Source organism: Lissotriton helveticus, chromosome 5_1, assembly GCF_964261635.1.
Source record: "Lissotriton helveticus chromosome 5_1, aLisHel1.1, whole genome shotgun sequence".
NCBI classification, from domain to species: domain Eukaryota; kingdom Metazoa; phylum Chordata; class Amphibia; order Caudata; family Salamandridae; genus Lissotriton; species Lissotriton helveticus.
The window spans coordinates 1,440,875,367-1,441,019,545 of record NC_136065.1 but is presented as its reverse complement, the minus strand read 5'-3'; positions in this window follow the sequence as shown (position 1 = coordinate 1,441,019,545).

Genomic DNA, 144,179 nt, shown 5'->3' with positions numbered 1-144,179 from the left:
GATACTATCCATGATCAGATTTTGTTTGTATAACAATTTTTTCCTTTTTTCAGGTCAACTGTATAAACAGATACGGGGTACTTCCATGGGCTCGTGCTTTTCCCCCAGGTATGCGAACTTGTTCGTTGGCTGGTGGGAGAGGCACGAGGCCTGGGGAGGGACCAATGAGGTGTGGAGTGAGAGGATCTTAATGTGGACTAGATACATTAATGATCTTTTTATTGTCTGGCGGGGCGATAGGTCCTCGGCTGAGGAATATGTAGCTTCCCTAGACAATAATGATCTGAATTTGAGATTCACCAGCAATATTAGTGAAGAAAGGGTGTGTTATTTAGACCTAGAGGTATTTGTAGAGAACGGGAGTCTCCAGACCCGACTGTACAGAAAACCGACGGCGGGCAATGCCGTGTTACACGCGGCAAGCCACCACCCCAGGAGTCTAATAAAAAACGTACCTTATGGTGAATACTTACGCCTTAAAATAAATTGCACAGCAGAAAAAGATTTTCAGAATGCCAAACAAGATGCAAAGGGTAGGTTCCTGGCCAGGGGCTACTCGAAAGGCATTCTAGAACAGGCAGCGGTCAAGGCATCAACTATAAACAGGAGGGATCTCCTAGTGGTGCAGGAGGCCAAACCAGAAGGCGATCAGACAAGAATGATCACCACATTTAACAACAAATCAGGTGATCTGGTCCACTCATTTAAGAAGAACTGGCACATACTACATACAGACAACATCTTAAGGAAACATCTTTCAGATAGACCGATGATCACATATCGTCGGTGCCAGTCTCTTTCAGATCATTTAATTCACAGCCACTTCTCCCCACAGATGAAAACCCCGGTTACTAGCAGCATACAGGGGTTCTATCCATGCTTGCGCTGTAAAGCCTGTAAGTACAGCAAAAAAGTGAAAGAATACCCAGGAAGGACAGGAGATGAGAAACCAAACAGAAAAATTGTTAAACATCTGAATTGCATCTCAGAATATACTATCTATTGTTTAGAGTGCCCCTGCCATAAGCGATATATAGGCAGTACCATAAATCCCACCAAATTGAGGATCCTAGAGCATATGAGGGCTATCGAGAATAAGGACAAAGCTTATCCGGTAGCCCGTCATTTTGCGAAATTCCATGGCAGCAACAGAGATCTTCTCAGTTTTTACTGCATAGATCAAATTAGTCGCTCTGAACGGGGAGGAGATAGGGAGAAGGCACTTCGCATTGCAGAATCCAGATATATTATCGACCTCAAAACTATGACACCATGGGGTCTTAACAATGATGAAGAGATGTGGGTACATCTATAGATAGCGATGAGTTGCTCTCCTCTTGTCCATACTGTAATAGGAATAACAGAATCAATTTTGACTGTACGAACATGACCCCTGAGAATTGTGACACTGTGCCCTGTTTTTGATAAATCCATCATCACACACATGAACTAAAGCCCATTCAGGGCATAACAACAGGTCCCTCAGGTATAGGTGGAGAAAATGTAATTTAGGAATGAATAAGGGGATACACCCCGTGATGCAAAAAATATAAGGTCCTAAGAGAACCGAAATACCTCATGTAGAAATAATGGGACAATGTAAAAATACGTGATGCATTTCAGAAATTGGAGCCAGCATATGTATAATGATATGTTTGTTGCTGTCACTGTTTTTAAATTGCACTAGAGCACTTTATACTCGCCTTTTTAAACATTGGAATAGATGGTAAATAAGACACTTCAAAATGGCCACCATGTTTACCAGAATTGACCATCATTTATGTTGTTGAATTTTCGTAAGGTCTGGTGGGGTTTAAAATGGCGATTTATGTAAGGCACAAACTGACACTGACGAAGCTCAAAGCAAAACGCGTCTGTCAAGGGTGAGAGGGGTTTGGAAATAAACACTTTTGTAACTGGATATTCGTGTGCTTGCCGTTAATCGACCGACAACTGGTGGATTGTGCGTTCATATATATATATATATATATATATATATATATATATATATATATATATATATATATATATATATATATATATATATATATATATATATATATATATATATATATAGATATATACATATAGATATAGATATATATATATAGATAGGGACAGATGGTGCAGTCACAGAAAAGATGATGCAGAGAGAGGGTGAGATGGTTCAAGCAGAGACACAGATAGTGCAAGCGGACACAGACATGGTACAATCAGTGGATAGATGGTGTAGGGCTGCAGACAGATGGACAGATGGTGCAGTCACAGAAAAGATGGTGCAGAGGGAGGGTGAGATGGTTCGAGCAGAGACACAGATAGTGCAAGCAGACACATACATGGTACACACACAGGATAGATGGTGGAGGGCTGTAGGCAGAGACACATATAGTGCAAGCAGACACAGCCATGGTACACACAGAGGATAGATGGTGTAGGGCTGCAGACAGATGGACAGATGGTGCAGTCACAGAAAAGATGGTGCAGAGGGAGGGTGAGATGGTTCAAGCAGAGACACAGATAGTGCAAGCAGACACATACATGGTACACACACAGGATAGATGGTGGAGGGCTGTAGGCAGAGACACATATAGTGCAAGCAGACACAGCCATGGTACACACAGAGGATAGATGGTGTAGGGCTGCAGGCAGAGGGACAGATGGAGCAGTCACAGAAAAGATGGTGCAGAGAGTGGGTGAGATGGTTCAAGCAGGGACACAGACAGTGCAAGCAGACACAGATATGGTACACACAGAGGATAGATGGTGGAGGGCTGTAGGCAGAGACACAGATAGTGCAAGCAGACACAGCCATGGTACACACAGAGGATAGATGGTGTAGGGCTGCAGGCAGAGGGACAGATGGAGCAGTCACAGAAAAGATGGTGCAGAGAGAGGGTGAGATGGTTCAAGCAGAGACACAGACAGTGCAAGCAGACACAGATATGGTACACAAAGAGGATAGATGGTGGAGGGCTGTAGGCAAAGGGACAGATAGTGCAAGCAGCCACAGACATGGTACATGCAGAGGATAGATGGTGTAGGGCTACAGGCAGAGCGACACATGGTGCAGTCACAGAAAATATGGCGCAGAGAGAGGGTGAGATGGTTCAAGCAGAGATATAGGTAGTGGAAGCAGACACAGACATGTTACACACAGAGGATAGATGGTGTAGGCCTGCAGGCAGAGAGACAGATGGTGCAGTCACAGAAAAGATGGTGCAGAGAGAGGGTGAGATGGTTCAAGTGGAGACACAGATAGTGCAAGCAGACACAGACATGGTACACACAGAGGATAGATGGTGGAGGGCTGTAGGCAGAGACACAGATAGTGCAAGCAGACACAGACATGGTACACACAGAGGATAGATGGTGTAGGGCTGCAGGCAGAGGGACATATGGTGCAGCCACAGAAAAGATGGTGCAGAGACAGTGTGAGATGGTTCAAGCAGAGACACAGAGAGTGCATGCAGACATAGACATGGTACACACAGAGGATAGATGGTGTAGGTATGTAGGCAGAGGGACAGATAGTGCAAGCAGACACAGACATGGTACACACATAGGATAGATGGTGTAGGGCTACAGGCAGAGGGACAGATGGTGCAGTCACAGAAAAGATGGTGCAGAGAGAGGGTGAGATGGTTCAAGCAGAGACACAGATAGTGCAAGCAGGCACAGACATGGTACACACAGAGGATAGATGGTGTAGGGCTGCAGGCAGAGGGAGAGATGGTGCAGTCATAGAAAATATGGTGCAGAGAGAGGGTGAAATGGTTCAAGCAGAGACACAGATAGTGCAAGCAGACACAGACATGGTACACACAGAGGATAGATGGTGGAGGGCTGTAGGCAGAGGGATAGATAGTGAAAGCAGACACAGACATGGTACACACAGAGGATAGATGGTGTAGGGCTGCAGGCAGAGGGACAGATGGTGCAGACACAGAAAAGATGATGCAGAGAGAGCGTGAGATGGTTCAAGCAGAGACACAGATAGTGCAAGCAGACACAGACATGGTACAATCAGAGGATAGAAGGTGTAGGGCCGTAGGCAGAGGGACAGATGGTGCAGTCAAAGAAAAGATGGTGCAGAGAGAGGGTGAGATGGTTCAAGCAGAGACACAGATAGTGCTAGCAGACACAGACATGGTACACACAGAGGATAGATGGTGGAGGGATGTAGGCAGAGACACGGATAGTGCAAGCAGACACAGCCATGGTACACACAGAGGATAGATGGTGTAGAGCTGCAGGCAGAGGGACAGATTGTGCAGTCACGGAAAAGATGGTGGAGAGAAAGGGTGAGATGAACACAACTGCAGTGTTGTAAATCCTGAAAGAATATTCCCAGCAAGACTCCCTTTGATTGTAGTAATGATTTTACTGAATTGGAAGGGATAGTGTTATGTGTTTAAGATCACAGTGTGAGTCTGTTTTCATTTAAGAGGAAGGTGGCAGAATAATTTGCATAGTTAGTGTGTTTAAAAATATGGGAATATATGTACTTATAAAATTGATAAAGGTAGTTTTGTATTATCTATTAGAGAAAATGATATAATTAAGTGTTTATATTTTTTTGCAAGGTGCAACAACATTATCATATTGGTGCAATGGAAGAGCATCAGGAGAACTTTGCTTTAAATTTTGACATATCAGACGAACTAATAGACGACCTAATAGATGGACCTTTGCAGAGGAAATTAATAGGGAAAATGCAGATTTCTTTGATGAGACTTTGGACAGTGAATTACTGGAAGTGGTGGAAGATTTTAATTTTGAAGATCAAAATTTTGAATTTGAGGAAAATCAAAATGAAATACCGGACAAGTGATGTTGGAGGTTTTATTTGGAATACGAATTGTTTGATGAATAAATGTATAATTTATAATTCAAAATTATTTGAGTGAGTCTTTTTGTAGTATTGTAATAATTTGGTTTGTTGATGTGTTTAAAAAATATGGGAATACATGTTCTGATAAAGTGTGTTAGGGTTTAGGGTATGTAGTACTAGAAACTGCTATGCAGTATGTCTGTCAGGCCTCTTAATTCGGAAATAGTCTCTATGTTGTGTACTGAAGATCCTAGCCGTGCTGTAGAAATGCCATAGCAAGTCTCTCTGTTGCATGTAGTAATCATTTCTCTTCCTCTGTGTATATGTTTTAAGACATGGGAATAAATGTACTCATGGAGTGAGTTAGAGTTTAGGACATGCAGTGCTTTATACTCCTAGCCCTTGCATGATACTATACACTGCCCAAGCACAACTGTATTGCTCTAAAGTCAGAAATATGAATCTCACCATGACTTCTTACACTGTCTAATCACCACTGCACTGTTCAGAACCTTGAAACACCATTCTAAGGAAATTCCCCTATAATGTTGGAACACCACTGCACTGCCATAAACTGAGAAACAGCAGTGACTGCATGATTTCCTACTCTGCTCAGATACTGTTGCTGTACCTTCAACTTACTTATGAAGTTAATCAGTTTTTACATCATGTAGTTGTTGTAATTGCTATGTAGTATGTTAGTAGTAGTGTATAACATGTTTTATTTCTTCACAATAGATTGTTATTATCTACAGAAAGAACATCAAGATGCCTACTAAGGATTCTAAAAGAAGAAAATATAAACAGGCTTACTTTTCCAAGACAACACAATTACAAGATGTATCTAAAAAACATTGCACTGAGAAAAATAAGAATGCGTCTGGTAAGACAACAAAGGATGTTATAAGGAAATTAACTGAAAGAAAAAAAAATTGAATAGTGTGGAAAAGATCAAAAAATCATCTCTAAGAACAAAAAAAATGAGTTAAAAAAAATGGAAAAGTGTGTGGCGATCAAATTATCTACAGTAATAGACGAAAAAATATGTTTGTTGAAATTCGCAAGAGAATGATTTATAACAGAATTGTATTACATTTGTTGAAAAGTGGAAAGACTTCTAAAAGGAAAACAGCTTTTTATAAGCAAAAAAAAAAGAATTGAAGGTATTGTGGATGAAGCGTTTGAATTAAAAAAATAATTATTTATTTTAGTAATCAATAGACTTCGTACACTAGACAAGGCAATTCATCTTTCGAAAGTGAAAAGTAAGTGGAAAAGACTAAATAATAGAACTAATTTTTTTAATTTTTTTTCTGGAGAATGGAAGCAGTTCTGAGCCATTTTTTTAATGAAGAGACTTACTTTCAGACTAATGATTTGTTGCATGCAGTTGACACCAGTGGTCGAGCATATGAGGTGAAGGACGGTTGTGCGATTGAAAAAGAGAACATTGTCCCAAGAAATGCAGAAGAGGTGTTATCTGATGAAGTTTTAGGGAGATGTCTTAAGGCTCCAGAGTACACTTGGAATTGTAGTAGTATTTGTAGTGTACAGCAGGATTCAATTGATTTTTTCCGCAATTTCTTACGTAAGTATTCTAAGAAAAGTATTAAACAGAAGATTAAGATTTTGCAAGAATTAGACCCCTTCCAAGTGAGAGAAAAAAACGGGTTTGCAAGGTCATTCTCTGGCTTGTCTTTCTAAAAAAGTATGCCAGAGTGTTTTTCACCATTTTAGGATGTTAGCTGTGCATCATACTGAAGTGAGGAAATTAGTGAGAAGGATGTATTATGCAAAATGTCCAGCACTTAAGCTAAAACAGTTAAACAGTGCTCTTTCACATGGATCTGTATTAGATGTAAAGAACATTTGTGAAGAAATTGAGGTTAGTTACTTTTGTGAAAAAGAAGGCAGTGCAGAAACTGATACAGTAATAGAAGAAAATGTACAAAGTTTTAGTACAGAAAATTTTGACCAAGAAATTACAAGGTTTAAGGTCATTTCAGGAGAAAGGCCCCATTCTTCTTGTATTTGTTGTAGAAGAATTCATTAAAAAAATCAGACCAGGTTAGTTGATCTATATTTAAAAAGTGAAAAGGAAAATAATAATGAGTGAAAGGAATTTGCAACTTATTTGTTGGTAGAGAATTGTTTTGATTTCGGTACTGATCAACTTATTTGTAAATATTGTTATAATAAAATAAATTAAAACAAAATGCCAGCTAGAGCTGTACATAATAATCTTGAGTTGGTAAAGTTCCTTCTGAACTGATGGATTTAAATATTTATGAGTCTATTCTGATTCAATGTGTGCATCCATTTCAGGCTATTGTTCGTATGGAGACTAAGACAGGGAAATTGCCTCCTTCTGATTTACAGAGACGATTAAAGGGAAGAGTTGTATATTTGCCTCTAGATTTAAAGAAAAATATTGAAACAATTGGTGTTGAAAATGTGGAAGAGGAACCTCTAGTTATTCTAGTTAATGGCGTACCTACGAAGAGCAAGAAATTCTGGCAAGAATTAGTGGATGTTAGGAAAGTGAAAAAGGCAACGTTGTATTTGGTAAAAAAACAATCAATACTACAAAAATGTATATGTAGGAGAAGAGGAAACAACTGTAGAAGAGGACAGTGATTTGTCAGCTGGACAAATTGAAAAAGTGGATGTGTCCAGAAGTGTACAAAAATACGAACATTACAGTGTTCATCCATTGCATTCCAAAGAAGTAATAGGGAATGCTATTGAGTTATTCCAAATGAAAGAAGCAAAAGGAAGTCCCATTAGTGTATGGGAAGAAAGGGTGGAAGCTCGTTGTTTTCCTCAATTATTTCCAACAGGTCAAGGTGGACGATATGATGAGCGACCTGTGCAGATACCAGCATCTGAATACCGGACATCAAGATTATATGCAGAAGATCCTAGGTTTCGTCAATGTATTCCATATTTGTTTCATCTTCTGTTTGAGAGTGACTTGTCTGGACTTTCTTATGCAGTGAACCACATACTAAAAAGTGGAGTACATCTGCAGAATGTTTCGGCAAGGGACTTTATGAATAAAGTCTAACAGAATGACACTGTTTTGGAATCTCACCTAATTAATCTCATGGCATGTCAGCGTGGTACTAACGAGTATTGGTACCGTCGTCCTGGGGAATTGAAATGTATGGTAAGAAACTTAGGAACTCCTACATGGTTCCTTACTCTAAGCTGTGCTGAGTATGCTTGGGAAGATTTACTTCAATTTCTTTGAGAGGCAAATGCAAACATAGAAAATATAGAATACAAGACACCTGGAGAATTGTGCTCTTTGGATCCAGTTAATGAATGCAGGTATTTCAATCATAGATTTGAAGCTATGATGTCTTTTATAACAAACAAAAAAAATCCTCCTCTTGGAGAGTTTCTGGATTTCTTTTGGAGAAAGGAGTATCAAGCAAGAGGTGCTCCTCACATACATATGCTGCTATGGATCAAAGATGCCCCCAAATTTGGAACAGATTCAGATGACACAGTGATGAGTTTTATTGAACAGTATTCTACATGTGCTGTTCCTAAAAACACAGAACAAAAGAATTTAAAACATCAAGTCTTGCGGTTTCAAACCCATCGTTGTGGAAAATACTGTCGTCGAAAGTACAAATCAAAGGACAAGTTCTACACAAAATGTTGTTTTGGATTTCCACGACCAGTAACATCAAAAGGAAGAGTGAACAATTTTATGTCATCTTTGCGACATACTGTGACACAAAAATCACCAACAAATACCTATAACTTAAGAAGAAATGAAGAGTCAAAGTACATAAATGACTATAACCCAGTCATTTTGTCCATGTGGAATGCAAACATGGATATTCAATATGTTGCAGATAACTCCATTGCTGTGGCTCGATATATAACGTCGTACATTACGAAATCTGAAAAGACAGAACTAAAGGAAATGTGGGAAGAAATTTCTCATGAAAAGAGCCTAAGCAAGAAATTGTACAGCTACAGTTTGAAGATGTTGTTTCATTGAGAAATCGGAGCATATGAATGTTCAGATCGCTTATCATCTGCAAGTCTATATGCCAAATCTAGAACAATCATTTGGGTGAGTTTAGGTCTTGCAAGAACACGAAACCGAGTTTTTAAATCTGAACAAGAAATTGAGTATTTAGCAGAGACAGAACCAAACAGTACAGATATTTTGAAGACAAATATGTTGGATACATAGTATCCAAATAGAAGTAATCATCTTGAGAATGTTTGTCTCTATGAAGTACTGCAAAGCTATACTTTTAAGAAGAACATTACAGAAGATATCATTAGAGGAGTATATGCTGTGATTGGATCTGAAGGTTGTCTGGTGAAACAAAGAAAAGGACATTTGATTAATCATCGAAAACTGAGTTGCGAAACTCCTGACAAAAGGGAATTTTACCATTTATCTCTTTTGCAACTCTTTAAACCATGGCGTACAGAAGAGGAACTACTTGGAGATTTTCTCAGTTATGAAGATTCATTCAACGCAACCAAAAATACTATAGAATGTCCTGTTTTCACCAATTATCTGGAAATGTTAAACGAGGAAATACAGCAAGAAGCTACAATTGCATCAGAGATTGCTAGAGACAGTTCTCAAGACAGTCAAAGTTCTGCTTTGTTGAGTCAGGATCCATTAGGAGGACCAATTATCCAAAATGAAGCAGCCACTGCCATGGATGAGGTGGAAAGAGCAATGGATCAAGCTCAGGAGGATGTAATAAACTTAAAAGAATTGGAAAAACAACTAACTGTTCAGCAAAAACAAATATATGATGAAGTGACAGAGCAAATTGAGCATGGTTTACTTCATGAGAAAAAAGAGTGCTCATGTACGTCATTTCAACCTGTCCGACTGTATGTGAGTGGACAAGCAGGAACTGGAAAAAGTTTTTTAATTAAAGGAATTGCATCTTATCTACAGAAAAGAACAGAGTCGTCACTCTCTTGTGTAATTACCGCTCCAACTGGGTTGGCAGCACATAACATTAAAGGGATTACTTTACATCGTTTGTTGATGCTGCCAGTAGAGCATGAAAATAAATTAGAATACCACAAGCTATCTGGAGAAGCTTGTTGTGAAGTTTCCAGAGTCCTGAAAAAATGAAACTTCTCATTATTGAGGAGGTAAGCATGGTATCGAATTTAATGCTTGCCTTTGTGCATTTAAGAATGCAACAAATTCTTAAAACAGAGTATGATGTGTTGTTTGGAGGAAAACACATCATCGTTTTTGGAGATCTACTACAGCTACCACCAGTGAAAGGACAACCAAAACTGTTACACATGAAGATACCAGAAAGTGCCTGGGAAGCATTTGAAATGTAAATATATGGTTATATTTTAAATATACAGAACTCACTCAAAATATGCGACAGACAAAGGATGCTGATTATAAAAGTATTCTTCATGATATAAGAATTGGAAAACTAAGTGAACATGGCAAAGAAGCTCTACAGGCTCGATTACTTTCCAGTTTGTTTCCAAAGGAAAATGTTGGTGCAGAGAATATATATAGAAAAATTGCAGAAAATAAATCAGTGATATGCTTGATGCCAACTCTACAAGAATGTGCAATGTTCAATGAAAAAATGTTGAAGTTAGAAAATCAAGAAGTTATAAAACTGGAAGCTATTTATAGAATAGAGCATGAAGGAGCTACTATTATTTTGTCAGAAAAGTTGAAGTCAAAATTGGATTCTTTAGACAAATCAATATCTAAAACGGCTGGTTTAGAAAAGAATCTATATGCATGTTTAAATTGTCGGATCATTTTACGGCGTAATTTACATGTGGAAAGAGGTTTAGTAAATGGAGCAATGGGTCATGTTGTTGATTTTGTGAATTACCCAAATAGAGATGACATTGAATTTTTGAAAATCAAATTTGATGAAATTGAAGAAGTACAACAATTGAGTCATTGTTCGACTTGATTTTTGCTTGTTAAAGATTTATATGTCCGCCGAAAACAATTTCCTGTTTAATTGGCATATGTGGTGACTATTCATAAATCTCAAGGTTTAAGTGTATATAGTGCTTTGGTGAATATTGGAAGTACTTTGTTCAAGGAGGGTATGGCATATGTTGCTTTATCTCGAGTCAGAACTTTATCTGGATTATGCTTGATTGATTTTGATGAGACAAAGATTAGTGCAGATCTAAATTGTGTGAAAGAGTATAATAGGTTAAGAAGAGAATATGCTCCAAATTTACCTCAATATCCTTTATTTGAAAAGCATGTGGCAGGTCGAAAATGAAGATATGAGAAAAATTGTAGCGAGGTTGTAGAGAAAAGAAAAAAAGTAGATGAACCAGTAATTGTAAGCAAAAAGAAAAAGGATAGTATTGAATAGGTTGTTGGATTTCAGTTTGAAAACAGTTCTGGTGTCAACTGCTATGCTAATGTAGAGACTAATGTTGTTTTTTTTCTTCAAACTTTACAGCAACAGATTGTTGAAAATCAGGATCAAAGATTTTGTTGTTTGTTGAATTCTGTCTTTGAGAAATGTAGCAGTGATAAAACAAAAATAGAAAGTGTTTCTGATATTCGAAATGTTTTAGGCATATGTTCTGGAGTAAATTAATTTTCGCAGAATATTCAGCTAGATTGTCAGGAATTTCTTATGTATATGCTTGTTGTATTGCAAGATGAAGGTATAGATATTGAAAATATATTTGGTGTTTCTCATAAATGGCAACATGACTGTGATAATTGTTCGTTTTCAAGTAGTAATCAAATGGACACAGAAAGATTTATATATTTGACATTACCAGACGGCAAATCAGTGACTTTTAATATTCTAGTAAGAGAAGCAAATCAAAACATGGTCTGTACCCAATGTAACTCAGAAATGTTATCAACATTATTTATACAAAGATATGGACAGTATGTCATTTTAATGCTCCAACGATGCAGACCTGATGGAACAAAATTGACAACTTTAATTAAAATGTTTGTAGCTTCTCAAAAATCAATTTCAGGAAGAACTTTTGTAACTGTAGCAATTATTTTCCATGATGGTTCTTCTACAACATCAGGACATTATACAGCTTACTTAAAATGTGCAAAAGGTTGTACTCATTGTAATGACACTCAATTGACTTTTAAACATCGTTTGCCTTTTGACTTACCAAATTCTTACCTAGTGTTTTTACAACCCAAATTTTAGGGAAAACAATTGGCCTAGGAATATTAGTGCTGTAAATAAAGGTTAATCTATTGCTGAGAATTACGTTGTAAGTCAGGGTGATCAAGATAAAAACAAACTTGTACTTGTCATAGAGGTAGTGTAAGTGTATCATATAGTAAGTGATATGAGTATTACAGGAAATGTTGATCATGAGAGAGGTAGAGGTGTTTTAGATTTGTTGTATTTGTTGTAGATGTTGATGACATTTTTCATTCCCTTGTACAGGTTTCTTTTAATGGTATACAGCTGCTTGGTGAAATAAAGGATGAGCAGAGTGTGATCGGCATACCAGATGATGTTGAGGTTCTGATAGTATGCTATTTGTTTAAAGTTCTTTTTTCATGATAAATACCATCGGGTGGAGGTATAACCATTGTTAGATGGTCCAAAAGATGTGGGTGCTTTTGTTTCAGAAGGTCGGGAATCGGATGCTTAGGAGTACTATTAAGTAACTTCCAAACTAAGGATTTCGCAGATACTATTTGGCCATGAGGTATAGTATCACAAACAAATGACTATTTCGGGTAAATGTTATTAGCATATGTTTGGACTTTACTTTATTTAGAGTGTACAAGAAAGAAGTAGTAATGTTCTGTTACTTTGTGATTGTTCTTCACATTCTTTACTTACGTAAGAAATTGGTGTTTGAAAAAGACATTTAAGATATGTTTTTTTCTAATTGTTACGTTGTTAATGAAAATGTTGAATGGGTTTTTTAAACACAATCTTTTTGATTGTGTTTTTTTTTTGCCCGCTGTCATATGATGAGTAGTATTGAACTCACTGTTTTGAGTGAAATTCAATATATTCTGAGAACAGCAAAATAAAATATATAACATATTGTACAAATTATTTTGTATTATGAAATATAGATTATAACTCGATTCTTTCTTGTCTTTCACAGATATTATATTTATTAGGTAAGTACTACAAAGAAAAAATACTTTTTCATCACTCTCTTACTTCTCTTTCTCTCTTTCTTTTTTCACTCTCTCTTTTACTCCTTTACCTTTCCTCAATGTACTCCTCTTCTCTCATTCTCCTTATTCCCTCTTTCCTCTGTCTGTCCCTCACTTCTCTTTTCTATCTTCCCCTATCACTACCCTTGTCTTGCTGTATTGCCCTCTTACTCTCTTTCCTTCACATCATCCCTCAGTCACCTTCACTTATTCAACTCCTTTCACTTCCTCACTCTCTTTTGCTAACTCCCTTTCTTCTTTTTTCCTTCCTCATTTCCCTTTCCTCCATCCGTTTTTAAGTCTATTCCTCTGTCTAAGTCACTATAACTGACCTAGTCCCTCACAGTCCCTCAATCTCCATCTGTTTGTCTCTTTTACTGTCTCCCTCTTTCTCTACCAGTCTTCCTTTTATTTTTTTCTCTCTTACCATAAATCCTTCTCTATCACTTACTTCTTTTTACTTTCTCTTAATATGCTTTTTTTCATCATATCTCTTCCCTCACCCTTATATCCCTTCCCTCACTGACACTGTGCTTCATTCAATCTTAGTTATTTTCCACCACTTCATGTTCTCCTCTCTCTGCATCACTCTAATTCCTTTTGTCCTGCTCCCATTCCCTCACTCCCCCTCAATCTCTTTAGCTCACTCCATTCGTCAATCCACTTCCCTTATTTCTGTTTCCTCAATCTTTTTTCTTTACTCTAATTCCTTTAGTGTCTCACTCCTTTCACTCCATTTCTCTCAACCCTCACTCCCTTTGTCTCACTCAGTCTAACCTATTCATTTCCTGTCAGTCACTTGTTCTCCCTGTCTTTCTCTGTCACTCTCTCCCTCTCTCTCTCTCCCTCACCCTTCCTTTCTTTCACTTTCTGTTTCCTTCACTCCTATTTTCTGTTGTATTGTGAAATATATATTATAACTCAATTTTTTCTTGTCTTCCACAGATACTATATAAGTTGTCATTATTTATAAGGTAAATATGACAAATAAAAAATATCTTTTCATCACTCTATTATTTCTTTTTCTCTTATTTCCTTTCTTCACTCTCTCTCTTACTCACCTTCCTTTTCTTTATGTTAGTCCCCTTCCATCATTCTCTTTACTCATCTACATTCACCTTTACAGTCCTTATCTCACCATCAGTACTCTTCCTTCACCCTGAAGTACCATATCCAACTCCCTCTTTCCCCTCTCTGTCCCTCACTTCTCTTTCCTATCTTCCTCCATCACTACCCTTGTCTTGCTGTATTGATCAGTCTCTTCTCACTCTCCCCTTACTCATCATCCCTGTACTCTCTTTCACTCTCTACACTTCTTTCACTCTCTTTCCCTCACTCCATCCGTCAGTCCCTTTCCCTTACTCCTTTTTCCTCATTTACTTTTGCTAACTCCCATTCCTTTAGTCTCTCACTTCTTTCACTTCATTTCTCTCTCCTTCTCTCCCTTTGTCTCACTCAGTCTAATCACTTCATTTCCTTTAAGTCACTTGCTCTCCCTCTCTTTCTCTCTCACTCTCTCTCTCTCTTTCTCTCTTCCTCACCCATCCTCTCTTTCAGTTTCTGTTTCCTTCACTTCTACTTTTTTTTCTATTATGAATATATATTATAACTACATTTTTTCTTATCTTCCACAGATAGTATATACTTTTTAAAAATATACTATAAAGTTGTCATTATTTTTAAGGTAAGTGTGACAAACAAAAATTACTCTTTCATCACTCTCTTACTTTTCTTTGTGTCTTTCCCATTCTTTAATCTCTCTCTTACTAACCTTCCTTTACTCATCTTACTCACCTTTTCTCGTTGTGATTACTGCCCTTCATTCACCTCTACACTTCTTTTCTCACCAAAAGTACTCTTCCCTCACCATAACTGACCTTGTAAAACTCTCTCTTTCCACTGTCTGTCTCTCACTTCTCTTTCCTATCTTTCTCAATCATTACCTTGTGTTGCTGTATCGCTCAATCTCTTCTCACTCTACTCTCTTTCAAATACATCATCCCTCACTGACCTTCAATCACTCCACTACTTACACTCCTTCACTCCCTTTTGCTCACTCCCCTTCCATTATTCCCTCCTTCACTCCCCTTTCCTCCATCCATGTCTAAATCTTTTTCTCTGTCTTAGTCACTATAACTATTTTATTCTTTAACACTCCCTCAGTCTCCTTCTGTTTGTCTCTTTCACTTTCTCCCTCTCTCTTCATTTTTTTCCTTTTCTTTTCTCTCTTTACATAAATACTTGTCTTTCACTTACTTCTTTTTTGTTTATCTTAAAATGTTTCTTTTTTAATCTCTCACCTCCCCTCACACTTATATCCCTTCTCTCTCTGTCACTGCTCTTCACTCAAACTGAGTTGTGTTCTCCCATTTCATGTTTTCCTCTCTGTGCATCACTGTCATTGCCTTTCTCCTGCTACCATTTTCTAGCTTTCCCTCATATTCTTTCGCTCATTCTATCTGTCAATCCCCTTCTCTTATTCCCCTTTCCTCAACCTCTTTTGCTAATTTGTATTCTTTTAGTCTCTCACTTCTTTCAGTTCATTTCTCTCTCCCTCTCTCCCTTTGTCTCACTCAGTCTAATCACTTCATTTCCTGTAAGTTACTTGCTCTCCCTCTCTTTCTCTCTCACTCTCTCTCTCTCTTTCTCACTATCTCACCCTTCCTCTCTTTCTCTTTCTGTTTCCTTCACTCCTATTTTCTTTTGTATTATGAAATATATATCATAACTAAATTTTTTCTTTTCTTCCACAGATAGTATATTTTTTGAAACAAATATACTATAAAGTTGTCATTATTTATAAGGTAAATTTGACAAACAAAAAATACTTTTTCATCACTCACTTACTTTTCTTTCTCTCTTTCACATTCTTTAATCTCTCTCTTACTAACCTTCCTTTTTCGGATCTTACTCTCTTTTTCTCGTTGTCATTATTGCCCTTCATTCACCTCTACGCTCCTTTTCTCTCCAAAAGTACTCTTCCTTCACCATAACTGACCTTGTCTAACTCCCTCTTTCAACTGTCTGTTTCTCACTTCTCTTTCCTATCTTCCTCAATCACTACCTTGTGTTGCTGTATCGCTCAATCTGTTCTCACTCCCCCTTACTCTCTTTCTATTACATCATCCCTCACTGACCTTCAGTCACTCCACTTCTCATACTCTTTTACTCCCTTTTGCTCACTCCCCTTCCTTTATTCTCTCCCTCATTCTCCTTTCCTTCATCCGTCTCTAAGTCTCTTCCTCTGTCTCAGTCAGTATAACTGATTTACTCCTTCACACTTCTTCACTCTCCCTCTGTTTGTCTCTCTCACTGTCTCCCTCTCTCTCCACCACTCTTTCTTTTCTTTCCTCTCTCTTTCCATAAATCCTTCTCTCTCACTCACTACTGTTTCCTCTCTCTTAATATGCTTCTTTTTTCCTCCCTGTCTCTGCCCTTCACTAATTCTCACTCATCTTATCCTACTTCATATTCTCATCTCTGTGCATCACTCCTATTCTCTTTCACCTGCTTCTATTCTTTCACTCCCCCTTACTCTCTTTCCCGCACTCCATCCGTCAATCCTCTTCCCTTACTTCACTTTCCTCATTCACTTTTGCTAACTCCCATTCGTTTAGTCCCCCACTCCCCTTCACTCCATTTTCTCTCCCTCTCTTCTTCTGTATCACTCAGTCTAACCGCCTCACTCCCTCTAACTCACTTGCTCTCCTTTTCTTTCTCCCTCATTCTCCTTCCCTCACCCTCATACCCTTTCTCTAACTGTCACTGCCTTTCATTCACCATCACTCCCCTTCCCCCACTACATTTCCACCTGTCTCTATGTCACCACTCTTGTCTTTTGCGCTCTCTTTCCCTCACTCTCCTTCACTCATTTAAATCCTTAGTCTCTTTCCCTCACTATGCTTTCCTAAGTCCCTCCATTCCCTCACTCAATTTCTCTCCCCCTCCCTCCCCACTTCTCACTTTCACTTACCTCCCTTTTATCATCCTCATACCCCTTCGATCACCATCACTCCACTTCTCTTACCTTCACTCCCCATACCCTACTCTATTTCCCTTTCTCCGTCCCTTACTCCCCTTCCCTGTCTCCGCCCCGCTCCCCTTTTCTCACTCCCCCTCCCTCAATCTCTTTTTCTTAGTGACCTTACTTTACTTTTTTACTCTCCCTAACTCACTCCCCTACCCTTAGTCCCCTTCTTTCAGTCACTCTTTGACTCCCCTTTCCTCACTCACCATACTCCCCTTTCCTCACTTATTCCCTGAGTCCCTTTCTCCCCATCACTGTCATTTCAGTCATTCATTTATACACTACACATTCATTCAAAAAAATAATGACACAGTGTGTAAGAAATACAGCTCTTTTTGGAGAAGTGAGTTAGTTCTGAAAATAATTTTTTTTTGTTTTGTTGTTGTTTTTTTTTTTTTTAAGTTTTATATATATATATTTTTTTCAAACAGGAATAGGAAACAGGAACGGCAAAACTGTTCAACAGGAACAAAGTAAATAAACATTTTTTTAAAAATCATACTACTCTGGGAGCATTGGTGGTCTCGAATTCTGTGCTCAATCAGAGTGAGGCTCTCTTCCCCATACACGATAATTTTGAAGCACTTGTTGCATCTCATCTGCACAGAACTCAAGTATGGCCTTAAGTCCAATTCTGAGGTGGATGGGGATTCAGGTGGTGGTGCTGACGATGTGCTGGCCACAGCAGGTGGAATTTGTGAGGCCATGGCTCTTGTCTCAGCTTGTGCAAACTGCACAGGGTGCACATTTCTGACGTGCCTGATCATCGTATGTATCGAAAACGAATATTTCTTATGAGGGTTTCCCCTCGAGAGGACAGATCCACATATATTGCACTTGACTTTTGGGGCATTCACTTTTTTCTGCCCTTCTGGAAATGTGAAAAATGTCCATATAAATGATACATTCCCCTTCCTTGCAGGTAGCTGATATTCTTGCTCTGATTCTGAAGAAGAATCCTGTCTTTCTGCCATTATTAAGAAATTTCTCTTGAAAGCTGGAAAGGCTCCTTATCCCATGAGAATGAAACAGATAGTGAGGGAAGTGGGTGGGGTTTTTAAAGATTCTACTATTAACCAATGAAAAGTGTTGTTTTCGAGTCACATGACTTGATGTTGCGCGCACGTCGCATCAAAAAGGCGTTTTACCCGATTTTCATTAAAGTTTCAAAACGTAAAAAGGAGGATAGGAAGAGACTCCCTGACCCCCTAGGTTTTCTCAGGGGTTCCCTGAAGGACCCAGACGGCCCAAAAAAACATTTTCTTTTATCCGTAAACAAATTGTGAGGTGCGCGCATGTAGCGCGCACCTCCGAGGCACAAAACTGGGAAAAACTATAGTGGAGAACGTGGAAAGAAGGCAAGGAAGAGACTCCCTGACCCCCTAGGTTTTCTCAGGGGGTCCCTTAAGGACCCCAACGGCCCAAAAAAAAATTTTTTTTTAAATCGCGAGGTGTGCGCACGTTGCGTGCACCCCTGAAAAAACAAAAAAATATATAAACAAATTTGACTGTTTACATGTGGATTGAAGATGTATGCTGTTCAACTTTATGTAAATCATAAAAAATACTTGTTCTGTTGCATATTACATAATACAGTCAATGTATTACAATATACAAAGGCAGTTTGTTGAAAAGTAAATTTATAAATAAATAATGATTTACAAATCAGCATTTTAAAAATATTGGAAATTCACTCGAAAATCATCGCTTTCACACACATCATAGTTAAAAATTAGCATTTAAAAATCTTGTAAATTCACAGAAACAAAAACAAAGGTTTCACACACGTCATAGTTAGAAATTAGCATTTAAAAAAAACTTTGAAATTCACTGAAAAAACCATAGGTTTAACACACGTTATAGTTAGGAATTAGCATTCAAAAAACCTTTGAAATTTACTTAAAAAACCATAGGTTTGACACGTTATAGTTAGAAATTAGCATTTAAAAAACGTTAGAAATTCACTGAAAAAACCATAGGTTTTACACCAGTTCTAGTTAGCTGGACATTTTACTCATACAAAACCATTGAAATTCCCCTGTTATAGTTAGTTGAACGCACTATAACTCGCGCGCTCGCAATCCACTGCTGATTATGTCACATATTACATCATTCATGACATGGTCAGTGACATCACTGATGACATCACTGATGACATCTCAAATGACATCACTGATGACATCACTGATGACACCATCCAGTGAATGCGGTTTGCTTTGATATTTAAATATGTCTTATAAATACATTACTTTGCATTGAAGAATAAGTGGATATATAAATATAAATGTGTGAATGATGGATTTAGTTACATTGTCATCAATTGTTTCCTTGACTAATGTGTAGAGTCTCACTATATATTATATGTAGTTATTTAACTGTGTTAAAGTCTTTATTGATTTGACTTAATTGGTATATTAAAGACTATATTTGTTATTTATTTCTTAACTGAGTATTTGTATGGGTAAATGAATGTCTATGTGGTTTGGTGGGGGGTATGTAATTGCCTAAAAATGTGTGAATAGTTCATTCAGTAGGTAAATGAGGTTAAGACTACATGTTATAACACTTATTTCATTGAGTGTATATGTTTATGGGTGTGGTGGTGATTAAATATGTCTCTCAATAGTATATCTCCATTAAATTTGCATAAAAAGCAGTGTATGTTACAGTTATATCTAATTAAGTGAGCCTAAGACTTAGTGATTGTTGAGTCACTGTATGGAGAACTGAATATTTCTAATAGTCATTTTATAACACACATAGGGGCCGATTAGGATGGCGGATGGACCTGCGTCCGTCCGCCACCCCAGAAGTGGGGGGACCGTCCGCAGGGGCAGCGGTGGTCCCTCCGTGCAAATTAGGATGTGACCGCCACCCTGGCGGTCACATCCTGTATGTTTGTTATCTGGTTGAATTCTACGCTCAACCAGATTGAGGCTCTGCTCCCCGTAGATGATTATTTTATTGCACATGTTGTATCTCATGTGCACAGAACTCCGGAATGGCCTCATATCCAATTTTGAGGTGGATGGTGAGGCATATGGTGGTGCTGTTGATGTGCTGGCCACAGCAGGTGGAATCTGATGTTCAAGGTCATCTGATTCTGAAGAGGAATCTTGTCTTTGTGCCATTATTAAGAAATCTCTCCGGAAAGCTGGAGCCGCTCCTTCTCCCAAGAGAGTGAAACAGATAGTGAGGGAAGTGGGTGGGGTTTTTGAAAATTCTAGAACAGAAACTACTATTAACCAATGAAAACTATTGTTTTCGAGTCACATGACTTGATGTGCTCGCACGGTGCGGCATGTCGCTTCAAAATGGCATTTTACCCGATTTTTATGAAAGTTTCTAAACGTGAAAAGGAGGCAAGGAAGAGACTCCCTGACCCCCTAGGCCTTCTCAGGTGTGAGGTGCGCGCACGTTTGAGAAACTAAAAAAAAAACATTGGACTGTTTACATATGGATTGAAGATGTAGAGTATACTGATCAACTTTATGCAAATCATAAAAAATATATGTGCTGTTGCACATTACATAATACAGTCAATGTATTATAACATACAAAGGCAGTTTGTTGAAAATAAATTTATAATTAAATAATGATTTACGAATCAGCATTTTAAAAATATTGAAAATTCACTAGAAAATCATAGCCTTCACACATGTCATAGTTAAGATTTAGCATTTAAAAATCTTTGAAATTCACTGAAAAAAACATAGGTTTAACACACTTTATAGTTAGAAATTAGTATTCAAAAAGCCTTTGAAATTCAATGAAAAGACCATAGGTTTCAGGCCTGATATAGTTAAGAATTAGCATTTAAAAAACCATTGAAATTCACTGAAAAAACCATAGGTTTCAGGAGTTATATAGTTAGGAATTAGCATTTAAAAAACCTTTGAAATGCACTGAAAAAAACATAGGTTTCAGGCCTTATATAGTTAGGAATTAGCATTTAAAAAACCTTGCAAATTCACTGAAAAAACCATAAGTTTCAGGCCTTATATAGTTAGGAAGTAGCATTTAAAAAAACCTTTGAAATTCACTGAAAAAAACATAGGTTTCAGGCCTTATATAGTTAGGAATTAGCATTTAAAAAATCTTTGAAATTCACTAAAAAAAACTATAAGTTTTAGGGGTGTTATAGTTAGCTGGACATTTCACTCATACAAAACCAATGAAATTGCTCCTATATAGTTAGTTGTACTTACTATATTTCGCGCACCCACAATCCACTGCTGATGATGTCACATATTACATCATTCATGACATGGTCAGTGACATCACTGATGACATCACTGATAACATCTCAAATGACATCACTGATGACATCATCCAGTGAATGTGGTTTGGTTAGGTATTTAAATATGTATTATATATATAGCAATCTGCATTGAAGAATGAGTGGATATATAAATATAAATATCTGGATGTAGGATTTAGTAGCAGTGTGATTGACTGTCTGAGTGACTAATTTATAGTGTCTCACTAAAAATATTGGATATCGACTAAACTGTGTGAATATCTGGATCACTTTATCAGTTGTTGTGTAAACTGCTTCTCCAGTTAGTTACTAGTTATGTGAAAGTCTATATTAGTTAGTGATTATTTAACTGAGTATGTGTCAGTTGTATATAAATAAGTATACATGAGACTCAATGATTGTGTGAGTGACTATATGGATAACTGTATACTTGAAATAATGATTTTATAATACACTAAGTATGACTCACTATCTAAATGAATAGATGAAGTGGTGTGTGTATAACTGTGCAGCTAAGTAAGTATGTAAGTACGATCCATTGTTTACATAAGTGAGTACCATAACTTCATATGTGAATAGGTTGTGTGCTGGTGTGTAATGTCGATATAGGTGTATAAGTATTTTTGATAGTGTTCTATTGTTCATTGACAGCATGTATGAGTGAATCTACAGGTAAGTGTTTAGATGTGTGTATACATCTAGGAATCTCTTAGTGGGTTTTAATATACCTGTATAGCTGTGTCAATGGATTCAAATATGGTACTCTGTATTTTAAAAAGAGTGATGAAAGATTTTACTAGTGTATGAAAAGGTGTATGTGATTGTCACATGGATGATGTCATCAGTGATGTCATCAGTGATGTCATGTGAGATGTCATCAGTGATGTCACTGACCATGTCATGAATGATGTAATATGTGACATCATCAGCAGTGGATTGCGTGTGCGCGAAATATAGTTAGTACAACTAACTATATAGGAGCAATTGCATTGGTTTTGTATGAGTGAAATGTCCAGCTAACTATAACACCCCTAAAACTTATAAGGCCTCATTTATGAAAGCCTTGCGCCACTAACGCGTCACTTTTTCCCGTGTTAAAAGTGACGCACCGGCGGCGCAAGGCCTTCATAAATAAGGCCCATAGTTTTTTGAGTGAATTTCAAAGGATTTTTAAATGCTAATTCCTAACTATATAAGGCCTGAAACCTATGGTTTTTCTGTGAAATCAAAGGTTTTTTTAAATGCTAATTCCTAACTATATAGGGCCTGAAACCTATGGTTTTTTCAGTGAATATATATATATATATATATATATATATATATATATATATATATATATATCCAGATAACCTCCTCCAAGAAGAAAGTAGAAGCCACAGCAGGGGAATCATGGCAAGCACCTTTATTCTGAACACATGTCTGGGCGGTATTCAAACACCCATTGTGGCGAATGCATTTGGGCGTCAGTGCCATCTTCAGCGCCGATGGTGAGTCAAACAAAATGCAGTTGTGTGTCTTGACTTAAATGTCCTGCTGCATCTTGATTTGTGAAGAGCTGCTCCACCCCCACGGTAACTACCAATCGCCTATACCTCCTGTTGGCCGCCTCATGAGTGGCGCCTACAAGTCCCAGCATGCAATATTAAATACTGGCAGGTATTGCGTGCGGTGGAATAGCGCTTATGATGTAAATGACCCCCAAAGTTCATGTGTCTCCAAAGCAAAAGGCCCCCTCGAGTCCCCAAACCGCATCAACCTCCATGCCACCGGGCTCCTTTCGGCGGGGGTAAGGTTGAAATATCACCTCGCCTAATGTGAAGTCCAATGACTTCAGCACTGCCACATCGTCTCCCAAGCCTGGAGGTGGGTCCTGGTGATTCCAGTAACCTGGACGGCAAAAGTCCACCGGAACGGATACCAGCGAAACCAAGGCCTCTTGATGATGCGGGGGCTTCTTAGGTATGCCACTGGAACTCGCGCTGCAAATATATCCAGATAACCTCCTCCAAGAAGAAAGTAGAAGCCACAGCAGGGGAATCATGGGAAGCACCTTTATTCTGAACACATATCTGGGCAGTATTCAAACACCCATTGTGGTGAATGCATTTCGGCGTCAGTGCCTTCTTCAGCGCCGAGGGTGAGTCAAACAAAATGCAGTTGTGTGTCTTGACTTAAATGTCCTGCTGCATCTTGATTTGTGAAGAGCTGCTCCACCCCCAAGGTAACTACCAATCGCCTATACCTCCTCATCAAACTTCAAGTTTTTTCCCGAGCTGTGCCCTCAGCGAGGGTAAGCGAGACACTCAACAACCCCAGTCTTTGACTGAGGTTTCTGTGAGGGTAAGAAGCCACTCCTCAACAACGTTGCTCATGTGCTGAATCTTCAACACAGGGTGAGCCTACCTACGTTTCTGTTGTGCAGTGTCCTCAAGCAACAGTAGCCCATCTATATTGTCTGGTGCCTACTGGTGCTGCAGTTTCTGCAAGTTGTGCCTACATCGTTCTGATGTGCTCGGTGAAGGTTCATGTGTGCTTCCAGACAAGAAGTGAAACTGCTTTCTAACTTGGCGCATTCCCATGTACTTCTGATTTGTATTTCGGCCGTGCCGTTGGTTATGAGAGGTGCTGAATGCATTTTTTTGTTAGTTGCGCAACTGAAACTTGGTCACGAAATTGCCCCAAACTAACTGGTGAACAAACTACTGACTTGAGATGTCCAATGGTTGTTGAGAAAATGCAGGACATGAGGGCAAAACACAGGAGGCTGTTAGCATGCGGAAGACAAGAGGATGGTGCCTGTTATGGATTTTGGTGGAGCCGGGACCTGTGTACTTTGCGGTTAGTGTCCTCATTACTTTATTTTCTCATGTTTTGGGCTCCAGCGGTCCCCTCTAAATTTTGACTGTTAAACCGCCCTCTCACATTTTAAATTAACTTTGCGTGGCATGTTCAGCGCGCGCTCTCACCTCGAGCCTGCTGCCTTGCGGAGTTCTCCTGTGCTTCTGATGACGTCTTCGGCTTCTCTGCTGTTGGATGCTGCGTATGGACATTTTGGCAGCAGGAGCGCGCCGTGAGTCTCTCGGCATTACGTCTCCTTTGCGTCCTGCCATCTTGTGGTCGGCGGATCTTTCCCCTTTGCACAACGGTGTTTCCCTGTGTTCTCGTCTGCTTCAACGGTGAAGATATTTCTTCATTCAAGTCACTCAACAGCAGACGCAGGTTTTGGACATTTGTTTTCTTTTTCTTCAATCTGAACGTTTGGGACAGTAGTTCTTCTTGTCTAGTCGGAGATCCTTACCCACATTTTTTTTGTTCCTCATTTCATCGCCATCTCCGACGGGGGGATGGGTGCCTCAAAGTATTATGCTCATATGTAAAGTGCTTTGTTTCTTTGGAGTTATGTATTTGTTGCAGGTTACCTTCAAGTATGCACCATTCAAGAACTGTTGCTTGTCTTTCATCGCGGTAACAGGCACACTTTTGATCCTGTTTAAATAGCATTCAATCTTTTGGTTATGTGTCAAATGCCTCATTTATGTGCAAGTTTTCGGAAAACTTTATGTTTCACATACGTTCATTTGGGCTTTAATCATACTGTATTCCTTTTTAATGTTGTGCATAGTACACTTTCGCTTTCAGGGTGCAACACATTTTGTTTACTCTGCACATTGTATTTCTCTGACTGCAACTTCTAGTTTTCGTGTTTTAGTTTCCTCTCACAGTGCATAATGTTTTTCTTAGTATGGTACAGTGGAGTATAATTTAATCCTCACAGTTCACAAATTTTCATATTATTGCACAGTGCACAACAGTGTTTTGTTTTCTCTCATGCACTATGTTTAGTTTGACATTTTTACCCTACTTAGGGTGCCGTGAGGTTTTTGTTCATTGGATGGGGTACTTCTTATCTATACCTCACCTACCTCACCTATGCACAACGTTACTATCTCTACTGAGGTGCGTTCTTTTGTTGTTTTCGCCCATTGTCCCGGCGGATAGTGTCTTCCTTAAGTTCACGGGATGTTGTGTGGTCTAGCGTCCCACTCACAATGACACAACTTAGTCACCTCTCCGCGAGGTGTGTTTGGGGTTTCCCCCTAGTTCATGTGTCTCATGTTGCAAGGTTTTTCCCGCATTTATTATGGACATAGTCTCTTGATCTCCCCGTGAGGTGTGTTTTTCCTCTCCGAGAGGTGTTTTTGGGGTCTTCCCCAATTTCATGTGCATTTCAGTTGACCTCCACTCGAGGTACGTTGCGTGGACGTGTGTCCCACGCTTTCTATGCACACTTTTGACCTCTCCGCGAAGTATGTTTTGGGGTTATTTCCCAATGTTGTGTGGACTGTAGTCCCACTCACACATGCACGACTCTTGACCTCTCTGCAAGGTATGTTTTGGGGTTATTTCCCACTTTCATGTGCATATTACTTGACCTCCAGTCGAGGTGTGTTGCGTGGACGCGCGTCCCGCATTCACTAGGCACATTTTTTTTACCTCTCCGGAGGTGTGTTGTGGAGTGCACGTTTACCTTTATTAAGGTGTCTAGTGTGGGTCATATCTTTTTGGGTAACAGTGCACGTATCCTTACCTCTATTTGCCCATGCGTTAGCAAATGTTTACCCTTAGCGGGTGTATGGTTTTAGCCGCTATAGTGCACGGGTTATGTTACTCTGGGCGTTTTTCTTTATTGTACTAGTTTTGTTTTCAACACTGTAGCCCAGTTGCTTTTTTAATATTTGTAATTTATTCTTTAAATATTTGATGGAGAAGTATAAGTATTTGCATTTCTCTTCTTCTTTGTTGTTTTGTTTCTTCCTGATGTGAGCTGCCTTCTTGCGTGCTTACCTGGCCAGTAGGTGTGCAGCGGGGAGTCATTGATGGTTTCTCTTTCTATTCTTGTCCTTTCTGTTTTCTTTTCTTTCTAGATTTGGAAGGGATGATGTATGTTGTTCTATTTTCTTATTTCCTCTCCCTGCTTCTTTACGCTCCTCTTGAGTTCTTGTTCTGGTCGCACCTTCACTTGATTTCTTCTTTCTGGTCTTTCAGCTTTCTTTGTTCCTCTAGGCTGCGTCCACTTCTTCTCTTTTGAACATTGTGTTGTTCCTAATAAGGGTGCACCTTTTTGTTTTCTTTTTGGAACGAAGGAGGATATGTAGTATCCTGGGTTGCTATCATTTATGCTGTACATGTGGAACCCTGCCTGGGTGATGTAAGATGGAATGTTGGGTGTAGGAACTCACAGTTGGAGAAGGGCTGAGCGCCTTGATGGGTGCTTCTGGTGGGGCTAATAACTACTGTACTACTAGGCTGTAACCATCCTGAATAAATCCTCATGAAATACTACTATCAGCGTGGACCTGATTACTACAAATTTCATGTTCAAGCATGAATGTATGAATATATAGAAACATATGCATATATAAATACATGTATATAATTGAATTTTTTGCTAGAAATATTGAATAGAACTTTCAAATTATGTACAATTGCTATCTATGGTTGGTTACATGCATGTGTAATCACACTACATGTTATATAGTCCTCACCAAGCACTGATGTTCACATATACACCAATGTGACCCTTGTACTTTAAAGATTTATCAACATGTGTGAAGGTCTTCTGTAACATTGAGCCCATTAGGATGCTTGGTGTCTAACTGCAGGATATAACAGGTTTCTAACCACCTAAGTTTACAATCTCTATCTCCACCCTTCTGCTAGGAGAGATCGCGTCTATCACAAAGTAGCTCAAACCTTTGTTGTTAGATTGATGTACTTCTCTGAAATGGCTGGCTACTGGATAGCTGTTATCCTGGTTTGTGATGGCGCGTAGGTGTTGGAGAATATGCTGTGTACTTTGAGTTTTGTACTCCCTATCTATTATAAGCCACATGGGCATGTAAGTACATATACTGCGTATTCTGTTTTGCATGTCAACAGTTTCATGATCTTATATTTTCTTTGGCAAAAAGGGGTAGTATAAGATACAGTATTGACACCATGAGTGCAGGCTTACATGTTTTGCAACAAATGAGACGCTTATGTGTCTGTAACCAGGAAGTATTTTCAATAATCTCTGGATTGGTGGTAACCAGACAGTCTCTCATGGAGGGAGCTTTACTGTGGGCGATGGACACCCTCTGCGGGAGCAGTTGTCTTATCACCGGATCATTCAGTACTAGTGGCCAACTTGATTGTATAATCTTGTTGATTTCTTTGTGCTGTCTACTGTATCCCATAATAAGGCGGAATTCCTGCATGGCATTGGGGTTTGATTCTGATAAAACTGTGATGGGGGTGTTTGCCACCTGCTTAGTTATCTCTAAGAAGATCTTCCCTATGAAGCATACTGGTTTTAGCTATAGCTTGATTAAGAATTTTAGGTGAATAACCCCTTTCTAGAAACCTCTGCCTGCTCCATTCCTGTGCAATCTTGAGATCTCCCTCGGTACTGCAAGTCCTTTTAAGCCAAAGCATCTCTCCATATGGGATGCTATTCACTAGTTGTCGTGTGCAAAGTACAATTACTGGCCGTTTCTTTACGATACAGGCAGGTTTCAAGTTTATTGTTCTGCATGTACACCTGTGTGTTGAGGAAGTTAACACTAGTCTTACTAATTGTGGCTGTGAAATGCAGATTGAGGGAGTTACAGTTAATGTTTTCAACAAATTGTACCGCCTGTTGTTTGGTCCTGTGCCACACTAAAACAAGTAATCTATCAAGCGGAGCCAGATTTTAACATTGTGTTCCATAATGTGAGTGTACTTTGCTTAAGGACCAGCTCCTCCCACCAGCCCATATGGAGACAGGCATAGCTGGGGGAGAAGCTGGCCCTCATAGCAACCCTCCTAGTTTGTTGATAGAGGAGGTTGTTAAACATAAGATGTTGTTGTGAAGACAAAACTCAATCATAGAGATAAGCATCTCATTGTGTTGCCAATATAGTGCGGATCTTTTGGGACAAACAAAACTGAACATCATTGATGCCATCATTATGTTGGATACTCGTGTAGAGAGTAGATAAATCAAGTGCACTCAACAAGTAATCAGTAATCAGTACACCACTCCACATTTTTGATCTTTCTGATAAAGTCGCTGGTGTTGCGCATATATGAAGGTAGTGCTTAAACAAAATCTTTCAAAAAGAAATCAACTTAAATAGAAGTGCTTTCTAGAAGGCCATCTCTAGCTGTAATAATAGGATGGCCTGCGGTTTAGTGACATTCTTGTGGACCTTCGGAATAAAGTGAATGGATGGAGTAGTTGGTTTATCTTTTTTAAATAATTTGTACTGGTCTTCACAAATAAGGTACTTTTTCCACCACATTGTCAGTTTGTTGTGAAATGTTGATATGTTGATTTTAGATTTGCTGTATACGTGCGAGCATAGCACTCACGGTCGTTTAGTTCACCAAAAGCTTCCGTTTTGTAGTCCTGCTGGGACCACAGGACTATGTTGCCCGCTTTGTCGCTGTTGCGAATAACCAGATCTTTTTTGGTTTTCAATTTAATCATCAGTTTGTGAAATGTTTGGTCTTGTTCACAATAGTGTTTAGCCATGTTGACTGACTTGTTGAGTTTTTTGATTTTGCTCGTCACTAGCTCATGGAACGCATCGATGCAATGGGCGTGAAGGTGGATTTGGAGTTGGTAAATTTGCTCTTTCTGGAACAGAGCCAGTAATGCTCAAATTACGGGTAGACCTAGATTTTTGACTTGGTTTGTATATATATATATATATATATATATAGTCATGTGTTTCTTTCCCGTGGAAGGAAGGGGACTGTATCTGAAGGAATTGGTGAGATATATATATATAGTTCCAAGTATCGTGCGCTCTCAATAACGTCAAACCACGCCAGGCAATTTGTTTAGGGTGTTTATTCCACCAACAACATGTTTCGGCTGTAAAGCCTTGCTCACGTAAAGGAATACTACAAAAAAGTGTATACATAAAGCATTATGCAAAGCACCCCAGATGCCAACACAGACAAAGGACTAAAGTTACACATTGTTTCTGAAATTGCGGCGGCAGACATCTTGTAACATGACATTTACCATTAGTGTACACATTAAAGCAGACAAATCTCGCCTTATCCCATTCCTGTAAAGTACTAATGGCAGTTCATACGATTATTTAGCAGTTGGCACAATGCATGTCTCGAAATTTACACATCTATTGGCATTTGGATGATATCAACACTTCATTACCTAGCAAAAATGTACCACCATACGGTAAATAGTTACCAGGTGAAATACCCTAGTACTCTAATTGCAGTTTGTCTTTACGCCAAATATGTTGTCATGGAAGTTTCAACCATTACATGTAACCCAAATGCTACAGATTGTTTCTACAATATACCCACAGTCTCATGCCTAACTAATTTTATTTCATACCTTATGCGATTTGTAATTACATTAACTAGTGTGTGTAATGTACCATTTGGATAAAAAAGTAAAAACATGCTCGCGAGCGAATACACTGCTGGAGACCTAATGGCAAATACATCTTAGATATAACGGCAGTATGCACATATAACAGTAACAAACGTATTGCATGACCAGACGAGGTACTTAGGTGGAACCTAAATACCGGGCACTAAAAGATGATACCAGTTAACAGGTAAAATACCCTAAAGCTGATGTCAAACATCACATTAATGTATGTTACATTAATAAATGTGACACACTGGTCATCCGTGCCTCAACGTATTTACTCAAACTGCTTGTTAAGGTGATGTGAACACACAATCTGTTACTCATCCCTACTGTCGGAACTAATGGGGTACAGGTCTTGATAACCCAAAATTGCTGTGTTGATAGTGCATACATATAGTCCGGGTGCTTTTAAAATATGGAGATGTGAGGAAGTGCTCAGTGATTCCATGTATAAAAGTAGTAGACGTGCCCGTGCGAGTGAATACAGTGATTGGGCCTCTGCCTTTTCATCTCTTTAAAGGAAAGTAAATAAAATTTGTGAAATGTATTAAAATTGCTAAAAACATGAAATTACTGACTTACCTGAATAGAATAACCACCCTGAAGGACAACAGGTGCATCAGCAATATTGCAAGAGAAATAACATAGGCGATGCAAAGAAAAATGGAGCAAAACAAAGCAAACAGAAGCGTTATCTGACAATACAGATGGTCAGTATGCATTCAATATCATCAGAGATAGTACCAAGACAACGTTCTAAGATGTATGGCTAACTCCTCATCTTGATTGAGGCCCCCTGGATCCTTGGTTTGGAACTCAATGATGTATTTAGATTCTTTTTGCCTCAATCTGAGTTCTCGATTACCTCCCCTAGGGAGTTTGTCAATCTGTTCAAGGACGAAGAATCTCATTTCAGAGGGGTTGGAGAAGTGGTTATCTCTGAAATGTCTTGCCACAGGGTATTTTTCATCTTTGTGAACAATTGCACAATAGTTTTCAAGGACACGTTTCTTAGCTAGCAGGGTGGTACTTCCCAAGTACCATTTATTACATGGACATTCTATTACATAAATGGCAAAAGTGGTACTGCATGTAAGAAACTGATTTATCTCTTTTTGAATGCCATTGTAACATCTGTCTACTGAACGTACTACTTTTACAGGCCTTGCAATGGCCACAAGGAAAAAATCCCTTGAGGCCATGCTGGTGTCTTGTAGGATAACTGGTGATATCACTGTGGACAAGCAAATCTCTTATGCTTCTGCCTTTTCTGTATGTCACACACAGTCTACTGGGGATTCCCTCACCAATCACATTGTCACTCTTTAAAATATCCTAATTTTTGCACAATATCCTTTGCACATTCTTGGACTCAGAATTGTAAGTCATAATCAGACGTGTGTTGCCTTCACAAAAAATGATATCCCGCAAACTTTCAGTGACAAAATCAATAAACTGAGAAACTGAAAAGAGGGGAAATATCCAAGTGGTGGGAAGCTATATCTCTGAAAAACTATATTGATCAGGCAATGGTACCTAGAGGTCTATAGATTTTTATCACACCCACCTATCATACCCGTAATCCAGACATGCTGACGGAATGGTCAGAGATTTCGACAGCCAGTTCTAGGAGGATGCTGGAAATCCTTGTGAAGTATGCATGGATAGACAGGGACCTCCTATTAAAACAAGTACAGGAACTGATGGAAGACATGAAGAAAATGACAGACTCTAACATCATGGAGAAATCCATCAAAGACATGAAAGAACGTCTTAAAAAGTATGAGGAAGATATCAAAGCAGGCAAGGAAAGAAAACTGGATAGAGATTATAATGACTATGAGTGTGGGAGGATTCTAACCTTCAGCCGAAAATATGTTCACCTTTACTCTGAGACATTGACACCAAACCTGGAAAAAGACAAGAGCAATACGAGCCAACAACCAAGTGCGACTAGTGCAAGCGAAACAGAATCGGATATATCGATTGAAGGAAATGCCAATACAGAAAATATATCAAGACAGGTGAATTTTTTAGAAGAGTATCGCCATAGGCGCCGGAGCAGATGGATAACGAAGGATACTCCGGCACCAACGTTGAAAGCACGAAGGGGACGAGGTTTTGGCAGAGGAAGGAGAAACGCGGCAATAGAGGCAAAAGACTCCGACAGAGATGGGAGAGGAGGCAAAACAAGGGGTGCCAGAGGAGGAGGCAGCGCACGTACCAAAAAAGGCCGCTAATGGATTTGACAATGGCGAAGGAGATTATCGTCAATCTATCCAGTAAGACAATAAGTGATTCTGAGATAACAGTGTTATGTTTGGGTTTGTCGCTTTGTCCGCCCATGCCCTTTAACTACACGGAATCAAGGATTGATTTGTTCAAATTTACCCGTAACTTAAAATTAAAAAAATTGCATCAACTTAAAAGGTTAGGAGGGCACAACACAGCTAGAGCACATAATGCTAGAGATGTAGAGGACTTTACCATAGGAGATGTTGAGGGTATTTTGTTATGTTTACTGTCACTTTAAAGAACAGACTGTACATTACATCATTGTATGGAATGATTACATTCCAAGTGCTGAGAATCAGTTACTGCATCCTTTGCTGTTGATGGTTGTAATAATAAAGCCAGCTCTTCAATTTCTTCTTGTTTGAGCGCTTTTGTCACTGGCGACGAGGGTCAAGGCTTTATTGGGGACAAGCATCAACAACCATCAACTCCCCTATAATTGGAATCTTGGATTGGATTTGGTTTGGATAAATTTGGATTTTGGATTTATCTTGGACTAACTACTGCACTTGGATACTGTACAGATACTGTGGATTATTTGGATTTGGACTTCTTATTTTGATTCCTGAACTTCTTATCTTATTTATGCTTTCACCTCCTACTTCATTGGATTGACTATCTGCATATTGTGAACAATCTGGGACTTCACGATATTGAAAGTCTGTTATTTGTTTGCCTGCTATCAAGAGCATATCTGCGCATTTAACGATGTACCTGGGATTGCTGCCTGCGCAGATATTTTCAAAAACTGGTAATTTTTAATGGATTTGGTTCACCTGCTCAACAGTTACAGTTGCCTCTGCGCACTGTTTTGGTTTGAACTGAGCTTTGCGTGTGGCATCGAGTGTAGCTTGCACGCTCCTTCGGCACGTCCTCCGGCATCTTCGTTCCAAGATCTGTGACTTCATTTTCACCGAACGCGACGCTGGAAACACAAAACTTTGACCCGGCGTTCAACGCATGACGTCATCATGACGGCGCGCAATGTCCCGCGTTATTACGTTAGAGCGGCCATGTTGAATCTCTATGGCAACGATATACATTTCAACGCCGATGCGCACGGCAGTGCATCGATATATATATTTTTTTGTGAAAGCCTGATTTTGTGATAACAACGCAACGCACATTACTGCACCGTAATTTTTTTTTTTTTCAAAACTCTTTTGAGCTTTATACAACGTCGATGTGCATGACAGCACATCCCTTTTAAACCTGAGTTGTGAGTAAACTCTTTACCTTAAAGAAAAGACACATTTGGATTATATTGTGATTTTATTATCTATATGTTCACGTCTTGACTAAAGATACTTTTGGATTTTGGATATTAATTACTACATTTACATAATGGCTACTACGTCGAGCATGTCTCAGCCACCACCATTTCTTTCAGAGGAAAGGTAACCTATACTTCCTTGGAAGAGATGAAGAAATCTATTTGATTCATATTTAGTGGCGATAGGAGGGGAAAAGTTTTCAGCTTTTAGAAAGCAAGCTATATTGTTACATAATTTAAGGGTTGAAGGCAGACACACATATGACAGTATGGATAATATACCTGTTGGTGGAGCTGATGGTGAACCTTCAGATATTTATGAAATGTCTATGACCATGTTAGAACGTTATTTTGGTCCTAGAATTAATGTGGTTTTAGAACGTCATAGATTTTTCACTCAGGTACAAGGTCCAGTTGAACGGGTTGAGACATATGTTGCTGCTTTAAAAACTCTTGCACGCACTTGTGATTTTGGAGAATTATCTGAATCACTTGTGAGAGATCAACTTATTAGATGCACGAATAGTTCTAGGGTTCAGGAGAAATTATTGTCAAAAAACCCTACATTGAAAGAGGCTGTAGCCATTGTAGAGGGCATGGAAAATACTTCAACATGGGTTAAGGAAATAAGGAAAAATAAAGAGGAAGAGAATCAAACCATAAGTGACAATAAAAAGAAGACTCATGATACGGTGCAGATGTTGGAGGAAGATGATTTTGTTGGAGAATGTCACGAAGGGGTTGCTAAGGTAGCTGTTGGATCAAAGAAAAAATCAACCCAGAAGATCTCATTCCCTCAGAAGAACACTCTTGAAAGTCGTCCTTTTTTTAGTAAAGACTCTTCTATGTCTAAAGAACGTGATTTTCGTCAACAACGTCCATTTACCAATCAGAGAATACGTTGTTTTAGATGCGGTAGTTTCTCTCACACTTCTAATTTTCCAAATTATTTTGCAAGAGGCAGCATTTGTAATAACTGTGGAGGTAAAGGGCATTATGCATGTGTGTGTAAGTCTGGCTAGAAAAAAGAAGGGAGTGAATGTGTCTCTGACATTGTACGAACGGTTGTGGTGTCGAATGTTAAAGGTAATGAGGTGATGGTTGATTCAGAACAAATTACTATGCCATTTTGTGACGTAGGGATTGACAAATATGTATTTAAGCTCATGGCAGACTCAGGGTCTCCTTCACTTTAATTGGGAACACAATTTGGGATGAGGTTGTTGGTCTAGAAAATGTTCAGCTTTTACCTCCAGATATTGCTCCTGTGAGTTATGGTGGGTCAAAAATAGACATTCTGGGGTATACGGTGGCTAACATCACCGTCAGGAGCAAGAACATTTTTGGCAAGGGACACGTTGCTGTTAGAGGAGACAACCTTCTTGGATGGAGACATCAACATGACTTGGGTATAATTCTTAATCCTGGGGCCAGGAATCCTCAGAATCAAGTCATGTTGATGGAAGATATACTGTCTAGTATTCTTCCAGTTAGGATTGACAGTGTGTGTGATTCTAACAAATATTTTGTGGATTATCCCAAAGTGTTCTCAGATACATTGGGGTGTTTAAAAGGATTCGAACACAGAATTATCCTTAAAAAATCTGCCAAACCATGTGTACACAAAGTCAGGAAAGTACCCAATATGATGCTTGAACCTCTGAGACATGAGATTGAGAGGTTACTGAACTTAGGTGTGATAGAGGAGATCGAATCTTCGGAATGGTTAAGTCCGGTGGTTTTGGCACCCAAGGATGGTGGCAAATCGATAAGGATGTGTGTGAACTTGCACGGACTAAATGAATGGATCTGGGTTGATCGGCAGCCATTGCCGAATATATCTGAATCAATTAGTATTTTGAAGGGAGCTAAAATTTTCAGTGTGCTAGATCTCTCTTCGGCCTACCACCAAATTGTGTTACATAGGGATTCCAGGCATTTAACATCTTTCGTTACGCACCTAGGTGCTTATCAGTTTCTGAGAATGCCCTTCGGGTTAGCTTCGGCTGCTGCGTGCTTTCAAAGGGTGATGAAAATGGTCCTTGGCAGTCTTCACAATGTGATGTTTTTTCAGGACGATATTTTGCTTCATGGTGTGGATGCTTGTGAGCATGATAAGGTGTTGAGATCAGTTTTGGACAAATTAAGTGAAGGGCGGCTCACAGTAAAAAAGGAGAAATGTCGAATTGGGTTGGAGTCGGTCACTTATCTAGGACATGTTATTTCTGGGAATGGAATACAACCGAAACTGGAGTTGGCTGAGAGCATTGTAAAGGCACCGACTCCTGTGGATAAAGATCAAGTCAAGTAATTTTTGGGAATGGCGGAATTTTATTCCAAGTTTGTCAGGGGCTTTGCAAGTATTGTAGAACCCATAAGGTCTCTCTTAAAAAGGGTGTACGGTTCACTTGGTCTGATAATTGTGAGAAAGCCTTTGAATCAATTAAGGCAGAGATTGGTAAAATGCCCACTTTGGGTCATTTTGGAACCCGGAACCAGGGCTCTTTGCATATATTAAAGACTGACTACTTGTCAATCTTGATTTTGGATTCTTCGCTCGACTCAACTACGTGTGGCATCGACCCTTAGATGCCTGGGTCTATTTACCAGCCCTGAAGAGTCGTGTTGACTTAACTTTTGGGAACACGACGAAACACGTGTCGGCTGAATATGGATCCAATAAACGTCCTGGAAAACTTTAAGAACTTGAAGATCTGTTGTTGTTTTTACTTGGTTGAAACTACTGTTGTACTTTTTATGCACACTGCTTGTGGTTGCGAGAGTTTAGCTCTTAGTTCATTAACGAAAGTCTGTTAGATTTTCTTGGAACGGTTCAGGGTTACTCCGTTCGCTCTTCACGCACCACATCATAGACATCATTTTTCCTATGAATTGTAACGTTTACCCTAGGTAGAGCGCCTGGGTATCTGTAATCACAAACCCTATCAGCTGTCTCCAAATTACGATGTACTTGAGTGTGAGTTGAGGCCTTATTGGACGGTAAGAAATGATTTAACATTTTGCCAAGATAATTTGATGAGAGGAGACAGGGTAGTGCCTCCGGGCGATTTGAGGGAGAAAGTCGTTAACCTGGCTCACGAGGGGCATTTGGGGAGGAATCTTACCAAGGCTCGCATCGGGGAAAGATACTAGTGGCCTGGAATAGATCGTATGGTGGAGGCAGTTGTGAAAGATTGTCACTTGTGTGCGGTCAATGACAAATTACTCACCAGTAGTCAGTCTCCCCTTTCTCCTGTTGAGGTTCCTGTAGCGGTGTGGACTAAGTTGGGGTTAGATATTGCAGGCCCTTTTGAGCTTATGCCTTCACATGAGAGATTTGTGGTATTGTTAGTGGATTACACCTCAAAATGGGTGGTTTCAAAATGTATGTGTGTAGTGAATTCTAGAACCGTGATTGAGTTCTTAAGAGACGTGTTTGTGTCAGAAGGGGTACCTAAGTACTTGCTCACGGATAATGGGGTACAATTTACCTCCAATGAGATGGATGTTTCCTTAAAAGTCTTGGAATTGTTCATCAGAAAACAGCCCTTTATTCTCCACAAGCCAATGGTCTCACTGAGAGAATGAATAGGGTTGTGAAGAGTTGAGCACAAAGGGCTTTGGAGTCTAAGGTTTCATTTAGCAGTGTTTTAAGGGAGACATGGTGGGCACATCGCACGGCTCCCAATGCTATCATGCAGAGGTCTCCTTTTGAAGCCCTGAGGGGAAGATTGGCGAGTTCAAAACTCAACCCAGCTTGGCTTCCAGAGAAGGTTAGTGATGTTAGTGTGGAGAGCGAGGTGAGAAGAAGGGATGTGTTGACTAAGTATCAACAAGGATATAAACAACGTTATGATGACAAGATGTCTGTAAAATTTAGGAAGTGGAATGTGGGTGACAGTGTTCTGGTGAAAAAAACGAAGTTTGGTCACAAGGGTGTTTCCAGTTTCAGTCGTCCTTTCACCATTATTGCTGTTAAGAAAAATATTGTGACTTTAGATAACGGTTGCACTTGGAATATGTCTAAATTAGCAAAGTGGACTGTATTCAAGAGACACTTTAATAATGGTTCTAAGTTTATTGACAATTCTAGTGATGTTTCTTCTAGTTGTAACCAGAGTAACATTCGTGGTAGATCCAAACGTCTTCCTAGGAGATTCATGGATTACGTTATGTATTAATTCTTATTTAAATTCTTTCCACATCTTTTTCTTAAGCTTCATTTTCTTTCTTTTACTGTGTATAGGGGATGTGTTATGTTGACTGTCACTTTAAAGAACAGACTGTACATTACATCATTGATGGAATGATTACATTCCAAGTGCTGAGAATCAGTTACTGCATCCTTTGCTGTTGATGGTTGTAACAATAAAGCCAGCTCCTCAATTTCTTCTTGTTTGAGCGCTTTTATCAGTATTGAAAATCTCTTCCAACTGAAACAGGAATGTAATGATGACATGGTAAATTCCCATATACCATTAGAGGGCCCTGTAAGTGATACACAAATCTTACACAATGCTAATTTCATCACAGATGATTGTGCTCTTTCCAACTTTAAGTCCAAATCTACGTTTGTGCCCCCTCTTGCTCATGACTCATTGGACACTTTCCATGGAAGTATGAGCAAAGCACTATGTACCTACCATCACAAAAAGAACAGGGGTGCCAATCGCAACAAAAATCTGACGGTTAGAGAAAGAAATGCACTCAAGACACTCATGGATGATGACAACATTGTTATTCGCCCTGCTGACAAGGGCGGCAATGTTGTCATCATGGATAGGGATACCTACATCCAAGAGGCCCAGCGGCAACTCATGGATGGAAAGTCTTACCAAAAAAAGTCCCATGAGGCATATACGAATAGTATCATAGACATATGGGATAACTGACCATGTCGAAAGACATGGGTTTGTTGGAATGGGAGGAGTACAGATATTAAAAGAATGACCATCCTATACTGCCCGTTCTTTACCTCCTGCCCAAAATACATAAGAACCCCACTAATCCACCGGGGAGACCTATTGTATCATCAAGAGGGAGTGTTGCAGAACATATATCGAAATACATAGACCACTACGTACGGGAATGGGTGATTGGTCTACCCAGTTACATACGAGACACAAAAGACTTCCTTATCAAGATCCAAGATGTTGAGTGGGAAGATGACCTCTATCTCATTACATTAGATCTCCAGGCGCTAGACACTATCATTGACCATAAACAAGGTCTTGATGCGTGTCATCAATTTCTCAAACAGCGACACTTGAGATTTCGTGAACCCAGCAAGATGCTGATAAGTATGATGGAACACTGCCTTGTCAACAATATTTTTCTGTTCAATGGTGCCCTGTGCAGGCAGGCGATTGGCATCGCGATGGGTTCGTGTTTTGCTCCCAGCTTTGCGAATCTCTTAATGGGAAGCTGGGAGCGTGAGATCTTTGCCGACCCTGCCTGTGCAGGACACCTAGAGCATGTGGTACATTGACGACTTGTTCGTCATTTGAAAGGGGAATGAAGAGCAAGCGAAACAGTTCATTAATGTTCTTAATGATAACGATAGGAACATCGTACTCACCTACAACATTAACAAAGAGACAGTTGACTACCTGGATGCGAGAATAGAAATTGTTGACAACAAAATCTCTACTTCTCTCCTCAGGAAGGCCACCGCTGGTAACAGTGTCCTGCATGCCCCCAGCAGTCACCCTGAGCCCCTTAAGTGGAGCATTCCATACGGTGAACTGTTGAGGGCCAAGAAGAACTGTAATACAGACAGGGCATACCAGCAAGAATGTGAAACATTGTTGGCCCGGTTCCGTATTCGGGGCTATCCTGACTGGGTACTGCGCAAGGCCAGAGAAAAGGCAAGCGTAGTATCAAGACAGGACACTCTCGCAGATAAGATCCAAAATCCCATAAATTACAGTGAAGGCAACACACATCTGATTATGACTTGCAATTCTGAGTCCAAGAATGTGCAAAGGATATTGTGTAAAAATTGGGATATTTTAAATAGTGACAATGTGATTGGTGAGGGAATCCCCAGTAGACCGTGTGTGACATACAGAAAAGGCAGAAGCATATGAGATATGCTTGTCCACAGTGATATTACCAATTATCCTACTAGACACCAGCATGGCCTCAAGGGATTTTTTCCTTGTGGCCATTGCAAGGCCTGTAAAAGTAGTACGTTCACTAGACAGATATGTTACAATGGCATTCAAAAAGAGATAAATCAGTTTCTTACATGCAGTACCACTTTTGCCATTTATGTAATAGAATGTCCATGTAATAAATGGTACATAGGGAATACCACCCTGCTAGCTAAGAAACGTGTCCTTGAACACGATTGTGCAATTGTTCACAAAGAGGAAAAATATCTTGTGGCAAGACATTTCAGAGATAAACACTTCTCTAACCCCTCTGAAATGAGATTCTTTATCCTTGAACAGATTGACAAACTCCCTAGGGGAGGTAATAGAGAACTCAGATTGAGGCAAAAAGAATCTAAATACATCATTCAGTTCCAAACCAAGGATCCAGGGGGCCTCAATCAAGATGAGGAGTTAGCCATACATCTTAGAACGTAGAGCTGTATGATTGTCTTGATGATATTGAATGCATACTGACCCTCTGTATGGTCAGATAGCGCTTCTGTTTGCTTTGTTTTGCTCCATTTTTCTTTGCATCGCCTATGTCATTTCTCTTGCAATATTGCTGATGCACCTGTTGTCCTTCAGGGTGGTTATCAAATGTTACAAATTACTGCTATTCATGTAAGTCAGTAATTTCATGTTTTTAGCAATTTTAATACATTTCTCTAATTTTATTTACTTTCCTTTAAACAGATGAAAAGGCAGAGGCCCAATCACTGTATTCACTTGCACGGGCACGTCTACTACTTTTCTACGTGGAATCACTGAGCACTTTATTACATCTCCATATTTTAAAAGCACCCGGACTATATGGATGCACTTTCAACACAGTAATTTTGGGATATCAAGACCTGTACCCCATTAGTTGCGACAGTAGGGATGAGTGACAGATTGTGTGTTCACATCTCTGTAACAAGCTGTTTGAGTGAATACGTTGAGGCACAAAGGACCAGTGTCACATTTATTAATGTAACATACATAAATGTGATGTTTGACATCAGCTTTAGGGTATTTTACTTGTTAACTGGTATTATCTTTTAGTGGCCGGCACTTAGGTTCCACCTAAGTACCTCGTCTGGTCATGTAACACGTTTGTTGCTGTTATATGTGCATACTGCCGTGATATCTAAGATGTATTTGCCATTAGGTCTCCGGCAGAGTATTCACTCGCGAGCATGTTTTTACTTTTTCATCCTAATGGTACATTACACACACTAGTTAATGCAATTACAACTCACATAAGGTATGAAATTAAATTAGTTAGGCATGAGACTGTGGGTATATTGTAGAAACAATTCGTAGCATTTGGGTTACAAGTAATGGTTGAAACTTCCATGACAAAATATTTGGCATAAAGACAAACTGCAACTAGAGTACAAGGGTATTTCACCTGGTTTACGTTTTTTTATCTTTGTTTCATATTTGCTTAACCGTTTCTTCATTGCTTCTCTCAGCAGTTCTTGTTGCTCTTTATCCGTGTCTTTAGACAGGTCTTCTTCCAATGACTCAATCTCAATGTATTGTCCCTGTCACTCCAAGCAAATTGCACCAGTATTTCTAACATGCCCTTGCATGATAGTGCCGTGTGCGTTGCCCATGCTTCCAGCAGCAAGGGTCGGGATTTTCATACGCTGGAACAGTGTATATGCGCAAGCCTCGGGGCACTCTCTGTACTTCTATATAACTCTGTAACGACGTGCCCTCCCACCACTTGCGTATTTCTCTTTCATACAACTTTTCCAGTTTGTTGAATTGTATTATAAGCACATTGGAGGTGTCTTTTGCTGTATATTTGCTGTTAACGGAAGAGTAATATCCAGATTCTTGTTTTTAAACATTTTAAAAAGGCAAGATCTCTGAGGGATGATTTGGTGCATAGTTTTTTGGACCCAGTACAAGCCAAACAGAGTACTCTTTGAGAAATGAGGGGGTTTTTTCCATGCGGAAAATGCAAGGCGTGCGCCTTTAGCAAAAGGACGTCTCATATGAAGTTAAGGGTCTTAAGGAAGGTAGAAGAATAAAAAAATTCCTCACTTGCCAGACAACCTTTGTAGGGTACTGTCTCAAGGGCCCTTGCGGACTAAGATATATTGGCAGCACTATCAATTGTGTAAAACTTTGAGACACATGAGAGCCATACCAAAAAATTATTTTTTGTATCCTGTGGCTCGGCATTTTGCAATCAGACATAAAAGTAACAGGGATCTGTTAGAATATTTGTGTCTAGACTGTGTACCGTTCAGCCCCCGAGGGGAGATAGAATGCTGAAATTAAGAAGTTTAGGGTCCAGATACATAGTAGATTTGCAGACTAAATCACCTGGAGGATTGAATAGTGGGAAGGAACAAGCGGTACATCTAGGAAACGTATTAAATACTCTAGTATGGCTGCAATAATTCTCTTGTTTCTTTGTTTGCTTATCATGATAAATTCTTTATTTAAGTCCGTGAATCAAGTATTTTAATCTGGTACCCAAGTGATGCAGTGTAGTCAAGTAGATGTTAAACCTAATATATGCCGATTCACGGCTAGAAATACTTTAATGGGAGGCCACTAGTGACTCAAGAGGAGTTTATGGTGGAATGTATTTACTGTCAACTTGCCTCAAGCCTTTTCTGGCATTTGCATAGAGTATGGCGGAATCTTTACTGATAGTTTTTGTCTTTAAAATGCAATTTTTCGCTTAGGTTTCGGTCTTCTGACAGCACTGCACCACACTGGGTATCAGTGAATGAATTACAGTATTAAAGAGGAGAAAAATACAGAAATGATTGAAACTGGGAAGGTCTAAGCAACCTATTATTGGTTGCTATTGCCGATCCACGGCTTTATTTCAATTGGTAAGCCAATGTTAGCAGTATCACATAATAATGTTTTGAATGTGATTAATTGTAAGAAAATGCTTATCAGGAATAGTTTATACAATGAAATCATGTATACATACAGTATGGAACATCTCTAAGATGGTGCACGTTAGGGTTTAGGCGCGCAAGTCCCTTCTTTGTTTCAATGAATGTACAATGATGTGTTTAAATGGTGCCGCGTATTCACAACGCATTGACACTGACGAAGGAGTATTCTCCGAAACGCGTTTGTCAACACTGTTAATTAAATAGCCGTTTTTGAATCACCCCGCGAGTGCTGTTTTACTTCCTTTCGAATTTGGAGGATCTTTGGAGCTGGAATATTATATTCATATATATATATATATATATATATATATATATATATATATATATATATATATATATATATATATATATATATATGTATATATATATATATATATATATATATATACATATATATATATATATATACATATATGTTACCTTATAACCTACTGGCGGTCACCAGTAGGTAGTTATAGTTAAGGCTAAGTATGGCATTCAATTCGCAAAATCCGCAAATTTGTGCGAATTTTAGTTTTTTTGCGTGTTTGCGGGGTTTTTTGCTTGTTCGTGGGGCTTTTTGTGTGTTCGCGGGCCGCTCGGATGGCGAAGTTACCAATGCGGTCATGTATGGGCACATCACCACTGCCACCCTCTGGTTCACCCCTGCCACCCTCTGGTTCACCCCTGCCACCCTCTGGTTAACCACTGTCACCCTCTGGTTCAGCACTGCCACCCTCTGGTTCACCACTGCCACTCTCTGGTTCACCACTGCCACCCTCTGGTTCACCCATGCCACCCTCTGGTTCCCCACTTCCACCCTCTGGTTCACCCCTGCCACCATCTGGTTCATCACTGCCACCCTCTGGTTCACCCCTGCCACCCTCTGGTTCACCCCTGCCACCCTCTTGTTCAGCACTGCCACCCTCTGGTTCAGCACTGTCCCCCTCTGGTTCACCCCTGCCACCCTCTGGTTCATCACTGTCACCCTCTGGTTCATCACTGCCGCCCTCTGGTTCACCACTGCCACCCTCTACCGAGACCTTTTGTGACACAGCGGCAGCACAAAAGATGTGCCATGGTGCTGGGTATTAACAACGTGACGCATCTGAGAGATGCGTCACGTTGTAAAGCCCTGCGCCATCAGGAGGCGTTCCGGCGCAGGGGAGGGCGTTCCTGCGCAGGAACGCCTCCTAAAAGTGGCAGAGTGAAATCTATAAGATTTCACTCAGTCACTTTTGGGCCAATGCTGCGTCAAAACCCTGCGCCTGCTTGAAGCAGGCGCAAGGCTTGATGCAGCATTGGGGGGATAGGGCCCCCCAGAGCATTGCTGGAGCTGCGTCGGAAGCGCGGCGCAGCTATAGCAATGCGCTGCTTTTACGGCACAGATGCGTGACGCATCTGAGCCGTTTTTGCCACATGGTGCGCTGCATTGTAAATGCGGCGCACCATGGGTGGCGGAGCTGCGGCGCACAATAACTGGCGCATCCCTGGGGATGTGCCAGTTATTGTAAATCTGCCCCTATACATTTAGCCAACGAGGGAGCACTTACTAATTAGACAGTAGAACGTACTCCAGTTGAGTAAAGGTATTCCACAAAAAGGTGGCATCTTCGTGGACATTCATTCTGCCCCCTGTAAGACTCGTTTTTTGTGACCTTCTGCCCTCGTTTTTCCCTTTTTTTTTGCCCTTCTGCCCTCTGTTAGATTTGTTTTTCCCTTGTTTTTCTGCCCTTTTGCCCCCTGTTAGACTCGGTTTTTGTGCACTTGTGCCCTCTGTTAGACTCATTTTTCCCTTGTTTTTCTGCCCTTCTGCCCTCTGTTATTCCCGTGTTTTTGTGCCCTTCTGCCCTCTGTTAGACTTGTTTTTTGTGCCCTTCTGCCCTCTGTTAGACTCGTTTCTGTGCCTTTCTGGCCCGTTAGACTCGTTTTTTTGTGCCCTTCTGCCCTCTGTTAGACTTGTTTTCCCTTGTTTTTGTGCCCTTCTGTCCTCTGTTAGACTGGTATTTGTGCCCTTCTGCCCTCTGTTAGACTCATTTTTCCTTTGTTTTTCTGCCCTTCTGCCCTTTGTTAGACTGCTTTTTGTGCCTTTCTGCCCTCTGGAGCACCAAATCATCACTCAGCGCTACCCCAGCATAACTCAGCACCACCACAATATCACTCAGCACCACCACATTATCACTCAGCACCACCACAGCACCACTCAGCACCACCACAGCATCACTCAGCATCACCACCACCACAGCACCACTCAGCACCACCACAGCATCACTCAGCACCACCACAGCACCACTCAGCACCACCACAGCACCACTCAGCACCACCACAGCATCACTCAGCACCACCACAGCACCAATCAGCACCACAACAGCACCACTCAGCGCCACCACAGCATCACTCAGCACCACCACAGCATCACTTAACACCACATTATCACTCAGCACCACCACAGCACCACTCAGCACCACCACAGCATCACTCAGCACCACCACAGCATCACTCAGCACCGCCACAGCACCACTCAGCACCACCACAGCATCCCTCAGCACCACCACAGCACCAATCAGCACCACCACAGCACCCCTCAGCGCCACCACAGTATCACTCAGCACCACCACAGCATCACTCAGCACCACCACATTATCACTCAGCACCAACACAGCATCACTCAGCACCACCACAGCATCACTCAGCACCACCACAGCACCAATCAGCACCACCACAGCACCACTCAGCGCCACCACAGCATCACTCAGCACCACCACAGCATCACTCAGCACCACCACATTATCACTCAGCACCACCACAGCACCACTCAGCACCACCACAGCATCACTCAGCATCACAACAGCATCACTCAGCACCACCACAGCACCACTCAGCACCACCCCAGCATCACTCAGCACCATCCCATTATCACTCAGCACCACCACAGAACCACTCAGCATCACCCTAGCACCACTCAGCACCACCACAGCACCATTCAGCGCCACCCCAGCATCAATCTGCGCAACCATTCAACAACAACTGGTTCAAATATGTTCTCTCAATGTTTCAAACTTTATTACAAATGTCACAAAAAGATGTTAATATTTCACTTCTGTTCTTGGATTTTCGTCACAATAAAATACACTGAACATAATCTTCACAAAAGTTATTTACAAAAGTTTAAGCTATTGCCATTATAAATTAATATCACTTTTATTTAAGTATTAATTGTTTAAAAAAATTAAAAGCCATTGTAATTTGTAATATCAATACAGCTAAGTCACGTAAATACAAAACATGTTGCATTACAAATGCTATAGGTGTCACATTTGGGAACGTATTATCTATTGGCATTGTAAATGACAAAGCTATTAATTTAGCTATTTTCAAAACCAACACATAAATAAAAAAATTGTCATTTACAAGACCAATAGCTCAAACTTTCCTAATGCGAGACCTATTGCATTGCAAATGCTTGTTTTTATATCTGTCAGTGCTTCCTGTTGCGGTTTAATTTTCGTGACAGGCGCCTCATTGCCTACTTGTAACTATTCTCTGACCCTGCTTCAAGGGTCAGAGCAGGGTCAGAGAAGAGTTGCAAGTAGGCAACGAGGCGCCAGGAAGCACTTACAGGCTTACAGCAGCAGGTGCCCAAGTTGAAGTTAATTTCTTTGTAACCCTTTTGTAAAAGGTTACAAAAAATTTGCTTCAACTTTTGCACCTGCTGCTGTAACCCTGTAAGTGCTTGGCTGAAAATTCATCCCCGATGATTTGTGGATTTTACCGCGATTTCACAAGATTCGCGGATCGCGAAATCACGGAAAATCCGCAAATTCCGCGAGCGGAACGAATTGTCATCATTCTTTTGCCAATATCTTTGGCGCCGTTTGACGAATCTTCGCAAAATGTTCAATACTAATAGTTCTCTTGGGTCAGCTTCTGTCTTGGAAGTTTCGGGGTGATTCGTCAAGCAGGGGCTGAGAAAAGAGGGGAGTCCCAAAACACATTTTCTCCATGTTAATTTCCAAAGGAAATTTAGACACGGCTACAGCCCGAACTGCTGAACGTGATTACACCAAATTTGGGTCGCTCTCGGTTTAGAAAGACCCCTTTATTTAAATGGTGTAAATTGTTCAGTAGTACCTAAGAAATTAAAAAAATTAAAATATCAATATCTGAGGGCCGAGGAAGATTTTGCAAACCCGCTAGAGCACGAGTTTCATTTTGATTGGCTGTCAACACTCCAAACCGAGTCACAAGAAAACAGTTTAAAGAAAAGGTAAAAAGCAAATAAAGGGGCAGGGTAGAAACACTTTGAGCCCCTAGGCCTGCTCAGGGGGTCCCAGAGGAACTACCTGGCCCAACAAAAGCATTCAAATAAATTTGGCTGAATTCACGCTGGGTGCATGAATCCCACCAAAACTTTTTTTTAAACGAAGCGCAGTCTGCCTCGCTTCATTTAATTAAGCCCCCATATGGGCCAGGTCCTGGGGACAATAACATAATATAGTGCGGGGGCCCGTGGGGCCCCCAAAGCCTGGGGGATCTCTACCTCCCCGGGGCTTGCTTGCAATTAAAATGCGTAGGGGGCATACGCTGTATAAACGTATATACCTGTAATATTATTTATAGAAAACCATTTTTAAATTGTGTTTCCAATTTTTGTGACAACACCAGTAGTTGCGATAATGCTTTTATTTGCAAAGATCATGTAACTTTGTAAGAAAGAGATTTGCTTGGACAAGACACTTTTCATTTATCTTTATAGGAAGTTCCCACCCATTTCTGTGTTCTTGAAAATTCCAATAATTTTGGGATTATTGTTAAGCGATTGTCTGTGCTTTTCATGTTGCACTGTGTTTGTTGTTTTCATTCCGATTTTTCTTCAATAAAATGACAACAGGAGGAGATCAGAAGGAGTAGTTGCCAGTGCAGGCTAAGGAGCAAAAGGTTGAACATGGAGAGCCTGTGCCCAAAAACACAGAGCATCACTTGGGAATTTTTCACAATTCTCCTGGGAGAGTCCAAGACAGTTGAGAAATTGACCAAATGCAGCTTATTGTGCTACAACTTCCATGCTGTACTACTTAAAAATGTACCACTGGTACAACTTCCATGCTGTACTACTTTAAACTGTACAACTTCAACAGCTGGAAGGGGGCAAGGAAGGAGAGGGATGGAGAGGGCCTCTACATCTTCAGCTGCCCCATTTGTCCCAGGCAGCCACGGCTGGCAGTGGGAGTACATGCAGGGCGGTGACTTGGGGAGGGGGAGGTGCAGGGTGGAGGGAAGTAATGCATGGATTACGGAGTTATACAGGTAAGTAAACATTTAAATAAATAAAACAAATTTCGTTGCGCGCACTGCATCGCAATTGGGGATGCAATGCGCGCAATGAAATTCTCTAATTGCAGCTATATCATTTACATATTCTACTGTCTATTGTATATGTCTTTTTTATGTAGTTGCCATGTATTTTTACTTACACTTTATGCAACACGTGCAAATGCAAGTGCCACCGTGCTAACTCTGTAAAGACTCTGATACGGTCAGATTCAGTTCGAGCTTTACAAAACTTAATAAATAGAATATACAGTGCAGTATTTAGATACGGAATTAACTCCTTTACGGAAGATAAAAGCACTGTTGAATTTTGAAGAAGACTGTATAGACCATACCCCCAATAGCCCAAATAATGTTCAAAAGTCTGGTGAACCATGTAGAAGGAACATGTATACCACTTCTTTATCCACAACTCCTCCTAAGATCTTTAGTTGAAGAAAGAAAATATAGAGAAGAGTTTGGTAATTTGAAAGGAAGGTTTGATTTGAATTTAAAGTTAATGTCATTACATTCCATCCATACATTTTCAGTCTTTAAATAGACAGTGTAATGTCCAAAGGTTGTATAGCCAAAATTCATATTTGTCCAGTTTTGAAGTTTGTTATTTAAGTTTCCAATGTGGAACCATGTGCTCTGCAGCGTTGCAGCACACGTATAAGGTATTTCCCAGTTCTTATTAGGAGTGATGTAGAGATAATATCTGATCTGAAGTTTGTGCCGGTCATATTTTGGTTGGCATTGTTCAATAATTTGTTAAAAGGCAAACTTTTAGACTCTGGTAATGTTAAATAGAGAAAATGCTCAGAATCTATTTTAGTGGTAGATGCATAATGAAAATCTTCACTGTCATGGTTCCATATGTAACTCACTCTGAATAAGCTATCAATATTTATGTGTTCTTCTTCTAAAACTCCAAACACAACCATAATCCATTATTTTGCATCTTGTTGACTCTTCAGAGTAAACATTACTGATCCACTACATGTATCTAAAAGATCTTGAATACCTGAAGCAGAATTTGTCACAGTTCTGTCAGTCAGGAAACATTGTGAGTTATACAGTGAAGAACATATTCTTTTATCTGCCATTGTGTTCAATGTGTTTGACTAGATGTGATAAATGAAGCAGTACATTGAGAACAACATTTGCATAGCAGTTCACACCTGAAATGTTTTGCAATTGGTGAACTACAATTTCTTCTGCATTTTCCATCTTTCTCTTCTGGACAGGCTGTATATTGTCTTTGTGCCTTTCTGTTCTTCAGCATGTGTAGACTCTTTTGTAAACCTCCGCTTTGAGCAGATAAACACTTCTCATGAAGAGGGTATTGGCCTAAATGAGGAGCGTATACACTTCTGAACTGATTGTACTCTCTTACACAGCTTGCATTGACAGTAACTTTCTTATCAGGAAAATTCATCAAAAAACAAACCGGACAATGTTCTAATTCACAACAATGCCTGATATGACATTCCTTCATTAAACATAATACTTCCAATATTTACGAAAGCTGCATCTACACTTAAACCATGGGATTTATGGATAGTTACAGCATACACTAGAGAGAGTGGGAGCTGTAGATGCTGTTGATGCTGTTCATATAAGTCTTTCATTAGCAAAAAATGTATAACACAATGGGCAATCTGCTTCATGCTATCAATCTGATCAAAACGTATGGCCAAGTATTAAACCTCATCTCAATTTGGGAAATTATTAAAATTAATAACTTTACCCATTGCACCATTTAGTTGACCTTCCTCAAAATTTATATTACAGCACAAAGTTACTCAACAGTTTTGCTCACGCATAAATGATTTTATAATCCTGCAGTTTGCGATACAGACTTCTCCAAAGAATCCAATTTTGTTTGTAGTTTATCTGTGAGTAGTATTGTGACTCCCTGGTGTTCCATTTTGTCAGTAGCTGCAATTTCTAAAATATCTTCTTCTTCCACTAACAGTAATTGTTCATTACACTTGGAACAGCCATCAGGTTTTCGCATTAAACAAACTATAGACTTCTTTCCATCAATTAAAAGGGTGCATTGGAAAACGTTTCTTGATAAGACGACATTCTAAAGAATGTTTTCACTCTTTCCTATTCTACCGTACTTCAGTATATCTGCATAATTTAAACCAGATGCTTGACGCATATTTTTCTCTAGTTCATTGTATTCACAGATTACCCTAAAATTTATATTGCCAATATTCCCCAGAGAATTTCTTTTTTCATTATGTGCAAGTGTTTTGAAGACAGGTTGTTCTTTTACAGGGATGAGTTGCAGCAGGTCACCAAACAGAATCAAATGTTTTCCTCCAAAGACGACATCGTAATTTGTTCTCAAAATCTGCTGCATTCTTAAGTGTATGAAGGCAAGAGTTAAGTTGGATACCATGATGACCTTATCAATGATTAAACACATCACTTTCTTCAACACTTTTGACATCTCATGGCAAACTACAGCAAATAGTGTCTGCTATTCCATTTTACTTTCATGTTCAACAGGTACCAATGTAAAGTAATATCTTTAATGTTATGTGCAGCTAATCCTGTTGGTGCTGTCACTACACATGAACAGTTTTGAATAACCCATGGCAAAGCACTACGCTACGCTCGCGTAGTTTGCAAAGTTTGCGCTACTTCACACTACGCGAATTGCACGTAGTACAGTGAAAACACGTGTAGCGTATCGTAGTGCAGCGGTCATTTTTTGCTTGCTCGCAGTCCTCAACATCAATTTGGCGACCACGAGCAAGCAAAATTACATCCCAGCGAGACTTTTTCCTCATTCGCGATCAGCAACATCCTGATGCCGATCGCGAGCATGGGAAATAAAGCTCCCGGAGAGATTCTCAACGCGGGGAGGTCAGATTAATCATTGCGAATGGTCGTGTATGCTTGTAATGAGAAACTACCAGTCCGCGTTGAGAAAGCTACCGCTCAAGTAAAAATTTACTTGAGCAGCAGTAAAAGACAGCTCGCACTGTGCAAGATGCCGTTTTCAATGATTGCACAGTGCGGACATGCATCCGACACTGTGCAAACATCGCGAACAGCGCACTACGCAGTTTGGGTAGTGCTATGCGTAGCTCGTGTAGTGCGAAGTGCACTCCGCATAGCTACGTGTAGCATTACTTCGTGAACTACGCCCAGGCTTAGTTTTGATCCTGTAGTTTTCTGTAAATAACCAGTGAGAACTTTTTCCAGTGCCAGCATGACCACTGATGTATAGTGACATTGGTTTGTATGAAGAACAATCATATTGTTTCCTCTTGTGGAGAAATCCATGCAGTTGCTCCAGTAAGTATTCAAAATCCACACTTTCCTCTCTTGCTTGCTACATTGCAGTCTTCACCTCATTCATTGCTACAGAAGCTTCATTTTGAATAATTGGCTCTCCAAAAAGATCTTGACATCCTGTTGTAGAACATTGGCTGCTTTGTGAACTCTCCTTGGCTATCTCAGCATTGATGGTTTCTTCCTGTTTATTCCCATCTTTTCACAATTGCAGGTAGATTGAAAAGACTAAGAACTCCCAAGAATTCTTTCGCTTTAATCTCGGATGTAAAAAAGTGGTCCTATCTCCAGCTACCACTTTCAATGTTGCTGGATTCATCAGGTAGGCTTGTATACCTTTTGACTGAAATGGACTGATCATCTGCCATAACCTCCAACGCCTCTCAATGGTTACATGACAGAAGCCAGGTTGAGCAAAGAATTCAATACCATCCACCTTGCACCTCCCCTACTATTCTCCCTTGCACCTGGTCCGATCATTTTTTGATCTCTTTTTCCATTGAGCTTGGTGCACCTGAGAAACTCCTCTTACCTAAGAATATTTCTGCTCGCAATTGGAATCGGGTCGATTTCACTACTCTCTATGACTCCCTCACTTCCTCTCCCCCTGATCTCTCTAACCTTCCCCTTGATCTTCAAGTAGACACCGTGAATCATTGGCTGTCCTCTTCTTGTGACCTGGTTGCCCCCCTCAGGAAAGTCAAGATCTGCCGCCCCCACGATGCCCAAAAGTGGTTTACGGACGAGCTGAAAATTCTTAAATTGGACCTCAGGCGCTCCGAACGCCATTGGAGGCGCAACTACTGTCCTCTCCTGCGAGCTAAATACAAGTCTCTTCTAGCCAACTACAAGAGGGCAATCTTCTCAGCTAAAACCATCTATTTTTAGGAAAAAATCACATCATCAGCCAATAAGTCCAAAGAGATCTTCTCTATAGTTCGCAATCTAGTTGCCTCTGACAGGGCCAATCCTAATCTTATCCCCTCCCAAGCTCTCTGTTTGTCCCTGATTGACTTTTTTATAGAAAAGATTGCGAAGATCACATCCAACATCCCTTTAGTATATTCGCCACCTCTATCCCCTGCTTTCCCTCCGCCCTCTTCCTCCCTTGATCAGTTTCCCCCTATCTCTATGGACTCCTTCCTTGCTCTCCTTCAGAAAGTGAAGTCAGGTTCCCCGGCTGACTGTGCTCCAGCTCGCATTCTGAGAGAGCTCTTCAGTCACTGTCCTGACCCTCCCCTTTCCCTTCTTAATGCCTCCCTTCTTAAGGCCTAGTCCTGAAACTCTTCAAATCGGCCATAGTTTTCCCTATTTTAAAAAAGCCCGGTTTAGACCCCTCCCTTCCGTCTAATTTTAGACCCATTTCCCTTCTTCCATACCTAGGGAAGATCTTGGAGAGTTATATCACAACTTGTCTCTCTTCTTTTATTGAGGACAACCATCTTTTGGCCACCCACCAAGCGGGATTCCGCCTGGCCCACTCTACTGAGTCAGTGGTCCTGTCCGTCCTAGACGAGCTAAAGAGCAAGGCTGATTCCAACTTACCCCAAGCCTTGGTGCTCCTTGATCTGTCCGCTGCGTTTGACACGGTCGATCACTCCATCCTTCTCGGCCGTGTCAGCGCAGCGGGCATTCGGGGCACTGCTCTCTCTTGGCTCGCTTCTTTTCTTAAAGAACGGACTCAGGCGGCCCATCTCTTTGTCTTTTCTGCCCCCTCCCGCTTGGTTCCATGCGGGGTCCCCCAAGGCTCTTCCCTGTCCCCTCTTCTTTTTAATCTCTATATTCACCCCCTTATTCTTTCTCTTCTTGACATGGGGGTCTCCGTGTATAATTATGCAGACAACCTTCAGTTAGTATTTGATCTTTCCACTCCCTTGGATTCCCTGCCTAAATTCCACTCTACCCTTGTTTTCATCTGTGAGTGGATGAACCATAACCAACTTAAACTCAATCTGGACAAGACGGAGTTGGTCCTGACCGGCCCTAGCACCTCCCTTTGGTCTGACGCCTTTTGGCCCTCCACCTTCGGCCCCTCGCCAGTACCGTTGGCCTCAGCAAAGACCTTGGGCATCAAAGTCAGTCAGTACCTCTCCATGCATGCCCAGATTAGTTCAGTTGTTTCTTCCTGTTTCCTTTCCCTCCGGATTATCCGGAAAGTGTCCCATTTCTTCTCTACCGATGCCCTCAAACTTATCATTCTGGCAATGATTCTCTCCCGTCTTGACTACGGGAATAGCCTCTACGTGGGCATTCCGGCCTATGAATTACGCCGTCTTCAGGCTAATCAGATACAGGCCGCTCGTCTTATCCACCACCTTCCTAAGTTCCATCAAATCACTCCTGTCTTGAAATCCCTTCACTGGCACCCCATCGGCCAGAGATCCCTTTTCAAGATAGGATGTCTGGCCTTCATGGCCGTGCCCGCACTGCCCCGGCATTCATTAATACCCTCATTGGTCCCTACACTCCTAGTCGTGCCCTCCGCTCCTCCAATCAGGCCCTTCTCAATGTCCCTCGCTTCCGCAGATCCAAAACTGGAGGCACTGGATTCTCTGTATTAGCCCCTCGCTTCTGGAACAGCCTTCCTCTGTCCATTAGATCTACTCCAGTTTACTCACATTTCCGCAAGGCCCTTAAGACCTTCCTGTTCTCCCAAGCGTACTCCTGTTGATTCCCATCTCGGCAGATTTCTATGCTCCTCAGTCCTCAACCCCAGCGCCAGGAAGCCACTTGGTCACAGTGCGCTCTATCAAGAACTTTTTAACTAACTAACTAACTAACTAACTTACTTCCCGGTCTGGCATTCTCATTGATATTCTGCCTAAGAAGGTTCTTCCCAAAGTAAACTATTACAGCTCTTGGCACTGCATCTGCTGTGACTGGCTGTTTCATAGTCAGGGGGACCCAGTGAGCACGTTGGATTTCTTGAGTCCAGTTCCATCCTTCCACATAGGGGAATGTCTTTCTTAATAACTCCACCATATAGAGACGCATGTCCGTGCCTATGTTGTCCATAGGAATTCCCAGGAATTGCAAATTGTTCTGGTGCTGGCAATTTTCTTGATCCTCCAACTTCCATTGGATGTCTATTAGCCTGGCCTTGTGTGATTCAGTCTGGCTCTGGGTTGCTATGATATCCGTCTGAAGAGTTCTAGTTCTTGTCTCCAGCTCTGTCAGATGGTCAGAGATATCATTGCATTCTTTGGAAACTTTCGGTACTATGCCCTGCTCCTTGTGGATGGCTTTCTGGGAGCGTCTGCTATCCTGCCTTGTTTCTTCCCGGTGTGCCATCATGGATTGCAAGATAGCATCCAGTGTTGTGATAGGGTTGCCTTTAGAATCCAGGGATTTGCCCCCAACATCCCCCATTAGTTGATTATGTGGTGCTTAGTCCCAGTGTAGGTTGTTTCCTTTTTTTGTGCTGCCTGGGAGCCCTGACTTCCTATTAGCTCTGGTGACTGCAGAGCCAATTCCGCTAGTATCTGGTGGGCTTTTGCTCTCACTTTCAAGCAAACTTGACAAGGACACAGAATCTTCCATTGACCAGTTATCGTCCGATAGTGAGAAATACCAGTCCGTTGCCTCTACATCAGTGTCCTTCACGTTTTGCCGGCTTTCACTGTTGTGTTTTGACTTCCGGTGTCATACTAGCCCCGAAGTATTGTTCTGGGTTTCCTTATCCCTGCTCTGCTGAGGGTTCACACAGGAATTTTCTGTGTGGTCCTTCTGTATTTCTTCCTTCTCCCCACTTGTGATAGCTTTTTTTTACATTTTCAAGCTGGATAATATTGCTGGAATGACTATAAGTATCACCTTTTTATTCTTCTTTGTTCCTTTCCTTTTATCCCCTGTCCGAATTAAGTATCTCTACCCCCTTTACTGTTGTCTCATATCTACAGGCAGCCAACCACGGTTAAGCTGGGCATTGCCTGATTAAGTACTGCCTGATTAGATATTGCCAGATTGTCATTTACCTGCAGGCTGGCCCTTAGTGGTGTCTTCTGGGCTCCTTTATCCAGATCCTCAGCTCCGTCCCTGCTCCTTAGTCCTGATTCCGGCTCCCAGTCCTGGTTCCGGTCTGGAGCCTCCGAATAGCTCTCTTTTACAGTGCTGAAAGGGTCTTTGTAACAGTCATAGTGTCCAAGTAAATCTGATTTAGAACATCGTGGTTCAAACAACTGCAAAAGTGCCAAGTAGAAAAATTCTCTTCTCTCTGGGGTTTGGCAACTTAACTTTCGGTGGTTTATTAGCTTATCTTTGTTGTGTCTCACCAAACAACCATCACATCCAAGTATTCCATATTTTCCTTGTTCTATGCTTTTAGATACATTACTTCTATACGTATAGTGCTGAAGTACTTCATAGAGACACATGCTTTGAAGATAAGAACTCTTTCTAGGGTAGAATGTATCCAGCATATTAGTTTTCTTTGGGATCAAATTCTGCAAGGTACTGTATTACTGGGAAAGACCTTAGTACTCTATTTCAACGGATTACAAAGTGTAGTCTTACCCATACAATTCCTCTTGACTTAGAGAACAAACTAGCCAAGCTCAACCTTTCCGAGCATTTATAGGATCCTATTTCTCTGAGGGCAAGCAATTCAAGCTGAAGTAAGACTTTTTTTGCAAAATCTCCTCCCACATCTCTTTCATTGCTGTCTTCTCTGACTTTGTTGTATATGAAGTGACATAACGAGCAACAGCAAAGGAGTTTACAGCAACAAATTATAGATGCATATTTGCATTCCACATCTTCAGAATCACAGGGTTATAGTCATTGATATACTTGCAAGTGGCCGTTCTTTCCCAGGTTGTATGTATTTTTTAATGATTTCCATGTCAGGGTATGTCTGACTGCAGGCAAAAAGCTTTTGACTCTTCCTTCAGAAATGAAAGGTCGTGGGATTCCAAAACAACAGCTTGTTTAAAAATGTCCTTTGCATCTGTATTTCCATCAACAGTACTTCCCACATCTGTGCTTTTGATACCAACATCTTTAGGAATGGCTTATGTTACATACAGTTGTATGAAAGAATAGACAGACTCATGAGTGTCTGTATCACATTTCGGGGTATCTTTCACCCATAACAGCATCTGAATAATACATGGAGCACCTCTAGCTTGGTACTCTCACAGGAATTCAGGGAGGTCATTCCATGCATACTCAGCACAACTGAATGTGAAGAACCAAGCCGGAGCTCTTAAGTTTCTCAACATGCAGTTCAGCTCATTATGATGACGGTATCAATATTCTTTGATGACATTGACATGTCATCAAATTAATCAAGTTGTATTCCAGGTACTCATCTTTTCCTTCAACTTTGTCCACAAATTCCCTTGCACTGATATTTTGTAGAATCACTTCTGTCTTAAGGATGTGGATTACTGCATGTGATAGGCCTGAAAATTCACTTTTAAATAAAAGGTGAAATATATAGGGAATACACTGGCAACATCCAGGATCCTCTGAGTACAGTCTAGTTGATCTGTACTCAGCTGCTGGTATCTGTACAGGTCTTCATCATACCCACCACCCATTCCTGTGGAAAAGAAATGGGGAAAACTCTAACTCCTAAACCTTTTTCTCACAGACTCAAGGGAGCTCCTCTTGATTCTTTCAATTGAAAGAGATCAATTTGATCATCCATAATCTCTTTAGAATGCAGAGGGAGGCTACTGTAGTATATTGATTTCTTCTGATTCAGCCTTAGGTTTGTTGCTGCCGCTTGCTTCTGTGCCCCCAGTATTTAATTGTGACCGCTGTATTTGTGCCCCCTAGTATTTTTATTGTGACAGCTTGCTTTTTGTGACCGTATTGCCTCTGCTTTTTTGTTTATCTGTTGCCTTGCCTTAGGCCTGTTTTTCCTTCCTGCCCGTGCCCACTGCTGCATCCCCACCCCCATTGCCACTTGCTTGCTTCTGTGCTCCCAGTATTGAATTTTGACCGCCGTATTTGTGCTCTCAGGATTTTATTGTGACCGTATTGCCTCTGCTTCAGCTGTCTCCTCTGTTGCCTTGCCATAGGCTTGTTTTTCCTTCCTGCCCGTTCCCGCCGTTGCATCCCTGCGGCCCCACCCCCATTGGCTCCCTCCCCCCTCCCAGCTGCTCCTCCCTCCCACCTCCCCTTCTTATGGCAGCGGCGCATAGCGGGCACGCTGTTGGCGCGCCAAAGGCAAGGCCGTCTGCGCCTGTCTGCTCCTGGACCGCGCCCAGTGCCAGAACCCCTGGACCCGAAAGCCGCCACAACACCAGACTGCACTACGACTCCAGCACCCTCCACACACTCAACCCCGGAAAAGATTACTCCTGCTACCGGGCCACCCAGAAGCGCACCCAAGGGCCTTTCACCTGCCGGAACTGCAGCTTCACTAGCATCTTGTCCGTCAAACCATCAACCAGAGAACCGAACCACCTCCGATGCATCCTCCTCAACACCCGCACCGCTCGCAAGCATACCATCGAACTCTGGGACCTCCTAGACTCAACCACCCCGATGTTGCCTTCCTGACGGAGACCTGGCTGAACACCACCTCGGCACCAGACATCGCCATAGCCATCCCAGAGGGCTACAAAATCTTCCGCAGAGACCACACCAACGGAATGGGAGGTGGAATCGCCATCATCCACAAGGACACCCTCAGAGTCTCGACCAGCACCGAAGACACCCTCACCACAGCCGAGCACATGCACTTCCAGATCCACACCGACCCCAACACCACCCTCAGAGGAACACTCGTCTACAGACCACCAGGACCCCGACCACAGTTCAGCGACACCATCGCCAAACTCATCAGCACCCACGCCCTCGCCTCCACGGACTACATCCTCCTCGGGGACCTGAACTTCCACCTCGAGAACAACAACGACGCCAACTCCACCACCCTGATCACCAACCTCACCAACCTCAGACTCAAACAGCTCGTGACGACACCCACCCACACCGCCAGACACACACTGGACCCTATCTTCTCCGCAAGTCCCCACGTCTCCATCAACCACACCACCGAACCTCACGGGACAGACCACAGATGCGTCCACTTCACCTTCAGAAAACCCACCACACACCACTGCACCCAACAGATGCCACGCTGCTGCTGGGGCAAGGTCCTGGGACCACCCGCCGACCCCACCAAACCCGACACCGCCGCCATCAACCTCAAACAGTGGATCAACGACTGCGCCGACACCCTCGCCCCACTCAAGACCTCCGCCACCAATCACACCAACAAGAAAGCTGCATGGTTCACCGAAGACCTCCGGACCTCCAAGCGCACCTGTCGGAAGCTGGAGAAGAGCTGGCTCCGTGACCAAACACCAGACAGCTACACAGCCCACAAGGACGCCAACCGCAGACACCACCAACTCATCAGGACCGCCAAAAGGACCGCCTCAAGGACCACCTAGACAGCAACGCACACAACAGCAAAGAGCTCTTCAACATCGTGAAAGAACTCTCTAACCCCAGCTCCAACACCAATGACATCCCACCATCACAAGACCTGTGCAACTGACTGGACACCTTCTTTCATGGCAAGATCACCGACATCACCGTCACCCCCACCCCCACGGGGGAGACCACCACCCCCGAGACCAACACCCCTACGACCACCATACGCACATGTCGCCTGACCGCCTGGTCCAACGTCAGCGACAAGACACCATCAAGACAATGAACTCCATCCACTCTGGATCCCCATCTGACCCATGCCCTCACCACGTTTTCAACAAAGTCAGCACAGCCATCGCACCCCACCTCCGGAAAACAATCAACATCTCCTTCGAGACAGCAACCTTCACGGAGAGCTGGAAGCACGCCGAGATCAACGCCCTACTGAGGAAACCCAAGGCGGGCCCCAAGGACCTCAAGAACTTCCGGCCCATCTCCCTGCTCCCGTTCCCGGGAAAAGTCATGGAGAAAATCGTCAACAGACAGCTGACCCGCTACCTCGAAGACAACAACAACCAGGACCTATCCCAGTCCGGCTTCCGCAGCAACCACAGCACCGAGACCACCCTCATTGCCGCCACCGACAACATCAGGATCTTCATGGACCAAGGAGAAACAGCCGCCCTGATCCTTCTGGACCTATCAGCAGCCTTCGACACAGTCTGCCACCGCACCCTAACAGCATGCATCCATGACACCGGAATCCAAGAGAAGGCCCTGGCCTGGACCACATCCTTCCTCTCTGGCAGAACCCAAAGTGTCCGTCTCCCACCCTTCCGCTCCAAGACCACCGAGATCATCTGCGGCATTCCACAGGGATCATCCATCAGCCCGACGCTGTACAACATCTACATGGCACCACTCGCCCACGTCGCCAAACAACAAAACCTCAACATCATCTCCTACGCCGACGACACCCAGCTGATCATCTCCCTCACAGAAGACCCCCACACTGCCAAATCCAACCTCCACAGAGGAATGAAGGCCGTCGCCGAATGGATGAAGGACAGCAGACTGAAGCTGAATTCAGACAAGACAGAGGTCCTCACCCCCCCCAGCCTGGGCGACTCCTGGTGGCCAAAATCACTAGATACAGCCCCAGAAACCACTGACCAGCATGCAACCTGGGGGTCATCCTCGACTCCGCCCTCTCCATTACCAAGCAGGTCAACGCTGTCTCCGCTTCCTGCTTCAACACCCTCCAAATGCTCCGCAGGATCTTCAAATGGACCCCCTCCAACGGGAGAAAAGCCGTCACCCAGGCCCTCGTCACCAGCAGACTGGACTACGGGAACGCCCTCTATGCAGGAACGACAACCAAGCTCCTGAGACGGCTACAACGCAACCAGAACACCTCAGCACGACTGATCCTCGACGTCCCCTGATGCAGCCACATCACACCCCACCTGAGAGGCCTGCATTGGCTCCCCGTCGACAAGAGGATCAAACACAAAGCCCTACACAACGCCGGACCAATATACCTCAACAACCGACTCAGCTTCTAAACCCCCACCCACAGCCTCCGCTCCGGCAACCTCGCCCTCGCCACAGTTCCACGCATCCGTAAAACCAGATCCTTCTCCTACCTCGCCGCCAAGACCTGGAACACTCTCCCTACCAGCCTACGACAGACCCAGGACCTGCTGGCCTTCAGAAGACTTCTCAAGACCTGGCTGTTCGATCAGTAGCACTCCCTGCACCCCGCCACAGCACCTTGAGACCCTCACAGGTATGTAGCGCGCTTTACAAATGATGATGATTGATTGATTGATTGATTGGGATCGATCTATCTTTTCAATCTAACCTCTTGTTAATTTGTCATCCTCCATGTGTGCTACATTTTGAAGAACATATACATCTTTATAATAAATATTATTTTGTACCAGAAATAATGGTGCCTTTTTTTTTTACTTTACTACTAGCTCTTGCCATATTTGTATACGCTTCATATGGACACCATTGACTAGAATAACAAGTGTTTCGTTCAAATCTGCCTGCACACCCACAGTTTCAATATTCTGCTTAAAATCTAATGACTAGTACTGAACCCTACCATTAAGACCTTTCTGCAACTATGTTGGAGGTAACTTCCCTGTCTTTGGCTCCATCTGGACTATAGCTTGGAATTCACATATAGAGTGTAATACAATTGATCCATGATTAAGGCTCCCTGTTTTCCATGTTTACTGATTTTTACAGATAAATACAGACATAAAAGCATTTATTTTCCTGTCTGTATTTATTTTTAAAAGAGGATAAAAATTGAAATTGGATTGTTTTTAACTGATACGATATGCTGTCAATCATGACTGCCAGGCAAAAAGCTGTGTGGATTGACAGGCAATGGGATTAAAAAAATATAGGGATTTTAGTAAAGAGCCTTAAACAACAGTAGATTTGCACAACCTTGATACTAAAATTACATATTTTCTTATAAGTGCATATTTTACCGTCTTCCTTTGTTTTTTATTTTAGGAGTTTTGTATAGCGCTAGCCAGACCCGAGGGTATCAGAGCGCTTTACAGCAGTTATATTACAGGAATCACAAGACATCAAGTACAGGAATCCCAAATAGACAACGGTGAACATATCAGTTCGGAAATCCTGGCCTGTAGTGCGACATAGAGGCAAGGCAGTCCTCTGAGCCTCACAGAGTGCACAATTCAGGGAGGGAGGGAGCGAGGAGGGGCTAAAGGAAGTTGGGGGAGGTAGATTATGTTGAAAAGTGTCATGGTGCTGCAGAGTGCAGGCATGGGTCCTTTAGCGCTAGTTATCAGTCCGGGAAGGCACAGTTGAGGTAGAGGTCTTTTAGGAGTTTTTTGAATTTCACAAAGGATGGGCTAGTCCTAATGTCTGCTGGGATGGAGTTCCAGATTCTGGGAGTGTGTATATATCATTGAAACCTGTCAGGTGTTTAGGTATGAGTGTACAAACAACTCAAGACCTGGCTTTTTAATCAGTAAACTCTGACTCCTCCTCTTGGGGTAAATATTGCAGATATCTAGCGCCGAGACGCCCATGGGCCATTGTTCGCGCTTTAGAAATATTATTATTAATAATAATAATAATAATAATAATACATTAACTGGTCCAATAAATGCAGAAAGATACACATTTCAGCTTCTTTTTTCCCAAAACGTAAAAATAATATGGATGAATACAGGTAAAAGTAGCAAAAAATAAATACCGATAAATACAGACCAAAATGACCAAAATATAAATACCATAAAACTGGGAGACCTATTCATAATCATCTAAATTGTGTAGTTATTCAGGAACTAGAAATAATTCTAACCCGTTGTGGACCGCTCTAGCTGAAATGTTATTTCCTCTAACCTATTATATCAGTACTTACATGTAATTTTTCGTGTGGAACAATCAAACCGTTCTTCTTCAAATAAATGAGCTGGAAATTCTCGTCACTTATCTGTATTTTAGTTTTCTGTTTACGAAGGCACACCAACATCACGATTATGAGTTTTATAGTGAGTGTATAGACAACATACACAACCACAGTCAGGATTCTCTGAATCCACTATTTTACACGTTCTAATCTCTTCTAGAAAATTATCAACAGTAATACCTCTGTTCTGTTCTGCTACACCTGCTTATACAAAGTCCTCATTTTCCTTACACTCCTCCTCCAAGCCAAAGAAATGAAACTGACCATCTTCACAAACATGTTGTACCTATTCTATTGTGCCATGCAAAAGAGCTCTATTACTTTCTCCTAGACAGAAAACAGTTGTTTTCACATAGTAAAGCATTGTAACTGTTCCTCACTTATGAGAGTGGTAAACAGCTAGCATTCTAAGGTGATAAGAAGTACTTCTACACATTTTCTTCAATAGACATACTGGTGAATGTCCCTGTAAATTAGTATACTTCCTTACTGTATAGCACATTGTAGAAGGACCATTCTAGTTACAAAATTAGCTGCAGCAGGTGCGGTTTACAGTACAGAATTAAAAGCATATCCAAGTCTGCATTACACTTTTTTATTTTATACTCCAGTAAATCATAGATCTAGTTGCTTATACTTTCAAGACACCACCTAATTGTATTCAACTCCATATTCACAACACCCAATCAAGTATGTTTTTTTAAGTAGCAGCACATCTTCATTTTATTTCCCTTTCATTTTATAAAACTATCTCATTCAGCTGCTGCTTTACTTAAAATGTTCAAAGTGTGGATTGTGGGTCACAGCTTTGTCTTATAGGCTAGAGACTGCTTTAAAAAGTGGTATTGACAGGGACTTGGGTATGCCTAATGTGGACATTACTTGGATTGACCAGAGAGGGTTGAAGTGGCATCAGTTACTACATTTGATTAAATGCATTGTGGATTCCCAATCCACTGACCTCATGATTGTTCACTGTGGTGGCAATGGACAAGGCACACTGAGTATGGTAGGACTGGACAAACTAATGAGGCATACCGTTTCACAAGTAATGATACTTTGCCCTCATACTGTCTTGTTGTACTCCAACATATGCCAAAGGCAGAAAAAGAGTGGTCTAATTATGTGTGCCCACAAATTGACAAAACCAGAAAACATATTATTGAATCTGTTTCTGCATTCCCCAGAGACCATAACATGGGCTCTATCAACAACAACAACAACCTGTGTTTTGACATGCCTGGAATCTATAAAAGTGATACAGCTCAATTTACAGATGAAGGCACCAGGGTGTTTTTTAGCAACCTGAAACTCTGCATCCAGTCTTATGCGTGGCAATCATATACACACAATAAAAACAAAGGCTCTTCTTAGAGCCAACCTACTGGCCAAAATATTGTTAATTTTTTCATAAATATATATATTTTCAATGTTTTGAAATATTTGCCTCGAAATTACAATATTCACGAATATGTCTTAAAATTACAAAATAAAAGCAGACATTTAATAGCCACCAGCACATAAAAATGTACAACTATATATTTGATTCCATCCCATTAGATACATCATTATCTAAATGACTCTATAAAAACATGTATCAGCCTCTGAACTTGTTTGTGACAGCATGTATAAGTGTGTGAGTGGGATCTGTGACTGGGTACTTGAGTACATCAGTGAGTTTCTGAGTGGGTGTATGAGTGTCTGAATGGGTCTGAGAGTGGGTCTGTGAGTGGATGCGAAGTATCTGAGTGGGTCACTCTCTGTGAGTGGGTGAATGAGTGTGTGACTAGGTCTGTCTGTGGGTATATGAGTCTCTTAGTGGGTCTGTGAGTGGGTGCATGAGTCTCTGAATGGCCAGTGAGTGGGTGCATCAGTGTCTCAGTGGGTCTGAGAGTGGGTGTCTGAGTCTCTGAAAGGGTCTGTGAATGGTCTCTGAGTGGTTGTATGAGTGTCTAAGTGAGTCTGTGAGTGACTGTTAGAATATCAACAGGTTTGTGAGTGAGTGCTTATGTGTCTATATAGGTCAACGAGTGAGTGCATGAGAATATGAGTGGGTCTCTAAGTGAGTGCATGAGAGTCTGAGAGAATCTCTGAGCGGATGCATCAGTCTCTGATTGGGTGTGTGAGTGGGTGAGTGAATCTCTGGGTGGGTATGTGAGTGGGTGCATGACTGACTACCAGTCTGTGAGTGGGTACATTAGTTTCTGAGTGGCTCTGTGAGTGGGTGTGTGAGTCTCTGAGTCAGTCTCACAGTGGCCTCATCCATCTCTGAGTGGGTTTGTGAGTTGGTGTCTCAGTGTCTGACAGGGTCTGTGAGTGGACGCATGACTGTCTCCGTGGCTCTCTGAGTAGGAGAATCCGAGTAAGTCTGTGAGCCAGTAAATGAAAGTCAGTGTGGGTCTGTGGGTGGGTGCATAAGTCGCTTAGTGAGTCTTTGAGTCAGGGCATACATTTCTGAGTGGGTCTGTGAGTTGGTGTGTGAGTGTATCACTGGGTCTGTGATAGGTGTATCAGTGTCTGAGAGAGCCTGTGAGTGGGTACATCAGTGTCTCAGTCGGTCTGTGAGTGGTGTCTGACTCTCTGACAAGATCTGCAAGTAGATGCATATGTCTCTCAGTAGGTTTCTGAGTGGGTGTATGAGTGTCTGAGTAAGTCTGTGAGTGATTGCATCCGAATATCAATGGATCTGTGAGTGATTGCACTAGAATATCAATAGATCTGTGAGCGAATGTGTGAGTGTCTGTATAGGTCTCTTAGTGAGTGCATGAAAATATGAGTGGGTCTCTGAGTGTATGTATGTCTGAGTGCATCTGTGAGTGGATGTGTCATCATCTGTGTGGGTGTGTATGCCAATAATGAAAACATCAACTTTTACCTATCTGGGATTTTATTTTTGGCAAATCTGACCTGGGATAGACATATAAATCAGAGGTCACAACTTACTGAAGCAGCATGTGAGGGACTCTACAGATTTGCTAAAAAATTGGGACATAAACCCTGATAGATATAGTGATGTTATATAAAAGCAAGTGTCTGTCAGTGGCTACATATGGAGTGGAGGTATAGTTGTATGACTCCGTGGCGTACTTACAGATTAAATTTGTTTCCAAATTTATAGGATTCCCGACATCCATTACAAGCCAATTCACACATAATGAAGTTGGGCTAGGTTTCCTGGAAAATTTGGTGAGGCTAGCTACTATCATGCTATGGGTCAAAATATTGTTATCTCAGGAGTTGAAATTCACATGCGATATTTTAGAAGACTGCTTCAAACAGAGCAATGCGCAGGCCATTCCATGCTTAAATTATGTCCAGTTATCCTTGCAAGAATTGGGTCCGGCAGATCTGTGGGTAAACAGAGGAAGCATTAGCACCTTTACCAAGGTGCATATTAAGTTGTAGTTCTTAGAACGCAAGGAAAAGCTAAGAATGGCAAAAGCTATTAACATGATAAAAGTCAAACCGTATATAGCTCTTTCCATGTCACTGGCATGGAGCCCGATCATTTGTGTATTAGAACTCCCCAATATAGATTTTATCTTTCATGTTTTTGCTGCATTGTCATTGTGACAAGAGTTCCTGCCAAACTACAAAGCACTTTCTATTATTCTGCCCAGTTTATGCAGTCTATAGATCCCGATTCTTATGGCCACTCCTTAAAGACCAAGAGAGGTCTTTTAACCTGCATATTGAAGGCTGATTTTCTCGCAGTGCTTAGAGTCTCCATTGATCTGTTTTGCTGTTCTAAATTTGATTATTCAGGCCCTGAGCCTGAGAAAAAGGTACCCATCATGAAGCTAAATTGGCACGGTGGGGTCACATAATTTGCTTTGATCTGATATTTAATTGTACGTTTTCTGTCTTTTTATCATATATAGCTGAGTCGGAGAAATGTATGTATTATGAACTTAAACTGGGGATGTGAGATTTTACAATTTTGTCTGATATTTTATAGTATGTCTTATGTTTATACTCTGCTGTAAATACATTTTCTTTTTTTCTCTGCTTTTATGGTTGTATATCCGACCGAATAAAGTATTATTATTGATTGAGTGAGTGTGTGTGAATCTCTGAGTGGGTCCGAGAGTGTGTGCATGCATGTCTAACTGGGTGCAAGTGGGTACATGACTCTCTGAATGGATCTTTGAGTGGGTGCATGAGTCTCTGACCGGGTCTGTCAGTGGACACGGCCATCTGAGTGGGTGGCTGAATGGTTGTGTCAGTGCCTAAGTGAAACTGAGAGTGGGTGTATAAATATATATATATTTTCAGTGATATTCTTGAATTTGTCATGCTGTATATTCACAACTTCATCTCAATGCTACACAGGGCGTGCTGATTGTCAAAGCAAATTTGCAAATATCGCAAGTGTAAAAAACCTTTTTTCAACATCTTTTGCTCATACTGGGTTCCTCGAACACCACTCTCATGGGGTCAGGGCACACGCAACCTGACCCTTTATGCCACTTTTTGCCATATGTTTTGTACCCTGGGGACTGCTCCAATGTCATAAAATGGTGGGTGCAACTCTCTGCCTAAGTTGTGGCCTTCCTATCAAAGCATTCCTATTGGCATACACATTCGTGATTAATTACAAATTAGCCGCGGTTGCAGATGTACAAATTTGGATTTCCCTACATTTCTATGTATTTACACCAAATAACAAAAAGGGTAATCTGCATACAAAAATGTACCTTCCTGCCAAATCTAGTGTAAATCCATATAGCAGTTCAGGCTGCATTCATGTCTAAAGATCCTGTGGGAGTTAACATGTGAAGCACACTATTTTTTAACCTCCCCTGTTTCTTAGCCCCTGCGTGACGGATCGCCCTGATTTGCACGCAAGAAGAACCACTGGTATACTTTTTTCAGATAAATTCTGTGAATATTCATCACATGGCACCAAAGATATAGGCAAGCCAACAGAGCACTTTTCCTAAGGATACATGGTCCTAACTATAACTACCAACTCGCAACTTCTAGTAGGTAATAGGTTTTGACCTATCGGTCACCCATTGAATATCGATGGCATTAATGGCAACATTCTAACTATTGCATGCAATTAGGGTGGCAACCATTACAAAATGCTAACCCTGTACATAATATAGAGGAACCAACCAGGCCACATTTAAAAAAGACATGGGGTCACCTCCTGGGGAGCATCGAGATTCATTCGCTTGATACACCATGAAAGGACTGGGGGGCATATTACCAAGCAATAGCGATAATTATCGCTATTGCTTGGTTAGCGGGAAAAAAATATCGCCGAGGATTTTTACCGCTGAGATACCTTGATATTATCAAGGTTTATCTCAAAAGCGGTAAAAATCCTGCAAAATGCATGAATATCCCTGAAAAATCAGCGATATTCATGCATTATCGTGACAATGCTCTTAGCCATGTTATCCACCTTCCATTGGATAACATGGCTAAGAACTGCTTTTAGCAGGCGTTAGCTTTTGGAGATATTCGTGATTAGCGTGAATATTTCCAAAAGTTGTTAATAGGAGTTAGAGATGTTAGCGACTGTTTTCAGTCGCTAACATCTTGGCACGCCCACTTTGCATGTCATTAGCGATAATTATCGCTGACATGCAAAGTGGGCCCCTAAATGCCCGCTATCGCCTACAAGCTGTCGCTAACTGGTGTTAGCGACAGCTTGGTAATAGGGCGATACAATTATCGCCGCATTAGCGGGAAAAAGTCCCGCTAATGCGGCGATAATGCCCTTGGTAATATGCCCCTTGAATCTTTGAAAAGTGCCCTTAAATATCCTATGGCTTTGTAGCACATATATGTGACAATTATGTTTTAAAATGCAGTACTTTACATAAAGTTGTTGAAAATGTTTTAGAAGAGATTCCTCCCCTTCCCTACTAGCCCTTCCGAGCTCTCCTAGAAGTGCATGGGATCACTCACTTTGCTTACTCACTGGAATTGAGGGTATTTCTTACAATCCTCCACTTTCAAAGATCACCAGCTGCCAGTGGAAGGGAATGAAACAAAATCCAATTGAGAGAGGGGACTAAGTGGAAGATGATTGGAGAGGAATTTGAGAAAAACACCAGAAAAAAAGACTGATCAAGAAAAAAAGATGAGTGGAAGAGGGGACAAAGAAACATGAAAAATGACAGATAGGACCACAGTTTGCGGTGGAATAGTCAAATTACAGATTAAACGAGTAGTATGGGGGTGTGACAGATACGCTGGTTGCCAAAGTGCAGGCACTCACAAGAAAGTTATGTGTTGGGGCAAAGCACAGAAAGAATGAGAAAGTGCAGTGCATGAAAATGTTGAGAAAGGAAAGTGAGGAAAAAGTCAATTGACAGAGGAAGCACTGGTGCCCACAAAGGATGGCAGAAAAGACCGGAGGACCAGTGAGACAAGGTCCCAATCCTCCAGACAGATATCAAAGGCCGTCCACATGCAAGCAGATAAAAGAAGGCAGAGAGCCATCGGCTAAATGAACGAGAGGACAGGGGACCAATGTAGATGTGAAAGGGCTTGTACATTTGTTAAATAAAAGTGCAGTTTACAGCACAACATGGGAGAAAGTGAGGCGCATGGTGCGAAACAGATTAAGGAGTGGACCAACGCACAAGGAGATGAGACAGCATAGTGAATCCGAAGATGGATGGAAAGGAGAACAAGACACAAGACAGAACGTAGCAAGCCTCTCGTCTAAAGTTGACAAAACACCCAGCATTGAAGGTGTTAAATTTGTCTAAAGCTCGTTTGCCAGCAGAATTTGTCATAATGCAGCCTGATTCGTTTAAACTGCGTTTTCTTATTTTAACTTTTGTTCTATACAACATGTTTAACTTTCTACCTGACAGCAGAATAATTCTCCCTTCAACCCCATCAACTCTGACAGGCATTACATTCCACTCCATTTTATTTGCTACGATGAACATCAATCTTCTCTTTTTATTAAACAATACAAGCAGCAATTCCCTGCTCTTGATGGATTGGCTGCAAATTAGAAGAGATAGGAGCGTAATCGATCATTTGATGTTTCCAATGAAGGTTCATGCCTGGTAATGGCTAATAGACAGTAAGTGCTAGAATCGCTGAAGTGTCTGCTTGGACCGGAAAAAGGTAAATTGTGGCGTAACTGGCGAAATTGTTGTGGATTTTTCATTAGAGTAACAGCATAGTGTCCAACTAAAAAAACTTATGAATTGATGTTAATAAACGGAATACTATTTAAAATGCGACATAATCAATTACTTTCCTATTAGATTACCAAGGATTTTAAGCGTCAATGTATTTTAACTGTACTTCGAATCATTGGACATGATGAGTTGACATTGCTGGATGTTTATTCCAAGTATTGGCTCCACATGTGTACCAAAACTGAATTAAAATTCAAACCCACTATTTGAAAACCTAACACGTCGTTTTTAGAGATATAAGGCTGCGTCTATTTCAACCCACTGACCCGAATGAGAAATTGTGAAGATTGGAATTTCCATATAAAATTCACAACAGACTGTTTTCCAGCCTCCACACCATCCTCAGCTAATGTATGGGAGGACCATGCAATGCAAGCCCCTGTCATGTGACATCATCTTGTTTCCTGCCCACCAACCCTTTCCTCTGAGAACTCCCTTGCAGAAAAGATTTTGCATTAAAATTAATCCTATAACACAAAATCTAGTTTTTGGGAACACTTTTCCTGCAAGAAGTATTGGTAAACATAGCAAACTGCACACAATGCAAACATAACAGCTTCCCAAACTTAATTTCTTAATTTTTACCCTCTTCAAAGCCTTATTCACAACCATATGGAAAAGAAATCTATTTGACTCAGTTGTAAATGTCAAAAAACGATGCATACAATGTACTAGAAATATGTCTAACCTTACCTGTCTATATGCTTGGTCCATGCCTGCTAAGGTTTTAGGTAACGCATGAGTTCAGCATATTAAAGTGTTGCAGAATACAATTGGCTTCAAAATATGGGAATCATGTTTTCATCTGAGAAGACTATCTAGTTCTATCGATTCTTGGGCATTTCAAATATTCGCCCAGCTCTTTCTGTAGCCGTAGCTTTGCCCTGGAATCTTGCTCGTAGAGCCGTTTACATCTCTAATGAGAGGAGGCAAACAAAAATATAAGAATGTGGCAGCAGATTTCCTTCTCTTGGGGGAGGTAACTTGGGTACTACCAACAGGTATAGATGATCATTCAGGTACATATCACCCAGTGAGGAGTCAGGTGAATTTTTTGAGGGAAGAGTGTGGGGATTACGACTGGAAATAGTGTGTGGGTTTACCTGTCCGTTCATGGATAGATGTCCATGCAGATTACCACACTCTTTTGCAAAGTTTCTTTGAGTTATATTCGATGTAAGTTAAAATCTAATTTTCATTGTAGGGGTGCACTATAATCACACGCATAGACTGCATCCACATATAATCTTTTGTTGTGTTAACCTGTGTGTTAGGATCTTGTAATGTAATAACATGAACGTGGCGTGTGTAGGTCAGCACGTGGAGAATATGAAGAATTCTGTAGACAATGAAATGCAAACAGCAGAGAACACTAACCAAAGCACTTGGTTTGTGCCACTGACAAACGTTTTATTTTTTAATGTGTTTATTAATCGCATCATTTTATACGCAGATGAAATAATTACTGCATGTCATAATTTCTGTGTAATTTCATAAAGCTCATGCTCATTTCTCTTATGTTAGCTGAATATTGTAGGCCTGAAATGCATTTTACCTGGAGGATCTCACATTAGAACATAAGAGTTGAATTCCGTGTGCTTGTTAAATTCTGTTCTTTGTCACATTTGTGTTGCAGGTGGAAGAAGAGGCCTTGGTAGTTAGAATAATGCAAGGAGATAAGAGGATACATTGGGAGCTAATGCAGTAAAGGAGAACTGTTGCATTTTCTCACCGGAGAGGACCTGGGAATCAAGGTCATCAAGCTATGTCGTCGGCTCATGGAAATTACCTAAGGGAACGTGGCCTGCTGGGATGTTGTGACCCAATATGCATCTTGGGAAGATACCTGGGATATTGGGAGCATTGGAAGTAGGGAGAGCGCCCACTCTTTTGCTTTGCCCTTTGGAGAGAGAGAATCTTAACACAAGCTCCGTCTTAGTAGCTTCATGCTACATGACCCATTAGAGGTGGAGAGACTTCCAAAGAAGACTCCACAGGTTGACGCCTTTACCTGATCCTGCCCCGCAGAATCCTTAATTCCGGGATGTCATGCTAATTCTAGTGTAGGGATAGATTAATGCTTTATTTTCACGAACCTTCAATGCAGGCGAACTTGGATACTCGTTCCTTAATTTTCTGTATTTTGATTCTTGAACTAATATTCCTATGTGTGGTACACCATCTTAACTTTATTCATAGATTTGGCTTTGTACTAGTCCCAATGTATTTCCACACCCTTGTCTTGGGGTGTTTGTATATCCATTTGTTTTTGGCTTTGTAATAAATAGACTAACTTTATTCAGTAGGCTGTGATTCTTAATGGCCCTGGAGAACTTTAATTGGATTGATTGACATTGTTAACGATTTCTCTGCCTCCTATGCTTTCGTGCTGAGAAAAAGACCATTGACCATTGACTAGAGGTTCTAGAGCTGATCTAGAACATGGGAATCCTGCTCCTTTATATTCAAAACTCACTTTATTGTCTACTGTTCTAGTTCTCCCCACCTTTAGTGCTAGTTTACTACTGGATTTGATGACAATTCAGAAACGAAAGTGGGAGAGTGGCAATGGGAAGTAGATACAGAAGTGTTTGTCCCACATAAACGTAACTATTCCACAATACCTACCCTTAGAGGAGCTCAAAAAAGGAATATTTTTCATAATGGACCCCCCCCTTATTAAGAAGACGCTGGAATTAATAAGACACCTTGCTGTCTAGAATTTCCTTTCTTTGGAGTCAAGGAACATCAAGAAGTAAGTGAGGAATCATTTGATAATTTGAAAAAAGCTTTGTATTATATCATGAATAGGATTGATTTAGTAGCAGACAAACCACAGCATGATTGCCTCTGATGGAAAAGTAATATTGGCCTCAGTACACTTTCCGATGTAACTAGAATAGCCTCTTACTTGGCAATCCAAGAGAGTCTAGGTATTGTAATAGTCACAGTTCCAAGGTGATCAACAGAATTTCCTCAGTTAAGCCTGCCCTAGGGTCCATGATCTGTACAAAGGCTGTATCAGAGTATTTCACAATTCCTCTCTGTCCCATGCTTTATGTACTCTTGATCCCCACTTTTCATGAAACCGGTCCAAAGCAGGCAGCCTGTCCTTGATAGCAGTTGGGGTTGGTGTGAGCACGATAGGGGTAAATGATTCAGACATATGTAGCAGGCAGAATTGCAGAATGAGAAAAAAACCCTGTGATATTTGGAAATCAAGAACATGAGCAAATTCAATAGTGAGGGAAGCTCAAAACCAAGTATGGGCAGATGAGAAGGTGATAAATATTGAACAGATAAAAATAAAATATTAGACATTAAGGAGGATGGAAAATTATATCCAGCTCCCCTCTGGTAATAGAAATGGAAAATTGAAAGCTCCTTGGAATCAGGCAAACTGCTGTACCCAAGTAGCCCTTACTCAATCAAAGAGCCAGAAGCTTCCAAAGGCAAGGCTGTTTGCCACTAACCTCCAAGCTAGGGTACTGCCCATATTGGAAGACAAAAATAGACTTGGAGCCACATTGATCAAGGTTCTAAAGTCCATCCAGTTCATACAAGCTTTCAAGAAATTGAATTAAAGTTAAACCCTGAAGCTTCAACATTTAGCTTAGCACCTCACACGTGCCCTATAGGCTATCTATTGCAAGATCCAAATATAGAAATCCAACCTTTTGAGTTATTAACATTTAGAACAAATTCAACAGACCTGAAACATGGTTATAATAGTTCCCAACGTGTCTTTTAGGCCTGTCATCCATAGGATGTTTTTTCCCCCGAACTTTGGCTTTTACCTCCTGTTTTTGCTGGTTGTTTTTGTTGGCCTTAGGACATTTCTCTACACTTACTACTCTAAATGCCTAACAGCCTGTCTCCAATGCACATCTGGGTATGTGACAGCTACACTTTGTGCATTGCCTCTAGACAGTCACAGCACAGAAAGGATACGTGTGTTTGAGTACCTACCTACATACACCTGCATTATCATGGTCTTGCCTGGGCAGGATGGAAGGGAGGGGCTAACACTTATTTTAAATAGGCATTATTCTATCCCCACACAAAGGACTGATTACCTCCCTCAGATAGCCTGGCAGACAGGACTGAGTTGAAAGGGATACTTCTGCACTTCAGAGAGCTGGTTGGAAGTCATCCCCACATCAAAGGCAGGCACTTTTGGGTATAAGTACTGGTTCTCTGTCTCCCTAAAATGAGACACTACTGAACTTGTAACTGAAGCTCTTCCAGAAGAATTGTTGTGCTGCTCAAAGGACCCAATTGAACTGCTGATCTGGAAGACCTGATTTACTGTCTGTTGCCCTGCTGCTCACTGACTCTGCTGAGGGAGAGATGGACTCTGCTTTCACTCAAGTGATCTCCAAGGGCTTGTTGGCTTGCCTCCTGTTGCTTGAAACTCAGGGATATCAAAGGCTCTACCCCTGCTCTTGTTCCTGGCTCACTGGAAGGGGCCCAGATAACTGCAACATGAATTTTGGCCCATCTCCTGTCTGCGTGTAGCAGAACTGGTGCGTCAACCTAGTTGTGGGAGTAAAATTGGCAGATTGCATTGAAAACAGTGCCTTACCTCCAGAGATAGATGCATTGGACAGCGTATCACAGCTGCAGCAGCTTGGTGAGATTGGCACATCCCCACAACTGCGTGCCAGAATTTGGTGCATCGCTCACTGCCTTTCAAATCTGGCACCTGTCTTCATAACTGACACATCATCATCACTGCATGGAGAAGATCGATGCATCTTGCTATTCGCAACCAGGAAAGATACTTTGTTCAATCGGGCCTGCATGGGTCCTGTAGCCATCTGATGGTCCATCACAGCTGGCTCGAACTTTGACTTTGCCCTGGTCCAATGTGACCTAATGTAACCTTTGTTGCACTACTTGCTTCTAAACACTTCACTGCATTTATTCTTTTAAAATTCAATCTCAACTTCTATATATTGGATTTTTGAAATTGTAGTCTTGTTTTGTTCAGAATGTAATAATCTATTTTCCAAAAGCTGTTTGGAGATTTTTTGTGGTGTATTCATTGCTTACTGAGCTCATTTCAGATGCAGGCAATGCATTCTCGTTGAGCTATGCAGAGTGTTCTTTTCGTGCGTGTGGGCTGTAGAACCGCTGTCATCAAACAGCCTCTGCGTTGGCGTTGAAGGGCGATGCGTCGGTTCCCATATTTTGTGGCGAAGCCTCAGTTTTGTAACAAAACAGCTGCAAAATCCACTTCTGAGGCCCAGGACTGGAGGGAGCACCTCAAGCAAGAGTATGGCTCTCTAATGGCAGAGTCCAGCAGCACCAGCATGTTTGTTAGAAGTATTGTTTGTTCCTGACAAGTCAGACAATCCAGCAAGCCCTTGAAGTCCCTCTCGGTTCGAGTGAGATGGGTCCTGTCCTTGTTCTCAGCAGAGCAGACATCAGTAGGCAGCAGGGCAGCTTAGAAAAGCAGAGAAGCAGCTCCTCAGAACATTAAGTCAAAGCAAAGTGGCAATCCTTCCAGCACTTCTGTCATTATTCCAGCAGAGTTCTTCCCAGGTCCAGTGGTGTACTGATTTGGTAAGGTCAGAGCCTCAGTATTTATACCCAAATGTCCCTTCGCATTGGGGGTTGACTTCAAAGCAGCTCCTTGAAGTGCCCAGGTCCCCTTTCATTCCAGCTCTGTCTACCAGGTAATCTGTGGGGTGTAAAGTAAACTGTCCTTTGTGTGAGGACATGACACATCCTAATCATATGTAATTGTGAACACCCTCTCCCTCTTCCTGCCCAGGAAGGCTATTGGAATGGAGACCAGTCATCTATTACACCCATCCTTCCTAGGTTTGTGACTGTCTAGAGGGAAGGCACAAAGTGTAGCTGACACACAGCCCAGACGTGTATTGGAGACAGAGAAATATCCACTTTCTAAAAGGGGCATTTCTAAAATAGTAATATCAAATCCAACCATCACTAAAGAGGATTTAGCATTGTGATTCTAAAGATATGCTACATGATTTAGCTACTATTTTCAAATCAGGAATTACAGTTTAAAAGAGTTTTAAGGAATTCCCAATGGCAGCCTATGAGACGAGAAGACCTCACAGTAGTGAAAACTAATTTAGCTGGTTGTCACTACCAGGACATATAAAACCTAAAAATACATGGCCTACCTTTTACTTACACAGCACCCTGCCCTTAGGGCTACCTAGGGCCTACCTTTAGGGGTGACTTATGTGTTATAAAAGGGAGGTTTAATGCTTGGCACGTGGTTGTAAATTCCAAATAAAAGTGGGAGTAAACTGCACACACAGACCCTGCAATTACTGCCTTAGGCATGTTTGAAAGGCTTCTTGTGTGGGTGGCAAAACCAGTGCTGCAGGCCCACTAGAAGCATTTATATTATAGGCCCTGGGTATGTGACACATTCCAAGGGACTTACAGGTAAACTAAATATGTCAATCAGGTATACACCAATGTCACCATGTGTTTGGGGTAAAGCACATGCACTTTACCAATGTTTAGCAGTGGTAAAGTGCTCAGAGTCCTAATGCCAAAAAAAAGATAGAACAAAAAGTGGAGGCACACAGGAAAAAAGTTAGGGAAGCGATGACTGGTCTTACAGAAGATGTGGCAACATTGAGAACAGTGACAATATAGTGATCGAGCACAGTGGAGCTACATCCAATTGAAATGCATTACTTTACAAACATATTTATGATCTTATGTTCTTCGTGAAGGTGATTAAAAATTGTAGTTCATATTTGATCCCATACCCATATGAGGACAGATCTTCAGTCTGAATTGCACCACATAAATAGGGTCAAAAAACAGCTGTAATACATGTAAAGCTCTCTACTTGATTAATCTGATGTGTTCAAGAATTTAAACCTCTTGTATCAGAAAGAAACTCACTCTCAGAATTCATTGTAGGAAAGTTTGTCTTTGTATATATTCCCCCTGAAAGTTTTGTGTTTCTGGACCTAGATTTGCTTGCATATTGTACTTGGTGGCATTGAGAAGCTGCTAAATACCACACAGCGCTTGTGCTCCGACCCATAAAAATAGTAGTCAAGGGTCTGCAATTGGCTAAATTGTCTTTTAGGAACTACCATCATAAATATATATACAAATTGGGTGAGTGGCACAAAAATCTGGAGGGACTTGCACCACCCATGTGAGTGAGTATAAAATAGGGAGTGTGAATTAGTATAGTGTCAGCAGGAAAGAACAACTACATAATCCCAACGATGAAGTGACAATACATCTACATATTCAAAGTTGGTCTCAAGCAAAGTTTTTGTTGCCAATAATGTGGGAGGCAGGGTACCATGAACAGATACTTTACCAGACCTTACTGAACATTTGTTCTTTGTATATAGTCTTGAAATTAGACGGTGGAGGAGTATGAACTTTATGCAGTTGTAATATCTGTCTTGGGGTGATTATTGTTTTCTTTGCAAAGGCAAAAAAGAGGAATGCGCCCTATCTTATTGATAGGGCGCATTCCTGACCTTTTGTTTTGGCGCAGGGCAGCGCAGCAATATTCCTTGCAGCGCTGTCCAGCACCCAAACATCGTATGTGGGGACCCAAGTGTTTGCACCAATTTTAAGACCAGGTATTTTCTGGTCTTACAAAACTGTCTTTTACTGTACTCAGCGGCAGTTTTTTGCTTATGCAACACACAAGGAATTCTTTGTAAATATCGCGTAGGGTGTTGAGCAGCAGTTTTTTTTCAATGGAACGCCTACATTGCATCTCATTTTTGTTAAATCCTGCTAACAGAAGTTGCGATCTTGAAAATTCAAGTCTATGCTGGAAAAGTACCACTAACTGCAGTTAGTTACAACTTGTAAAGAATGTGATAAAAGAAATGCACCGTAATGACAAAAAATGTACGCTACGGCGGCATTAAGTTCTTGTAAATATGCCCAGAGTGTCTAATGCAGACAATAAAACGCAACTGAGAGCATTTTTTCAGTGAAACAGTTTCCTGCCTATGTACTGATGGACTTTTGTGTACAAAAGTATGTCCTTGCATGCCATTTTCAAGCAAAATGGCCGTCTAAGTATGTTTTGTGCAATACCGATAATTTGGTGTAAATTTCCCAAAACATACACAAGTGAAAGAAAATCGTTGCATCTCTACCGTCCTCGTATTAACCCGATTACCGCGGTGCGGTCGTTCTGAAGGGTGGGTAGGGCTGCGTCAGCCAACGGTTGTGCGCAGCACCAGGGATGGAGTGCTTGCGTCGGCCGTTGGCCGACACGAGCACGGAATGGGTTAATCGCAGCTGCTGTCTTGCAAACTTTATATCTGCTTTATCCCTGTTTTGTATTTCGTTGTTCTTTATTTTTTTATATTGAAATTGTGTTGGTTAGCGCTCTAACACCATTGCAATACGGATTGCCTTTGAATAGAAAACCACTATCAATTCAAATAATGAGCACAACCTCAACTGAATCCTAGACACATTTAGAGAGGACCCCTAGGTCTCAGTTGACTGTTCTTGTTGAGTCTTTTGTTCTGTTGTGAATTATGATAACATGTAAACTCTATCGCTATATGCAGTCTTGTAATTACGTAACTCTCACCCTGAGTAACCGCAGTAACCATAAGTTTCGTTCCTACTACCTTGCTACTCTAAACCTTCTCATGTAAGAGTCCTCGCTTTAATGTAAAGCGCTCTGACACCTGGTAATGTACGCGCTATATAAAATCACATTAAAAAAAACACACATATGTCTCTTTTTCGTTTTCTTCCTCTTCTTGCTTCTCAATTGAGCCGACTGTTTACAATGCTCGAAAGAGCTCAGAGGAATAGTGTTTGGCGGTTGAGATTGGACACGGCCAATAATTCTACACCCTACCTGCCTTGTTGAATATTAGGCATACATTTTCCATTCACATTGGATAAGCAGTGATATAAGAAATAGACTAATTTACGCTGACTCAAGGATAGAGCAGTCTGAAAAATGTTTTGGGTGCACCATATTCACCATCAGAGATTGCAGTTTGTATTTTAGATCGATTCTGAGTTGTGTAACTTGCCTAACGCACAGCACAGTCACAACTGTATATATCACGATTTCATTTGTGCTGCCTTGTTGAACGGGGGATGGGGGGAAGGTTGGAGGGGGCGGGTAGAAGCTCAAACTAGGATCTGCGTTTTATTACTTCATAATTATTACATACAGCACATTTCACACGCTCTGTATGATATATTGTGACATGTTAAACTGTATTTCACCAGCATAATTTCCTCCAGAAATAAGTATTTTACGGCTCTGTACGTTTCTGTTTTTCTGTTTCATTAAACATCGAGCTATATAAATTAAAACAAAACAACAACAGATGAACATCAGAGGAGCTTTTTCCTCATTGTGCTGCTTCTGCAGTAATTTGAAGTCAACAATTTAATTGAGCTAATCTGCTTTTTTACTTCTTCTCCACGATATGTATTTTTTATCACAGATGTTTAGTCAAACTCCCATCTGCATTTAGAATAAAACATTTTGCAGATAAAGAATTTCTGGTTTCTATTTACGGATTGAACTGTTTCTATAGCTTTTATTATTATCTTTGTGGTTTTGTTAGAGAGAGTGGTATTCAAAAGCTTGTAACTGTGTGAATGTTCATTAAAAAGAAATACTCTGGCATGTATTTAATAGAGGTGGCAATACATATTCGTTTATATGCATTTACACGTATTTCTATTTATAGTGGACTCTGCCACTTAAGGAGGAAGTTGAATTAAAAACAGAAATGGATCAGTGACTAGGATATGGGTTATAACAGATAGGTTTCTAGTTATATCTGAATCTAAATACACTATAAATCTTTCTTTTAAGTTCTTCAGGCCATTTCAGTATGCGTACCCATCTCCATAAAAAATACACTTGAGAAGGGATACATGGTATATCCAGTGTTACACAACTGGACCCCGAAGAATTAATTTGCCAATGATTTCTGGAATTACCACCTCAGCTCCTACTAGCAATCCTGGTCCTCAGATTTTTTGTAATTTGCAAGACACACTTGTGTTCAGAGGTGGACAACAAATTAAGCTCTGCTGGTAGAGTTTGCAGACTTTTGCCTACTCTGCATTCCACTTGTAACGCAGAGTTCACAAAAATCCTACCAAACGCTGAGTGGCGGGGCGTTTTTTCTCATGCACGTCTTGCCAATGTGGTGAATGTGAGAGAGAATTGGCATCTCCTTTAGTGATTTTCAAGTGCTAGGACTGCACCCGGCAGGATTTTCTCAACAAAGGCAGTCACAGACAGTATCAACCATCTGCAATGAGAAAGCCGCCACTCGCTGTAAGAAAGCTGTCGCTCGAGTAGAACATCTACTCCAGCGGCAGCAATGAAGCAGCCATGTGGTACCATTTGCTCTGATGTTGCAGCACGGAACAAGCTTCGGGCACTAAAAATAAGCATGACATACCGATTCAGCCTGCTCATGGAGCTCTGCAGAATGAGTTTTTATTTAACTCCACAGAACTTCCAAATTCAGACTCTGCTAGCTCCACCCACACCAATGTGCATTGCGGTTGGTTGCTGACAAATACATGATGGCCACATAACTATGTTAAAGAAACACAGATGATGGACGGAATGGAGAGCAAATCAAACATTCACCTCAGTCAATAGATCTGGGTTAAATCCTTTGTATTTTGCTCACCATGCTACCCCAGTATAGACCCAGCCATATGCAAATCAGCCTTGCCCCTATGCCTCATGGGAACAGTCCACCCCAAACTGCCAAGCCAGGTCCTCCCTGGGCCAGAAACAAGCATCCTGGGACCGGTTATGGGATGGGTATGCTCAGATGTGGGTCCTGTGTTCTCCATGCCACTAGAGTCAAGGTAGCCTGGCTGATGAGGGGTGAGGCCCCAAAACCAGTCCCAGGATGCCTTGACCACCTCAGAATCCTGAAGAAATCATCAGAATGTTATGAGTTCACAATGGTCTTGGCCTGGCTAAGGTTTGGTTAAGCACAACATGACAAATCTCCTTTCCTAACAGCAAATAAAAAAAAATGTACCATCAATTAAACACACTATATAGTATATAAACAAGTGGATACAAGAAACAGTGTGATAAAAGAGGTGGGTAAATAGGGTACCACAATAGGAAACATTTCTCATGAAAAACCACAAAGCACTGATGACAATTAATATACTACAAGAGAAAAGCAACACAAAACATGTAGGAATTCAGACACAAGCCTAAGTATATACCATTCTTTATGCATCATAAAAGTTTCTATAAGAAATCTAACAGTATACCTTAGTATATACAGGTCTCTATGCAACATAAAGCTTTTTACACCCTTAATAATAATGTTGCTGTCAAACAATATGACTCCATTACAAGTACAAACATCTATATACCTTCTCTTTCTCCCATTTCCTTTACGCATTTGAATGCTTCAATGACATACATACTTAACTAAATAAGCCAGCCATTTCCTTGGTCTTATCCCCCTTTCAGCTTGTGTTTCATTCTCATTGACACCTTCCTTAACCTCCCTAGACAACCCTGAAACATCCTTCGTTTTCTCCTCATTATTTTCCTTGTGATACAGAGTCACTCTTCTCAAATTCCAATTCTGGCCACTGTCAAGTTTGACTCAGTTACCACCAACTTGATACACTTGGTACAGTCTTCCGACCTTGGATAAACCCTTACTAAATCCACCTGGTTTCATTTTGACCCACTCTTCTGTGTGAATGAACCTTTTATGTGCTCGTTCTGTATCCACTCCCCTTCCTTTTCTCTGATTTTCTCTAGCATCCAAGATGGTACCATCTTGCTTCCCACTCATCTACCCCTCAAACAGACGTTTGCCAGTTCCGCAATGTATAGTGATGTGAAACAACCACAACATTTCCTTCACTGCCTTCTGTACTTGGACACCAATCATGCAAGCAAGTTGCATGGTACCTTTGACCATCTTGTTTATTCTCTCGCACAATCCATTGCCTTGTGGATTGGAGAAGGAGGTTCATGCATGTCTTACACCCAATTTTGCAAAGAAATTATCCATCTCTACAGAAGTTAACTGTGTTCCATTGTCAGTGAGGATCACAACAGAAATTCCATCATGTCAAAACACCTGACTTAACACATTTATGGTTGCTTCAGTGGTAATAGATCTCATGAACACCACTTCCACCCACCTAAACTTCACATCCACCAACACTGCAGCATACCTCTCATGTTCTTGTAAACAATTAAAAGGTCCAAAAAAGTCCAAGCAAATTTTTACCCAAACATTTTCCGCCTCCCCAACATGTTGATTCTCATTGACTTTTCCAACCCCTAGTTGCAATCTCTTTTCTGATAGGACACTTCCCCATCCCGTTTTTTTATCTGTTTATCCATGAGTGCCCACCAAAATCTTTCTTTAACCCTCCTAATGGTGAGTGTCTGGCCTACCTATCCCTCAAGTGCCAGCTTTATTAATTTGTCACAGACTGACAAGGGTTGTACAAAGCGTTCTCCCCTCAAAATTACCCAATCACCCTGAACTGACAACTCATCTTTCACTTGAAAAAATGGGCTTGAACCCACTGGAATAGTAGTTTCTTTTCTATCATCTCCTGTAATAAGTCTCACTGCACTCTCAAGTGTGTCTTCACACTTCATACCTGTAATCCAGTCTGCTTGGACACAGAATTTTCTAAACCTTTCGTGATATCATACAGATTGGCAACCACTTCCTTGCACTTAAAGTCAATCTCACCAACACTGTTATGAGGTAGTCTCGGGAGGCAATCAGCCACAGTATTGTTCCAACCTGGTACATAGTGGACACTACAATTGTATTCTTGTAATTTTTTTTTTTCCAAAGTTTTTTTTTTTTTTTTTAAAACCTTTATTGGGTCATCTTACAATACACGGCTCTTCGCCTACAACCCGGGGGCCGGCAGCAATCATCTAGCAGATAAACAGTGTACACAGCTGTTTGGCCAACAACCTCAGGGGCAGGCAGCGTATTTTTCCAAATTGTGAACGTAGTCAGTTATGGAATCTGCAGTAGCGTAACGCTCCACGGAGCGACGAATAGTTCAGCTTCGACATCTCACATTGCTTCCGCAAGAGTCCCACAGCACAACCAGTCATATATAAATCATTTCCCCCCCTCGCACACACCGTCCAAGCCGCGCAGTGTAGGCATACAGCATGACTCTACCGTGCCCCCCCCCCCCAGTATATCCCGATGTTGGTGACTAACTAAGTGCGATCTGTCCTGTGCGGGGGTCCACATCTTTCAGTCTCAACCATTCTTCAAATGGGGCCCATATGTCCTTTGGCCTAGCCCTTTCCGGCATCTGTTCCCAATAACCCTCAAGCTGATCTTTACAGTATACAACTGCCTTTACTCAGGCCACCGCTACCGGGGGTTGTCTCCTACGCCAGTGTATGGCTACCTGTCTCTTTGCCATCAGTAGCAGCATTGCCGTGAGTTTCCGTCGCTTCACCGGGATATCTCCCACATATCCCAATAGTGCCAGGCCAATCGTCCTCTCAACAGTGGTGCCTATTATGTGTTCAATGTGTGTTAGGACCTCCCCCCAGTAGCGGGAGATCTCCGTGCATTCCCATGCCATGTGTGGGAAGTGAGCGTTGTGCACATTGCATCTCCAGCACCTGTCATCATCTCTCAATCCCATACGGTGCATCTGAGCAGGCGTGCGGTACAAGCGATGCAAATAGTTAAAATGAATGAGCCTGAGCCTATAATTGGGCGACAGGTACTGCAGTTGGGCACAGCAATAAGACCACTCTTCCTCCGTAAGTTCCAGGCCTGCCTCTTCATTCCAAGCCTCGCGCGATCTAGGACTTATGATAGGATTTTCCTTCTGTGTGATGCTATAAAAGCGCGTGACTAACTTGTAAGGCGAGGCATTTGCTATAACATTTTCAAGCGCCGGTAGCTGAGGCGGCTCATTCGGGAAATCACCATAGGTTGCCTTGCACGCAGCTCGCAACTGGTAGTAGAGCAAGGTGTCGGACGCCGTGGGAGTCCCCGTGCCGCACATAGCCTGCAGCGTCAGAAATGTCCCTGTCGGGTATAGGTCCCTCCCTTTATGCAAGTTATGCGCCTGCGCTCTTTTTGCTACTGCTGCATCCATCAGCGGTGTCAGCAATGGATTGCTTCTCAAGGGCATCGACGGGGCGTACAGTTTGTCAATGTGTGCTCTATTCGCTATCTTTCTCCAAGCCCATCTCACATTTTCGGCGGTGTCTACATCTTGTCGTGGATTCTTGTAGGGGTGGAACACTGCCGTGTTTAAGGGGGTAGGGGAGACTCTGTCTATTTCAATCGCCACATGTGGCTGGTAGGGAATTGGATGTAACCAGTAATGTAGGTACTGTGCTTGCGCGCTGTAAGCATATAGTTCAAAGTCTGGAGCCCCTAAACCACCCTGTGATAGAGGCAAAGTCAACACTTGCCAGGAGATTCGAGGCTGCTTATCCGCCCATATCAGGACCAGCACCGCAGTGCGTAAGCGTTTGAAAAAGTGCACATTCAGGGGGATGGGCAGGTTCACAAAAAGATATAGCAGCTTGGGAAGTATGATCATCTTCGCTATGGCGATGCGTCCTGTCAGGGACAATGGAAGGTTTTTCCATCTAGCCACCTTACTCTCTGCCCAGTCTATGGTTCTGCCATAGTTCAGCGTCCATAGTTCCTGTACCGATCGGCTCAGCTGAACGCCCAGATAACGCCCCCCTTCAGTCGCCCATCCTATAGGAAATTCTGAAGTAATCGGAGCCGTATCGTCAGTCAGGGGGAACATAGTGGATTTGGTCCAGTTAATCTGTATGCCTGTTAGACCGCCGTATCTAATAAATTCACGCATAATCGTGTCAAAGTTCTCCCGGGGGTTATTAAGATAGACAGTTATGTCGTCCGCGTATAGGGAAATAAGGATTCCCCTCGTAGTAAAGCCTATACTCTTCTGGGAGTGCTGCTGTCTCAATTTAGCTGCTAGGGGTTCCGTCGCGATGGCAAATAGCAGGGGAGACAGTGGGCAACCCTGCCTCGTGCCTCTAGTTATGCGGATAGGCTCAGATGTGCGCCCGTTCACACGGATCCTGGCAGAGGGGTCGGTATACAATAGCTGAATCTGTTTCAGGAACAGAGGGCTTAGACCTAGCCGCCGCAACAGGCTGAACAGGAAGCTCCACTCCAAGGAGTCAAACGCCTTAGTGGCGTCCAGTAGAGCCGCCGCTGCCTGCACGTGGGGGGCCAAGTAATGGAGCATACCAAAGAAAGTTCTCAGGTTATGCGCTGTGGATCTCCCCGAGACAAATCCCGCCTGATCTGTTAGTGCGATCTGCGGCACCATGGGTGTCAGTCGGTCCGCCAGCAGTTTAGCGTAAATTTTAGCGTCTAGATTAATAAGGGACAACGGGCGGTAAGAGTCCGCTCTAGTGGGGTCTTTATCTGGCTTCAGGATCGTAATAATTATAGCTTCGCGAACAGTGGGTGGTAATCTACCGACCTCAAGTGCCTCCTGAAACATCCTATGCAGCCAGGGAGCCAGTAACTCAGCATATTCTTTATAAAAGGCTGCCGTTAGTCCGTCTGCTCCCGGTGCCTTGTCTCGTGGTAAGGCGCTTATTACCTTCTTAATATCTTCTATCGTGAACGGTAGCTCCATATACTGTCGTGCTCCGTCGTTAAACCACGCAAGGCATATCTCATCTAAGTATGTGGTCAGATCAGTCTGCGTCGGGGACACTTTAGAGGTGTACAGCTCCGCGTAGTAAGCAGTGAACTCTCTCAGAATGTCCGGTGGCGTGCGCACCATCTCATCCCCCATCGTCCGTAACTCGGCTACATAAGCGGTACCTCTCGGCGCTCGAAGTAAGTTAGCTAGGGTCCTACCAGGTCTATCACCTTCACCATATTTACGCGCTTGTGCATGTTTATGTAGGTACGCTACTTCCCTTTCCGCCTCAGTGTGATATTCCGTGAGTTTGGATCTAATGTTCGCTAGTGTGTCGTGCGTTGGGCTGTCCATCTGCCTCCTCTCCAGGTCCTGTAGGTCTCTCTCTAGCCTCTGCAGGGTGTTTCGTATGTCTCGTAGTACCCCAGCTTTCGGAGCGATGCAATCTCCTCTCACAACAGCCTTAAACGCCTCCCACAGCACTCCGGGGGAGTCCACCGAACCCACATTTAACGTGAAGTACTCTTCGATCTTAGTTCTAAGGCCCTCGCGGAAAACCTGATCCCTCAAGGCCTCAGATGGGAATCTCCACGTATAGGGCTAGGCGTACGCCGGGGGCACTCTGATGGTTATCAGTACAGGGGCGTGGTCCGACAGAGTGCGGGCGAGGTGTGAGGTCTCAGTCACCCACGCGTGCATGTCTCTTGTTAGTAGCCAGTAATCTAACCGTGACCATGCTCCCCTGTGATGTGTCATACAGGCACCTTCTCTACGCATCGGGTTCGCCACTCTCCACGCATCTACCAGTAGGAGATCACTTATTATCTCATGTAGCAGTTTCGCAGCATTAGGATGGTGCGTACGCGAGGTACCCTGCCTGTCTAGTGTCGCAGATAGTGGGATATTGAAGTCTCCGCCCCACAGTATCGCTAAAGGGCCTAGTTTCTGTAGTTCGTGCCATAGCTCACCATAGATCTCAGGGTTGTCTGTGTTAGGACCATATATATTTACTAGGGCAACAGTCGTGTTATGCAATGCTCCTACTAATATGAGGTTTCTGCCCCCTCTGTCAGTAATCGTGGAATGTGTTCGCCAATGTAAGCCCCTCCTTATCATTATCGCCACTCCTCTAGCATATCTAGAAAACCCAGCCGCAGCGACCACCTCCCACCTCATGCTCCTCAAAGAGGTCGTGTCTGTAGGGAGTAGATGTGTTTCTTGTAGCATACAGATGTCTATATCATGCCTCGCCAGGTATGCATGTGTGAGTCTAATTTTCCGGCGGTCATTTAGCCCTCTAACATTCCACGTGAGACATGTTAAAGTGTGTACGCAAGTGTCAGACGTGTGCGCCGCCATAGTGCAGGTAAATCAAGTACAACTGTGAGCGGCAGCCGCCAACACTGCGACCGCCTCCCAAATATGCCAGCCGGCAGTCCCTAATTGCTAGCGCAACACATCTCAAGCACGGCGCACATATCGTAAACCCGACAGTCACATCAGTCCATTTCAGCGGTATGCTCGACGACCCAAAAGATAACAGGAATGCTAACAACAACAATTTTCCCCTCCTCCCACCTCCCACACCAACCCCCCAACTAGGTTGTGTATCATGTTCCCCCCCACCCCAGCACACTTCCCTGACTGCAGTGCAGTCGCATCGATCAGGGATCAGTTCAACTAGATCAAAAACTGCAGGAATCATCCCAGAGGGCACGCAGGGAGACCACCTACTACCCTGTGCTCGTGACAGGGTGACCAAGCGCTGCTAGGAACACCGCCTCCCCAGAACCCATCAAAACCATACCGTACATCATGTCAGATAAATAGTCCCGGTCTCCTCTCTCCGCCGCCATGTCTCTTTCCCTTAATCCGCAGCCCAGGCCCAGGCAGCGCGCCTCAGATAGTCAGCGCAGGGGGACATCATTCGACATCGCTGAGGTGGTCCGTCGAACTCTGCTCGCCCTGGTTTGTCTTTTGCTTTTGTTCTTTCACCAAGTGTTTAGCATATTGAAGTGCGGCTTTCGCATCAACAAAGAACGTCGGCTTCCCTGGACCCTGAACTCTCAATTTCGCTGGATAGATCAACGCATACTTCGTCCCCGTTTGCTGGAATATCTTCTTCGCAGGTATGAATTCCCTGCGGGCTGCCTGTACCTGGAGAGTGAAGTCCGGATATATTTCTATGTTGTTGCCATTATATTGAATCTTGCCTTTTTCCCTGGAAAGTCGCAGTATGGCGTCTCTGTCCCTGTAATTCAGGATTCGGGCCAGTATTGGCCTAGGCGGGGCACCCGGTTTTGGCGTCGGACCTAGCGATCTGTGCGCTCTTTCCACCAAGAACATTGAGGACAAGCCGTCGCCAAAGAGGTCTTTCAGCATGGTCTCCATGTATCGCTCCATGTTCGGGATGTCCGTAGATTCCGCCACACCTGTGACGCGTACGTTATTCCGGCGCGATCTCGCTTCCAAATCCTCATTCTTTTGTTGTATCAGTTCCAGAACCTTATCCATGCCCCAAACCTTCTTTTCCAGCTCTGTCTGGCCCTCCTCAGTTTCAGTTACCCTAGTTTCCAGCACGCTCACCCTACCTTCCTGCTTATCCATGCGTCTAGTAATGCCATCCATTCGGGCAGCCAGGGTGTCCATCTTAGCGTCAATTGTTTGCAGGCTCGTTTTCAGGTCCTGAAACATGTTGCGAATATCCTCTGCTGGGACCTGCTGCGCGCCCTCAGTAACCGGCTCTGAGTGGTCCTGGTCCGGAGCCTTCTGCTTTGTTTTGTCAAATGTAATTTTCGGTTGCCGTGTATCTGGCTTCCCCATGGTGTCACCAGCCGCGACTATATGCGTCCTGCCCTGCAATCCGTGCCACTCAGTCGACCAGCTCGGGCACTAGCACTCCACTCGTGTAAGCAGCTTTCTGTGGCAGTACAGTCGTCACCTGTCTGTGGGTCGTCGCAGGTCACACCACGCTCCTGCCTCTCAGACCTCGCCACAGGCACGCGCTATTATGGCCATGTTCCTCCCTCCACTGCCAGCAATGTTCATCAAAAAGCTAAACCAGGGGCCACGCGTCCCGGGCCCCTAAGCAGTGTCCGATCCCAAGGCACAGCTCACCTGATGTCTCTGCACCCCTGCTGTCAGTTCAGGCAGTCGTTTGTAGGAGTCTGCAGCAGAGCTCACGTCGCCAACAGTCAGCAGGGAGGGACAATGCATGCCGACTGTTTCCAAAATGGTGGCTTGGTTGCGCCTCCTCTTGCGGGAGAAACAGCAGCGGCCTCTTCTGCGCTGCTGAGTCTGGGCAGCTCGACTAATTCCACAGGAGTCCGGGGCAGCTCCCCTTCACCCTCGCCACTTCCCGCTCAGAGGCAGCCGAATGTAGCAAAGCTCAGCAGAGGGGTGCTCGCCTTCCTGCCTTCCCTTGTAACGGCCGTTACGTCCCGCTCTGAGTCTTCGGCCGGAAGGTCCCTTGTAGCAGCGCGCCCCCAGACCCGTGGCAGTCGGCGGGGTCTTGCTTCGGCCAGCTATCGTTATCCTACCCCAGAAGTAAGCTAATGTCCGCATCAGTTTTCGGCACTTCCGCTGCCCCAGCCTCTTTACTCCCGGGTTGGTTGTAAATCCAGTTCTCGGCTCAGCTCGCTCGTGCAGGCCGCGCCCGTTCAGCCAGTCTCCGGGCAGCGGAGCTGTTTACACGCGGCGCAGGGATCCGGCACCGTCAGGGAGGAGACCGGAGGATCAGGGAGACCGGTAGGCACTTCGGGGGTCCAAGGCGCAGTGTCAGTTGTTAGGATTAATGTCGGATTTGTAGCTTGGTCGGCGGAGCCGCCGAGTTAAGCGGCCATGTCGCTCGGTGGTCAGACCACGCCCCTCTGTATTCTTGTAATTTAACTACTAAACATGCCAACCTCGTGGAACAGTTGTTCATATGATCAAGTACAAACACCTTAATCAGGAGTTTGTGATCGGTTCTAAAGTGACTGCTTTTCCCTGTAAAAGTACTCAGAAATATTGAGTCGCCCAAGCAGCTGTGTGCTTCACGTTCTATAAACGGGTACCTCCTTTCAGTGTCACTCAAAGATTGTGAGGAAAATGCCACTGTTTTTTCCACCTGGCCATGTTTCTTAGCCAACACAGCACCAATACCAACTGCATTGGCATCTGTAGTCACCACAGTTTTACGTTCTGTTTGGAAAGGTACAAGTACACCAGCTTGGGCTATATGCTCCTGAATCTTTGGGAACACTTCTTGTTGTGCTGTATTACATTCAAACGTTCTCCCCTTGTGCAACAAATCAAAAGAAGAATCACATTCAAGCTGCTCACACATACCTACAAAGCCCTCCACAACCCCAATACCTCAACAACTGGATCACCTTCCAGGCCCCCAAGAGAAACCTCTGCTCAGCCAACCTCGCCGTAGCCACCGTCCCTAGTTTCTACAGGACCAGAGCAGGTGAAAGATCCTTGTCCTACCTCGCAGCTAAGACCTAGAACGAACTCCACCTCCACCTCCGATGAAGCCCAACACTGCACCAATTCATAAAAGATCTCAAATCCTGCCTCTTCGAACAACCCCAACCGAGCTGCTCACACCCCCACCCCCTCAGCACCTTGAGACCCTCACGGGTGAGTGGTGCGCTCTACAAAACCCTGATTGATTGATTGATTAAACAACTCCCTCAAGGGTTCCATTTTTCCTGCAAAATCCCTCACAGATTTCGAGTAATACTCGACCAGCCACATAAAGGATCTTACTTAATCTCTATCACATGGTGTCTGCAAATTGACAACTGCACTCACACGGTTCTTTTGGGACTTTATACCAAAACTGGTAATGTGCTTACCATGATAATCAACCTCTTGCACTCCAAATACACATTTTTCCTTTGTCAAAGTCATTCCAGCTTCCCCAATTCTTTCGAACACTTCACTCAGGATTCTGTTAAGTTCGACCTTATTGTTACTAAAAACCAAGATATCATCTGTAAAGAACACTTTGGGCCTTATTTATGAGGCCGTGCGTCACTTTTACGCCGCTGGTGCGTCACTTTTTGTGACGCACCAGCAGCATAAAAAATGTGCCTTGTTGCAACATATTTACAAAGTGATGCATGTTAGAACTGGGATTTCTGGTTGGCTAAGGCTTACGCCAAAGCCAGGCAGAAACCAACATTCTAGTCAGGGCAAGGGGGTCACACGCCAAGATAACCCCTGCTCACCCCCTTGGTAGCTTGGCACGAGCAGACAGGCTTATCCCGGAGTCAATGTGTAAAGCATTTGCGCACGCACACAACAGCAACAACATCCTAGGCACACCACAAAAGGAACTCCACACAAGGTTATGTAAAAATAACTTTTGTATTTTCAAAAACACATAAGATAGTAATCACACATATACATTGTGCCAACTGGCACGGGCAATATTCACAAGGGATTATTTACACCAGGACAGGGCCACGTGGGCCACTGTCAGAATCAGCACTTAGTAGAACTAGCACTTAGACTAACTGTAACACAAACTGACAATTGTAGAACACCACCAGTAACCACTGGTAAAGGTAGGTACACACTACGCAATACTAATAACCATAGGCCTAGATCACGCAGGGACACAAGCTCACTAGTATAACATACTAGGCAAAGCAAACTTCTAAGCATGAGCACATTTAGAAGTATAACGCAACCATAAAGACAAAGCACATTACGCAGCAATCACATTTAGCCCTAAACACTATAACTACAGTAGGCAATCTCTCACTAATCTAAATACATTAGACTCTGCCTCCTAAGAATAAATCACATTTAGGGGTGTAACTCACAGAGTGAAAACATCTCAATAGCATAAACCTACATAGGTAAAACAACCTCAATCATAAACCAAAGTTTTAGAGGTATCAGAGACAGGGGGCGCCAAACATACTATAAACAATACATTTCTTAGCACCACATCACTCTAGCCCATAAATCACATTAGGCAATTACCATCACAAACATAGTGGAAAATCACATTGTGCAAAAATCACATTAGGGCCTTGCGCCCTATCCACATACCAGCCCCCCTGGCTAACTGGCCATCCAAGAAGGGTCTCAAAGACCCTGTGTCCAGAATGTCAGGGCGCGCTGCCAATGCAGCGCCAGTCAGGGGCGCAAACCTAAACGTTGCAGCTGCCCACTACTTGCTGGGCAGCTGAGAACAACAACAGGGCCTAAACGCTGCAGCTGGCACTAAGTGCTGCGCAGCTGTGAAAGGTCTGGCACCTCTGTGCCACTTCTGTCCCTCTCAGGGACTCTCACTCCAATTTGCGCCTAAACGGTGCAGCTGCCCACTACTTGCTGGGCAGCTGGGAAATCAGCAAAACTGTGACTGCGGCTCTCACTAGCCCCTCTGGACAAAACTGCGCCAAACATGGGGAGCCCTCTAGACTCTGGGATAAGGACGTGGGAGCATTCTAGGCTCTAGAAACAAACTTGTGTCCCCATGCACTGGGGCTTTAACAGGAACTGTGCCCCCTAAGAGCCATCTAGGCTCTGGATATCACTGGGGCCCTCCAAGACGGTAATGCCCCTTGGCACTCAGGACCCCCACTGGGGTCTCCTCAAACATCCTCGCTATTACCGGAGCCACGCATGGCTTGGTACAATGGTGGGGTGGCCATCTGGGACTGTCCTATCAATACATCTGCGGCACGTTGGAGCCAACGAGGCTCGGTAAAAACGTTGGGCGGCCCACTGCCATCCGGGGCCACCCTATCTGCCACCAACATCCTGTGCCTCGCGCTGGCACTAATACTGTCTGCCCCCGCCTCGGGTAGCGGGAAGGATGTAATTTCCCCCCTGGCCAACCCTACTCACCGGGCTGCTGTCTCCGGGGCCGGTCTCTTCCTCCTGTGCTGCGGGACCGGCAGCACTTCTCCTGCGGTGCGGGGCTTCCCTTTAACACATGGGGCCCCGCGCTGCCCTCGACGGCGGCTTCACCTGGGCCCCCCCTCCTGGGGGCCCCGGGACTTCGTTACCAGCACTCGAGGAGGCGGGGTGGGCTCTCGACCTCCTCCCTCTTCTGGCAGCAGCATCTCCGGTCTCCCTCTCCACATGGGAGACCGGCAGGGCAGAGCATGGCTTCCCCCAGGCATGGGGAGGCAGAAACAACTTCCTCCCGCCCCTCCCACAACCAGGCGGCGGGCGGAACATCTCCTTCCGGCATTTCCCCCGGGCTGCGGCGGTGAACTCCTTCTGGGCACAACGAGAAGTGGGCTCCCTCGGTAAATAATTAAAATTTAGACGTGAGGTGGGCACTCGCGTTTAGAGGTATAACTGCGGGCACCATGCAGGGTAGGCTCCTGCAACATAAAATCTCGCCATCAGTGGGGTGGTGCCCGCCATAGTCACAAAGGAATAGGAAATCCCTACGAAGGGGATTGCAGCTCGGCGCTGCGAGCGACAGGCCGGAGCATTCCTTAAGGGATAATGACAGCGCTCTGCCAATAATTAAAGATAAAGAGCTCACGAGGTGCTGGGGGGCACTAAAACCCCCAAAGTCCCCAGGAATGACCCCTGAAGCAACAAGAGTCCTAGCAGCAATGATTCCAAAGCAAAAAGGGTCCCAAAGAGAAGGTCCTGGAGGCAAGGTGGAGCAAGCAGCTCCCAACAAGGAAAAAGTCCTCCAGCATCCAGGGGCTGGGCAGGGCCCAGGGAGGCAAGCCTTCCCCTGGGCCCCAGCAGCAGCATGCCCCTGGTTGTTTCAAGTGAAGCACAAGAACATTTTACAAGAGGTCACAGCCTCTTTTTATACACAAAAATCCCTTTATCTAGCAGGGTGTAGGCAATGTAAGAACCAGCTACAACTGGATATGGGGAACTCCCTTTCACTGGCCAGGCTAGGGACATCAGACGTGCCACAGGGGGTGGAGCCAGCATTGTGTGTGGAAATCCCAGCCCTATTCAGGTCCCAGGTGTACCCCTCCCTCACATCAGCATGCTAATCTCAACACTCACCACTGGGGCAGACCCATCCTGACTCCTGGAGCCAGGCTCACCAGCCAGCTCCAGCCAATCACACGCCAGACACAAATCACACTAACATGCCAACTTCCAGAAGTGGCACTTCCACACTAGACACAATCATGCCGCATACATCATTGCGCAGAATTCAATCTCACGAGTTCCACATACCAAACTCGACCCTGCACTCCCCACACATCAGGAACTACCATGGTCACACATATTCCCCATGCATTCCTATGGTAGGGCAGGTCACTCTCACCACACACACAGAGAGCTCACGCACTTTACACTTTACCACAGTGAAAAAGTGCGCAGAGGCCTAAAATCAACAACACTAGGTTACAGAAATAGGCTAGGAAAAAGCAAAAAGTTTCGGGGTGAACCTGCCAAAAGGGCCAGGTCGAACAACGCATATAGTTAGATGTGTCACTTTGTAAACCCCTGCGTCACATTATACCTGCGCCAGCTATAATGTATGCAGGGGGGGGGCATTGTGACGCTAGAAAGGGTCATAGAAGTGACGCAGTGAAATCTATAAGATTTCACTGTGCCACTTCTAGGATGCAAATGCGTCAATATCTTACCCCTGCCTCACAGCAAGCGTAAGATTGACGCAGGCCCTTTCACATGGGGCTTGCCCCATGTGAAAGGACACATTGCTGGATTTGCATCACGTTGGTGACACTCCAGCAATGCGTCACTTTTGCGCCATACAGATACGTCAGAAATACTGACGTATCTGTAACTCCTTGCGACATGATGCGTCATACAGTAAATATGACACATCAATCATGTCGCAAGGAGGGCGCACTGAGAAGTGACGCATCGCTGCTTTCGCACAGCGATGCATCACTTCTCATAAATTAGGCCCTGCATTGTTAATGACAGTCAACATTTCTTTAATAAGACACTGGAAAGCTCTAGCTGCAGAGCATAACCCAAAGGGCAACCTATTAAACTGAAAATGTTCCATCTAACTTTATGAATGAAGTAATATGTTTACTAGTAGTTTGCAATTTGAGCTGGTGATATGCACTTTGTAGATTTAAGTTTCAAGAAAAACCTCTCCCCTGATAGCATCATAACAATCTTATTTATACTGGACAATGGAAACCTGTCCATGATCACACTCTCATTCACGCTGCGCAAGTCAACACAGAAACAAAAGAGATCCATCTGATTTCTTCGTAATCACCACCAGAGCTAGCCATTCTGTAGGTTGCACTGGAACTATGACCTCTTCGTCCAACAATTGTTGTATTATCTCTGTGACTTGGGCACGTGCCGCCATTGGACCCTGCTTGCCACATGCTTAACTGAGATAGCGTTTCGCTCAAGCTTTATTTCATGCACAAAACCCTTTGCCTCTCCCAATGTCTTCTCAAACACCCTTGCATTTTCATTCAAGATGCTCATTAACTCACCTTCTTCAACCCCCATAACTTGATTTTCTGCTGTAGGATCTACCTTTATATGCAGCTTGCACTGATGCGCTCAACCCAAAATGGGTGGCCCATCAGGAGCAACATGCACTTTACCTTTCATGCACCTTCCTGCAAACTTAATGACAGCCATGATATACCCCAAAACTCCAATATTAGACCCGTAATAACCCTTCAAAAGAACACCAGAAGGTAACAACTCCCCCCTTGCCATGTTACATCATATAACCACTTAGGTATTGTGGTGTAGAGGGATTCAGTGTCAACCATCAAAGACACTCTCTTTCCATCAATGTCAAAGTCAGTTGTGGGTTGTTTTCTTCTTTTTTCCACTTCCCCTTCCTCATCCATTTTTTTAATGACCAATACTCTATGTTCATTTTCTTCCTCCTCTATAAAAGAGATTTTCTTTTCACTACCTTTGAACACTCGTGCATAATGCCTTTTTCTCCCACATTTGTGATACTGCTTGGTCTGTGTAAAGCAATTTCTTGAGTCTGGCAATTGGAATTTACTGCCACACCCGTGTCCCAAACCTTCCAGAGATGTTGAGAGTCCCTTTACTTTTTCTGACTTTACTACAGCTTCCTCGTCCTAACTGGGTTTTACTCTTTACCAATTGAGTATCAGCATGCATCAGTGCCATACTTCTTGCATGAACTGTGCATGCGCGTGTATGCACAGTTTGTGCAAGATGTTCCCCGAGTAGGAGGACGCCAGTCCGGGGATGCCGCAATAAGGTAAGTGACTTTTATTCTTTTTAAATTATGTGTAGTAGTATTTTAATTTAGGCAGGGTGGAGGCGGGTGGTGGAACGGAGTTCCATGGAGTTTCCCCCCAAATCCGTGGAACTCTGCATAGCTGCACTGCTCAAGCTCTGCCCGGGGTTAATCTGCACTCCACATGAAGTGTATCTAACTTAGTTGAAATGGCAGGTATCCAAGCGTGTAAATCACTGAAGACTTACTAATGAAAATACTGTGTAGCTTTTGTGTTTTCAATGCGACACTGGCTCCCTTGCACTCTCAGTACCGCTTTAGGCAGTAGATGTCATCCTATTGATTTGAAAGGAATTTGTGAGCTTTCCCAAACAAGGCCAACACAGAAGACGGAAGCGATGCGACAGCCTCTTTTACTGCATAGGAATTCAGCCAGCCCATGTGTGTCCGAGGGGAATCATGCACTCTTGACACTGCCACATTGGTTCATACAGTGCGAGGATTGCGCTGGCCTATGTATGCCAAGTATGTTCGTGAGTGCCAGAAACTATCGCAGGACCAGTAAAAAGGTACTTTATTTTTCCCCTGCCTGTCGCACTCCTGAAACAGACACCATTCCTTGTAGCTCTGCCGCACTAATGTCACATACCTCAATTGTGTGTTAAGGCTCCTAACACAACGTACTGGATTACGTCCTTTCCTTTCCAACATGTTACTGCCACCAGGCCTTCCAAAATTGCTTGATAGACAAATGTTTATATGGCTCCTTTCGTCACATGCCCTTTAGGTATTCAACTGTGCCACTCCTCCACACACCCTTAGGCATTCAATGTGTGGGTTCTTCTCTGGGTTTTATGATTTCTGGGAACACCTCGCCTGGTTTGGGTAGATCGTTACCAAAAATGTGATTATAGAAGTTGTACTCTCATAGAGTTGTAATTCATGAGATGCAGGTAAACTCAACTGCTCCATCAAGGAGCAGTCAACAATCTCAACTGACTAACAGGGCCTCACCACCTCAGAATTCTGAAGAGTCTTCATCAGAATGTTAAGAGGACACAATAGTCTTTGCCTGGCTGGGGTTTAGTTAAGCACAATATGACAAATGCTTACTCCATTTGTGTGTTTGTAAGCATGCTTATTGCCTTTAAAATTGCTGTCAAACTAATTTGCACTGGAGTGGGCACAGAATGGTTTAGCCTTTTGTCTTTGACATGAAAGAGTCTAGAGCTTTGGTGAATCATTCAAGAGGACAGATGTACTATTATCATTGACTGAGGGCAGAGGCAGAGTCTGCCCAAAAGCTGCTGTTAGATGTTCAGAGGTTATCTTCAACCCATGTCTGAAGAGGAAGGGAATGAGTGCCTGATGGTTGTGTATAGAAATCCAATATCCACACAACAAAAAGGATTAATCTTCTTTTATTCTTGCACAGGAAACAGGTGTGTTCTTTCCAGCAGCGGTAACAGTACTGACTGGAACCTTGTACAAAACATCAGTAACTAACAAATGAATAAAAGACAGTGAAAGTATAACTATAATGAAAAATAAACACAAAGAAAACTTAACTCCACTTACTTACTAACAAAAAACAGAAAATATAAACCCACAACAAAATCCTTCAACCATGTAGGTGAATTCCTCTTCCTTCCACATTTACCAGTATCTTTCATTCCTTCCATCCATCACATCAGTGCACTCTCCCATTGGATCACTACCAAAAGCAGGTACTCCAGTGTCTTGACTAATTGGCCTACTAATATCTGAAGACCAAAGGGGATCAATCTTTCTATCCAACTCCACCTGACCCTTCTTACATAGCACAACCCTTTTCAAATTCCATACTTTCCCATTCTCCAGATAGCATTTTTCCAAATTTCAATAACCTTTTCCAGCTCATAGAATCTGCTAACACCTTTTGCTACTTTTACTGTTTTTTTAATTCTCACCCAATCACCATCATCCACTTGAACATCCTTGACTTTGTTACGTACAGCATAATATTCTTTACTCGTCAGTTGATTTTCTAGCAGCCTTTCCTTCACAACCTCAGGCGACCATTCTAAAACAGTACTGTCACCCAACCAAACAGGATTAAACTTGCACGTAGGAGATCTACCTCTCATCATCACGAAAGGTGATAAACCAGCTGCATAATTTTTTGTGATTCTATACGTCGATACAGCTTTTCTAACAGCTAGTCTCCAATCTGTTCCTTTGGTAACAGCTCTTTGTATTATCCCTATCAATAAGCGGTTGAATCTTTCAACGGTGCCATTTATGCTAGGATTATAAAGTGCTGTGGTTTTGTGTTTCACGCCCACTCTTGTAAAATATTTCAAGGCTGCTAAGAAATAAATGGTACACCATTATCACTCAAAAGAATAATAGGAATACCTTCTGACCAGAATACTTTATCAAAAAATTCTAACAGCCTTTCCAACAATATCCACAATAGGCCATCTAGTAAATAAGTCAATCAAAACAATTCCATACTCCTGTAAATCACTAATAGGACCCATTAGATCTATGGCAAAATGTTCCCAAGGTTGATTGGGAATATTCACGTCCGATATGGGAGGTATTAGTGTGCAGAAAGTTTTATCTGAAAGAGAACAAATACCACAATTACCCACGAATATTCATACAGCTTTGTCAACAGAAGGCCACCAAAAAGATTCTTTAACTAAATTTTTCATCCTCACAACACCATAAATGTCCTTCATGACATAGTTCCAAAATCCAATTCCTCAAACCTTACTCTACGACCTCTGAATATTATGTAATTTCCCCGTGTAGTTCCTGTGACCAGGAGGCTGCTTTCACCTCAACTGCTGCCCTGCTAGCTCTCTGACCCTTTATACACAAGAGGCATGTTACTTGACACGCATAGAAGCCCCGCCCATTTGGCCCCGCACCACACACTAGCGGTATCAAACATCTTCCCGCCCTTTCCCAACTATGATGGACAGCTCACTCAAGGGACCTCAGCGCCTTTTGGCGCGGTGGCAAAGTTACAGGCACACATGGTCAGTGGAGACAAATCTTCTGGCCCTTTACACAGCTGCAGTGTAGGAAAAGCACTATACATTTACCCAACTAGGTAGCACTTACTGATTAGCCAGTAGGAAGTACTCCAGTTGAGTAGAGTGCAAATCGCAAACAATTCTCGAGTTCGCAGGGAAAATCAGCGAATTCGCGGATTTTGTTCGCGATTTTGCGTGAATTCGCGGACCACAGATCCACAAAATTCACCCATACTAGATCAGTTTTGCCAGTCTCAAGGCTATTATTGACGCTAGTATCCTATAATCAGTATTAAGGAGCACTAGCGATGTATATGATCCTAATATTAATGGATCGCTACCTGGCTTAAGAAGGGAAATCAGCAACGCTTCACTTTGCATAGCTGAGAGTGTAGAGTCAGTTAGCGAGGTATCATAAGCCTTCTTAAGTTGGGGTGCCAGTGTATCTACATATTATTTATAGAACTCTGCTGGTAGGCCCTCTGGTCCATGTGTTTTACCGGTTTCCAGTGCACTAATACTAGCTCGTAACTCGTCTAATGCCTCCTGATAAACCTTTTCAAAGTGATTATGAAAAGCCTCTTCTATCTCTACACAGCTCCTCAGTGGATTTCTCAATATTTCACACCTCAGTTCTTTTATTAAACCTGTTGCCTGATCATGTTTGGTTTTCCAGGCTAGGAGTTTTTTGCAGCCTGCTCTATATTCGAAGTAAGCTAACTTGCTAGCTTGCCACCGCTTCCTTAGTGTCTGTTCCATCACCCCAACAGGTTCCAACCTAAGAGATTGAAGAAGTGCTTGAATACCTTCTGACTCCTGACTACTCCCCTGGGCTAATAGCTGCTGTTCCGACTCCTGGATGTAACGTTCAATTTTACCCACTTCGGCTCTGTATCTCTTCTGTTTGGATATCTGGAGAGACATTATGTACCCTCTTAAAAAGGATTTATAGGCATCCCATACAATTCCTATTAGAGCACTATTTTGATTGATTGCAAAAAACTCTTGTGTCTCTGCACTCAACTTCTCAATCACTTCCTCTTTTAATAAAGTAGCACGGTCTAGAGTCCATCTCCTATACATTTACCTGACTGGTAGATCTAATAATAAAATTATTGCAGAGTGGTCCAAAAGATGTGCCCCCATATGCTTTGCATCTTTAACCCATCTTTTCAGATCTTGGTTACTTGGTTAATTAAAAAGAAATCCAATCTTGATTTATGTCCATACTTCTTATTGTTAAAAGTATATCCCGATATGTTTCCAATTTTAACTCTCCATATATCCACCCATCCTAACTGCTTCATAGAGGCCTTTTATATTGACCTCATCTTGCAATTCGATGTTGCTCTACTTTTTAATGAACGATCCGAAAGCGGATCTAAAACCACATTAAAGTCCCCGGCAAGGATTATAGGATCCGGAAACCTTAGCAACTCCGTAAGCAACCCTGCAAAAGGGCCAGGGCCATCTATTTTTGGCCCATAGTATCCCGCCACTATGAATTTATGAGAATAATATTTTATCTTTACTACGGCACATCTCCCCATTTTAACAACTCTGCTATCTTCTACAATGATGTATGAATGTCTGTTAATTAAAATTGCCACTCCCTTTATGGTTAACTGTTGAGTGGTACAGATGAGATCCTGGACCCATCTTTGGAATTTAACTAGGTTTCCCATTTCCGTATCTATTAGATGCGTTTCCTGTCATATTAAGACCTGTTCTGGAGCATCTTTTAGATATTGTCAAATCTTTTCCCTCCTGTACTTCACTTTTAATTGGTTCACATTCCATGACAGAACCCTCAGCAACACACTTTGGTAACTAATTGATGGTGTCATATCCCCTTTACCCGAAAAATCATACTGAGGTGAATCAGACGTATTTAAAAAAAAAATTCTCCCACTACTTCCCACCCGGTGCACCCTACCTCCACTGCCCCTTACTGCACTATGAACTCACCATGGAGAACCGTCACTTCCTTCCTTCATGGCCCTATACTGGCCTGTGGCCCCCCCTGGAGTCGGAAAAATATAAATTTCATGTGTAAACTGTTTAATGCTCCTTGTCCGTCATTATTTGTTGCCTTAACTAAAGAGAGAGAGAAGACTTTTTTTATATCCACTAGCTTACACCTCCCTCTGAGATAGACTGTAGAAGGTTTTCCTCATTTTCCACCCGCCTGAAAACTTGTATTTTGTTGTTATGCATCACCTTTAACATAGCAGGGAATTTTAGTTGTGCAGTAATGCCCTGTTTCCTCAGGGGAAAGAGGAGCTTCCCCAGCTCCCATTGTTCAGTTGCATTAATTGATGAGACATCTGAACGTATTTCAAAAGTAGTTCCATCTACTATTAGTGAATTCATCTTGAGAGCTTTATTCCTAATTTCTTCCTTTAGTTTATACGTCAAAAAATGGACTAGAATTTTCTTGGGCCTTGTTTTGTACGGAGTTAACCTGAACGGGTCTCTATTAACCCTCTGGATATAAGCCATGAGAGCTTGCTCAGTAATGTCAATTTGTGTACCTTGTCTAATCAATTTGACTACAAATTCTTTGAGGTGATTCCCTTCGGCCCCCTCTGGGATCTTTGACAACTGTAGATTGTTTCTCCTTTGAGAATTTTCAAGGGATTTGAGCTTTTTTTGAAAACCCACTTCTTTTTCTTTTATCTGAGTAATCTCTTTTGTGTTTTCTTCTGTTTGGGTGGCTAACACCATCACAGTTGATTCTAAGGCTGCTGTTCTAGTTGTCAGAGAGTCTAACTTCTTTTCCATCTTTTCACATGTCAGCTTGATCTCGGCTTGATTTTTTTCCGATACCAATCTACTATTAATTTTTGTTGTCAGCAATTGCACCAAATGTGAGACTTTCTGAGATGTTACTGGGTCTGATAGTCCAGTCCTCCGATTCAAAATTGGCACTTGGCCTAGGTCATTATTGCTTATTTGTGTGTCCCTCCAGACCCCTGCTTCTCCTTGGCACAGCAAGGGACTTTTGACACTGCCCCTATTTTTGGTATCCGCCATCAGGGTTTCCCCAAAGATTTCCTCTGATAGCTTAGAGTCACCTGCAAGCACTTGAAATTTATTGGGACTAAGAATAACTTCAGGATACTTTAATGTCCGGGGGACAGTATTAGAGATAGACATATCTATAGATTTTAATGTTAAAGTTCTGGGCATAATCTTAAAAAAACTTCTTAACAAGGGGGTAATTTTTACCGTGTATTGAATCCGGGGGGGGGGGGGGTGGGGCTTTTCCTTCCTTGATTGTCTCCTTTTAGAGTTAACCCACTCCTCCACCTCAGTTTCCGACTGGGAAGGCTGAGTGGTTATGTGTTTTTTCTCCCCTAGGATTTCCTCCTTCTGGGCTGGGCCAGAGTTGTTTTGGGAAAGTTGGTGATCTATTTGTAATGGTCCTTTATACTGCCTTGAGCCTGCACTCCTCAGGGCATATCTCTTTTGCTGCCCTGTACCTCTGATGCTCACTCTCACCCCCCTCCAGTGTTACTCCTGAGTTTTCCTCAAGTCCCCACTTTGCCCTCCAGTAGTGACCTCTCCACCCTCTCAGCTCCTGCCAGAGCAGACCGTGCTTGTACTGCCCCAGCCCCCCCGGATGGGTATGTAAATGTAAATGTAAATGTACAGGAATTTATATAGCGCAAATCACCAAGTGGTTTCTAAGCGCTTGCTTAGGGAACCCGTCCTGGTATTCCCCTGTGAGATAACCCCGGCAGGGTATCCGCAAGGTGAAAGCCAGGCATCCCGCCGCGAGGGGCCGTTGTGGAGATTAAGCAAGCTATTGCCCAGAGTCGCAGAGTGTGAACCCGTGAATCGAGTAGGCACCGGAGCGAGAATTGTCGAGTCCATGGACATTTTAGGACTCAAGACCCCGCCGAGCCGGGAATTGAACCCTGGTCCCGGGCTGACCTCTGCTCCCAGGTCTGCCTCCTCTAACCAGTGAGCCACAGTGTGCCACAGCTCTCCACCCTCGCTCTAGATGAGCGCTGCACAGGACCAAAACATCTGCCGGGAGTCCCCGATTGACCTTTTTCCGCTGACCCTGCCACCGCCGTAGCAAAGAAGAAAAGACCAAGTATACAGAGGAGCTCTTTGGCTAGCCGTAAGCCTTCTTGTCAATTATTTTCATTGTTTAGTGCAATCCATACAGAGCAATTTAGAGCATTTTAGGGTGTTTTAGAGCATTTTAGAGCAAAGAAGACTCCCGACTCTTGGAGTCTCCGCGACCTGCTACTCACAGGCCGCCATGTTCTCCCAGTCAAATCCCCACAAAAAGGAGAGTGGATGGGGAGTGAAATGGCAAGTTTATGCATTTTAACCAGAGAGTCCTTCGTCGGAGTCTGATTGAACGGGCAGAGAATACATAGCTGTTGGTCTGTCTCCACAGATAGGGAGTGGCAACAGGCTTCCGGAGTCATCGGCACTAAATAAGAGGGTGCTTGTTGCTTGTTAGCAAAACAGGCAGGAGTTCTGGCTCCTGTCCCCGGCCAGACTCAGACAGGCATAGACGGGCTTGGCTTTGGTGCGTTTTCAGCATGCCAGCGTTGCGTCTACTGCGTGTGTCTGCTGCACGTCTGCACCACCAGCACCTGGGGTGTGGCTAAAGCATGCCAATCAAAGGCAGTGGGGCATGGAGCAAGATGAGGTGTCAGGTGAAGTCATTGCCAAGGCAGAGAGTGAGATGCGTCAAGTAAGATATGGGGAGTGGAGCAAAGCAACTCCGGCACCGAGGTGCTACAGTGAAGTGCTACAAGGAAACAAATGGAAAAGGTAGTGGGAACACAAAGCAAATCGGTGCTTCTACCAGGAGAGTGGAATCCGGCACATCGGCGCTGCGGGCATCGAGAAGTAGACGGCTTCTGGGGGCATGGCCAAAGCAAGCCAATCCAAGGCAGCAGGGCGTGTAGCGAGACGACTCGCCGCACCCTGCACTCGGTGTCAGGTGAAGTCAGGGCCACAGCTGAGAGCGTTATGTAGCAGGTAAGTTATGGAGCCTGGCAACTCCGGTACCAAGATGCTACACCGAGGTGCTACAAGGAAACAAATGGAAAATGTATGCTGAGGGAGCCAAGCACCTCCCAGCAATAAGTGCTTACAAGGAAATTAAAAACGTAAACAAATGGAAAAGGTATACTGAGGGAGCAAGGCACCTCCCAGCAATATGTGCATACAAGGAAATTAAAAGCATGTAATACGGGCAAATAGCACTGCAATAAAAAACACACAGCACTCCTACCCGAGTGAAACGCACTCAGGGGGGAGTGGGAGCAGAAAGTAGATCCTACCAGGAGAGTGGAATGTTTTTTTCAAAATTAAGCACTCTAGCACACCCAAGACTGGCTAAGGTGCGAGTAGGTGTGAGTAATGTGGCAGTGGCAGATTGTGGTGGCTGTAGTTGCTGGTGGCAGTGGGTTGAACAGGATATGTGCGGTGTCACAGTTCAAGGGGAATCTTTGGTGGTGGTGCCTGTGGAAGCAAGGGGTGCAGGAGCCGCACTGTACAAGTATCTCCAAGTCTCTTCCCTTAAGTGGCTATATATGAGATAGAAGACTTGCCCCAAAGCCCTAGGGGCATATTCTCAAGGACTTATCGCCGACTGATCGGCACAAAAGTGGCAAAAGAATTATTGCCCCATTCTCAAGCTGGTGTAATCTGCCAATATCTCCAGTTTTCCAGCGATAGCTTCCGCAAAAAACATCGCCATGGATGAGAGCGACAACTAACGCTAATGATATGCAGTAGGCGTTCCCGTGCAAAAACACATGAAAACACCACTTCGCAATATTCTCAATGACCAGCCAGACCTACAATGCAATCCAAAATCAGGCAATAAGGTGCGTTAGCAACAGGAATTCAACACCTGACTTTTGCTGGTGTAAAGCAGGATGATTACCTGCATTATGAAAGGGAGGCCAGGCCAGAGCTACATCTGAAGACCAACACATGTCATGGAGCTACTGATCATGCAGCTCGGAGACCCAAGAGGTCTACAACACCCACCACCACCACCCCTATGCCCCCCCCGGATCACACTCTGGCCGACTACCACGAAGGCAGTGCAGAATAGGACAGCAGACGTTCCGGGAACGGCATGGCCCCTCAGCCACACAATAGCAGAATGTGGGGAGAGGTGGGAACCAAGTGTGTGTGAAGAAGGTAAGTCACCCATGAATATGAATTCACACAATGCCAAGTGTGGCGGTGATGTGCTGTACAGTCCTCAGTATGCAGAGCAAAGACCTGTCCATGTGAACATATACTGCTGGTGTTTGTAGTGTTGTGGACAGTGGACACAACCATGTTACCTCAGGCAGTGGGGAAGACCTCGGTCATGTAGCTGTGTCCCTCCCGTAAGCATAAGCGGAGTGGGCTAGTCCAGCGTAAGAGTGTGAATAAAAAGGCCTGGACTCTGGGCGTGGTTCACTTGATGGCCAATGCGTTGGCCAGGCCGGCGCCCCTCACCCTGCCATGAGGCCACCGCAGTGACCGCCGGCCTCCTCAACCGATCGCTGGTATTCGCCAAACAGGCCCCCAGTGAACCCAATGGCACAGCACTATGGAGTTATGTCTGTGCTGACTACTGCCTTCGACTTACAGTGCAGTCAGCATGACTCACTATTCAGATCGAGTCGTGATTGCACATGACGCAGTGTAGTAGGCACCAGACATTGATACCAGTGCGGCCCACCCGGACCATGCATCATCGCAGGCTGTGCAAATGCTAAGCACCACAGGTGCCACTAACTCTGTGCACCACAAGTCATGGCTCCTTCTGATTGAATATTGGGTGACCTCTGTACTTGCTGTGGCTACCTCCATGATGCTTCGCAGTTGTTTGTGTTATGTTGGTGTTTTCTGTTTCTGCTTTAATAGTGATCACTGTTCAAGTTGTTGCCAGCGCCAACCACTCCTCGAGGGCTGTCTCACACTCACCCCACACCCATCCAGCACAGGCCTCATTGTATATGGTAGCCAGTTCCACTATCTATCCAAGTGTGTTTGTGTGTTCAATATGCATGAATGGTACGGGAGCTGTCCTTGAGCTGTTGGAGTGCGTCGGTGTAGATGTTCGGGCCCTGCCACATTACATTGTGCTGTGTACAGCAGACACAACCATGTCACCTCAGGCAGGCAGTAAGAGCTTGGACACGTAGCTAAGTTTTCACTTCTGTAAGCGACAATGTTGCAATGTAGCATGCATCCAGAGGGTGGGCTCGCACAAATGGAGTACTTAAGGAGCGCAAGACCGCTCGGGGGTCCAGGATCATACATGCCAAGTGTTGTGTGTATCTGTATTGCTGCAGCCTGAGCCAAATGCCTAGTCACATTAGCAGCGCCAGTTCAGCCAGGCATGTACTCTACATCTGTGTCTCCCCTATCCTTACCATAGGCCTACACTCACGTGGCCCACCACCTTCAACGGTCAACATCACAGTTTCGTTGTCAAGCTTGTAGACATGCGCAGACAAGCATGACAATACTGTGCAGTAGGAGTGCAAGTAATGCAATCACTCAGCGCGCATATGTACATGGGTTCGGGGGAGGGAGCAGCAGCTGTGAGGCAACGTAACACAAAGTAATCCTGCTCATATGCCACATGCAAGACATGTCAAAAATGAATCCCAAGTTGCAGTCATCCCACCCCACCCCCAACAAGCCACTTCACATTTCATGAATGCAAGCAGATTACAAACTTACATTAGCAGTGAATGCTCCTTTGTCTGAACTATCAGGCAGAAGCACATCTGCACATCCGTCCTCGAAATTGCATGTACCCGGCACTCCCTGACAGAGACAATAGCAGCTGAGGACGACTTCCCACACTACGCACAGCCCGACGACAGACCAACGTATACACACTCCACACACAGAAGTCCTTGCTCGGAGTCATCTTGTATGGAATGGCCTTCACACTTACTCCCACACCATCCCAGGTGTATAACCGTTGCACACTTAAACAACTCATTGATCCGAGCTGTGGAATTTCATCCGCAGAACTGGTGCAGGTCAGAACAGTGCTGCTTCAACCAGAGCCACTAATACAAGGGCAGAACATCCTGGCCAAATGCACAACCCTGGTCACTTGGAACTGTACCGTGCATGTATGCTGCATTTACTGGGGGCACTGCCATTGGCAGTGCTGCAGATCAGTTACCGGCTAAGATTCCGCCTTGCCAACTTCACCTGCATTCAGCCTGTGTCCCATTGTCAATGGTGCATATTCAAGTGGTCCATGGATGTTTTCCTATCCAACAGGACGGTAGCTAAACTGGATTTTGACATGTGTGTGCGCCCCCTGTTGGCCCACGACCAGGAGTGTCACCGTGATATCAGTTTATGGGATGCTTTGATACTTGCCATACATGCTGGCAGCTGGACCTGGGAGATTGCACAAACTCTTGTGTGCAGTGACAACATTAAACCACTACCCTATTGGGCTGTAGTGCTAATTGGTGTAAGGGGGTGGACACAGCACATCTGTCCGGACCTGCTAATGGATCGTCTCACCATCCTGTTTGATGAAGTCAACAACGACCTCATGTTGGAAATGTTAGCCTACAATGCTGCAATCGCTTTCATGGACAAGTAACTATTATGTACCTGCAGCCACAACAGATGAAACACATTGCACATATCCAGTCATCGTCTTGCATCTTGGAGATCTGGTCACATATCCCATGACAAAAGTGGACTTGGCTGCATTCGCTTAGACTCTGAATATATGAGTGGACAACAATGCGGCTTAACACACTCCTGTGAAAGGTGTGGCTCTCCCCCGGAGTGGACAGCGGCGCTTGGCAACGTTCCTCATTCTGACCTACTGCTGCATTGGTCTGCATGTTGTGGCGCTTATCTTGCCCATACTGACACACATATGCTAATAAAGTCTATGCACCTTCGCTTGTTTTCAACTGTGATGAGTGTTTATTTGAATGACAGTGTTTGTCTTCATGCCTATCTAGGTCACGGTCATACATGCGCATTGATAGCATAACCAAGGGAGTACCTTTTTGTGGAATCACTGTCCCTACATTCATCCATACTTTCATTCTTGATTGATCATGGCCATGACACATCTGTGTGAATTGGAGTGTTTTATTCACATTCAATGGAGTGTTGAAGCTGGACCAATACAGGGTCATGCAAACCCCACTTTACATTGTTGGCCCGTCGAGGGCCAGCCAGAGTCCTTTTGGGATTGACAAATTCATAGGGAGTGAAAGACTACAATCCACAGTGTGATTGCTGTGTCATTGGTAACCAAAACAAATCTGTCAGTCCATATCGAGGTCCAAGGTGAGTGTTGCTCAGTATATAGGGGGACAGTGGGAGGTGGTATTCCAGGGCATGATGCAGAGGGCAGAACCAAGCTGAGCCCGGCCATTTGGCGGAGATGAATGCTACCACTTCATTCTAGCCACAAAGCCAGATTTGTCCTCATGTTTGTCCTCTGACGTGTCAGGGGCCTCACATGCAGGTGGTGGTGTTTTGTCTTCATCACAGTGTGACAGAGACACATCAGGGGATGGAGGTGGAAAATCTGCCACACTGTGTGGCACTGACACTTCAGGAGGATGAGATGTGAATTTAGTAGAAGCACCAGCATCCATCTACACCAGGCCTTGAAGTGGCAATGCCATGATGAGGATCTGCAGGGCATGGAAAATCACAGCTACAACTCGCTGGTGTGCAGCCGTGGCAAACATTCTTTCTGCATCCGCTCCAAGCTCTCCATCATTCTCCTTATGTGTCCCAACTCACGGCTGGGGCTACTCTGACTAGACAGTTGTTCTTGGCTCAGAGTCATGACTCCAGCGATGTCAGCCATGGCTTGTTGAAGAGAAAGCAGTGGACAGTATGTGTCCGTTAGGGACTGTGAGTGGTCCCTGATGGGACTTGAACACCCACGTATGACATCTAGTTTGGCTGTCATGATGTCGAACCCCACCCGCAGCTGGTCAGACATCTCCTCCTGGTACCCTAACAAATGGCAAAGTCATGTGTTGGTCGTGGGGGTCCTGGGAGACAGCTGTGGTGATGGGTGCTTCCAGCTGTATGGTCTGCGCAGGAGATGGGGTCTCATGGATGCAGCTGGACTGCCCTGCTCCTGGAGGTGGGGTGCCGGAGCTGTCCCTGAGCTGTTGGAGTGCGTTGGAGAGGTCCTCTCCATCATCAGTTATGTGTTGTTGGGTCTGCTCTGCAGGTGGTGTTGATTCTCCCTCTGCAATGTGAAGGGGAAATTCAGATTGACATTGTGTTCACATGTATGTTCACACATTGTACAATGGTCATGCAAGCAAAGTACATTGTGACTGTTTATGAGGAGATGCCTATTTGAAGCGGGACACATGGCATTTTCTACACCATCAGGGATGTGAGGTTGTACTTGTACATTGCCATCTCACAGTTTGCTGCTATGCCAAATGCAAATGGCCATTTTCTACACACAAGCGGCAGCAGTTGTGTCCTCTGTTCTGTTGTGAAAGTGTTGTTGTTTGTACCACATTGATGTCAATGTTGGGGTGCTCTGCATCTTATGTGTGTGTGTGTTGCATTGTGGATGAGTTGCCCCTTCAGCTCTGATTTTGCTGTACCCTTATCCCTTTCAGGCGGTGTGCCTTTCACTTCTGTACTTATACAGTACAGAGATGTTGCAGACTTGCGTAAATTGGGTTCTTGGTCAGAGTTGTGACTCTTGGGCATGGTTTGTCCGCAGATGTGCTATACTTACCTGTGCATATGTGCCATTGTGCCCATCTCCCCCCGTCCCCCCAGTCCCTGGTCGTTACTCACCCTGTAGCTGTTGGCTCAATCATGTTGTGCAGTGTCCTGTCCCCCAACTCCTGCCACCATCTCCCCAATGATGGTCCCAGGTTAGTCCTCCAAGGGGCTTGTGGGGTTCTGGTTATCTGTACTTGCTCCGGCTACCTCCATGGTGCTTCAAAGTTGTTTGGGTCTTGTTTGTGTTTTTATTTGCTGCTTTTTTAGTGATTTTGGCCGTCTGACTTGTGGGACTTGCAGGCTGGCGCTGGTTCCCGATGCATTTTTTATCGCAGTTGTGCCCATCACAAGTTTTTTTACATTGGGGTTTAGTTTTTTATCTCTATCGAGGGATTTTTATCCCGGACATTTGCCACGTTGTTGGGAAACTATCGCATGTTACTGCCATGTTGAAAATACGACGTTGACACAGAGTTATTTTCCCACGAAAGATGGCGATATGAAAGATTGTGTTAACCGATTTTGGCGATGATTATCGCATGTTCTTGAGAATATCCCCCCTAGTTTGTTAATTGATCATCGTGGTCATCAACCACACATAGCATACCCTCCTGAAGATTGATATATGAAACACGGCGACATAACGAGGGACATATCAGATCAAAATTAACCAAGTTCGCCATCATTTTTACAATGTATCCTAACAATAATTCGTTCCTATAAAGAGCTGCAGTCTACTGTGAACAGTAAATGGATCCTACCCTAGAATGTATATTTCCCACTTACCATTAATGAATTCACAATTCATGCATCATTTCATTGTGCAGCAGATGTGCTCCGTCAGCGACACATGCAATGAAAGCTGTTCATCATCTTTATACGGATTAGACACCGTCGCTTAAGATCAGGTGCCTGTGTTTTGCTACAGAAACAGTACCTCGTTAGCTATTCCCGGGACACCAAAGAACTCCAACCGGGCACCTTGCGTTTTTCGTTGCTGAGGCTTATAATAAGCTACTTATGTCTAGCATGTGAATGACATTTGAACAAAACATGCAGCACCACATGAAGGGAGCTGATTAGAGGCACAGTGTGTATCAAAACCCGCCGAGTACAAAAGACGCACACAAATAAATAGTTATTCACCGAGTCCACGTTTAAACGAGTTCATCACTTCTCACAAATTGTATTGGTTCATGGCGAAGTGCCATTGTACCACAACGTTTGAGTAATTAATTTGGCTAAACAACTCTAGCAAACGCTAGGCTTTAAAATTGATTGTATATTAATAATATATACTTTGTCAATAACGTTACTGCACATATATCGAGCACCACTGTACCATCAGTGTAAGCGTACAACGAGAGGCATGGTTATAGTACTCTACCCGGACATCTATTTACCGTGATGATTCAGTGGAATTCGATATTGCAAAGTCGATAATAAAACTTTGATATTGAGACGCCCTACCTTTAAATTCAACATATATCTTAGAAGAGCAGAATAATGCAAAACAAAGAACACCTTTGCCTGCCAAAAAAGCTGTGAGGCTTTTGTCATTCCCGTCTCGCAGGCTGAGTCCTCTTAAATGTTACCTCTGACAAACTTCAAACATAAATTATACAACAACTTACCAACGTTGTTCCTTCCTGTTATAAAGACGTCTACGGGTTGCAGGCGGGCTTTCATTCTCACTAACACTAGGACTGTCAAGAAGAAGAATCCAACTGTGAGGCCGTGGGGGAACTTTTGATTAGAATTCAGCCCCTGAAAACTGAAGGTGTAGTATACATTTTCTAAACCTCACTAGTGGAGCTTCCTGCTCTCAACTAATGGTAAAAGTGTCAAAGCTCAGTTTTTGATGTGATGCTATTCAACCTTTTCTCAGTCATTTCAATCCACTGCCCATTCATGCTTCAACGTTTCTAGACGTCCTGAACAGTGGTCAGATGAAACATTCTCAAAAGATTTTCCTTCATGTGCGAGTACATGGAGACCTTGCCTTGCTTTAATGATTAACATGTACACACAATATCTCCAAAGAACCTTCCCTCCCATGCCTACATTGTGGCTGATGCAAATCAGTTGATACGCAAATATGTAAGTAGTTATATTACTTTTCGCTGCAGAGTTTTCTACGGCCTCCTTATGGATAGAAAGTTTTAGTTTTCATACTGTTGAATTGCACTTCCCTGGCTGCCAACGCAACAGCATTTTGCAGAGATGGGGGATCTTCCTCCGAAAGCTTCAGTCTAAGGTGCATGGGGCCTCATTTATGAAAAGTGACGCATCGCTGCGTGAAAACAGCGATGCGTCACTTTTCACTGCGCACTCCTTGCGACAATCCTGATGTGTCATATTTAATGTATGACGCATCATGTCGCAAGGAGTTACAGATACGTCAGTATTTCTGACGTATCTGTAAGCGCAAAAGTGACGCATTGCTGGAGTGTGTCACAAAAGTGACGCAACTCCAGCAATGCGTCCTTTCACATGGGGCAAGCCCATGTGAAAGGGCCTGCGTCAGTCTTTCGCCTGCTGTGAGGCAGGCGCAAGATTTTGACGCAACGGCGTCCTAAAAGTGACGCAGTGAAATCTCATAGATTTCACTGCATCACTTCTACGACCCTTCCTTGCGTCAATACGCCCCCCTTGCATACATTATACCTGGCGTAGGTATAATGTAGCGCAAGGGTTTACAAAGTGCGTCACTTTGTAGATATGGTGCAACTAGGCACATTTTTTACGCTGCTGGTGCGTCACAAAAAGTGACGAATCGGCAGCGTAAAAGGCACGCACGGCCTCATAAATGAGGCCCATGATTCTTTAAAAGTGAGCCGCCTCTCTCAAAACCTCAATCTCTAGGTGTCTGGTTCTTAAAGCAAAAACCATCTTCTCTGAAAGACTTCGATGTGGGTTTTCTCAAAGATTCTACAACAAGCAGCTCAGGGGGCCTGCAAAGAGACAGACGAAATAAATCTCCAAGGTATACCTTATGGATCACACTATGGCAGCCAAACTCATGATTCATTCGTTCAAGTGAGGTAGTGTTCAAGCAATAACGAGTCAATCATAAATACATTTAAATAATAAAGAACATGAGGGTGCACATAAAATGATTTAAAATGAGAAACTATTTAGTGACAAGGTAACACAAAAAGTACAAAAATATACAATAAGCATAGAAAATAAAACTCTAGGTGAAAATGTTCTCACTGAAAATGAATGGGCCTAAATCCTTACTATGGGGGACAGCGTTAGTAAATGCAAGGCTATGAAAAAGATAAGTTGTAATTCCTTTTGTGTATATTTCAGTTGGACGCCGCCTTAGGTACCAGTGATGGTGGGTCCCAACTGAATTAATTTGAATATAGCAAGAGGCAAGAAAGAGTCCAGCAGATTTTTTCTTTGGATTTAGGGGTCAGATGTAGGGCCATTTCATCTTGCGAGTTGCAAATTGCAATGTTTTGCAACTCGCAATTTGTATCTTACAAAATGGACAGTACAACAGGGTCTGAGACACTGTTTGCGATACCCAAATGGATTACAAGGGACCTGCCTCATTAATATTCATGAGGCAGGTCGCAATTAGCGATTCATTGGGAATGGCCAGAACTCACAGGGATGGTGACCTGCCGGGGACAGCGGACCATCATGTCTATGACTGCTCTTTGAATAAAGCAGTATAAAAAAATGCAGCCCATTTTTCTTGAAGGAAAATGGAATGTATTTTGAAAAGACAAATGAAACGTTTCTGCTTAATTTTTTAAGAGTAGGCAGTGGTTCGTGGGACCACTGAATGCTCTTAAAAAATATTTTCGCTGCCCAACACTTAGGGGTCCCCTGGGGACCCATACCCATTTGTGACTGGCTTACCTCCTACTTGAAGTAGGTGGTAACTGCAATTGTTTTGTGACCGCATTTGTGGTCGCAAAACAATTGTACATACCAGTGCAACTCTCTATTAGGAAGTGATGCCCTTGGCATGCCCCTAACTAATAGCGAGTCACAAACCCTATTTTGTAAGTTGGTAATGGGTTACCATCTTGCAAAATAGGGTTTGCACATGCCACAGACCTCTTTAGCGGTCGCAGATGGGCTGACTTCCCATTTGCGACTGCTAAAAACGGTTGTACATCTGGCCCTAAGCTTTTAGCACATTCTCATCATTATTTTAATGTATTGTGACAGCTGTCTGCGCCACCCAGACCTTCATAAATTTAAGGAATGCTGAGATCCCACCCATACTGAACAGAGTCTATTGACTTGAAATGTCTCATTAAAGGTTGAGGCAGCTTTATGAAGTGAAAAGACCGTATTTTTCAGATCTGAGCCACTGGGTCACCTTGATACTTTCGAACAAGTCAAAGTATTGCTGGAATTAAATCTATCACTAACTTGGATTTAGATGACAGTAAAAGTATTACTTAAGTGATTTTCTGGACATGTTCAAGAATAAATTAAAATATCAGAGTACTAGCCGCACATTTCTATAAAATCCTTTTGTTTATACTAGGGGTCTCCCACCCTTTGTGTAATAAGAGCTACTTATGTTCAATGACTATCATCCCAAGCTACTAATATTAGCATTCTAATAGTGACCACATCCAACAAGATTACATTAGTGACCACTCTAAGTTTGTTTAGCAGCAGTGATCATCTCAGTGCATCAGGGAAAATTGCCATCAGTAATGTCAAAAACAGGTTGTGTCACCTTGGAAGGTCTTTACATAGTTGATACATAACTGTCATGGCTGTGATGCTCCTGGCTCTAAGACCATCATATTAATAGTAATGTCCCACAAAAACCAGAGCAGGTTTCACTCAAATATCAGCCATCAAAATATATTTTGGAAATTCTGGCTTTTTTCTCCAAACATCAGTCTATGAGTTACGAAAAGGCAAACATTTTTGTCTAAAATACACACTTTCAATTTTCGTATAAATACATTACTTTAGCCAGGATAAAGCTTTCAAACTATTACTACTGGGTTGCACACAAGAGAGCTACTCACAGATAGATGGAGAGCAACAGGTAGCTCATGAGCTACTCGTTGGAGAAGTCTGGTTTATACCCTGGTAAGGAGGCTCTGTCCCAAAGGGGAACAGTGGGTTTTCATCTGTAGGTGAAGAGAAAGAATACAAAGTAAATTTGACATATTTCTCACTTAAATAAACTCTGCATTCTTGCTACCTGTGACCTGTGCATCAGGGAAGGGGGAACTATTTAAAAAACAAAAAAACAGTGAGACCTAGGCATAATGAGCAGGCTCGCTTTCCAGCAGTGTCCAAAACCCAGGAGATCATAAATGAAAAGGAAGTGTCTTTTTACCCGGCCACCAGCCCAATCATACAACATCTCTGCTACAAACCCAGCAACTGGCCATATAGTACCCAATCTCTGCTGTTTAGGCAGCCATAGACTAAATAGTAAAGATAATGTATAATTCGACCAGCAGCCCAATAAATAGTGTGTAGGAGGTCTTTATTTAGCCAGCCATAAAGAAAAAAGGAACTCCAGGCACTGGTAGTGTGGTGGCCATCTTGCAATTGGGATACAACATGTGCAGCACTTGATAGTATGTTAATAGCTAAAGGAGCTGTTTACAGATGAAAAAAAATCAATTTTTAATAAAAATATTTATGTTATTTCAATCTTCAAATTAACCCCTCTGTTGCACCCGTCGGCCAACGGCTGTTGGGAGCACTACCTCAGTGGTGCTGCGCACGTCTGTTTGCCGACGCCGCCCTGCACACTTAATTAGCGGCGGAATTCGAGCTGCAGTTAAGCAGTTAAAGAGATGTTTAAATCACACAGAAAGTTCAGGATATCACACACAGATATTTTGGGTTTCAGTCAGGGAGTATTTGGCTGTCAGCAGAGAATACCTAGCATGGTTTTATAGCAGGTTACAGAAATGTTTTATTCACTCATTTGAATACATTGATTTTTAAATATACATTATGCTCCTTTTATTGCTTTTTTAGGGTGTTAGGCTTCTTATGGAAGGACTTGTGCTAGCTTTAGACTTCTGTTTAAGGGGGGGTGTGCTTGCTTAGTATTTCAAATCTGGCAACACAGCGGCAATCAACAAGTAGCAGCAAACAGAGGGTAACATACAGTGGGTAATTGGTGTTTGCAGGCACAGTGCTTTGGGGCACCTGCAAGGGGATAATTGAGTAAGAGACACTATAACGGGGATTCTGTTGAATGGGGAAGTGATAGCAAGAGACAGGTAAGTAATGCATCCGGATAATTCACAGGAGGAGTTCACTCTGCTGTCTGTGATTAAATACACCTTTTCATATTATTCGCTCACCAGAGTAGGTGTATTGTATTGCTGCTTATTAGTCCCATTTCATGAATGGCCCACACAGCCACATGGACATTTTGGTCACCTGCACAATGCATTTGGGAATGGTATTTTGCTTTTTAGCATGTTAAGCAGTGTTTTAAATGGGCAAGGCCCTGTCTCTACTGAGTCCTCTGGGTCCTCAGTTATATACTTCCCAGTGCTGCCTCAGCCAAAGAAATCTGGAAGTAAATTAAAACCTCAGTGTGACAAGCTTGGAGGCTTTACTAGATTAAAGTCATTATGGAGGGGGTGCTAGATAGGGAAGCAGTAGGAGGAGAAGGATAAAAAGTAGGAGAATAAGGGCAAGAGGACAAACACTTGCAGGACTAGACCAACCAGAGCCACGTGGACCATGACAAGAAGCAGGTCTCAGGGAAACCTAACCTATGAGGACCAGGGTTACCAATGCCTGAAGGGACAAGGAACAAATAGACAATGAGGTACAGGACAATACAAAACAGCACTAGGGGTACTTGGACCAGGGTGAGATGGATCAGGAGGGCCAGGAGGATGTGGAATAGGAGGATCTGAACTCAGAAGAAAGGGCACAATGAACAGAAGGGCTAGAGGTTGAAGGAATAGAAGGCTCTGTACAAGAATGGATACCAGTGCCTATGTTCACCGAGCAAGACCAGAGGGACAAGGAATTCCTGGTCCAGAAGTAGCAGACCCAAGTAGACAGACCAAAGAGCACCAGTAACTTGAGATGATTCGGGAGAAGGACCAGCAGGAGAAGAGGCAAGACTACAGACATCAGATCAAGGAGGACCAAGGGACCAGAAGCAAAATGACCCAGGAAGACCACAACCTGAAAGGACCAGCGCTAGCAATACCTGGAGACATTAGATTAGAATGACCAGTAGGTTATAAAGAACAAGAAGGTCTGGGTCCAGTGGGGCCAGGATCAGAACGTCCAGGCTCAGGGGGATTCTAAATGAGGTTGACAAGAAATACATAAACGAGGGGGACCCATAACATAGGAACTAAGAGGACCTGTGCCAGTGGGATGAGGAGGACCAGACTCAATAGGACCATTACTAGGAAGACTATGATAGAGGGAGTCCATGGTCAGATGGAAAAGAACAAGGTAGAATAGGCAAATAAGGAAACCACTGGGGCTAGCAACAGTAGGATGGACAGGAGGAATGGGATATAGGAAGGCTAGGGAAACTAAGGCCAGAGGAACAAGTATCAGGAGACCCAATATATGAGGTTCAGATAAAGAGGTACCAAAAGGAAGGCCATGAATATAAGGACCAAGGTGTCCAGGGTCAGATGGATTAGGAACAGAGACATGAGGCAACAAGATAAACTAGGGGACCTGGACCAGAAGGACAGATGGACAAGAATTCGAGTGAGGAGGATCAAAAGATCCAGGACCATGATCCTGTGAAACAGAAGACCCAAAATCCAAACGACTAAGGGCAGGAGTACACAGGAGTGATGGCTCGTCAATCCAGTCCAGGAAGTACATGGCCAGGAACTTTTTAGATTAGCATGAACCAGAGGACATGAAATGTCATAACTAGGAACGGCTAAGATGATCTGTGATAGAACAGGTTATTGCAGAACAATGTGATCAAGGAGCAGGAGGATGAGGGCCAGGAGGAACAGGACCAGATTGAGAGGACTAAGAAGATCAGGACATGAAGGGCAATGGCCAGTATGTCCAGGATGCTATGATAATCAGGACAGGGAACATAAATACTAAGAGGAGCAAGACCAAGGGCACCCAGAAGACCAGAGCAAGAGGACTGGGTAAACTAAAAGGATCATGATCAGGAGTACTGGAAACAGGGCTAAGAGAGTCATGACGACCAGGACCTAGGAAACCAGGGCTCGGATTACCAAGTGGGGCAGAACAATCATTACAAGTAGCAGGACCAGGGTGAAGAGGATCTGCGGTAAGAAGACCAGCTAGAATCTGGAAGACCAAGTAGAATGGATAGTGACGGGCAGGAGGACGAGGGCCAAAAAGACAATGCTCAGGAGGATACAAACATAGATGACCTGGATCAAAATGACCTGGATCAATGGCTGCAGCACAAGGAGGACTAAATGGGCACAAAACGGATCCAGGAGAATGAGGACAAAGACTGCCAGGATATGAGAATGAAGATGGAACAGGACATGTGATACCAAGACTAGGAGGTTGACAGTGAGGAGAACCAGGATAAGCTGACTAGGATCAAGAGGACTACAAAGGAACAGGACTAGATGCACCAAGACTACAGAAACCAGGATGGCCCACAATGGCTAAAAGGCAAAGTATATGATACCAAACACAATAGACCAAGAAGGATCAGGATGACCAGGACCAAGGAGACCAAGACAGAGGTAGCAAGTGGGTGAGGTCCAGGAGAACAAAGTCCAGGAGAACCCAAGCTATAAGGAAGAGGACCAAGAGGATCAAAGACAATGGGAAAAAGAATCTTTTGGAAGACAAGGATTATGAAAAACAAGACTAGCATGACCTGGTCAGGAGTGCCAGGTGGGTGAGACCAAGAACACAAGTAGCCAGACTCGGAGGGAAAAATTCTAAGAGGACCAGGAAACAAAGGACTAAGGAGACCACAAATATCACAGCAAAGAGGATCAGGACCTTGAGTACCAGATCCAGGAGGACCAGGGTGAGGAAAACAACGAGGACCTGGACCAGGGACATTGGGATCAGGATGATTACAGCCTGAAGATATAGGCCACAGGCTTGGAACAGGATGGACAGTAAGATGAGCAACAGGATGGCTAAGCTCAGAAGGAACAGACAAAGGAGGACCATCATGAGTTTATGTAACAGTATGAGTACAAGAAGCAGGAATACCAGGGCCAAGAGGGTCAGGACTAGAGCCAGGAGGACAAGAAGCAGGATGATAGAACCTGGGCCACAGTGAGCAAGAAAGACGAGGGGGTCAGTGCCAAGAATACAGGGAGATCCAGAGTCAAGAGAACAGGTACCAGAGCAAGGAGGATTTGAAGGATCAGCACCTATAGGACCAGGACCAAGAGGAGCATGGCCATAGGACCAGGGCCTAGAGTACAAAATAGAGAAGAATAACGAGGACTTGGGGGTAGCAGGACCAGGGTTAGGAGGGACAGTAGGGCCAGAACAGACAGGAAGACTAGAGTGAGTAGACCTTGATGTCCAGAATGACAAGGAATTAAATGAAAAGGCTCAGAAGGTCCAAAAAAAGGTATCCAGGACCAAGAGGGCCCAGACTGTTTGGTTGCAGTGCCAGAAGGACGATTAGTACAAGGCACACGTCCAAGAAGACAAGGATGATCCAAATCAGGAAGACAAGAGCTAAAAGGGCAAGGCTTTAGAGGGCCAGGACATAAGATGCCAGGCAGTTTGAGGGGACTAGCTGGACCAGGAACTGATGTACTGGGAATCACATGAGCAGGGTGAGAAGGATCAGAAGGAACCGTTTAAAGGGATGAGGGTCAAGAGGATCAGGGAAGAAAAGAAAGAGCCAGAAGGACCATAACCAAGAGGATTAGGTATACAAAAACCCAAAAGAAGGAGGACCAGAAAAACAAGATTACATCTAGTGGGCACAACACCAAGAAACATGGACTGTGACGAGCAGTAATAGGAAGGTCTCTAGGCAAACGAGACTGGAAGTGAGGAAGACTAGCAGAAAATGACCTGAAGAATAAAGAGAAGATGGCCAGGTAACTAGAGCCAATAGAACAAGAAATCAAAGGACCCGGGCAATGAGAACCAGTGATATAACAACAAAGGGGAAATGAAACCTCAATTCAATGAGGCCCATAGTATCAGAACCTGGCATACCCGGACAAGCAGAACCAGGGTGAGGAGGAAAAGGAGAACCAGGACAAGGAAGGCAAGGATGACAGGATCCATGATGACCAAGCTGGAGGGCTAAGCACGGGATTACCTGCACAAGGAGGATCAAGATAAATTGGACACGTTAGTCCAAGAAGAAAATGAGTATGAGGACTAAGGCCTAGACTATCATGGCTTGTTGGTAGAGGACCTCAGCTCAAATCAAGAGTTGGTGGACTAGGACCATTAAGACCAGGTGCCAGATGGAGGAGGATTAGGGGAACTAGAAGAATAAGAATAAGCAGTCCCATGAGCTTGGAAGACCAGAGAGGTCAGAACCAATGGACCAGGACCTGAAGTTCCAAATGGCACATGAAGACTAAGTACTGGGATATTAGGGTCAGGCTGGAACACTCCCCAGTGTCCTTACTCGAATGCAAATGTCTTCCCACCTTTTCCCACATTGATGACAGCTTAACAAAAGTCCCTCAAGGGCATTTCCCACTGATTTTGGTGACTCGGTATTGTTGCAGAGGAATACAAGGACATCTCCACCAAACAAAAAAGTATTTACGTCATTTAGTTAAGGGCAACTGCCCCTGTTTTCGTGGAGATTCACCTCTTTGCAGTCTTGTCGTCTTCCCTTGATAAGGATTCATGATATCACAGATTTGTGGATGAAGATGCTCAAGGTAAGAACACAGTCCAATATTACATGCACCCCTTGTAGTCCTTAATGCAGCTGTAGTGCAGAATATGTACAAGACATTTACCCAACGAGGTTGCACTTACTTTTTTATCCAAATTAAAGTATTCCAGGTAGGGATATGTTTTCCGCAAAATTGTTGGCTCTCCTTGGAAAAAATAAAGTTTTATTCTGGCCCTGGTGCTGATTTAACAGATATTTAACCGCAAAGGGAAGCACTTAAAAATGTAAACATAGCACATGCCCCAGTTGAAGCTCCACTGCAGTAAAGCACAACCAATCCTAACTTCTTGGGCTTGCAAAGGTAAAGCAAGTGTGTTTACTCTTGTATTCCACATTGAAAAATTATATGAAATCCTTAATGGTGGTGAATTCATCATTGATCAATTGGAGCACAATCTGATGTGTAGTGTCTGTGATGAGTGTTTTTTTTCTTGTCCTCTCTTGGTGAGAGCAGGGTGAGAGCAGGGTTCATGGTTCTCCCTTTTAAATTCCCAAAATATTCAGATTCCCAAAATCAATAACACCACTCACACACCCACTGAAAGACATACACAGATACACACACACCTATGCGCAGACCCAAAGAGGCACTTGCACATCCACTCACACACCCACACAGGCACTCACACACCCGTTCAGACACTAACACAGGTACTCACAGACCCACACAGGTATTCACAGACCTACTCACAGACACACTGGCACTTATATAGGCGCTCACAAACACTCACATAACCACTAACACACCCACTCTTAAAGGTGACAGGTTACAGTTAGGAAATACAAATTGGAAAAAAACGTTGAAATTCAAGGAAAAAACAAAGGGTACAGGGACATTATAATTAGGAAATAGAATTTAAAAACACCTTAGAAATTGAAAAAACCAAAGGCTTGTGAGTGGGTATATGAGAGGTTGCATAGGGGTGTGAGCTGGTGTGTGAGTGGTTCTGTGAATGTTGTCACCAGTGATATCATTTGAGATGTCAACAAGTGAAATATGAACCTAACTATAATGTCCCTGTAACCTCTGTTGTTTTTCAGTGAATTTCACATTTTTAAAATTTTGATATTATAAATTATTTTATGACATCACTGATGACATCATCAAGGAAGTATGTTTTTAAGAGTTTATGGGTGTTTAACATGTATACTAACCTACTACCATGGTTAGAATAGTATATGAGTTGTACTCATGTTGGATCTCAGGGGGTGTGTGATTGTTTCAGTATGTTAGTTGGTGTGTGAGGGGTGGTTGTATGTGTGTGTGAGTGCATGCATGAGGGACTGTGTGGGTGAGTTAGTGAATTTCTGTCAATAGGTGCGTGAGTTGTTTTGCGGGTGTGCGAGTGGCTGTGTGGGTGTGTGAGTGGGGTATGTGAGTGACTATGTTGGGTAGAGACTGGGTGTGTAAGTGGCTGCATGGGCATGTGAGTGGCTGTCTGAGAGAGTGTTTCGTTAAGTGAGTTGGTGTGTGAATTGTTGTAATGAAGAGTCAATCAATCAAGATTTGTAGAGTGTGCTAATCACCACAAGGGGTTTCTAGATGCTGGTGTGAGGTGTAGCTAATTAAACAGCCAGGTCTTGAGTCTACTCCTGATATCGACAAGGGAGGTAGATGTTCAAGGTGGATGGGGAGGTCTTTCCAGGATTTATCTGGGAGGTGGGAAAAGGAGTATCATCCGATTCAGTAATGAAGGATGCGGGGGATGCTAGTAAGGGCCATGACGGCAGACCTTAGGTGTCCGGTGGAAGTTCAGGCAGTTGTTCAGTTATTTTGGTCCCATGCTGTGGAGGGCTTTTTAGGCATGCATCAGCAGCTTGAAGTGGCATCTCTTTTTGATGGGGAACCTGTGCAGGCTACAGAGGTTGGGAGTAGTGTAGGCTCATCTGGGCAGGTCCAGGATGATTCCTACTGCTGCATTCTGGATTGTTTGGAAGTGCTTGAAGAGGAGGGTGCTGATTCTGGCATAGAGGGCGTTCGTGGTTGGATTCCAAGTGGTGTGTGAGTTGGCAGTTGATGGCTATCGCCAGTACCTTGGCTGGGAAAGGGAGGAATGAGTTGGGGCGGTAGTTCTTGTGTCTGATGGGTCTGCTGTGGGCTTCTTCAGAGGGATTTAACTTAGGCATGCTTCCAGATTTCCAGGAAGGTGGCAGAGCTGAACACTGCGTTGATGATGCTGGTGAGCAGGGGTATGATTTTTTTGTGTTCAAGGTTGAAGGCGTGGTGGGAGCAAGCATTGGTGGAACTGCGGAGTGGATGGAGGTCATGATGATTGTTGTTGTTTCGGGGCAGAGGTATCCAGTCATTAAGGAAATGGGGACGGAGGTTGGTGGGAGGAGCTGGAAGGTCCGGCTCCAGTGGTTGAGGTTCAAAGTTTTTGTTGATTTTGGCGATCATGGTGTGAAAGAAGTCAGTGAGTGAGTTGCAGAGGGACTTGGAAAGCTGGATGGTGCTTTCAATGGTGTCTGGGGAAGAGAATTCTCTGACGATGTTGAATACTTCCTTGGTGCAGTTGGTAGATTGGAGGCGGAAGGCAATTGCTGCTTTCTTAGCTAGTCTGATGGCATGGTGGTAGGATTTGAGGACCAAATTAACACTTTAGCCGCGGCCGTTTTTTTCACGGCAGTGCGGCGGTTCCACAGAGTGGGCGGGGCCACGTCGACCGTAGGACGTTCACAGCACCAGAGAGGTAGTGCTCGTGACGACCAACAGCCGGCGGCAGCAGTTAAAGGGTTAAAGGCTGTGTAGTCACCCAGGTCTCTGCTCATTTAGCAGCATCTCGCCAGAGGTTTGCATTCACGTTTTTAGGTCTCACGCCTAGAGTTGCAGTGCGCAGCACTGAACGCACAGTGCAAGACATTTAGTAGGTGAAAAACGGGGTTTCAGCCCTGACTTAGGAATCACACATGCAAGGTGTGTATGCTTTTCCTATTATGTCCCGCTATTGACCTTTGCGTGCGCTTTTTTTAGCAAGACAGAATGCAATAAGCCAAAGACGGGCGCATTGCTCCGCCCATGGCCTATTGGTGTCTATTACGCGCACTGGCTGTCATGTGGTTTCAATTATCGTGCCCAGACACGGGCACGATAATTGAAACCACATGGCTCGCAGTGGAAGGCGTGCGCGCACAAATCGCAGGCTTGTTCTTTTTTTTTATCCATTTCTTAGGGAAGCAACTAAATGAATGAAGCCATGTTTTGTTTGGCGCCACTTAAACACCTCCCAGGATAGCGATGTTTATAAAACAAAGTCTACCTATTTTTAAGGGGTTGGCAGACGGTGAAATCGTTAAGCTTCATAGCAGGCAATATTCGTAGCATATACATTGTCACCCATGGAGGTTGCTTTGGTCAGCGCCTGGCTGACTTCCAGAATTACCTGTAGGAGATACCCAGACTGTGTCATTTTTTTCGGAAGGCAGATCTGCTCTTTAAGTAAAGTCAAGAGCAAGGACTTTTCAAAATCTGCAGGAAGACAACAGCAACCGCAAGAGGCACCACATTTCAGTGTTTTCAACACCTGTTCTAAGTGAATGGTAGTAACCTTGATGACAGCAATGGGACTGGTTCTGATGACAATTAAAACAGCGCTGATGAGACCAATGGGACTAGTGCTCCTGACAACAATGACTATTGCACTGAAGATAACAATGGGATTAGTGCCAATGCCAACAAAGAGAACAACACTGATGATAACAATGAGACTAGTGCAGATGCCTACAATGAGAATAGCTCTGATCATAACAATGGGACTGGGGCCGATGACAACAATGAGAATAGCGCTGATGATACCAACGGTACTAGGGCCGATGCCAACAATGAGAATAGCGCTGATGATATCAATGGGACTAGTGCTCCTGACAACATTGGGAATAGCACTGATGAAAACAATGGGGCTAGTACCCCTGACAACAATGAGTATATCACAGATGATAAGAATGATGCCAACAATTAGAATAGCACTGATAACCATGGGACTACTGCAATGCCAACAATTAGAATAGCATTGATGATAGCAAAGGGACTAGTGCTGATGCCAACAATGAGAAAAGTACTGATGAAAACAATGGGACTAGTGCCCATGACAACAAGGACAATAGTACTGATAACCATGGGACTAGTGTGATGCTAACAATGAGAATAGCACTGATAACCATGGGACTAATGCCCATGACAACAATGAGAATAGCACTGATGATAACAATAAGACTAGTGCCGATGCAAACTATGAGAATAGCACTGATGACCACTGGACTAGTGCCCATGCCAACATTGAGAATAGCGCTGATGATACCAATGGAACTAGTGCCCATGACAACAATGAGAATAGCGCTGAGGATAACAATCGGACTAGTGCCCAGGACAACAATGAGAATAGCGCTGATGATAACAACGGGACTAGTGCTCCTGACAACAATGAGAATAACTCTGATGATAACAATGGGACTAGTGCCGATGCCAACAATGAGAATAGCGCTGATGATACCAATGGGACTAGTGCTGCTGCCAACAATGAGCATAGCGCTGATGATGATACCAATGGGACTAGAGCCGATGCCAACAGTGACAATAGCGGTGATGATACCAATGGGACTAGTGCTTCTGACAACAATGAGAATAGCGCTGATGAAAACAATCGGAATAGTGCCCATGACAACAATGAGAATAGCACTGATGATAACCTTGGGACTAGTGCCGATGAGATCAATGAGAAGAGCACTGATAACCATGGGTCTGGTGCCCATGACAACAATGAGAATAGCACTGATGATATGAATGAGACGAATGCCGATGCCAACAATGAGAATAGCACTGATGATAACAATGGGACTAGTGCGAATGCCAACAATAAGAATAGCGCGGATAACAATGGGACTAGTGCCAATGCCAACAATGAGAATAGCACTGATAACCATGGGACTAGTGCCCATGACAACAATGAGAATGGCAATGATGATATGAATGGGGCAAGTGCTGATGCCAACCATGAGAAAAGCGCTGCTAACAATGGGATTACTGCTGATGCCAACAATGAGAATAGTGCTGATGATAACAATGGGACTAGTGCCAATGCAAACAATGAGAATAGCACTGATAACCATAGGAGTAGTGCCCTTGACAACAATGAGAAAAGCACTGATAACCATGGGAACAGTGCCCTTGACAACAATGAGAATAGCACTGATGATAACAATGGGACTAGTGACGATGCCAACAATGAGAATAGCACTGATAACCATGGGACTAGTGCCCATGACAACAATGAGAATAGCAATGATGATATGAATGGGACGAGTGTTGATGCCAACAATGAGAATAGCACTGATGATAACAATGGGACTAGTGCCAATGCCAACATTGAGAATAGCGCTGATAACAATGGGACTAGTGCCAATGCCAACAATGAGAATAGCACTGATAACCATGGGACTAGTGCCCATGACAACAAAGACAATGAAAATGATGATATGAATGGGATGAGTGCTGATGCCAACCATAAGAATAGCGCTGATAACTATGGGACTACTGCCGATGCCAACAATGAGAATAGTGCTGATGATAACAATGGGACTAGTGCCAATGCAAACAATGAGAATAGCACTGATAACCATAGGAGTAGTGCCCATGACAACAATGAGAAAAGCACTAGTAACCATGGGAAGAGGGTTTTGAAAACAATGAGAATAGCACTGATGATAACAATGGGACTGGTGACGATTGTCAACAATGAGAATAGCACTGATAACCATGGGACTAGTGTCCATGACAACAATGAGAATAGCAATGATGATATGAATGGGACGAGTGCTGATGCCAACAATGAGAATAGCACTGATGATAATGGGACTAGTGCCAATGCCAACAATGAGAATAGCGATGATAACAATGGGACTAGTGCCCATGACAACAATGAGCATAGCACTGATGATAACAATGGGACTAGTGACAATGCCAACAATGAGAATAGCACTGATAACCATGAGACTAGTGCCCATGACAACAATGAGAATAGCAATGATGATATGAATGGGACGAATGCTGATGCCAACAATGAGAATAGCACTGATGATAACAATGGGACTAGTGCCAATGCCAACAATGAGAATAACGCTGATGATACCAATGGGACTAGTGCCAATGCCAACAATGAGAATAGCACTGATGATACCAATAGGACTAGTGACCAATCAAACAATGAGAATTGCATTGATAATAACAATGGGGCCAGTGCCCATGACCACAATGAGAAAAGCACTGATAACCATGCCAATATCAGAATAGCACTGACAATAACAATGAGACTAGTGCCCATGACGACAATGAGAATAGCACTGATGATAACAAAAAGACTAGTGCCCATGCCAACAATGAGAATTGCATTGATAATAACAATGGGGCCAGTGCCCATGACCACAATGAGAAAAGCACTGATAACCATTGGACTAGTGCCCTTAACAACAATGAGAATAGCACTGATAACCATGGGACTAGTGCCATTGCCAACAATTAGAATAGCACTGTTGATAACAATGGGACTAGTGACGATGTCAACAATGAGAATAGCACTGATAACCATAGGACTAGTGCAAATGACAACAATGAGAATAGCAATGATGATATGAATGGGACGAGTGCTGATGCCAACAATGAGAATAGCACTGATTATAACAATGATGACAATGAGAATAGCACTGATGATAACAATGGGATTAGTGCCAATGCTAACAATGAGAACAGATCTGATGATAACAATGGGACTGACTAGTGCTGATGACAACAATGAGAATAACGCTGATGATACCAATGGGACTAGTGCCAATGCCAACAATGAGAATAGCACTGATGATACCAATGGGACTAGTGACCAATCAAACAATGAGAATAGCGCTGATGATACCAATGGGACTAGTGCCCATGCCAATATGAGAATAGCACTGATAATAACAATGAGACTAGTGCCCATGACGACAATGAGAATAGCACTGATGATAACAAAAAGACTAGTGCCCATGCCAACAATGAGAATTGCATTGATAATAACAATGGGGCCAGTGCCCATGACCACAATGAGAAAAGCACTGATAACCATTGGACTAGTTCCCTTAACAACAATGAGAATAGCACTGATAACCATGGGACTAGTGCCATTGCCAACAATTAGAATAGCACTGTTGATAACAATGGGACTAGTGACGATGTCAACAATGAGAATAGCACTGATAACCATAGGACTAGTGCAAACGACAACAATGAGAATAGCAATGATGATATGAATGGGACGAGTGCTGATGCCAACAATGAGAATAGCACTGATTATAACAATGATGACAATGGGAATAGCACTGATGATAACAATGGGATTAGTGCCAATGCTAACAATGAGAACAGATCTGATGATAACAATGGGACTAGTGCCGATGACAACAATGAGAATAGCGCTGATGATAACAATGGGACTAGTGACCATGCCAACAATGAGAATAGCACTGATGATACCAATGGGACTAGTGACCTTGCCAACAATGAGAATAGCCCTGATGATACCAATGGGACTAGTGCCCATGCCAAAATGAGAATAGCACTGATGATAACAATGGGACTAGTGCCCATGAAAACAATGAGAATAGCACTGATGATAACAAAAGGACTAGTTCCCATGACAACAATGAGAATAGCGCTGATGATACCAATGGGAAAAGTGCTTATGACAACAATGATAATAGCACTGATGATAACAATGGGACTAGTGCAGATAACAACAATGAGAATAGCACTTATTATAACAATGATGACAACAACGAGAATAGCACTGATGATGACAATGGGATTAGTGCATATGTCAACAATGAGATTAGTGCTGATGATAACAATGGGACTAGTGCCGATGACAACAATGAGAATAGCGCTGAAGATAACAATGGGACTAGTGCCGATGACAACAATGAGATTAGCACTGATGATAACAATGGGACTAGTGCCGATGACAACAATGAGAATAGCGCTGAAGATAACAATGGGACTAGTGCTGATGCCACAAATGAGAATAGTGCTGATGATACTAATGAGACTAGTGCCCATGACAACAATGAGAATAGAGCTGATGATACCAATGGGTCTAGTGCTCCTGACAGCATTGAGAATAGCACTGTTGAAAACAATGGGGCTAGTGCCCATGACAACAATGAGAATATTACAGATGATAACCATGGAACTAGTGCCGATGCCAACAATGAGAATAGCACTGATGATAACAATGGGACTAGTGCCCATGACAACAATGAGAATAGCACTGATGATAACAATGGGACTAGTGCCCATGACAACAATGAGAAAAGCACTGATAACCATGGGACTAGTGCCCATGACAACAATGAGCATAGCACTGCTGATAACAATGGGACTAGTGACAATGCCAACAATGAGAATAGCACTGATAACCATGGGACTAGTGCCCATGACAACAATGAGAATAGCAATGATGACATGAATGGGACGAGTGCTGATGCCCACAATGAGAATAGCACTGATGATAACAATGGGACTAGTGCCAATGCCAACAATGAGAATAACGCTGATGATACCAATGGGACTAGTGCCAATGACAACAATGAGAATAGCGCTGATGATACCAATGGGACTAGTGCCACTGCCAACAATGAGAATAGCACTGATGATACCAATGGGACTAGTGACTATGTCAACAATGAGAATAGCGCTGATGATACCAATGGGACTAGTGCCCATGCCAATATTTGAATAGCACTGATGATAACAATGGGACTAGTGCCCATGACGACAATGAGAATAGCACTGATGATAACAAAAGGACTAGTGCCCATGCCAACAATGAGAATTGCATTGATTAACAATGGGACCAGTGCCCATGACAACTATGAGAAAAGCACTGATAACCATTAGACTAGTGCCCTTGACAACAATGAGAATAGCACTGTTGATAACAATGGGACTAGTGACGATGCCAACAATGAGAATAGCACTGATAACCATGGGACTAGTGCCCATGACAACAATGAGAATAGCAATGATGATATGAATGGGACAAGTGCTGATGCCAACAATGAGAATAGCACTGATGATAACAATCGGATTAGTACCAATGCCAACAATGAGAACAGATCTGATGATAACAATGAGAAAAGTGCAGATGCCAACAATGAGATTAGCGCTGATGATAACAATGGGACTAGTGCCGATGACAACAATGAGAATAGCGCTGATGATAACAATGGGACTAGTGCCGATGCCAACAATGAGAATAGCACTGATGATACCAATGGGACCAATGCCCATGACAACAATGAGAATAGCACTGATGATAACAAAAGGACTAGTTCCCATGACAACAATGAGAATAGCGCTGATGATACCAATGGGACTAGTGCTCATGACAACAATGATAATAGCACTGATGATAACAATGATGACAACAATGAGAATAGCACTGATGATAACAATGGGATTAGTGCCAATGCCAACAATGAGAACAGCACTGATGATAACAATGAGACTAGTGCCGATGCCAACAATGAGATTAGCGCTGATGATAACAATGGGACTAGTGCCGATGACAACAATGAGAATAGCGCTATAGATAACAATGGGACTAGTGCTGATGCGAAAAATGAAAATAGCGCTGTTGATACTAATGAGACTAGTGCCCATGACAACAATGAGAATAGAGCCTATGATACCAATGGGTCTAGTGCTCCTGACAACATTGAGAATAGCACTGGTGAAAACAATGAGGCTAGTGCCCATGACAACAATAAGAATATCACAGATGATAACCATGGGACTAGTGCTGATGCCAACAATGAGAATAACACTGATAACCATGGGACTAGTGCCGATGCCAACAATGAGAAGAGCGCTGATGATAACAATGGGACTAGTGCCCATGACAACAATGAGAAAAGCACTGATAACCATGGGACTAGTTCCCATGACAACAATGGGAATAGCACTGATGATAAAAATGGGACTAGTGACAATGCCAACAATGAGAATCGCACTGATAACCATGCGACTAGTGCCCATGACAACAATGAGAATAGCAATGATGATATGAATGGGACACGTGCTGATGTCAACAATGAGAATAGCACTGATGATAACAATGGGACTAGTGCCAATGCCAACAATGAGAATAGCGCTGATAACAATGGAACTAGTGCCGATGCCAAAAATGAGAATAGCACTGATAACTATGGGACTAGTGCCTATGTCAACAATGAGAATAGCGCTGATGATACCAATGGGACTAGTGCCCATGCCAATATTTGAATAGCACTGATGATAACAATGGGACTAGTGCCCATGACGACAATGAGAATAGCACTGATGATAACAAAAGGACTAGTGCCCATGCCAACAATGAGAATTGCATTGATTAACAATGGGACCAGTGCCCATGACAACTATGAGAAAAGCACTGATAACCATTAGACTAGTGCCCTTGACAACAATGAGAATAGCACTGTTGATAACAATGGGACTAGTGATGATGCCAACAATGAGAATAGCACTGATAACCATGGGACTAGTGCCCATGACAACAATGAGAATAGCAATGATGATATGAATGGGACAAGTGCTGATGCCAACAATGAGAATAGCACTGATGATAACAATCGGATTAGTACCAATGCCAACAATGAGAACAGATCTGATGATAACAATGAGAAAAGTGCCGATGACAACAATGAGAATAGCGCTGATGATAACAATGGGACTAGTGCCGATGCCAACAATGAGAATAGCACTGATGATACCAATGGGACCAATGCCCATGACAACAATGAGAATAGCACTGATGATAACAAAAGGACTAGTTCCCATGACAACAATGAGAATAGCGCTGATGATACCAATGGGACTAGTGCTCATGACAACAATGATAATAGCACTGATGATAACAATGATGACAACAATGAGAAAAAAACAACAAGTGATGGACTGAATGTGGATCAATGTCACACACTCCCCCAGTCAAAAGATCTGGGCCCAAATCCATCGTTTTTTTGCACTCCACACCACCCTGGGTCAGATAATGGCTTTATGCAAATCAGCTCTGACCCTGTTGCCCCATGGGAACAGTCCAGTCCGAACTACAACAGCCATATCTTTCCCAGACCGGAATCAAGCATCCGAGGACCGGACCGGTTTCGAGGTAACACCTCTCTTCAGCCCGGCTAGCTTGACTCCAAGTGGTGTGGAGTGCCTGGGACCCACGTCTGGGCATCCCCAGCGCACTTAGGGCGGCAATTGCAAAAAACAACAAGTGATGGACTGAATGTGGATCAATGTCACACACTCCCCCAGTCAAAAGATCTGGGCCCAAATCCATCGTTTTTTTGCACTCCACACCACCCTGGGTCAGATAATGGCTTGATGCAAATCAGCTCTGACCCTGTTGCCCCATGGGAACAGTCCAGTCCGAACTACAACAGCCATATCTTTCCCAGACCGGAATCAAGCATCCGAGGACCGGACCGGTTTCGAGGTAACACCTCTCTTCAGCCCGGCTAGCTTGACTCCAAGTGGTGTGGAGTGCCTGGGACCCACGTCTGGGCATCCCCAGCGCACGTAGGGCGGCAATTGCAAAAAACAACAAGTGATGGACTGAATGTGGATCAATGTCACACACTCCCCCAGTCAAAAGATCTGGGCCCAAATCCATCGTTTTTTTGCACTCCACACCACCCTGGGTCAGATAATGGCTTTATGCAAATCAGCTCTGACCCTGTTGCCCCATGGGAACAGTCCAGTCCGAACTACAACAGCCATATCTTTCCCAGACCGGAATCAAGCATCCGAGGACCGGACCGGTTTCGAGGTAACACCTCTCTTCAGCCCGGCTAGCTTGACTCCAAGTGGTGTGGAGTGCCTGGGACCCACGTCTGGGCATCCCCTGCGCACTTAGGGCGGCAATTGCAAAAAACAACAAGTGATGGACTGAATGTGGATCAATGTCACACACTCCCCCAGTCAAAAGATCTGGGCCCAAATCCATCGTTTTTTTGCACTCCACACCACCCTGGGTCAGATAATGGCTTTATGCAAATCAGCTCTGACCCTGTTGCCCCATGGGAACAGTCCAGTCCGAACTACAACAGCCATATCTTTCCCAGACCGGAATCAAGCATCCGAGGACCGGACCGGTTTCGAGGTAACACCTCTCTTCAGCCCGGCTAGCTTGACTCCAAGTGGTGTGGAGTGCCTGGGACCCACGTCTGGGCATCCCCAGCGCACTTAGGGCGGCAATTGCAAAAAACAACAAGTGATGGACTGAATGTGGATCAATGTCACACACTCCCCCAGTCAAAAGATCTGGGCCCAAATCCATCGTTTTTTTGCACTCCACACCACCCTGGGTCAGATAATGGCTTTATGCAAATCAGCTCTGACCCTGTTGCCCCATGGGAACAGTCCAGTCCGAACTACAACAGCCATATCTTTCCCAGACCGGAATCAAGCATCCGAGGACCGGACCGGTTTCGAGGTAACACCTCTCTTCAGCCCGGCTAGCTTGACTCCAAGTGGTGTGGAGTGCCTGGGACCCACGTCTGGGATTTGGGCCCAGATCTTTTGACTGGGGGAGTGTGTGACATTGATCCACATTCAGTCCATCACTTGTTGTTTTTAACAATGAGAATAGCGCTGATGATAACAATGGGATTAGTGCCAATGCCAACAATGAGAACAGCACTGATGATAACAATGAGACTAGTGCCGATGCCAACAATGAGATTAGCGCTGATGATAACAATGGGACTAGTGCCGATGACAACAATGAGAATAGCGCTATAGATAACAATGGGACTAGTGCTGATGCGAAAAATGAAAATAGCGCTGTTGATACTAATGAGACTAGTGCCCATGACAACAATGAGAATAGAGCCTATGATACCAATGGGTCTAGTGCTCCTGACAACATTGAGAATAGCACTGGTGAAAACAATGAGGCTAGTGCCCATGACAACAATAAGAATAACACTGATAACCATGGGACTAGTGCCGATGCCAACAATGAGAAGAGCGCTGATGATAACAATGGGACTAGTGCCCATGACAACAATGAGAAAAGCACTGATAACCATGGGACTAGTTCCCATGACAACAATGGGAATAGCACTGATGATAAAAATGGGACTAGTGACAATGCCAACAATGAGAATCGCACTGATAACCATGCGACTAGTGCCCATGACAAAAATGAGAATAGCAATGATGATATGAATGGGACACGTGCTGATGTCAACAATGAGAATAGCACTGATGATAACAATGGGACTAGTGCCAATGCCAACAATGAGAATAGCGCTGATAACAATGGAACTAGTGCCGATGCCAAAAATGAGAATAGCACTGATAACTATGGGACTAGTGCCCATGACAACAATGAGAATAGTGCTGATGATACCAATGGGACTAGTGCTCCTGACAACAATGAGAATAGCACTGATGAAAACAATGGGGCTAGTGCCCATGACAAAATGAGAATATCACAGATGATAACCATTGTACAAGTGCCGATGCCAACAATGAGAATAGCACTGATAACCATGGGACTAGTGCCATTGCCAACAATTAGAATAGCACTGATGATAACAAAGGGACTAGTGCTCATACCAACAATGAGAAACGCACTGATAACAATGGGACTAGTACCCATGACAACAATGACAATAGCACTGATAACCATGGGACCAGTGCGATGCCAACAATGAGAAAAGCACTGATAACTATGGGACTAGTGCCCATGACAACAACGAGAATAGCACTGATGATAGGAATGGGACTAGTGCTGATGACAACAATGAGAATCGCACTAATGATAACAATGGGACTAGTGCCAATGCCAACAATGAAAATAGCGCTGATAACAATGGGACTAGTGCTGATGCCATTATTGAGAATAGCACTGATAACCATGGGACTAATGCCCATGACAACAATGAGAATAGCGCTGAGGATAACAATGGAACTAGTGCTCCTGACAACAATGAGAATAGCACTGATGATACCTATGGGACTAGTGCCAATGCCAACAATGAGAAAAGCGCTGATGATACCAATGGGACTAGTGCTGAGGCCAACAATGAGAATAGCGCTGATGATAACAAAGGGACTAGTGCTGATGCCAACAATGAGAATAGCACTGATGATACCAATGGGATTAGTGCTCCTGACAACAATAAGAATAACACTGATGATAACCATGGGACTAGTTCTGATGCGAACAATGAGAATAGCACTGATAGCCATGGGACTAGTCCCGATGACAACAATGAGAATAATACTGATGATAATAATGGGACTAGTGCCGATGCCAACAATGAGAATAGCACTGATGATAACAATGGGACTAGTGCCCATGACAACAATGAGAATAGCACTGATAACCATGGGACTAGTGCCGATGCCAACAATGAGAATAGCACTGATGATAACAATGGGACTAGTGCCGATGCCAACAATGAGAATAGCACTGATAATCATGGGACTAGTGCCCATGACAACAATGAGAATAGCACTGATGATGCGAATGAGACGAGTGCCGATGCCAACAATGATAATAGCACTGATGATAACAATGGGACTAGTGCCGATGCCAACAATGAGAATAGCACTGATAACTATGGGACTAGTGCCCATGCCAACAATGAGATTAGCACTGATAATAGGAATGGGAATAGTTCGGATACTACCAATGAGAATAGCACTAATAATAACAATGGGACAAGTGGCGATGCCAACAATGAGAATAGCGCTGATAACCATGGGACTAGTGCTGATGCCAATAATGAGAATAGCACTGATAAATATTCGACTAATGCCCATGACAACAATGAGAATAGCGCTGATGATAACAATAGGACTAGTGCCGATGCCAACAATGAGAATAGCACTTATAACCATGGGACTAGTGCCCATGCCAACAATGAGAAGAGCGTTGATGATAACAATGGGACTAGTGCCCATGACAATGAGAATAGCACTGATGATAACAATGGGACTAGCGCCCAGGACAACAATGAGAATAGCGCTGATGATAACAATGGAACTAGTGCTCCTGACAACAATGAGAATAGTGCTGATGATAACAATGGGACTAGTGCCGATGCCAAAAATGAGAATAGCGCTGATGATACCAATGGGACTAGTGCTGATGCCAACAATGAGAATAGCGCTGATGATAACAATGGGACTAGTGCTGATGCCAACAATGAAAATAGAACTGATGATACCAATGGGAAGAGTGCCGATGCTAGCAATGAGAATAGCCCTGATGATACTAATGGGATTAGTGCTCCTGACAACAATGATAATAGCATTGATGAAAACAATGGGACTAGTGCCCATGACAACAAAGAGAATAGCACTGATGATAACCATGGGACTAGTGTAGATGTGAACAATGAGAATAGTACTGATAACCATGGGACTAGTGCCGATGACAACAATGAGAATAGTACTGTTGATAATAATGGGACCAGTGCCGATGCCAACAATGAGAATAGCACTGATGATAACAATAGGACTAGTGCCCATGACAACAATGAGAATAGCACTAATAACCATTGGACTAGTGCCAATGCCAACAATGGGAATGCACTGTTGATAACAATGGGACTAGTGCCGATGCCCACAATGAGAATAGCACTGAGGATACTAATGGGATTAGTGCCCATGCCAACAATGAGAATAGCACTGATGATAAAAATGGGTCTAGTGCCCATGAAAACAATGAGAATAGCACTGATGATAACAATAGGATTAGTGCCTATGACAACAATGAGAAAAGCGCTGATGATACCAATGGGACTAGTGCTCCTGACAACAATGAGAAAAGCACTGATGATAACAATGATGCCAACAATGAGAATAGCACTGATGATAACAATGGGACTAGTGCCGATGCCAACAATGCGAATAGCACTGATGATTACAATGATGCCAACAAGGAGAACAGCACTGATGATAACAATGGGACTAGTGACGATGCCAACAATGAGAATAGCACTGATGAAACCAATGGGACTAGTGCCGATGCCAACAATGAGAATAGCTCGGATGATACCAATGGGACTAGTGCCGATGCCAACAATGAGAATAGCCCTGATGATGCCAATGGAACTAGTGCCCATGCCAACAATGAGAATAGCACTGACGATACCGATGGGACTAGTGCCCATGCCCACAATGAGAATAGCACTGATGATAACCATGGGACTAGTGCCCATGGCAACAATTAGAATAGCACTGATGATAACAATAACTATAGCTCTGATGATAACAGTGGGACTAGTGCTAACGAGAAAAGTGAGAATAGCGCTGATGACAACAGTGCTATTGACATCACTAATGACAACAACGAAAATAGCGCTGAAGATAACAATGAGACTAGTGCCCATGACAACAATGAGAATAGTGCTGAAGATACCAATGGGACTAGTGCTCCTGACAACAATGAGAATAACACTGATGATAACAATGGGACTAGTGCTGATAACAACAATGAGAATAGCACTGATATAACAATGATGTCAACAATGAGAATAGCACTGATGTTAACAATGGGATTAGTGCCAATGCCAACAAAGAGAACAGCACTGATGATAACAATGGGACTAGTGCCTATGACAACAATGAGAATAGTGCTGAAGATACCAATGAGACTAGTGCTCCTGACAACAATGAGAATAGCACTGATGATAGCAATGGGACTAGTGCTGATAATAACAATGAGAATAGCACTGATATAACAATGATGTCAACAATGAGAATAGCACTGATGTTAACAATGGGATTAGTGCCAATGCCAACAATGAGAATAGCACTGATGATAACAATGAGACTATTGCCGATGCCAACAATGAAAATAGCGCTGATGAGAACAATGTGACTAGTGCCGATGACAACAACGAGAATATCTCTGATGATAACTATGGGACTAGTGCGATGCCAAAAATGAGAATAGCGCTGATGATACCAAAGAGACTAGTGCCCATGACAACAACGAGAATAGCGCTGATGATCCCAATGGGATTAGTGCTCCTGACAACAATGAGAATAGCACTGAGGATAACAATGGGACTAGTGCCCATGACAACAATGAGAATAGTGCTGAAGATACCAATGGGACTAGTGCTCCTGACAACAATGAGAATAGCACTGATGATAACAATGGGACTAGTGCCCATGACAACAATGAGACTAGCACTGATGATAACAATAGGACTAGTGTATATGACAACAATGAGAATAGCGCTGATGATACCAATAGGACTAGTGCTCCTGACAACAATGAGAATAGCACTGATGATAACAAAGGGACTAGTGCTGATGCCAACAATGAGAATAGCACTGATGATACCAACGGGATTAGTGCTCCTGACAACAATAAGAATAACACTGATGATAACCATGGGACTAGTTCTGATGCGAACAATGAGAATAGCACTGATAGCCATGGGACTAGTCCCGATGACAACAATGAGAATAATACTGATGATAATAATGGGACTAGTGCCGATGCCAACAATGAGAATAGCACTGATGATACCAATGGGACCAATGCCCATGACAACAATGAGAATAGCACTGATGATAACAAAAGGACTAGTTCCCATGACAACAATGAGAATAGCGCTGATGATACCAATGGGACTAGTGCTCATGACAACAATGATAATAGCACTGATGATAACAATGATGACAACAATGAGAAAAAAACAACAAGTGATGGACTGAATGTGGATCAATGTCACACACTCCCCCAGTCAAAAGATCTGGGCCCAAATCCATCGTTTTTTTGCACTCCACACCACCCTGGGTCAGATAATGGCTTTATGCAAATCAGCTCTGACCCTGTTGCCCCATGGGAACAGTCCAGTCCGAACTACAACAGCCATATCTTTCCCAGACCGGAATCAAGCATCCGAGGACTGGACCGGTTTCGAGGTAACACCTCTCTTCAGCCCGGCTAGCTTGACTCCAAGTGGTGTGGAGTGCCTGGGACCCACGTCTGGGCATCCCCAGCGCACTTAGGGCGGCAATTGCAAAAAACAACAAGTGATGGACTGAATGTGGATCAATGTCACACACTCCCCCAGTCAAAAGATCTGGGCCCAAATCCATCGTTTTTTTGCACTCCACACCACCCTGGGTCAGATAATGGCTTTATGCAAATCAGCTCTGACCCTGTTGCCCCATGGGAACAGTCCAGTCCGAACTACAACAGCCATATCTTTCCCAGACCGGAATCAAGCATCCGAGGACCGGACCGGTTTCGAGGTAACACCTCTCTTCAGCCCGGCTAGCTTGACTCCAAGTGGTGTGGAGTGCCTGGGACCCACGTCTGGGCATCCCCAGCGCACTTAGGGCGGCAATTGCAAAAAACAACAAGTGATGGACTGAATGTGGATCAATGTCACACACTCCCCCAGTCAAAAGATCTGGGCCCAAATCCATCGTTTTTTTGCACTCCACACCACCCTGGGTCAGATAATGGCTTTATGCAAATCAGCTCTGACCCTGTTGCCCCATGGGAACAGTCCAGTCCGAACTACAACAGCCATATCTTTCCCAGACCGGAATCAAGCATCCGAGGACCGGACCGGTTTCGAGGTAACACCTCTCTTCAGCCCGGCTAGCTTGACTCCAAGTGGTGTGGAGTGCCTGGGACCCACGTCTGGGCATCCCCAGCGCACTTAGGGCGGCAATTGCAAAAAACAACAAGTGATGGACTGAATGTGGATCAATGTCACACACTCCCCCAGTCAAAAGATCTGGGCCCAAATCCATCGTTTTTTTGCACTCCACACCACCCTGGGTCAGATAATGGCTTTATGCAAATCAGCTCTGACCCTGTTGCCCCATGGGAACAGTCCAGTCCGAACTACAACAGCCATATCTTTCCCAGACCGGAATCAAGCATCCGAGGACCGGACCTGTTTCGAGGTAACACCTCTCTTCAGCCCGGCTAGCTTGACTCCAAGTGGTGTGGAGTGCCTGGGACCCACGTCTGGGCATCCCCAGCGCACTTAGGGCGGCAATTGCAAAAAACAACAAGTGATGGACTGAATGTGGATCAATGTCACACACTCCCCCAGTCAAAAGATCTGGGCCCAAATCCATCGTTTTTTTGCACTCCACACCACCCTGGGTCAGATAATGCCTTTATGCAAATCAGCTCTGACCCTGTTGCCCCATGGGAACAGTCCAGTCCGAACTACAACAGCCATATCTTTCCCAGACCGGAATCAAGCATCCGAGGACCGGACCGGTTTCGAGGTAACACCTCTCTTCAGCCCGGCTAGCTTGACTCCAAGTGGTGTGGAGTGCCTGGGACCCACGTCTGGGATTTGGGCCCAGATCTTTTGACTGGGGGAGTGTGTGACATTGATCCACATTCAGTCCATCATTTGTTGTTTTTAACAATGAGAATAGCACTGATGATAACAATGGGATTAGTGCCAATGCCAACAATGAGAACAGCACTGATGATAACAATGAGACTAGTGCCGATGCCAACAATGAGATTAGCGCTGATGATAACAATGGGACTAGTGCCGATGACAACAATGAGAATAGCGCTATAGATAACAATGGGACTAGTGCTGATGCGAAACATGAAAATAGCGCTGTTGATACTAATGAGACTAGTGCCCATGACAACAATGAGAATAGAGCCTATGATACCAATGGGTCTAGTGCTCCTGACAACATTGAGAATAGCACTGGTGAAAACAATGAGGCTAGTGCCCATGACAACAATAAGAATATCACAGATGATAACCATGGGACTAGTGCTGATGCCAACAATGAGAATAACACTGATAACCATGGGACTAGTGCCAATGCCAACAATGAGAAGAGCGCTGATGATAACAATGGGACTAGTGCCCATGACAACAATGAGAAAAGCACTGATAACCATGGGACTAGTTCCCATGACAACAATGGGAATAGCACTGATGATAAAAATGGGACTAGTGACAATGCCAACAATGAGAATCGCACTGATAACCATGCGACTAGTGCCCATGACAACAATGAGAATAGCAATGATGATATGAATGGGACACGTGCTGATGTCAACAATCAGAATAGCACTGATGATAACAATGGGACTAGTGCCAATGCCAACAATGAGAATAGCGCTGATAACAATGGAACTAGTGCCGATGCCAAAAATGAGAATAGCACTGATAACTATGGGACTAGTGCCCATGACAACAATGAGAATAGTGCTGATGATACCAATGGGACTAGTGCTCCTGACAACAATGAGAATAGCACTGATGAAAACAATGGGGCTAGTGCCCATGACAAAATGAGAATATCACAGATGATAACCATTGTACAAGTGCCGATGCCAACAATGAGAATAGCACTGATAACCATGGGACTAGTGCCATTGCCAACAATTAGAATAGCACTGATGATAACAAAGGGACTAGTGCTCATACCAACAATGAGAAACGCACTGATAACAATGGGACTAGTACCCATGACAACAATGACAATAGCACTGATAACCATGGGACCAGTGCGATGCCAACAATGAGAAAAGCACTGATAACTATGGGACTAGTGCCCATGACAACAACGAGAATAGCACTGATGATAGGAATGGGACTAGTGCTGATGACAACAATGAGAATCGCACTAATGATAACAATGGGACTAGTGCCAATGCCAACAATGAAAATAGCGCTGATAACAATGGGACTAGTGCTGATGCCATTAATGAGAATAGCACTGATAACCATGGGACTAATGCCCATGACAACAATGAGAATAGCGCTGAGGATAACAATGGAACTAGTGCTCCTGACAACAATGAGAATAGCACTGATGATACCTATGGGACTAGTGCCAATGCCAACAATGAGAAAAGCGCTGATGATACCAATGGGACTAGTGCTGAGGCCAACAATGAGAATAGCGCTGATGATAACAAAGGGACTAGTGCTGATGCCAACAATGAGAATAGCACTGATGATACCAATGGGATTAGTGCTCCTGACAACAATAAGAATAACACTGATGATAACCATGGGACTAGTTCTGATGCGAACAATGAGAATAGCACTGATAGCCATGGGACTAGTCCCGATGACAACAATGAGAATAATACTGATGATAATAATGGGACTAGTGCCGATGCCAACAATGAGAATAGCACTGATGATAACAATGGGACTAGTGCCCATGACAACAATGAGAATAGCACTGATAACCATGGGACTAGTGCCGATGCCAACAATGAGAATAGCACTGATGATAACAATGGGACTAGTGCCGATGCCAACAATGAGAATAGCACTGATAACCATGGGACTAGTGCCCATGACAACAATGAGAATAGCACTGATGATGCGAATGAGACGAGTGCCGATGCCAACAATGATAATAGCACTGATGATAACAATGGGACTAGTGCCGATGCCAACAATGAGAATAGCACTGATAACTATGGGACTAGTGCCCATGCCAACAATGAGATTAGCACTGATAATAGGAATGGGAATAGTTCGGATACTACCAATGAGAATAGCACTAATAATAACAATGGGACAAGTGGCGATGCCAACAATGAGAATAGCGCTGATAACCATGGGACTAGTGCTGATGCCAATAATGAGAATAGCACTGATAAATATTCGACTAATGCCCATGACAACAATGAGAATAGCGCTGATGATAACAATAGGACTAGTGCCGATGCCAACAATGAGAATAGCACTTATAACCATGGGACTAGTGCCCATGCCAACAATGAGAAGAGCGTTGATGATAACAATGGGACTAGTGCCCATGACAATGAGAATAGCACTGATGATAACAATGGGACTAGTGCCCAGGACAACAATGAGAATAGCGCTGATGATAACAATGGAACTAGTGCTCCTGACAACAATGAGAATAGTGCTGATGATAACAATGGGACTAGTGCCGATGCCAAAAATGAGAATAGCGCTGATGATACCAATGGGACTAGTGCTGATGCCAACAATGAGAATAGCGCTGATGATAACAATGGGACTAGTGCTGATGCCAACAATGAAAATAGAACTGATGATACCAATGGGAAGAGTGCCGATGCTAGCAATGAGAATAGCCCTGATGATACTAATGGGATTAGTGCTCCTGACAACAATGATAATAGCATTGATGAAAACAATGGGACTAGTGCCCATGACAACAAAGAGAATAGCACTGATGATAACCATGGGACTAGTGCAGATGTGAACAATGAGAATAGTACTGATAACCATGGGACTAGTGCCGATGACAACAATGAGAATAGTACTGTTGATAATAATGGGACCAGTGCCGATGCCAACAATGACAATAGCACTGATGATAACAATAGGACTAGTGCCCATGACAACAATGAGAATAGCACTGATAACCATGGGACTAGTGCCAATGCCAACAATGGGAATGCACTGTTGATAACAATGGGACTAGTGCCGATGCCCACAATGAGAATAGCACTGAGGATACTAATGGGATTAGTGCCCATGCCAACAATGAGAATAGCACTGATGATAAAAATGGGTCTAGTGCCCATGAAAACAATGAGAATAGCACTGATGATAACAATAGGATTAGTGCCTATGACAACAATGAGAAAAGCGCTGATGATACCAATGGGACTAGTGCTCCTGACAACAATGAGAAAAGCACTGATGATAACAATGATGCCAACAATGAGAATAGCACTGATGATAACAATGGGACTACTGCCGATGCCAACAATGCGAATAGCACTGATGATTACAATGATGCCAACAAGGAGAACAGCACTGATGATAACAATGGGACTAGTGACGATGCCAACAATGAGAATAGCACTGATGAAACCAATGGGACTAGTGCCGATGCCAACAATGAGAATAGCTCGGATGATACCAATGGGACTAGTGCCGATGCCAACAATGAGAATAGCCCTGATGATGCCAATGGAACTAGTGCCCATGCCAACAATGTGAATAGCACTGAAGATACCGATGGGACTAGTGCCCATGCCCACAATGAGAATAGCACTGATGATAACCATGGGACTAGTGCCCATGGCAACAATTAGAATAGCACTGATGATAACAATAACTATAGCTCTGGTGATAACAGTGGGACTAGTGCTAACGAGAAAAGTGAGAATAGCGCTGATGACAACAGTGCTATTGACATCACTAATGACAACAACGAAAATAGCGCTGAAGATAACAATGAGACTAGTCCCCATGACAACAATGAGAATAGTGCTGAAGATACCAATGGGACTAGTGCTCCTGACAACAATGAGAATAACACTGATGATAACAATGGGACTAGTGCTGATAACAACAATGAGAATAGCACTGATATAACAATGATGTCAACAATGAGAATAGCACTGATGTTAACAATGGGATTAGTGCCAATGCCAACAATGAGAACAGCACTGATGATAACAATGGGACTAGTGCCTATGACAACAATGAGAATAGTGCTGAAGATACCAATGAGACTAGTGCTCCTGACAACAATGAGAATAGCACTGATGATAGCAATGGGACTAGTGCTGATAATAACAATGAGAATAGCACTGATATAACAATGATGTCAACAATGAGAATAGCACTGATGTTAACAATGGGATTAGTGCCAATGCCAACAATGAGAATAGCCCTGATGATAACAATGAGACTATTGCCGATGCCAACAATGAAAATAGCGCTGATGAGAACAATGTGACTAGAGCCGATGACAACAACGAGAATATCTCTGATGATAACTATGGGACTAGTGCGATGCCAAAAATGAGAATAGCGCTGATGATACCAAAGAGACTAGTGCCCATGACAACAACGAGAATAGCGCTGATGATCCCAATGGGACTAGTGCTCCTGACAACAATGAGAATAGCACTGAGGATAACAATGGGACTAGTGCCCATGACAACAATGAGAATAGTGCTGAAGATACCAATGGGACTAGTGCTCCTGACAACAATGAGAATAGCACTGATGATAACAATGGGACTAGTGCCCATGACAACAATGAGACTAGCACTGATGATAACAATAGGACTAGTGTATATGACAACAATGAGAATAGCGCTGATGATACCAATAGGACTAGTGCTCCTGACAACAATGAGAATAGCACTGATGATAACAATGGGACTAGTGCCCATGACAACAATGAGAATAGTGCTGAAGATACCAATGGGACTAGTGCTCCTGACAACAATGAGAATAGCACTGATGATAACAATGGGCCTAGTGCTGATAACAACAATGAGAATAGCACTGATATAACAATGATTATAACAATGAGAATAGCACTGATGTTAACAATGGGATAAGTGCCAATGCCAACAATGAGAACAGCACTGATGATAACAATGAGACTAGTGCCAATGCAAACAATGAAAATAGCGCTGATGATAACAATGTGACTAGTGCCGATGACAGCAATGAGAATATCTCTGATGATAACTATGGGACTAGTGCAGATGACAAAATTGAGAATTGCGCTGATGATACCAAAGAGACTAGTGCCCATGACAACAACGAGAATAGCGCTGATGATACCAATGGGACTAGTGCTTCTGACAACATTGAGAAAAGCACTGATGAAAACAATGGGGCTGGTGCCCATGACAAAATGAGAATATC